Consider the following 112,469-nt stretch of genomic DNA (forward strand, 5'->3'; position numbering starts at 1 on the left):
TCCATTGCTTTCCAGGTGCGTCTGACACAAGCGCACAAACAGACAATAACGTCGACATTCCGAATGCCACGTCAATGATGAACGTAACAATAACCCGAGCCCAATGGCGAGCCCTTCAACATTGAACAGCTGGACTGGATATGTGTTGCAAATGACCTGCCCGTTCAAAATGGAACATTTCAAAAATCCGCAAGGCCATTCGTCACGTTTGCAATGAGCGTGCCGAATAAAGATTGATTTCGGCCAAATGTCATTGTAGATGAGCATAACGGGCGTGAGGACGAGTCGGAATCAACCTGTGATAAGAACGTAGCTGCATAATCAATGAGGAGAGGTGGCTGGCATAGACGAGGCACTGTTGTGACTGTTTGATTTGCGCGCGAATGTGTGTGTGTGTTTAAGTGTGTGTTGCGAGGTTAAGTTTAAATAAGGAAGGAGGAGTGAAAGGAATTCCTGGACGCTGAGTACATGTTCTATTTGGCCCTCCCTTTTTTTCCAGGGCCGGAGGTGTCAATCATGTAACGTTGCGTTGGCGCGCACAGTTGCCCACACTCATTTCCACCAGGGCCGACAATAAGCGCGTCATTTGAAAACGGCAGGTGTTCGCACGCTTCTTAGCTCACGGAAAGCAACTTGTTGTCGCCTGCGTGTGGATTCAACCCATAAGTCCAGACTGGCATTCAGGTCCCGGGGAGTCGCGCCTGTTTCTCATCTCGTGACAAGAGGTTTGCCAGGCAACTTGCAGCGGCGCTGGAAGCATTTATCCCGTCGCCGTCATTACCTTTGCCCGAAGTGAAGTCGGAGATATTCAGGTCAGGATGCAATACCGCCTCATTGAGCGGCGGTCAGTTTAGCGGTGGCGTGCTGGTGGGAGGAATGACATCATGACACCAAAACAGCATTGCCACATGAAGCCAAGTGAAACTTGCTGGGTGAGGAAAGGGAATTCCAGTTGCGCGTAACTACCGTTTGTCTTTGTAATATCCTGCCTTTGCTTCACAAAGGCTGGACGGGATGCCCGGGATGGTGCCGTCTTCCGTGAAATTCGAGTCCTTCGTTCCCAAAGGTCTCTCTCTTTTTTTCCAAATTGTCAGATGAGTCGGGAACGAGGCGCCCAGAAAGGTGCAAGGCCCCAAACACGCGAGACTAGACGGAGCGCTGACGCCGGTTTTTAGGCAAAAGAGGGCCCTCGCCTCGATGTTTTGTCCTCTTAAAAATGGAGTCCAGTGATCCAAACGGCGTGCGTAGCACATCTGTGAGCTGTTGTCTTGCGCTTCCGTATCACGTTGATTTGAAATTGCTCAAAAGCCATTTTGAAGGAGGGAGAAGAGGGGAGCCTTGGCGACAACCCCGGCGAGTTTAAATGCGGCCGGCAGGCGCAAATATATCTCTGCTCAAAGGCTCCGGTGGCTTTCTTTGCGCCGTGAGCCGTCCACTCTGCCGGGCGGCGAGCACGCCTGCGGGTGTCGCGCGCCGACCTGAGAATTGAAAGACCACCGAGCCGCCGTGTAAATTGTGCCAGCATGTGGGCGAGAGACGTGGCTCGCTGGCTGCGCGTTGATGTCGGAAAATGGGCCTCGCTTTGGTAACTCCCAAATACGGGGACAGCGGGAGAAGGGCGACTCATGTGAGATGTGTGTCACTGGGCACTGTTTTTGCTGCGCCTAAAAAAAAATTTTAAAAAAGAAAGACAAATCAGCACGTATAACGTGTTTCCAAACAAACCTCTGACTCTCCACTCTTCAGGGTGAACTCATCAGTGCCAGAAGGAATAAAAACAAGTGGGCGCTCCACCCATGGCCGCGATATTGTTTCCGCCACGGTAAACAGATCCGGCTCCCAAGTACGGTGGGGTTCCTCGCGCCCCCTTTGGAATCCGTCCTGCTCACCATGCAGTCAAGCGTACAAAGCGAGCGATGCCGGTGGAAAACGTGACCAAAAGGACAGACCTTCCAAAAGTTTGGAGTTCCAAGCGGGAAAAGGGGGCGGCATCACCTGCCAAGTCCCACCCGCCATCCTTGATTTCAGCCCGGTGACTCCGAAAGAAAGCCGGCGGGGTCATGAGGCCCAAAACTGTGAGGTGAACATTTGCGAGCGCGTCAATCCTTCCTTCCTTCAAAAATCTTTCGTCATCATTCACAATAATGAGCAGCGCGGCGGCAATTTTCACATCCAAATGTGCCGCGCCGGTTCTTGTGAGAATCGAGTAGGAGTTTGTTCAGAAATTACTGCACTGTAATTAGTCCCAAATTGCTGTATTTTGGGGGTTACATCAAGCGTCGAAACATGCCCAGACCACCTAACCACTGTGAAAATAAGGGCGCAATTGACATGACAAGACCCACTGGCCAAATCACATATATATATATATATATATATACATATATATATATATATATATATATATATATTAGTATTAGTATTATTTTTTTTTTTTCAAATGAATAATTGGCATACTGTTCGAAGCTCCTCTTTGGAAGACAATTTTACCAAAGCCACGTGTTGTGTTGGTTTTCCGAAGGGCGTCTTCACACTCCCAAAAGAGAAAATGCTCCATTCCGAACATCCGGCCTGGCGACAGAAACCTAAATGAGACCGTCGGTTTTATTTTGGCCAGCTTAGAAAATGTAGACGTCATACACAGTTGCCACACAGAAACTGCACTTCCAACGTCTTGACCAAAGCTCACAATGAACTTTTGGCGGCACGAGTCCTTTCGTCCGTGCAGCGGACGATGGCGCTCACGCTTGCTGAAGCAAACCGCCGGAATTCCTTGTCGGCGCGACAGAGGGTGAATGCGCCCTCATTGTCGAGCCGCTTTCAAACTGGGGAACTGCGGGGCTTTTGTTGTAGGCGCCGTCCGTCATGAGTTCTTCTTCCTTTCCTCCCTTTTGCGATGCCCAATCGAGATTATTTGCGTGGCCCTTGATCACGAACGGGTCTCCGAGCGCTTCCCAGCTCCACACTTGACAAAAGTCGGCCGCGTGCCCCGGTCCCCAGACCGTGAGGAGGCACCGCCGATGGAAGGATCCCATCCCCCTTCCCGGAGGACCGGGCTGCCGTGCGATGTCAGCGAAGATGGCTCTCCTCGGTTGTCCGTGCCGCATCCTCGCGGCGATACCGCCACCGAGCCTCCTATTTGAGCAGGAGCGGAGGCGCCTTGCAGACCAGGTATCGTTTGGCCAAATGCAAGTCTGATTTCGACAGAGGCGGCCGAGCTCATTTCCGCGGGTAGGCCATTCCCCAGCCCGAACGGAGAGTGCCCGAGAACCCGTCGGCTCCTTTTTACTTCTCGGAGTCACCCCAAAAAAACCACCGTTGGAACACAGTGACGCGGAACTCCGACGGAACGCGTTTCAGGCCTCGCGTTTATGTCCGAGGCCGTCCGCACGACGACCATCTCCGAGCACCCTGAAGACGATGAAGCAAAGCGGACCTCGAACGGAGCCCTAGGGCACGCCGCCGAGGATTTGAACGAGCTGCGAGGCATAGACGTGAGTCGGGTGCAAGTCTTGAGCAGTCGTGAATCCGCTTCAAGAGAGTCGGTGACTTTCCGCCGGAACCGAATGAGATTGACCCTACCGCCGGGTAAACGTCGCCATGGTCGAGGATCCCGCCGAACCGGTCTTCGGGCTCCCGCTGGGGTACCCTCCTGAGTTAACGACAACAAATCTCCCGTCCAGACGTCGGCCATCGATCGGCGGAGCAAAGAGGGAACGAGAGCCGGGTCGGCTGAGGCCGTTACCCCGGATCAAAGTAGGCGGCGGCGACAATGGTTCCGCCACGGTTAATAACACTGTCGCCCGAGAACCTTGGCCGGGGCCGGCTTGTCCCGACCTCACACGCTCACACACATCACTGTATAAACACACACACACGCTTACACACACTCCTCATTCCACCGCTGCAGTGACACATCGCAAGCTTCCCTGCTTGCTTCCCACAAACCAAACACTTCACTCTAATTCTAACACTTCTGATTTATTTAATGTGTAAAGGAAAACTGGCTTTGCGAGCCGCACTCCCACTGGAAAACACACACGCACGCGCCACACACGCGCACACCACACACACGCGCACATGCACACACACACACACTTTATAATGAAAACACGTTGAGAACCGTTTGAAAATAAATGATCTCCTTCAACTTATGAATTGATTTTCTGGACTTAAAAATAAACCCAAAAACGGATGTTTTTTCTAGTTAGATTTTTTTATAGTCATTTTCTCACTTCAAAAAATAAAAATATATTTTTTGAATTGAAAGTTGTCATATGAGTCAGACTTATTTGGTAAAAGAAAAATGTTTTTGTCTTGAAATTCCAATTTTTTTTCGGTCAAGACGTTGGAAGTGCAGTTTCTGTGTGGCAACTGTGTATGACGGCTACATTTTCTAAGCTGGCAAAAATAAAAAGGGTTTGGCTCCTGTTTTTCGTGTTGCTAGCTAGACAGATAGCCCGCGAGCCAGATCAACGGAGAGAAAGGCAGACGGACGGATAGATAGCGGCGTCGGCGTCAAGGGTTGGGATGAGAAGAAGAGGAAGGTGAAAGTACACGTGGTTAGTTTTGCACGCGCTGGCCCCGTTCTCTTTGACGGTCTTTTCTTCAAGTCGGGACAAACGCAGTGCCGTCCGTCTTCATGGTTTGCTTTTCCCTGCCCTGAAAAGACCTTGATTGGTCCATTGACCTGGCGAGGCAGACGGAGCGGGGCGCCTGCTTTGCGTGGAGATGCGTCACGTGCGTGCCCCGCCTCGGGGACAAACGTTTGGGAGGGATCGCCGGCCACCCGCGGGTGAAACCCGAGCGCGCAGGCCACCGCGTGCCAAGCCCGCCGCCGTCGGCCCTCCCCTTCATCAACCTTCGCTGCCCTAATCCATTGTTTACACAAAACGCCGGCCAGTAATGATAACCAGGAGACCACCTCACATCCCTAACCCCCCATTGCCTTCCCAAAGCTGTTTTCACAGGAGCCAAATACCTTAAATACATAATTAGCGGGGTCATTTGTAGGATGTGGGGGGCGGGGGGGGGGCCCCATCGAGAGCATGAGAGTCAGTTGGAGCAGAGTTGAGGGGGGGGGGCAGGATGTGAAGACGTGAAAGTGGACAAAGAGACGCATTCATGAGCGCCGGCCGGGATAAACTTGGCTGTCGCCGTCTTCAAAGGCCACCTCTGCCTTTCCTCAAAAGCCAGAGGCCACAGAGGGGGAGAGGAGGGGGGGTTAGGGGGGAGGGCGGTTACGAACTGAGGAGGAGTACTAACTAGAAAGAACATGACTATCGTGAAAAAATTTTTTTCTCTCTCTCCTCAAACGTGTATCTTATCAAGCTTTTTTTGTGGGGGGGGTGTAAAGAGTTAAAGCAGTTACATTTTTCATAAATATTTGCCATAAGTCAACATAAAAAGCTGCACTGAGTGTTTGTAAAATGTCGATTTAAAAAAGTCAAAGGAGTCCTCATTTGCCCAAGGATACCCCCCCCCCCCCCCCCACGAGCCCTGACCCCGCCGTGTATTCTGACCGGCGGCCCAATCATGTGAGTAGTCAAGGCGGCCCCCAAACGTTTCCCACCGGGAGGGCGCCTTTGAATTCGGAGCGCGCTTCGGGGCCATTGGCACAGCCTCTTTCCACCTGGTGCGCCTCTCGCTCCCCTTCTGGCATTGTTTATGAAAGCAGGTCCACTTAGTGCTGACCGCCCCCCCCCCCCCCCCCTCCACACACCCGACTCATTATCCACATCCTGAGTCCACTTGGCTTTCTCCGCCTGCTCCCATTACAAGCTCTCAAATGCTTGCATCACTGGAGCCACGTTACACGCAAGCTCACATCGACAGTTTTGCCATTTGGGGGGAGAAAAGTACGATTATCATACAACTCAGATTGAAAATTTACGTTGTTTTTTTTGGGGGGGGGGGCATAGTCTTGGCTACATGTCAGTCGGAATTTTGAGTGTAGGAGAACGGGGACTTCTCCTCTGACCAATGCGACAGTATTTGTCCATCTACTCAAGTACGGAGAGTCGTTAAGAACAGTTCGGACTCCGTTGGGCTTTTTTTCTTTTTCTTTCACTCGTCTTATCTGTACTGCTGCTTGCGTGCGGGATGTGACGACTTTTTCCACCTCTACTTTTCTACAAAATAGCAGTTCACTATGTACTTTGAAAGTATCGCCACTTTCACTTGGACCATCGTCTTATCAGTACTTGTACTTTGGCCACCTCTCTTGATTGAATTGAGACCCGGGAAGGCATCATGAGCAGAAATACATTTATTGTTGAACATAAATAGATAAATTACAGTGACTGCCGTCTTTGTTTGGAAAAAAAAGGAAGGTTTGTCTCGTTTCCTCTTTGTTAAAAAAAGAAAACAATGACAAATTCATATTTTGTTGTTGTTGTTGTTGTGGGAATCCCCCCCCCCCCGCCCCTAAAAAAAACAAGACAAAACATAAACAGTGGCGAGACACGCGGCGGCATCGAAACGCAGCATCCTTGACGCTGGTTGCGCTTTTTGGACAGCGACCGCCGTTCACTCCCCCGTTCACTCGCTCCATTTGATGGCACTTGTAGCAAATAGCCGTGTCGCCGAGAAGACATTGTGATGTGACCTGCGACACCGGGCCCCCAAACAAGGAGCTCATTTATGCTCTGCTTGTTCATTCACTCCTTAAGGTGGACTTTGCTCCGTGTGTGTGTGTGTGTGTGTGTGTGTGTGGGTGTGCGTGTGGGTGTGTGTGTGTTCCAGCAGACTGGGTGGCCATCGTCCTTATCAGCATGACAGTGATACGGCTGAAAAACAACTCGTGTCTACGTATTTCGCACACATTAAGGACCACTTCCGACGTGCTGTTTTATGGGCTTTTTTTGTTGCTTTTTTTTCTTCTCCGCCCGCATGGATTAAATACAGACATTCAACGAGCAATGAAAACTAGGCTAATATGTCTCATCACGAAAATAAAAGCATCTTGCCGCCACTGGCTTTCCGGCGTCGCCATGCCGCCGTTCTCCAAAGCAATACACAAGACTCGATACACTGTCATGAAGAAGAAGAGGGTGACAATAGCGCAAATTGGACCCGTGCGTCCTCGAGCGTCAATCGTTCGGAAGGAGCGTCCGGGGTCGGAGACGTCGACGACCGCCTCGGCGACCTTTGGCCCGCGTGCCTTTAAATGGAGGGCGGGGCACTCCGGCGGCCACGCCGGAGGTCGAGCGCCACTTTCGCACGGCGCTCTCATGGTCCGGAAAGAGACAAGTCCCTTTCGTCGTCCTCCCTTCTTGTGTCCTTTTGAGCGGGCTCCTCGTCATCGCCGGCGAGTCTTTGATGGGATCGGTTTGGAAAAGGAACAAAAAAAAAAAAAGAAGCACCTTTGGCATCGTGGTTTCTTAGGTTCATCGAGGGGGAAAGTTCAGTGTGGAGCAACGATGAGCCCGCGCTGACGTCCTCACCTCACGTCCACTAGCGGGGGTGGGGGGAAGAAAAGAGCTCAAGGTTAGAACGCCCGCGCCCAAAATTCCAAAGGAAGGCACAACGACCGCTCTTGGGGCTGGGTCGCATGCGCATCGACCGACAGACACCCCCCCCCCCCCCACCCCAAAATATAGTGGACCGTTAGATCTGAAAGCGTTGAAAACATCGGGGTGGAAATTTGCTCGGCTCGGGGCTTTGGCTTTGACACGTTGCAATGCGGCAGTAGGTGTGTCAACCTGCTCGAGAAAAGGTCAACGGGTGGAAAGCAGGCGGAGGCGGGGTGGCAGAGGAAAGAAAAGGAAAGGAAGCAAACATTGAGCACACACCAAGAAGGCAGGAAAGGACGATTACAAAGTGTAGGGCGGGACTTTGTGTGTGCATGTGGAGGGGCGGGGGGGGGGTGTTCTCTACCCGGAAGGCAACGTGTCAGGATGCTTTCACACTGGGTATCCTCGGTTCATCGCGTTTTGTTCCATTTTATGGAGGCCACCTTGCCCAAAGCCGTCCAAAAAACCCGACAAAAAGAGAAAAGGCCGAGAAACGGGCGATAGGATTTACCTGTTTCTGCGTCGGAATGCTCCATGACGTGATGCTGCGACGTGCACACGCACTCCAGGTGGTCTTCTAATCGCACGAAGACCTCTTTGAGCTTGGGCCGCCTTTTGACGTACTCCACCTTGGCCACCTGTCGCGACCAGGAGAAGACAAAGCTTGGTCATCCAGGAACGCGGAGCCCGACACGGCGGCGTTCTTGCGCTTTGGCTCGGCCGCTCCCTCAACTGCGAACGGAGCAGGGGACCGTGTCCCGACGAGCCCCAACAAGTGGAGAATCGAAGGAACGGTGCGCTGCGCCCGAGCAGCAGACTTTGTTCCATCGGAGAAATGGCCCGTGACTCCCGCCGCCTCCACCACTGTAGACTTCGACTCGAGGCTCGGAGCAGACGCGCGGCCAAACTCACCTGCCGTGTCCCAACACGTCCACCGATATGAGAGCAGGCCATAAAGACTTTCTACGAGACCCCTCGCAGACGAGCCCCGCGGTCACTCACGTTGGCCCGTCGTCACCGTGAAAGGTGTTGACGGGGCGACGGTCTGGGACCGGGAGGGGCCGCCCCCGCGCGGTAAAAGGACAAGGAGAAGAGGAAGAAGCACTCGAAATGGAGCAAAGAGCAACGAGAAGTGCAGGAATTCCGAGCCTGCGGCCTGGAAGCGTTGCCATCGAAGCTGTACAGACAGGGCGGCTCCGTGCTTTTCGGGCTCTCTGATCCGAGCGCCGCGGGCAGGTAACTTCCACGTTCATCGGCGAGGGCCCGGCGGGCACGTGGAAACAATCTCCCAGCCCGACCCACAACCTCCTCCCACTTCACCTCATCTCAAGTTCAGCGCACGGGAGAGGATATGAACCGACAATCCCGCGGGCCGCCCCTCTCTGGCGATAACGTCGGCGGCAGACGGGAGAGGCTCTCTTCCTCCATCCCGCGCTGGCCCGCCGCCCGGCGGCGAATTAGTCACGCAGACCAGTCAACATACCGAGTCTGTCTGCTAAAACAAAAGCATGTTGACACTCACGCAACCCCGCGTCTCTCATGCCAATGCTCTGAAGTCAAAGCTCGCGGGGGCAGCCCCGGTCGGGCTAGACTTGAAGTCGGCGCTTTCGCCTTTGTCAAAGCGTCTCGCTACTTTGTATACGGGGAAAGCACCAAGAAGATGGGGGGGAGAACGGGAGGCACGCGCTCAACGAGCCGGAGGCCGACGGAGTTTGCCGTCATCGGGCCTTGACGCGGCGAGGGCGGCGCCAAGGCGCATCCCTCCGCCGTGCGCTTGCGGACACGACTGCGGGGTTATTTGAGGGAGAGGGCCAAGGGGGCCGACGGTGATCGGATGACGTCCGCGTCTTACCTATTAACGTCAAGATTCGAGTTGACCCGCGCAAGAAAGGCAAACGCCCGCCGAGAGAAGGCATTGGAGACTGCCTCCAGGGATTTTTCTTCCCAACCAAACATGAGGACAGTCTACCGGCTTGCCGTGAATTTGACCTCGAAACACATCGCTCGCGCTCAATCGGCCTCGGGCGGAGAGCGAGCCCGTGGGACGAGGGAGGACAACGAGTAGCACGTGAGCATCCGCTCTCCGTGTCGTTTCCTCCCTCTGCGTGGCGTTTTGGAGGCATGACGGCTTTTGGAGAGATGGGACACGGTCTCGGACGTTTTCATTTTCTTTCCCTTGAGCTTTGCGTGTTTGCACGAGCTCCGATTGTCCACCCGCCACCCCGATGGACTGCGTTTTGGGTGCGAGTGCTGGATCCGAGCCATCAACTTGCTGATTCATTGTCAGCTCGGCCGGCTAAAAGCTTGTTGGCCAACAAACAACTATTGGCGGTCTGCTCTCGCGCACGCATGAGAGGCAGCAAGGTGAAAAACACCGTGCAAGAGTCGCCATTCGTATTCGTCTGAGCGTGTGCACAACAACGCTTTGCTTAAACAACCTCCTGCACTGCCTACTTTGTCAACACTCTCTCCCATATCTCTCATCTCGCGCATGTGTGTGCGTGTGTGTGTAGGGGCGGGGGGGGGGCTGTGCGGGTGTGTGCACGCGCACTTTATGGAAAGGTGTTAACAGGGAAGTCCTTCCCGCCTACTTTGCTGGCAAGATTTATTTTGCGTACAAAGGCTTCTCATCCGGTGCAGAGTCAATGACTTCCCACATAAAACACACATCAGAAAAGAGACCCGAGTGCTACGACGAGGCCCCCCCCACACCGACACTCTTTGTATAAATCAAACTGCTCCAGAGAAAGCCGGGGCCCTGAGAAAGAGTCCCTTGAGTGGCTTGGGGGAATGATATCCGATCTGCGAGGTTGGGGTGAGGCAGGGGGCTCTGGGAAGTGCACCCCCTTTGCTTCGTCCCAGGCCCCCCCGCCCCTTCAGACAAGAGCCTCTGTGTGAAGCCGACCGTCTTGCTCGCTTTTAATTGGGAATTCCCTGAGCGCCGATGAGAGCATGACGGAGGGGAAAGTTTTACTCATGTCTTCCAAGGAAAACACAACGGGGATGTGGATGGACAGCGAGGGGCGGCGGGACAAAAATGGAGCAGAAATAAATGGGAATAATTTCTTGACAGAAGGCAGGGACCTTAAGTGAGCGAGCGAGGAGGAAACTGTCCGGCTTGCGCCCCGCAAAAAGAACGAACCCCGAGGAAGTCTACCGGCGAGAAAGAAGAGGTGATCTTCCCACGCAGGCGGAGGAAAAGCGCCAAGAGGCGAGACGACAACCTGCTCCTGCCGCCGCCCTCTCCTTCAACCCGTCAGAACGTGCTCTTGGGCCGGCGAGGCGGCGCGCGCCCGACAAGAAAGGGGAGCATTTATCACATTTATGCCCACAAAGACCCGGGCCGGCGTGGCTCAACTCCCCAAATCCGACGGACGGCCAGATGTGGATATCTGAGGGCGGCGGAAGGCGCCGGATCAAATATCAAAGAATCCCCCCGGATGGCGTCTTTATGATCCTGCGCAGAACAATGGAGGAGGTCACGGGGGTGAACCGACCAGACGGCTGGAAAGGGCGACGAAGAGCAAGCGAGGGAGTCCGCCGCGACTTGGCATGACACACCGTCAGACTCCAGCACTGGCCGAGGGAGTGCGGGATGGAAGCCACAGCGGAGAAAAGAAAAATCAAGCATATTCAAAGACTAAGTGACGCGATGCAGCCGGCGCGGCGCGAGTCCGGCGACTCCGTGCCCTGGACGGGATCCTCCCGTGACCCGCTGGGCTTTGCCAAAATGTCTTCAAATGCTTCTTCTTTATCGCAAAGGGGCTCCAAACGCTTTCTTTTTTGCTGTCCGGCTATCAGTGCACCGCCGGTTGTTACGAGTACGCATTTCATTCCAATCTGGCGTTCGACGCGCTGCCGTTTGTCGCCGCTGTTCACGTTCACATCGATGCGTACGCCGTACGGATGCTCTCGTCCGCCGTTGAGATGTCATTTCTGTCTGGCCTTTTTAGCGATGCGCGCATCCCTGTTTTTGCTTGAAGCGTGACTATTCCAACTCAAGGCCCGGGGGCCAGATCCGGCTCGCCGCGTCATTTTATGTGCGTCCACTTGTATGATTCCTGCTAAAATTGGTACCCAAGTGTCCCACGTTGAGATTTTGCCGTCATTGTGTTACCTTCTTTGCGCTCACTTGAACAATAATGGAACAAACCAATCGTTGACTCATTTGATTGCGTACGAGGAATCATGCGATGTGACGCCGAAACATTTACTCGGTTTCACTGTCGTCGCGGCCCTCGGAGGGAAGACGTCACTCCAAAGTGGATTTGGACACGCCTGCTCGACGCTTTGCCCTTCTCATGATGGTCTTTGTTCATGAGGGGCCACGTTCTGTCTCGCGCGCCGCAAACCTATTCTATTTGGTGCGACGACAGACAGAGTGAGAGTCCGCTATCTGACCTGCTGTCACCAAGGTAACGGTCAGAGGCTGGGAAGGGGGCGGGGGTCGGGTGGCCCGGACCCCCACCCTCAGCGGCGCGGCCGCATCCGCCCGGCCTCTGTCGGGCCTCCGCTTTGATCGGGCGGCCATCAACACTTCATTACTCTGCGGCCCCGTCTCTCTCCCTCGCACACAAACGGCCTTGTCGCCACGCTGCGGTGGGGGAGTTTATGGAGCATAACATTGAGCGCACTCCGTCTCCTCCCCCCATCCCCAACGCACACGCACACACAGACGAAAACAATCTCCCTCTTCGGTTTACACAGATGTGAGCCGATGACCCCGGAGGACCTCTGCCAAATACTTGTACGCGGGGCCATCAAAAGTGACTTGTTGCCAAAATACGGCAGCATGATGAGAGGAAGCTACCTTATACGCTGTCGGGTTGAAACCAGTTGACATAAGTCGGCGTGCTCCCGTCGCTCATTTGGAGGAAACCGCATGGAAAGTTCTCGCGAGGGAATTGAGATACTTTTCACATCAAAACATGCAAAGAAAAAAAATGGACTGCCGGCCGCCAGAATCGCATGACTGCTTGAGGTTTACGACGTCGATCATTTCTGCACAAAATTCAACCACGTTTGGGTGCGAGCGGGCTCCGTCACAATTTGAGGGCCGTTTTAAGGTCTCGGCATTTATTTTCTTCAAATGATTGCTCTCGTGGAGATAGGTCAGCAAAATTCAACGCTAAGTGCAGAGCGATGAACCAAATCTCGCTACGGTGTGAATGGAGCCCGCTAGCTAGCAAAATGGCAAACGCATTCACCGAATGGTTTGACCTTGGTGCGGAGCTCTGCCGGACCTCTGACCCGCCTTCCAAATAAGGACGCCTCATGAACGAGCGAGACCAAAGGCGAATGAGTTGGAGCCGCCTCGTGGCCTGTTTACTGGCGCGAGAACAAACGGAGAGAGGCAGCGCTATTCATACGTGCGAACACAAGTACACAATGTGGGCAAGAATGCGAGAGCGCACTCACGCCTGTCCGAACGGTATTAGCAATACTGGACACGGAGGGAGAAGAGAAGGTTGGGGGCATTGATAGCATTTGAATAAAAAGGATCAATCACACCGGCATTTTGTTCCCGACAAAAATGTTGGCGAGCTCGCTAGGAAGTCCGTCAGTCCCAAACATAGCGAGCTAGCGTCTCGCCCAAAGGTCAGCTGGGATAGGCTCCGGCTCACTCAGGGGATGGCTTGTGTCGGTTTGAAAACGTTTGCTTCTTCAAGGTCCAAAACAATGAAATATTTGGCCCCCGCTCCGGCAGCCGAGCTGCAACCGTGTCAGACGGGGGCAAAATGGCACGGATCGCGACATTCCACGCGGACGGAGGCTCGCTCACCAGCGTCTCTCTCCAAGCAGTCGGCGTCTCGTTTGAGGCCAGACAGAGCTCCGATTGACGCTGCGGACTGGCTCGCATGAGAAATAAGGCGTGTCTGTGTGCAGAATGGCTCTCTCGCTTCCACATGAGTCAGCATTTCTAAACGTTTCAAGACCAGCGCGTCTGACCGGATCCCAGTTGAATCCGGTGGCGGGACGGGAGGCGGGGCTCGACGTTTACAGCTTTGAATTTGAAATTGTCACCGTTGCTCAGTGAAATGTTATCAACGTATTCCAACGGACGTCATCGGCAAGCGTTTCTCTTGCTTGCGCTGCTTCCACTCGGTGGATGTGCACGCTCGTGGATATGCCCAATCAGATTTCATTCTCTCGGCGTTGCCAGGTCAATCTCGTGTGCTCAGGGGCTTTGGAATCAGGGCCGCCGGCGATTGTAACTCAACATCTGAGCAATGGAAGTAGAATTCCAAAGCGACCAAATTCATTTTACAGGTTCAACCTGTCCAAGAAACGTGCGGCGTGACACCCAACACGGAGAGCTGACAGGTCGCCAGACGCCGCCCCTATTTCTTTTGAGAAGAAACGCACTGCAAAAAAATGACAAACTCTAATTGAGTCGATTCAATGCACCATTGTTTCTTGGTGTGGAAAACAACCCCCACGAGATAAGACATGGGAAGAAATAAAGAGCAACTCCCAAAGTATGCTCTCATGGCAGGGGTACAGCGTGGGATCTGGCAACCCAAAAAATCCACCTCGGCACGTCGTCTCATAAGACAAACAAACAAACAAGAGAGATTTTTGGAGACGTGGTAGGGATGCGCAAGGTCGGGGAAAAGGTGTGACGAGATGCCGCAAGAGGAAAACTCAGTCGGGTGAGGCCCGGTTACCAAATGGACCGCCGGCCACTGTCCAAATCCAAAGGCGGACTCTGGCGAGCAAACGGCCATAAATTCACACAGACAAGCGTGGACGGAGCGTCGTCCCGATGATTAAAGAGCAGAGACAATAGAGTCCAGACTCAAACACACAAGACAAAGAAGCGCTCCAAGTCCGCGCCGGGCTCATAGCTGCCGTGCCTTTCAGCAGAGCGACGTCTAAATACAGCAGACGTTTGACTCATCTCAAGCCACCACGTCCACGCTCCTGACGCTGAACAGAAAAGGGAGACGTGTTTGGAGCGAGCACAGAGGCTTCTGGGAACCGCACGCCCCCACCCTCACCCCCCCACAAAAAACAACAAAAAGTCCTTTCAGTCCCTCGCTCTTTGTCACGGGGCATCCTCCGGGCTTCCGGACAAGACAAAGAGACAAACGGACAGACCGGCCGGACTGCAGACAGCCATGAGAAATTCATTTAGGGATATTTTGATTGTCAACAAGATCCGATGCGCATATGAGCACGGTCGGGTTGGGTTGCCTTGAAGCTCAAAGGGCCTGCCGGGGTCACAGAGTTCATTCAAAGCAGCGGAAGGAACAATGAACGCAAGCTTGCTGCCAAGATGGATTCACCCTCAAAATCAGAAATCCAAAAAGCAAGAGCGCATGTTTTTGGCCTCCAGGGAGGCGTCCCGAGGGGATGCCCGAGCCACCTCATCTGGCTTCCCTTGAACTTTGAGGACAGGCGCCTCGACTCCGAGCTTCTCATCTTCTCTCGAAGGGAGAGCCCGGCCACCCGGCGGAGGAAACTCATTTCGGTCGCCTATATCCGGGTTCGCCCGGCTGGCAAAGTCAGCCTCGTGCCCGCGCTCGTGCGTATCGATGCGTGTTTCAGTGTTCCGAGATTGCGAGGTTTAGCTTGGAGCCTCGGTTTCCACAACTCGTGGTTCAGTCTCGAAACGTCACGAAAGACTTCCGTCGAAGCGACGGCAGAACGTCACGTGGCATTTTCTAATGCCGCTACCAGAAAAGGCAATAGCAGAACATCCAGAAGAGGCGCGCCAGGGTTGCAGGAAATTCAGCAACAACAACAACAAAAGTGGAACAAATTGTTTCTTGGGGTTTTCTTTCAAAGAACAGTCAAACCCCTTTTCAACTGCCCCCGTCCCGTTTCCAACGTTTCCACCCCACCAGCGTCGAGTTGCCTGCTCTCTTGACTTTGCAACAATTGCTCGGAGGAAGTTTTCGCCCGGTTTGTCACGTGTGGCCTACCTTGACGGTGCGGTGGTGCTTGCGCGAGGGCTGGCAGCGCATGTTGCTGGTGTTGCAGCAGCCCGTGCAGCGCTTCACCTCCACGCAGGGCGGCCATATCAAGAAGTTGGCCGACGTGGGGTCCACCTGGCTCCTGGGGATCTCGTAGATCACCGTACGCGTCTTGCACGCCGCCGGGACCGCCTCCTCCACTGCGGGGGGAGAAGGCACGGAGGGAGGAGGGCAATGAATGGCCAATTTCCGAGCAGGCCGCCGTCGTGTGCCCTTTGGGCTCATTCGACGACCCGACGACTCGGTTTGCGCCCCATTCAAATGTACGGGTTCAACGGCGGGCTGCCGCAGAGCTTGCCGATGAGCTGATCATTTGAATCGGCTGTGTTGCAACACGGAGACCGGGACCGGAGTTGGACACCTACAATCTAAATGAACCACCGTGTCTCAAAAACAAATCAAATGTTGTCGAATTCAATGAGAACATTTGAAAATGTCAAAAAAGATGACATTGAATCGAGTTGCGTGACAATATTGCAAGCAATTTGAGCAGCGATAGTTTAAAATCAAATATTTAATCAATGAAATAAAACCAAATGTGCTGTCAAACCACTGGAAAATAGCACCAAATAAAAGGCCATGTATTGAAAGTGGAGAGAGCAAAATCAAAGACCGCATCGAATGAGTTTTCAGTGATGTTTAGGCCCTCAAATGACGAATCGATACGGAGAAGAATCATGACGAGAAGAGGAAGAAGAATTTCTGCCGAAACGCAATGGGGACCTCACAGCGGACATTCATTTCATTTGGAGCATCTGGGAAAGGGACTGACCTCTGACCCCGCCAACAGACGCTAGCAAACGGATTCCGTAAAGGAAGCTCGTGCTTCCAGCATACTCGGCGCACCCCATCGGGCACTTGACATGAAATCGGAGCAAAGGCAAAGCGCGCCGCGGACGGCACTCTCGCGCTCTCGCTCTCCCTCCGCGCCTCCGTGAGATGCGGCAGCGAGCGCTCGGCGTTTGATGAAGAAATGCGACGGAAGGTTTCGGCGAGCTGCGACTTGACGCCTTGAATGTCTGGAATTTCCACGCTGCGGGATATGTTCCTCTCCTGACGCGCGTCTCGCCTCTCTCATTAAGACGAGCCGCGCCGCCATCGCAAAATGAGCCGATCAGAGTTAAGAGGAGCCCGAGTACAATAAGACGCTTACGAGACATCATTCCATTAAGTATTCGGTGGGATGCTTGAATATGAAAGCGTTTCTTGGCCGCGATCTTCCATTCACCTCTCCTCTTTTATTGCCCCTTTTTTGGTGCCGCGCAAAATGAAAACGCTGCTGCTCAAAAAGTTCAGGACTGCAGAAAAAAGGAGAAAATTATTCGATCCGTTTCTAAAAAAACAATAGAAATCATCATAAGAAATGACCTTCACATTGTTTTTCGATCATAAATATTGAATCCAATCGCAAATGAATCCTCATCATAAAATGATGAAAGGACAGGAATGCAATTGAATTCATGGAGCTCATTCCAAGTAAAAAGGAGATTGCCAATGGACTTTTTTGGGTACCGTCGCCGATCGCGAATCACAAGCCGAGCGCACGTTGGAATCGCGACGTGGGGTCGGTCTCACCGAGGCTCCTCTTGCGGCGGCTGTGGAGCTGCGAGCTCTTCAGGTCGCTGTAGAAAGCCGGATGGCGGGAGGAATTCTCGTGCGGGTGCTGCTGGTGCGGCCGCTGCTGGTGGCGCGGGCGCTTGTGATGCTTGGGCCCCTCCAAGACATCGTTTCCCGTACCTCGTCAAAAGAGAAAGCGGCCGCGTTAATGCCGCCGCCCCGTCCGGCAGGCGGGTCAGCGCGTCGACACAAAGCGCCCGTTGTCCCGGCTCTCGTTTGGCCGATCGACAAGCGCGCCTTGTTCACCTCATCCGATCGAGCTTGTTTTGGTCCCCGCCCGAGATATTTCGGAGCTCGGCGCAATCAAATGAGAAAGCCCGCTCACAGAGAGCGGCGCGCGGATGTTTGCGGAGCGGGCGGGGGTCCACCTGCCTGCGCGCGGACACCTGCGCCCTCCGCGTAAACACGCGTCATCCCGCGCGTCGCTCGTTCGAAGCCCGCCGCGCGGGCCAAGCGTGACGCACGACGGGGTGTTGGTGTTCTTCTCCCGGCGCTCGCGCGAGCACCGCTTTGGAAACGCAAAAGAGACATCGTGCGGCGGCGGCGGCTCGTTTCTCCGACGCTTTGGCCGGGCAAAAATTGTGCTCGCAGCGTTCGCGCAATGGAGAAAAGCTGAGTGCTCATCCTTCAGCATCCATCCATCCATTTTCCCATCCGCTTGATCCTCACGAGGGTCGCGCGGGGGTGCCGGAGCCCATCCCAGCCGTCTTCGGGCAGTAGGAGTAGGCGGGGGGCGCCCCTAACCGGTCGCCAGCCGGTCGCAGGGCGCACACGTCGTCGAAGAGCCATTTGCGCTCGCAATCACAATCGGGGACAATTTCATGTTTATTTCAAGTGTTCAATCAGCCTGCCGTGCATGTTTTTGGAAATGTGGGAGGAAAGCGGAGTACCCGGAGAAAAGCCACGCGGGCCCAGGGAGAACACGCAAACGCCACACGGGAAGGCCGGAGCCGGGATCGAACCGCCATCCTTGTTTGTTGAGCATTCGCTCAACAAACAGCTGCAAAGCATGAAAAGATGAATGGTCATCTCGCAGCGTTCGCTCCATCGGCAAAAAAGTGTTCTGAATGCTCGTCCTTCGGCATTCGCTCAATAAAGAGATGGAAGGCACAAAAAGTGCGTTGGCAGAAACCATCATCTCTCGGCATTTCACTCAAGAAATACTTTGGACGTGCGGCAAAAGTGTGAGTAAGGATGCTCTTTGACCCCCGCCGATAGTTGCGGACGACAGCGCGCGCCGAGGTGCTCCAACCTCGACCCGTCAAGCCCGTGACATCACGTGACCTCGACCCGTCGAGCCCGTCTCGCAAGCGCTCGCTGGCTTGAAATGAAATCAAAGGATCAAGAGGCAGAATTTACCTACGGAGTCAATTTCTAGGAGCCGCTGGAGGTCGCTGATGCTGCGGATTTCACTGTGCGACAGTCTGTCGATCAGCTCCTGGGGAAAGTGCACTTCCTTCGGCGCCGAACGGGGGGGCCGGAGAAATTCAACAAGGGGACAGTGAGTTAGAGATGCGCGGGGGGAAGGGCTGCAATTAAAAATCACTGCTGATCCGTTCGGGAAGAATTCTGACATGCTCGAGCTTTTCTTTCTTTTTTCAATTTGTGCAATAATGCATCACAAAATTGCGTGGTGGTACGGTAAAGTGCAAAGTGCGCAATTTTCTTTTGGGGGGGGGGGGGTGCACTTGTCGCGCAGGCGAGGGCTGCTGCTCTGCTGCTCGTTGTGGTGGTCTGACCCTCACTATTTATATCAGCAAGAGCAGTTCTCATGAAGTTTGCCCACTTGGCTCAGGCTACAAACAAATTCGGCGACAAAAGCCCAAAATAACCAGAGCGGCTTGGACAACTCTGCTTTCTTTCCAGGTGGGCGGGGGGAAGGGGGCTCCAATCGAATCGACAATCAAGCGCGCATTTACTGTTTTTTAATTTTTAAAATTTTTTTGGTTGTTGTTTTTTTCCTTACCTGAGCGGTGGCCAACATCAGGTACGTCGTCCACAGCAGGAAGTAGAAAATTGCGGCTCTCATCTCCCTTTTGAATCGGACTGAACCCCAAACGAGACGAAGCGGTGGTGGAGGAGCCGCGCAGTCGCTCCTGGCCCCCGAGGACCCTCGACCATCCCCTCAGGGCGGGGGAGAGAAAGCGAGAGCTTTTGCTTTTGCTCCAGTCGAGATTTGCGCGGAAGAAAGTGTTAAGCGTGCGCGAGCGCGCGCGCGTCGCAGCTCTTTTCACTCCTGCGCAACAAACTGTGCGGCGCGGCAGCTCGGCATAGCTCCTCAAAAAGTGGGACAATCCCAAGTCAAGCCGGACGCGCGGCGCACTTGTCCTTCGCAGCCCCGCGCGCAGCCGCCCGCCCCAAGAATCCGTCCTCAAAGTTCTCTCCAAGCAAAAGCCAAAGTAATCCAGTGGAGAAATCCAAACGTAAGCCAGAAGAAGTGCGGCGGCGCGGGGGCCAAGTTGCGCTCCGTTGGCGTCGAGGCATCCGCGGCGCGCGCGCACACTGGAGTGCAACCCGAGTGAGAGCGAGCGTGCGAGCGGCCGCTTATTATAGCGAGAGGCGGCGGCCGGCACTTGCGCCTCCCCTCGCGTCTCTCCCGATGCTGCGTCGCCCTCCGCAGGGGGAGCTGCTTGCTGACTCAAAGAGCGTGCCGCCGCCAATGCGCGAACGCCCTCCTCAAACTTTTGACAAAAACAAAACAAAAACTAATGCTCTCCAAGCTCCTGCCATCAGGATCGACGTGAAGCATCGGATGCTCCTGCGTGCGTCGAAAAGGAGACTGACATGTAGTGTCTCTTGAAATCAAAGATGGGCAAGATGCTACCGGGGGGGGGGCACATAGCTACTCACCAAGTGGATGACAAAAATACTGTACGTGCTCTGTTGTGTTCTTTTCTTTTTTTTTTTTAATCCTGCATTTTCTTTACACGGTGTAAAAGATCCAATATCCTCACCCAACAACAAAGAGTTTGACGCAAACATGTCGCCGCCGACCGAGACATCCGCTGCCTTCCGCCAATGTCGTCATGGTGATGTCGCAGCCCGTACGCGGTGAGTCACCTTGCTCGGAGGCCAACCCTTCACATTCTGGTGGGAAATGGAAAGGGGTGGGGGGGGGGGCGATAAGCGGCAGGATGCGATGCCTGGCGAGGATTCCCTCTTCGGGAAACGTGACGCCCACGGCAAAGGGAAATCGTCGCGTGGTAAGAATAACGTGCCGCTTATCTGGGACGGGTCGATTCGAACATATCACTGCAAATGCTTGCCATGACCGAAATAGTGGATTTAAAGGCCGGTCCGGATGTCTGCGGGTCCGATCGGATTTTGTTCGGAACGCACGACTTTTTAGGATCGTTTGGACGTCCGGAACAATTGCATTGAGCCCGCGCATCGGGTCGGAACCGCTGACTTCCGGGTACGCCCACGAGAAGCAAAGAAAATGAAGTTCCCCATCAAAACCCAGCCGGTGATTTGTCCCTTCAGGACACGCGTTCACTCTGCGTGACATCATTTCTCGGACATTTGCGCTCGTTTTCCACTCCATGCGCAAGGCAAAGTTTTGCGACCCAAAAGCAGACTCCGCTTCCATCGTCGCCTGTTTGACTTCTTCACAAGCTCGCAGGCAACACGTTTACTGGCAACCGTGTGCCCAGCAAACATGTTTAACCCTATAAAAGGACTTTTATAGTCGGCGGCGCACAGTAAACCGAGCCGTAAAGAGCCGGCGGAGAGCACGAGTGAAGTGGCGATGACTCCCGTTTCCCTCCAGGCCACACATTGAGTTCCCCGCAGGGGCCAAGGGGGGCCTATGGTAGCGTGGGGGGCGGGAACTATGATTTCGCAGTCCCTTGACATTAAGTGAGGATAAGATGCGTTTGTTTGTTTTTATGGGGGGGGGGGGGGGGGCTTTTTGTCTGTCAACAATCACTATTACCGTTGGTCCGAAACCAAAACGTTCCTCAAATAGAATACAACCGCTCTGTTCTTCAAGCAGTACAAACAGGGACAAAAGCAGTGGTCTATCGCAGAGGTCCAAATTGGAGCCAGATGCCCAAAGAGAGGAGCATTGTCGAAACTCCATCAAATGGACTGAAAAAGTGAGACCCAAAGACCCAAATTTCAGTAACACAACCAAACGGAGTGATAATGTTACATTTTTTTCGCAAGATTTCCTGATAGCCAACAATGCGAAAATCAGATGCAAATAAGACCGGGCCCAAATTGAAGCCGACTGTCCGAGTGAAGGGACGATGTTCCGCTTGGATCCAAGTCCTGTACTCAAGTGAAGGGATGATGTCTGGCAAAATGCCAATCAAAGGACAAAGTGCAAGTGTGCCCCAGTTGTGGCGGCCGTGTCGTTTCCGCCTTTCAGTTAAATTTCCCGAGAACGGGACAATGTGGAAATGTTTTCCCAACATTGTCACTGAAGGGACAATGTCAATGTTGGCAAAAATTTGGTATAACAAACGGCCAGAGTCTGTCTTTGAGCCAACGAAGGCACCGTGTCAAGATGTGAGCAGACTGTCCCCATATCCGGCTCATGTCCAAATTCAAGTTCATCTCTCCGTCGGAGTCGCGGTGGCCTCCGTGTGACCCGGTCAAGGGGCAAATGTCCACATTCGAGCCAGTGAGGGAACCAGATCAGAATTTGAGCCAAATATCCCAGTGAATGTCCAAATAAGGGTCCGAACATCAGTACGTGGCAATGGCCGCGATGCTAACAAGTGCGTGTGCTCAAAGCTCACAAGACTCATTGTTGACGCAAACTTTATCAACATCATCTGAGCTCTGATCCCGAGACGGTTATGCCTTGACGTGGCCATAAAACCAGATAACAGAAAAGGGGCGGCGAATTCCACAACACATGTTTGACATTGGCGAATCCTCCTTCGATCGCGCCTGGTGCTGGATTGCCTTGCGACGGACAAACAAACAAACACGCGCGCGCGGACGCTACGTCCCGAGCGGAAGGCGCAGGTCACCGCCACTCTGACGGAGCCGCCTCTTCCTTAGGCTCGTTCGACTCAAACCTCAACTCGCTGGTCGACGCCCATGATGACAAAGTCGGCTCCATTAGCAGCTTTTTGCCTCGGGGCCTTTTAATGTGTGCTATTAAACAGCAGCCCACGTCTCGTGATGGGGCCTTTTAGAAGACGTGCTTACCTTTATGGTTGGCTTACCCACACGCTTGCACATGCACGCGCACACACACATGATTCAGGTGAGATTTTCCAGGAGCAAAGGTGGATTCCAGTGGCTGCTTTGCGATCCAGTCCCAGATCTGGAATCTATCCAGAGCAGAGTGCATATCCCGGGCAACCTCTTTTACGCACACAAACAAGCATCGCATATACACGACGGGAGTCACAGCGACTCTCACCTGAATGTGAGAGAGTCAGGGGAAGCCAAACACAGCAGCCGCCCTGCCAACTGGTCAACTGGTACAACGCTCGCGCCACCACCCCCCAAACCCCCCGCCCCCCCCCCCCCCCATTTTTATCCTACCGGGGTAAAAAAAAGCCACGCATGAGGACAGATTCAACCAGGTTGAAAGGTTAGAGGACAGGGACCGGCCAACATTTGCGCGCAAGGGCCAGGTCACTTGTAGATAAGATAACAAAAGCAACACGAAGAATTGTGAGTCGCCCGTTGTGGTTTCAAGCATCGAGGCCTCCTATTCCCGCAGCGTGTCCAAATTCTTCCTGCGCAAGAATTTCGGTGGCCCGTAGAGTGCGAACAGCTCAATATTGTACAGGTGAAGGACACCCGGGGAGGGCGACGGGTCGGGCCATTTGGGCGTGCAAATACGACGCCACCGGTGGACCCTTCTTTCCGATCGATGCCCGGGTGCGTCAATCTTAAGAGCGCCGCTCCGTCTGTCGAGGCGATATCCCCATTTAATCTGTCCAAATTCTGGACAGTGGTCAAATTTGAGTCGAAATGTGTCAAAACAAATTTCTGTTGAGCGTGATATCCACATTCTGGAGAGAGGTCAGCTGTTTCCATGAGTCTTTGAGTAAGACGTATGGTAGGCCTCAAGTGTCAGTCAGGTGAGGGAGCACATATACTTGACTCTTCCCAAGTCCCTTCTATGAAAAGGCACCAATGAATCCCCGCTGGCAAAGGTGTGATTTCGACTTTGGGTCTCCAGATTGTGGCCAGTGGTCAAATGACTCTTCTTGGGCGAGCTCGAAGTATATGAGCCCTCGAGGGTCGGATGGAAGAGACCCAAGCAGCAACGCAAGCGTGTGGCTTTGCGGGCGCACGTGCTCGGCTCGCCCCGGGTGGATGTCATCAACTCTATTTCAAGCCCACGTATGGAATCCAAAAGTATCCCCGTTGATCAAGCCGCTATCCAGATTTGAAGTCTCAAACATCGATCCAATTTCTCCAGTTGCTCCATCTTCCAGGACCGTTTGATCCGGAAGTACGGTGGCTCCAAAGGGTCAGATGGAAGCCGCCGTGGGTCAGGGCACGCAAGTGCTTCCCTTTCCCCAGGCGACAGGCCTCTATTTGATGTCCGGATGCGTCAAACTGTGCCGCGCTCTTGTCGCAACATCATCGCCGAGGCTTCCAGCCCCGGTGTGAGAAAGGTCATCGTCGGGGGAACTGGAAATAGCCCTGCGGTGTGAACCAGGAATGGCACCGAGGAGAGAAATGACCGGGAAGTTGTTCCAGCCAGCCAGAGCGTGGGCAATGTTTGCTCTACGCTGGCAGCTTTTCACGGGACCCGGGTTGGGCGGGTTCAAGGAGATGAACCGAGCACTGGGTCAGGGACGTGTCCTTTCCTGGTTGATGTGACAAAAAGGAGCGCGGGCAACTCCCAAGAAAACCAAATGGGGGTTGATCGCTAGAGCTGATTCTCACTAGCCTGGAAATCCAGACTCAATGGCGGAGTCCGGTCAGAGTCTCATCCGGCGCCTTTCTTGAGCCAAGAGACAGCAAAATGAACCCGTCGGCGAGGAGGGCGCGTGATGGCTCAAACAAGAAACAAAACAACTCTTTGGAAATCGATGCTTGCGTTCGAGGTGGGGGGGTTACGACTCCACATGTTTCTGGTCATTGCAAACCGATTGAATGCCGAATCATGTGAACAAACTCTCTCCCTTGGATGGATGGACTTCCTGCGCCGCAGAGCGACGCTGCTCAGGAAGACTACGTTTGCTTGCACGCTTCACTTTGAAGCGGGGCCTGGCGGCGGCGGAGGGCAGGCTTTCCAGACCGACTATCTTTGGAAAGAAAGCGGGTGGTTGGCTGGATTCTCACACAGCAAAACGCCCCCTTTCTAATATGTCGCGACAGAAACTGCTTTGCTACACGCAGACCGGGCACCTGGCCTTCAAAGACACAGCCGGATTCAAATCGAGCCACGAGAACCCGGCAACAAGCGCGGATCTCCTTGCTTTCAATTCTGACGTTCTCAAAAGGTTGCGGGCTGCTGTCTTGACGGTCAAAGTTCATTTCGCAAGGAAGGAGAAGCGACAGCTGGTGCAAAACCAGACTTGTTGCTCAGCTATGAAGAGACGCACTCGCGCGTGGTCCAATACGCTCACACATAGACTGTACATAACGTGTCAGGTCGACACACACACTCGCACGCCTGCACTCTCTCATGCGTGAGCGCCGATTTCCACAATTGGACGGACAGACGGAAAGCTACAATCCCTGCTCAAGTCTTTACATGCTGCCCCCCCTCCCACCCCTCACATCTCACCTTTTCCCCCACTTGAACACTGCCTCTATTCTTTATGAATGAAAAAAAAAAACATTGGACACACACACACGCTGTCAGAAAACAGGGGGACTTCCAGTGACTGAAAGAAATAGCAGACTAATTGCCGCTGCTCTGTTGTCCATCAAGACGTGACCTTTTCGACATGCGTGCGCCACGTTGGAAGCGCTGAGAACGGGACAGAAAGAGGGGGAGGAGGAGGAAGACTTTTGCGGGTCTCCCCGGCTCTGCGGTGGTCTGACCCGGCTCGGGACAGCCCCCGGCATGTCCTTGTGAGGATACGCGCATTGGAAAATGGATGCTCGGAAAAGGTTCAGGGCCCCCGGCCTTTAACAAGTTATGCCGTGGCATAGAGAGGGGGGGGGGGGGGGGTTGAGATTTTGCTCAACGCGGCCACATCGCCGCGGCAACCACACCTCAGCCAGTTCAGAGACGAGGCGGTTGTGCAGCGGCGGCGCTAATGCTTAGCGGTGGTTAACAACAGCCCGCGGTAGGCGACCACGTCCAATGCGGATCGCCTCGACACACACGCCACAGATGGAAAAAGCAGTTCAAATTGAGCCCACAAGAGAGAAAGGGCTCTGCCTTTTCGTCTATCTATCCAGCCGTCTATCTTTGGCTCACATCAAAGTCATACTGTACTTCAAGATCAGAATCAGGCACGAGGTCTATTTTCTTCTCCTTCTTCTCCTCTTCTCTCGCCATCATGCCCAAGAGAAGAGTGTGTGGAGCAAGACGCGACTTCAATGCCATTTGAATTCTGTCATGACGGTGCGCTGCCCAGACCAGAAAGAGGGTGAAAATCTCCTCCTCTACTTCAAAGCGCGTTTGCCAATCCTAAGGCAGAAGGCAGATGACGAGATGCTGATTAGCGACAGGAAGGGACTCCATTATGGGCTTAGAGAGAGGAGAGAGGGCTCTCTGGTTACACACCTCCGTCAAATGTGCACATTCCAGCCGGGTTTAGAGAGAGCGTCGGCCCGGCCGTACGTCGGCGCTCTCCCGGGAGGGGGGCTGCGGGCTTTTGTTGCGGAAAGCCCAGCGGCCGGAAGCGCTTGACGGCCGTCGACTCGTGGCTTTGCGCACCTGTGCTGAGTGAACGCTCTCTGCGCTTCGCCTTGTCAAAATGTGATCACATCAAATACCGGGCGGAGAACAGCTGAACTTGATTCACACAAAATCGTGGGCGGCGTGGGCCGTCTTCCATTGAATACGGTTGAATGCTTTCTGAATTCAGAGTCCAACCCATAGGATGCGGTGGCGCGGAGAGGCGGCCGCCGGCCGCCGGCCGGCGGGAGCCGCCCGGTCGACAGGCGCGCCGGCCGGCGAGCTCGCAAAAAAGGCAGCCGACTCCTTCCGCCTGGCCCGAGGGGGAGCTTCAGGCTTCTGCTTGTTTTTCCTGCGCGTCTTTTCAGGGGCCAGCTCTGCAGGTCTCGGTTTACATGCGCACGTAGGATCTGTTGAGCAGGAAATGAGGAGGAATAACGAAGCTTGGGAAAAGAAAAGCTGAATAACAAACACGCGCTATCTCAGCCCAGCTCAGATTTCCACAAAACAAATGGATTCTCATGTGTGGACCTTAAAAAAAAAAAAATGCTGACGATTTTTTTTCCTTCCGTGTCTCACGACTCTTTCCTTGCAATCTTCCAACTTTCTTTTGTAAAGACCCCACGTAGGCTGTAAGTCCGCTGATCCGCACCTTGTGATGATCTCCTGACCCATTTTGGAGCGAGCCCGTCCCGAATCTTTCAATCCCATCAGCTTCACTGTTGCTCCATCACCTGTGAGCGGGCCGGGCGGTCACCTCTGACCCCGGCGGGTCAACGGTCGGCCTGAGAAGCTTAGAAAGCGGCCCGAAACATGAAACTTTTCACAATATGACATTGTAAGATTAGTTGTTGCTTTCTTTCTTTATTTGGTCACCTAAAAATATTCTGACCATTCTTGTTGTATTATTTTATTTTTTCCGAGCTTCCTGTCACAACTTTTTTTTGGGGGGGGGGCGGCTGGTTTGGATTAGTTTTCCCTTTCCCTTCTTGTTGGATTCACCTGGCGCTTTAAGAGGGGCGGGGCTGCCACTGACAGGTGACCGTTCGCTACTGTATGTATAAAAAGCGGCATTGCATTTTGTTTTGTTCGTGAATGCACTCGCTTCGCCGTCGGCATGGTCTCATGGTAAGCTACGCGCATGCTTTTCTTTCCCAGATATGTAAAGTTAGCTTTTAGATTGCTTTGTTTGTCTGCTTTGCATTGTGTCCGTTGTGCTTTATGTTTGCCGCATCGCTATGCACTCGCAGTCGGTTAGCGTTCGCGATCGGCAATTTAAACAGCGTGGGCTCAAGTGTTGCTAGAACAGCGGTGTCTTTATTTAGCTCATTTTTGCATGGCTCTCATGTTTGTCCGGCTGCAATTTGATGTTTAAACGAAGTCAATTGCGTTGCGGCTGGGCTTCATCATGCCGGCGCTCCACTTCCGGGTTGGACCTTTGGGACTTGTAGTTCTTTTGGTCGAGTCGACTTGATATGTTTGTGTTGTATGGTTTCTTACGTTTAAAAGAATGAATAATGATGACGGTAATAATACTTAGTAAAATCATAGTTGATTAAAGTATTTATCAAACGTATTGTTAAAATAAAAGTATGAATTAATGTCAGATACATATTTACATCGTGATGCAGAAAGGTATTTCATTTTATTTTTTTTACTGCATTTGTGTGTGCTTGAGGTTATTACCTGCTTCTGATACTACTTCTGTTACAGCTACTACTACTTGCGCTCCAATAAATGATCCAAAAAGTACAGAACGAGTGATCCTTCCATGCTGACCGACGATCCCTATTCAGAGGGCCGCGAAAAACGGAATTAACCGAACACTTCTCCTGTCTTGCATCTCGGTTGGTTTGTGTCTCGCGACCAGCTCCGTCTTGTCCCGGTTTGCCTCTTCACTTTGCCACGGATTTCGCTGCCCGCTTCCCTTCCGCTTCTGGAGGTCCGTACTACCACTTGACAAATTTGTCGGGATATTACGACTTCATTTTTCACATCTATGACCTTTATTTTGACCAAATTCAGCTTATCCCACCCCACCCCAACCCTCTGTCCTTCTCTTTCTGCGTTCCTCTCATTGAGTTGATTCTGTCCTCTCATCTGACTTTGAGTATGTCGTGTGCGAAGGGGCGAGGGGCACATGAAGCGGAAGCGGAGAAGGGCCTCGAAGGGAGAACGTTCCGTTCCGTTTGGCGGCGGAACAAAAAAGATTGCGGCCAATCAAATCGCCGGCAGCCATCTGGTTTTGTACGCGGTCGGCAAGGCTCGAATGCGAACGGCACGGGCCAGCGTCGCCATGCTAGGCGAAGCGCTCTTATGATCGCAACAAAAAGGCGAACTGAAGATGCGACCCACGGGCTGCGCTCAGTGACGAACGCGTGTTATTTTTTCGTGCGGATATGGGCCGCGCCTCGCTGAACTCGATGTCGGCGAGCGTGGCCGGCTGGGTTGTCGTTGGGGCGCGGGGGCTTCGCATTCCTCCCTTGATTTAGTGGCCATTAAGATGGGGAGGAATGTGTCAAAAGCTCCTGAAAAGCGTCTGGGAGGAGCTCGGCGACCCTCTGACATCTCGGCCCGACGGATGATTGACACTTTGCTTTGAGTGAGGGGAATGAGGAGGAGGGAGGGAGGGAGGAAGGGGTGGGGGGCGACACCTGTTGGAGGTACAGAGCGAGATCCGTGATGGGAACACAAGGCCCCAAATATGATGGTGTCTTTTTAAACGAAAAGCAGGTTGCGTGAATAATGGCTTCCTTGTTTGAGTCCAGAAGAAAGGAAGTCGATTTTGAAGCACCTTTGCACAAGTTGCAGGCCACGGTGATTTGGGGAAAAAGTTTTGGACTGATTTATCGTGGTCTTGTTATGGTGATATCATAAAAATCTGGCAGACCTTTTATATCCAATCGACACAATATGATGTTGAGATTTTTATTCAATTTTTTTGAAGAATATTTCTGCCACGCAAATGAATTGGTAACACAGAAGCAACTCACCTAAATAATGTTAAATAATAAAAAATAAAAAAAAAGGCAAAGCAGCAAACAAATAAATGTGTCTTCCTTCCACAAGGACTCCATCTCAAATACATGAAAAGTGCAAAATGTTGCGCATCATACACAGCTGCTACTCTGCATATGAGCCATTACAACACAATGGAAACTTTTTTGTTTGCGTGTTTTGTTTTTTACACGAAGCTATACAACGGCACGGGGCAAAAGTGAGCAAGAAAAAAAAGAACAACCCCCCGAAACAAATGGAACTCATTGTAAATGTAGTCAAGTAAAAGGCAGACGCCGGGTCCCGGGTTGGCCGGCCGCCGTTGCGTGTGCCGGTCAGACGGTGAGCGAGATGAAGCTGTTGTATCTCTGGATGTTCCTCTTGAGGATCTCGGAGCAGGGACCCAGCACGCGCTCAAAGCGAGGCCGGTCCAGCTTCACGCACTTGAGGGGGCCGCGGGCCACCACCGTGGCCGCCCGCGGACGGTTCAGCAGCAGCGCGATCTCACCTAAACGGGGACGGGACGCGCGGGTTTTACTGGCCCGCTCTTATTGCACGTTGTCTGAAAACCTCAATCGTCTGTTCCATCAAATCACTTTGGACACGATCCAAGTAGATAGTAAGAACATCATAAATAGAATGAAACGGTTCGGTTAGCCTGACCATTTTTTTTTTTAAACGTCATCTTTTCTTATGGTGTAACACAAAAAAGAAATATTGTTGTGTGAGAATAACTGTTACACATTTATTGTCAGAACATGATAGCGGATCTTCGTCCAACTAAATTTCCTCACGCATTTTTTTTTCTCTCCGAATACTTCAATGTATTGCTCCTATGATTTTTGGATTGTGATCTGACACTTATATTTGTAAAAATGCAACATTTCTCTCTTTTTGAAAAGAGTACTGCCTTTCTTTCTTCCTACTAATAATAAACGGTCTCATAATGACTTTACGAAAACAAAATCTGCCAAATAATACAAATTCACACCTCGTCGTATTGCCTTTCGACGCGGCCCAATTTGAGTCCTTTCATTGCGTTCACTGTTTTGAATGTTCTTGTTTCACTATTTTGAGAGGTGAGGGTGCTCTCTCCATACAGTTGAGTTGAGCTGGATGACTGGCACGCACTTGACTTTGCAGTCAGCCAGTGCTCTATGAAGCGTCTCCAGTTGCTCCAGAATGCCGCCGCTCGCCACTTGACGGGTACTCGTAGAGAGAGGGAGCACCTCTTTCCTACTCTGGCATCACGAGTAGGGGTGGCGAGAACCAAGCGGAGGCTAAGAGGGGATTTGAGGCTTTTTCCATTGCCGCTCCCTCTCTTTGGAATGAACGTGCGGTGCGGCGAGCCCCCCCTCGCTGCCCATCTGCAAAACTCGTCTTCAAACTCATTTTCATTCTTTGGCTTTTAGCTCCGCATGAGACCCGATTTTCAGTTTGACTGTTTTTGTGCTTTCCGCCGTCTTCCTAATTAATTTATGGTTTGTTGTTGGCTGAATAATATTTGCTCCATGTAGAGAGCCGGTTCGTCGACGGCAGTGGCTGTTTTTCAAGCGCTCGAGAAATGCACTCGAGTTGAGCTGTAGCTTTTCAAATGATTTTCAGAGATCGAGCGTTGCGACACTCGAGGACAATCGTGACCATTCAAATATGTTGCGTGACGGTGTGTCTTTTGATGGCTTCCCGTCTCGCAAAATCCAAACGAGGATCGAATAGGAATTTGGGCTTTGTGGCACTTCGACGGATGCGGAGCGACTCACCAAAATAGTCGGAGGGTCCCAGTCGTCCCACCTCGACGTACTCCTCATTGTCGGACCTGCGCTGCAGAACTGAGGCTGTTCCCTGGAGACGGGACGGACATGAGGGAGAATTGGGGGATTGGGAGCATGGGTTGCGGAAGGATAGAAAGATGGACGCGCGGGGGGGGGGGGGACGGAAGGAGTTACTGAACGGAGCTGATCATCATCAGGAGGATTAAGCAGAGGAGAAATTCCTTTGCTTCATAAGACACAGGTGCATGGGATTTGGGGCTCTCTCCCTCTCTCTCTTTTTTTTTAGGGGGGGGGGGCGTTGTTGTATGGAACGGCCACCTGTTCCGTGGGAGGCACAGAAACCACAACTCACATATTCCAAGCAAGGAGGACAATTTGGACGGGCTTTGCTTGATTCTCTCCAGAGTGTCATAAATCCAAGCATCGAAAGCAGATGACTCACACGCAACATGGAAACGACTGCCGCGTCCAAGACGAACGGACCCCGACAACCTGGCACGCGGACCACAAAACAGTGAAAACTTTGAAGGGAAATGCGTTTTCCGTGGCCCTTGCCCGGAATGAGCGTCGCCCGCAGCTGTTGTTTGCCGCGGCGGCTTCCAACAAATGTGCACGTCACGAACATAACATTGGCCAGCGTTGCCCTCGATATGCATTTCGGTTCACATCGGATCTCTGTCATTGCAAGGAGGTCAAATGTGGGGAGGAAAACTCAAAGCGGGTGATAAAAGCAACCGGAGCGTTCCGTGACGCGCTCCCCCCTCATCGCTAATCCTTCCGTCCCCCGAGCAGGCGTGTGATGCTAAATATGAAGATAATCAACCCTAATGAGGAGCCAAAACTGGGGTCAAATATTGCTTGGGCTGTATCCCGGTCAAAAGTGTTGGACTTCAAGTCACCTTCGGCTTGTCACCGGACCATTTGTGGCAAGATTTCTCACGGGTCAGGGGCACGGGGGGGGGGGGGGGGGGGGACTTTCAAAATGAACGGATGGCAAAAAAAACCCCCCAAAACAAATCAATCCTACTGTATGTACGATCGACGCGGCATGGGAATCGCGCGTCCGCCATGTAAATCCTCCGGGTGACAAAGTCGGAGGAGCGGCGAGAAAATCCCCAGCTCAAGCAGACGTGATGAAAAGGATTTCAAGTGGCCGCACGTGAGGAAACGACTTTGGGTGCGGGAGCAAGAAGCCATCTTGCGAGTGCGGTCCACCCCCCCCCCCCCCCGCCGGCTTGCCCGCTTTGACTCATCCCTCCCTCTCCCGTCCGCGTCCCCGGAGGCCGAGTCTCCTGACCCCGTGTGAAAGCCAGCAAGTAACACGCATTCCACCGTCGTCCGCCCGGCTCTGGGAAAAGTCGGCTTTGGCCGCGGTCGAGGACGAGAGCAAGAAGCCAGGGAGCTTGGGGGCGAAAAATGCAAGAGCGACAGGAGGAAGGGATCGCGGATCATGTGATGTCACATCGCCCGTGTGAAATGAGCACCAAAAGAGAGCAGGAACTCGCACGTGCATGGAAAAAAACGGACCTGAAACCACGAGCGGGGCTTTCCGTTCCAACGGTTACCGACAACCAATCCAGGTTGAAAGAAATGAAAAAAGGAATTTGCGTGGTTCCGTTTGCCCTCCGCCGACTTGCACGCTTGCCATCCTGTCGTGCGCTTCCTCGGCGTATCGGCTTTTCTCCCGCAAGCGGTCTGATGACTTGCTCTTAATGTCTGATCAGTGTCCCAAACCCCGATACACTAAAAGTATACCCCCACATCCAGAAACGGCTTTTGAGGTGGCCAACGTATGTGGCCACCAACATGGCTCAGCGGTAGAGGGGTCAGAGCTTGCCACTTTGCGACCACGGAGCGAGATGCTGCTGCTTCGTCAGTAGGCGAATGAGGTTCCACGTGGGAGTTACCATTGAATTGAACGAAAACCGGTCGTTCACCGAATAAAACCCTTGCTTTGGACCTCCGGGATCAACCCGGCCAAAAATTGCTGCCCGAGCGAGGGCAAAACTGCCGCGCACAGAAAAATGCCACAAGCGCCCCCACGTGTGATTCCCGCGGAGAAGTTACCTCGGTGATGATGAAGAAGTCATCGCCGGGCTCTCCTTGGACCACGATTTTCTCTCCGTCCTCGAATTGGACCGGCTCCAGGGCATCGGCCACAGTCAGACGCTCCCATTTATCCAAGGACTCTGCCATCGCAAAACACACACGGACATCGTCTGATGAATAACCTGGGCCAATGCCTTGCACCTTTGGAGGTTTGAAGCGGATATAGTTCTGTTGCTCAGACGTGAGAGTCTGTATGAGCACGAGAAAGATGCATACGTTTTTGCAAGTCGTCGTTGAGGTCTTTGTTTGACACCACTCTTACCTGCGCGACGTTATGCAACGTGGAAGACATTTACTTTCTCTTTGTCAAAACCTTTGAGGAGTTGTAAGCCCAGCGTGCCGATAGCTATAGGGAGAAGGTTTCAAACGCAAGCTCCAAAGATCGTTGCCTAATCCCGACTGTTTCCGGGTGGAATGTGCAGAGAAAAGACTCCTCGGCTCGAGCTCGGGCATTCGGTTTCAAGACGCAAAAGTAGAGCGGAAGGAATCTCACTCTCGGGCCTGCTGACTGATCCCTGTGTGTGTTGTGAAGGTGCAGGATGACGGAAGGCGAAGTTTGGTGAGTTTGGAGGTGTCCAGTTTCCACTCATAGGGGGCTGCGGCGTCGATGGATGTCTTGCGTCTGGCAAGCGGGCTCTCGTGCCGGTGACCGCAGGTGAGCCGACGCGCCGGCTCCGATATTTGGCGCTCGCCGGCGCCTGGCCCGACAGGCCGCGCGCACGGGGAATCGCCTGTCGGGATTTGGCGCGCGTAGCCCCGACGCACCCCCACCCCCACCCGGCGACACCCACCAAGCACTTTGCCGCACCACATCAAGGACTTGGACCCAATTCCGTGGCTATCTGGAAAATCAAAGACAAACAAAAAGACCGGCGCGGACGTTTTGGGCAAAAAGAAGCCCCGTTCCGCTCCTAAAAAGCATAGAGAGCTCCACATTTGCGAATCTCCTCTTTGCTTTGGTAGCCGTGATGTGATGCTTCCATTGTCATTGTCACAGAAGAGGGGCTCTTGAAAGATGGTCACCGCTTAGATTAGGACTTGAAAGTCCAACTTCAACGAGGGTACTCCAACTGCTGGATTTCCAAAAGCCGACTTTTAATCATATGCCTTTTTATTTTCACAAAAATGTAAAACCGTTTTTGGGTTTTCTTTTGGTTCATTTCAATGACCGGGGCCACTAAAAGCGCACCAAAGGAAAATGGCTTTCTGGATCCACGCAGGGCTTTCCAAAACGTGCGATGACATGTCGGGCCTTCTTCGAGTGCCCGCCCTCCAGACTCTGCGACATGAATGCGGCAGACACGTGCAGACGCATTTGCAGTGCGGCGAAGCAAAACACGGAGGGCATTCCGCAGCTACGTTCGATGAAATACGGCTGAAGAGCCTCTTTCTTGCATTGCGCGCTACGCCGGTACTGCGCAAAGACTTACCGAGGATGGAGACCTTGCTGAGGAACTCCTCATACATCTTTCGCTTTCTTAGAGTGCTGCCCTGTGAAAACAAGGCGGGAGGGAGATGCGGAGAGATCAACATCAGCCAGGGCCATCAATCATCAACTCGTCCCGACGCCTTTGCGCGAAGGCGAAGGACGCGCTCGTTGACCTAAGACACACTTGAGGTGCACGGAGATGACAGGGAGTCATCCTCCTTTCCGTTCACAAGGGAACATTTCTTTTTTTCCACAGCGCCCATAAAGCCCGCTCCAAATCGCTTCATCTTTTATGACGGCTCGCTTGTCATTAAGTCTGACCATATACGGTCGGAGTAACGTGTGCCCGGCCCTCTTCTCCAAAGTTCTAAAAATGGCGCTTGGATCGGCTTCTGGCACAATCAGAGCTGCGAGATAATCATCATCGTAATAAAAGCGCAGGTGCTTTCATGTGGTCATGTGAGTGAAGGCTGTTCGCATCAGTGTTCCGTGTGTGTGTGTGGGGGGGGGGGGGGCCTTCCCACCCACCAGGCAGGGGATTCCCCCGTCCGTGAATATCCTGACAAGTCTCAACCCAAAACTCGCTTCACCACCGCCACTCGCAGAAGCATTTCTTTCTCACGGAGGCCACTTTGATCTTGTCTGGAGGAAACCGAGACCCGGATGGCACGCAATGTCTTCAATTTCCATGAAAAGAAGACAGAAGTCACAGGGCTTGGTCCTTGTCCATCCCGTCTTGCGGACTTGGGCCCCCTGGCTCCTGATCTCCCGAAGAGTCTCCAATTTGGCTCTTAAAGCGGACAGTGATTTGAAACGGGACCGGCAAATCGGCGCTGTTGTCAACTGCGGCTTCTTCCATCTTAGGCAGCCGGCTAAAGTCGCACCTCTACTTTCTCTGGCGTGCACTTAGGAACAGTCCTTCATGCCTTCGTCACATCTCGGCTGGATGACTGTGACGCGTTTTACTTAGGACTCAGCCAATCCTCCATCAAGAGTCTCCAGTTGCTCCAGAATTCTGCTGCTCACCACTTAAGAGGGAGCACCTCTCACCGACTCTGGCATCCCTTCGCTGGGTCTTTTTTTTTTTTTTTTTGAAGATCCCATGATTTGTTTTCCAACCTTGAAACGGCCCGGCCCCACCGACCCTCTCTGAGCCCCCGCCCGGTGCCGACACTATTGGAGGTAGCCAAGCGGAGGCTGAGAGACGACGGAGCCTATTCCGTTGGCGCTCCCTCCCTTTGGAATGAATGTTTGGCAAGCGCCCTCGCTGCCTCCTCATTTCTATTCTTTGGCTTTTTGACTCCGCATGAGGTTTGATGTCTCGGTGGACTGTTTTTGTGCTTTCTACTGTCTTTGTTATTCATTTCTTGTTTGTTGTTTGTATGAATTCTTTTTGCTCCATGCACAGCGCTTTGTCTACAGCGGCGGTTGTTTGAAAGTGCCGGAGAAATACACTTGGCTTGAGAAGCACTCTGTGTTGGAAGAGATGGAGTAGGAAAGGGAAAAGCCACGTACTGTAGTAGTGGGGAAACGACGGAACCATCAAACAATCCTGTGCAGCACCCCCCCCCCCACCCCTCCCTTAACCGCCCTGCGGTCGAAGACGAGCCGAGGGCCCGTCGGCGTTTCCTCTTTGAGGTGAAGTCGTCAAAGAGTCGAGGTGAGGCGCAAAGCCAAACTAAGCCTGTTGCTCCTTTTTGCCCTCACTATTCATCTCCGGTCCAGTCCACCATCACTCCTCCTCATCTCGGCGTGTCTTCTTTTGGTCTCGTTGCCCCGATTTGCGAGCGGGCGACTCGTGGGAGGTCCGGTTTCATCCGGTTCGGAGGCAAGACTTTGCAACGTCCCCAAAATCTTGATTCAACCTTTTGATTTGACGTGCGCTAAAGCCACGTGTTGTTTTTCCGACATATTTGTGGGAATCTCCGTCGCGTTCTCAACGGCCGTTTCCATGCCAGTGTTGGTTGTTGACGAGTTGCGCCAAGGCGTAGCGCTGCGTCCATGTCAGTTCGTCAACTTCCCATCGCTGACGTTTGCCTCACTTCATTCGGAGGACAAGACGACAGTCCTCCGTGTGTTCCAAAGTCTTACTTTGGAACGCACGAAGCCCGGTTACTTGAGAGCCATGTGCAATTTCTTTCGGCTCACGGTGTCACAGACTCACCGCGGTGAGTGCCTGACATTTGCCTGCAACTGCCATCCAGGAGGTCTAACCTTTAATAGCTGCCGTTAAACCGCGCAGAAATCGCATTGATTTTTCACCCTGAGGCATTGGCACAAGACCGAGCATGAAATTAAAAGTGCTTTGCAAATCGCAGAGCGATAATTAACTGCAGCTTTTCACTTTACCGGAGGCCCAGGCAGCAAGAGGCAACGGGAGAGTTTTCAAAGGAGGCCACTACTTCGAGGAGACGCGGGGGACCGTTGGAGAGGCAAAGCAGCGACATTCGCATCTATTTGAGATCCGACGGGCCGCCGGCACGGAAAGCGTCGACCAGCCAATGCGGCGGCGCGCAAATGCGGAGAAGCGACGAGCGGGGTTCACGCGTTACCATCAGGATGCGACGGTAGCTGTCCCGGTCGATCCCCCACAGTTTGAGGTCGGTCTTGGCCTTGACGGTGGCGGCTCTGGGAGTGCCGTAAATCAGGGCCAGCTCGCCGAAACTGCCGCCCTCCCCAATGTTGGTCACCCATTCCCCGTTCACGTACACCTGTTGAGAGAGCAAGGACGGGACAGATGCGCTTCGGTAACTCGTTCTCATGAGCGGCCGACCCGCTGGCAAAGCCCTTTTGCTCAACACGTTGGAATCGCGAGACGACGGTGTCACGACGTTGCACCGGTACGCCGTACGCAGTATGACTTTGCTTTTTTTAGCATTTCACCCGTGTTGGCGTCTTAAAAGTGAAGCGTGGAGACTCTCTGCCGCCCGAATAAACCGGCGCAGTCACCGCATGGGGTGATCATTGCCAAAACCTCTCCTTTGTACCACCGTAATACAGCTTCAGCGGCCAGCGCAAACCGATTCTTCCTTGACAATCACACTCTTGTTTGTGGTTCGGTCGAGTACGTGTGGAGACTCAAAATCGCGTTATCACGCGTTGTCACCAAGTGGCCCTAGTTTTTCCGGTTCGGCAAGTCGGTTAATGCGCGAGAATCACTTGCAAGGTGTCCAGGTGTCAGTCGCCGAAGGTTTTTTTTTTCTTCAATTCAGTGACTCGGCTTTACGATACGTGGTCGATGCAGCAAGCGCAAGCCTGGCCCCAAGTCCAAAGTGGGAGTGAACCCGACCGTAGCGAACTCTATGCACTTGTGAATTATGAGGTCACTCCATTCCACCTAATTAGCCTCAATCGGTTTCATCAAGAGTTGTTTTGCTGTTTGATTCAAGTTTGGTGTTCCACATGACTTTGGCATGCACATGTGGGACTTTTTGCCAACAATTTTGTCTTGATAACTGTCTGCTAATTGTGTGTGTGTGTGTGTGTGTGTGCATGTGTATGTTTTCCCCTGTTTATCCAGCATTCATGTTTAAACTAACAACCCCCCCCCCACCCCCCCCACGCTTCCTCCTTCCGACAACTTTTCTTGACTCCCTCCGAAGTTTCCGGGCAATGCGATATGCTTTCTTGGCTTGTCCCAAAGTATTTGATCCCTGCTAAGCCATCAGAGGAGACCCTCCCACCCCTTCTAAAAGACCCTCAATCCCCCTTGTCTCCCCGTCAATGCCTTTTTTCATTCCTGCTTTTCTTTCCTTGTTCAAGCGTCGCCGTTAATGTGAAGGTCCACTCAGATCTGTACGCACAGAAATCAAAATGCGCGTGGCCTCCACCGGCGCAGAAGACAATATATATTGGGAAGTTCCCCCATCTCCGCGGCGGTCCGACGATGCTCGAGCTTCTGTCCAACTACGAGGGCCTCCGAGCTTAGCGCCGTAAGCCGATAAGGGCGCTTCCTCTTCAACTCCCCGTCGGCTCCCGTTTTATCCCCCCCCTCAACTCTCTCGCCGAGACAAAAGACGCGCCGGGTTTGTCTGCCTCGCCGCGCGCCGACTCGGAAGCGAGATGTTCCTTCCGATTGGCATCCGAGTGGAACTGACCTCGGCGCGATACAAAGCACGGAGGCAAACCCGACACAACCTGCGCTTTGTTGAGGGGGAGAACGTTGTTTGGACATGATTGGAGAAGGCTGGATTTCCCCCCTGAAGACCTTCTTTTGACCTCCCTCCCTCCTTCCTCCCTCAGAAACAAGGGGCCGGTGGATGAAAGAGCCACACAATGAATTGCCCAAAGAACAAACCACCAGGGGAAAATGAGGGAGTTTTTCTGGATGGCCACTTACGTCCACTTCGCCCTGGTCAATCACGTAAAAGTTGTCTCCTTCATCGCCTGGAGGGGGGCGGGGGGGCGGGGGACACAAGACAACAGCACAAGAGTCAATGCCACGATCTGCCTTCATCTTTGAGAGCAAATTGACATTTGAAAGATATATTCCAATAATTGGTCAGAGACTTTGGGCATTTTTATAGATTTTTTTTTTTAGCTCCTAACTTTATACAGTGAATTCCAATCCAGGGCGTCGTGGGTTTACAGCGTTGCTAACTTGCGCCAATGCTCAGAGGCCAACTGGGCCAGGTTCGATACCTCCATAGCAGATGTTTAAGATTTGCTGAAATGCCGAGAAACACAAGGCGGCAATTTAGCTTCTAAAAGTGCGGCCTTGAATGTGACGCGGTGGAAAATTCTGCGAGCGTTCCTCGCCTTCAAACGGAGGTCATTTGTGCGACGATGCCTAAAAAGCAGGGTGTCTGGAGAGAAGCTTGAAAAATGTCCTTCCCTCTTTGAATGACGCTATCTGTTACATGAGCACCGTGACGCCACACCCGACCCGACAATCAGCAAGAGCCCGGCGGCTAATGATGCATGAACGTACGCATGACACAAGTGCGTGTGCGTGTAGTGCATTTGTTGGTGCGGAAAGAGGGTGGACGCGTGTGTGTGTGCGTGCGTGCGTGCGTTCCTGTGGCCGTGCTCACCTGAGGAGTTGAAAGCCGGTGTGTAAAGTTCACAGGAGTTCACACGGCTAATTCATACTGAGTGGAAGGCGCTCGGTCATTTGTCACACAAAACGAGCCTCGTCCGTCTGATGGCCTGTCCGAGCGGCGCGGCCCCAGACAACCCGGCCACCCCCCATTTCGCCTGGCTCTTTCATCTCTTATCTCCCTCTTGCGGTTCTCTCTTCCTCTCTCTCTCTTTTCTCCCACTGGCTCTCATTGCGCTCCTTGTGCCTTTGAGCTGGGGCAAATATTTGACCACAACCCGCACGCCGGGGCCAAGTATTCTCGCTGTGGCTATCGTCGCTCACACCGGTTGACTTGCTCGTCGGAAAACACGTCGACGGACGCATCTCAAAGTGGCACCGCCTCCATTTGGTCAACAACCACAACGGCACTCGCTTAAGAGTCTAATCATCGATGTCCTACCTCGCCACCCGCAGGAGGAAGTGAACTAGGGGGTGAAGGGATTACTCGGCTCCCGTACTCAAAGTGACGAATAAATGGCTGGCCGCCAATTTACAGAGGACGAGAGGCGGAGAGGCGGGTGGACGTACAGTATTTGCCAAAAGCGAGAGCGGTCGCGCAGACGCTCGGCCTGAAACCAGTTACGCGGTCCAGCCAAAATCGGGGGCCGCCGGGCACGCGGAGACAAACGACCCAAATTGGTGGCGAGCGCGCAACCGCCCCCCGACTTTGAACATCTCCTCTGTGATGCGCTCGGCAGCGTCCGATCCTTTCGCTTGAAGTCCGTGTCTCAAGAGTGTCGGTTGGTGTGGCGTCTTGAAGTTGGACAGTCGTGGCCCGGACATGAGCTATGAGCTATCGGTTGTGTGTACAGCTTGGCCTATACTGTATAGTGTATATAAGAGCGGGCTGTCTGGAACGGAGGGGCCCCGCGAACCGGACCAGACTCGGGATCTCCAAATTAGGACCGAAAGACTCGCGGACCTTGCCTTGCAGGTGCCTGAGCTTAGAAAGTGGCCGACTGGGTGTTTAGTTCACACGGCTTTGCTTTCATGATCTGGAATACTTGCCAACCGTTTGAGAGAGAATTTACGGCTCGGCATGGGAGTCTTCGTGCCGGATTCGCTTTTATGGCTCTTCTGCGGGGCCTCGGCGGTGTCTGGACTCATTCTGCCCGACGCCCCCCGCCCCCGCCTCAGACTCACTATCCCGTCGCCGTCCATTCAGGTTCGGATTGAGGGCCCCGTCCGATCGCAACGGAGGGCCTCGCCTCCGTGATGAGTCGGCGTCTTTTTGGTTGTCCCGAGTCGCTTTGGCCCGATTCGTTGCCTCGCGTCGTCGGTCCCGAGAAAAACCCTATTTCTTGCGCCCTGCGTTTTGGGCGCACGTCACCCATCGCGGCGATGTTGTTGCTCACCGACGCGAAACGTGCGCGCCGATGACACCGTTGCGGCCCACGTCTGGCCTCAAATACATACCTTGCTGGATCACCGTTTCCCCGGCGATGTGGGTGACGGGAAACATGGCGTCGAATATGTCGCTGCATCGGAAAGAGAGGAGGGGAGAACACGGTCAATATTCAAGAAGACGCACGCCGGCTTGAAGCACTGCGCCTTGGAACGAAGAGCCATCGCGGCTGCGTTCACTCTCTCATCCGCGGCCATTATTCACCGAGCGCCAGGACGACCGGCCTGGGACTCTCCCTGACCCTGACGCATACGGTCTTGAACACGCCCACCTAACTGCTTTATTTATCACCGTTCAGCTTTTGACACCCCCCCCCCCCCCAAAAAAAACGAAGCCCTCACACAAAAGCGTCAAGGGACAATTCTATTTAGCGCAGGAGCAAAGCGTGTTGAAACAGCAAAACACAAGTCAGCTTTTGGCATTTTTGGAATGACGGGTAGGCCCTAAAGCTCACACTGTGTTGTTACAGGGCACGATCAAAGGTTTTTATCTGGAAGGCGCTAAGAAAACAAACCCAAAAGCACTTCATATCTGTTTCAGGCCGGCGGCGAAAGCGCCTGCTAGCCCGCTCCTAATCGGGCCCCCGAAGAAAGGAAAAGGCCTCTGCGGATTTGGGTTGCGCCGCCAGGATGTGTCGGGGCACGAGGCGGCTCGGTTTCCTTCCTCCCCTCCGCTCTCTTGCCTTGGGGGAATATTGAACTGCCTAACCCGAACCTGCCGGATCATAGAGAAATATCCAAAAACAATCAAAGCCGGTCAGGCAAATCAAAGACCCGAGTGACTCCGGAGCAGGTTTGAGCGCGTTCCGTCTCAATAGCCCCCGTCTGTCTGCGTCTGAGCACGTTTTGCCTGAGGAAGCGCACGCCGATTTGCGCCGGATTTGCTGCAAAGGGACACGTGTTCTTTCTTGGACAACCACTTGTCCTCGTTGGGGTCACGGCGAAAATGGAACCGATCCCGGCTGACTTGGGGCGAGAGGCGGAGTAAAGCCCGGCGCGGTCGGCGGCCAATCGGAGTCTCGGATGCCGGGCGAGAAATCAAATCCGAGAGCCTCGCGGACGGCGCCGAATGACGTGTTGAAAAGCAACTCCTGGTGGGGGTCTCGGAAGCCTCCGGAAGGAAAGGCCAACTCGCCGTGATTATCCTCCATCTGGCTTGCCCTGGGCTTTTTCAATCATTGAGAGTCTTAAAAGTCAGCACATTTGTTGTCCTGCCCTCATTCTTCTTCGTCACTCTTACAACAGCAGTTTATTTAGGCACCGGCGCGTCTCCATCAAAAGTCGGCGCCGTAATTACACCTTGGACTGAAGGCACTTTTCTCGGGTGTCTTAATGGGCCACAATGTTGAGCAACACAGGAGCACCCACGAAGAATGCGCTCTCCGCCGGGGTGGAGGAGTTTATATAATCACCCCAACAATCAACAACTGCGCCGCACGTTCGCGCGCGTGAAACTTTCCACTTTTCCAAGTTGCGTCTCGTCCGGGAGCGCCGCCGCGTTTGCCGGCTCTCGCGGAACAATGTAGGCGTTGTGAGGGCTCAAAGCTTTCATTTTCACAAGCGCCGACGATGGTTGAGAGTGCCCATTCTGGAAAATGAGACGATCGTCTTTGTTTTCAAAGCCGGCACGTTTCCACCGTTGACGTCACGGCCCGAGGCGGCAAATGTAACCCGCGCCGCATGGCTTTCAAGATATGATGTCGATTGTGGGGTCCCGCCGGATAGAGTGGATTAAAACAAACAAACGCAAAACACGTTTTTGGGGTGGACCTCGCCGGTGGCGCTAAAGGGGGAGCCTTCCAATGGGAAATCTTTTGGAAAAAGACCGAGATCCGAGTCGATGAAGATCACCGGGATGGTTGAATTGCGCATGACAAAGTGTGGAAGAAGTCTTCGACGGGGGAGCGCTGGAAACACGGCCAAGGGTCCGCGCGAGGACCCAAGTTTGCCTCGGTGCGCAGCGCCGGCGTGCACGGGCCCGACCCGTCGGAACAAAGGGCGACGTGCGCGCTCTGCGCTTTGTGAAAGGTGGCCGAGATGTGGCCGGAGCGCTGGGGGGGAGGGGGGGGGGCGTCATTTGAAATGGATGATGCGCACCAAATGACACGATGAGTGACGTTCAAATGATGCATCATCTGGCTCGCGGCCGTTGTGATTGGCCCAAATGTGCTTGTTTGCTTGCGTTTTTTTTGGGGGGGGGGGGGGGGGGGGGTAACTAACTATCATTGAACTGAACCAGACCGGAAAGAATTCAAATTTCGAGCCCGATCTCGTTGGCGGTGTGATAATAGGCCCGGCCGGCGTTTGAGTCTGGCCGCACAGCACGTCCCTGAAATAAACTTCCATCGCAACGGCAGATAAGGCCGCTCTCGCCTCAGGATTCCCACCGCGCTGCTTTTGTGCCCGTTTGTTTGTTTGGCCAAGTTTTTTATCATTTGATTTCTTTCTTTATTTGTAGTTGTCCCTCCTTCCTGCATGCACAAACGCACACACGTGCACACACACACACACAGCGAGTTAGGACACCGAAGATGTTCCTCGTCTGTCAGCAGGGGTCTAGTGGAGAAGGTGCAGAGGTCAGGCTCGGGGGGGTGAGAGGTCAACTCATCGGTCACTTCATCAGCTCATTAGTCTGCTTGCTAATGAGAGGATTTAAGCGGACGCCGTGAGCGAAGGCCCGCCCCCTTTGACAATCCCTTTCTCTGCCGCCGCTGCCGAGCTGAAACGGCCTTGCTCCTTTCATCGAGTGCGGGCAAGGATCACGAAAATTAGTTTCCGTACACTTAGTGAGTGAGGACTGGAAAGAAACCAATGTCGGGATATCTCCGTGGCACAATTTCATCTCTGCTCGGACCACAAATTGCTCATTGACATTTACATCCGGTGCGTCAAGTAAGCTTTCCACACGGCTAACGACTAAGCCCCCGAACATGAGCTAGCGGGCGTCAGGTTAGCGCAGGAGCTTGGCACCCGCCCCTTGGCTTATCTGCTGCGCTTGCGCGGGCGTATGATAACGAGGTCGTTATGGCGGGGGCTAATAGCGGGCCCGCGGAGACGGCGGGGGCTCGGGGGAGGGAGACCGCTCGAAAATGCCACTCGCGGTTCATTCCGAATCGGCCGACTTTTTCACGGGATCGCCTTTGACAGTATGGAAGGAAGCTCTTTCCGATACGGCGGCCACGTCCGCACTTGAATTCATCTGAGAGGCGCGCGCTCCTGTGGCGGACGCTATTCGGGGCTCGAAAAAGAAAGAGGGAAACGGACAGCTAAATGGGGGGGAGGTCAAGCGCTCATCTCCGCTCCTTATCAGCCCGTTACCCATCAACGCCTTTTACGTTCTTTTTGACGGCGGTATAAGATAGCAATCGGGCCACCGGTCGGCCGGCTTACGTCGGACGAACTCTTTCCGCGGTTTGGCTCGGGGAGGGGAGCTTACGTTGGGGAAAGCCTGCCCCACAGGAAGAAAAGGGGGGAGAAAGTGAGGCGGAGTGAGCGGAAGGAGGCTACGCTCGCTCTCCATCTGTTAACGCATGTCATCGAGTGAGCAATCGGCGAGCGAAAACTTCCTGCCTCGGCTTTGTTTGCCAATGACAAAATACGATGTGGCATTGCTTTACTTCTCGCAGACAATCCATCACAATTCATGGAGGAGACAGTGGAAAAAACAGCGAGCAATCCATGACCCTCTCTGCAAATCGAAATGCCCCCCCCCCCTCTCTCTCTCTATATAAACACACACACACACACACGCAGCCAGCGCGCGCAGGAGCGGACCTTGTAGGGCAGGCAACACTGGCACACAGTGGCCATTGGAGCAACATCCTTGACCGAAACGCTGCTCCCAATGGCCGTCAGCATTTTGACACGTGGAGAGAGAAGACAGTGCCGCTATCAGATTCCTTCTTTGGCCGCGTTTGTAACTCAAAATAGTCCCAGCCCAAATCATTGGAAATTTCCGTCATCGGTTGATTTTTTTATTTTTCATATTTCCAGCTGTGACCATTGGAATTGCTGCTTTTTTTAACCTGTGCTCCCAGCCCGAGTTCTTGGAAGGCTCTCCCAACACGCAGCCGCAGACAAAGAAGCGGCCTCACGTGACAGTAAAGCCAATCGATAATCACCGAATGCGGTCTTTTGTGATTCGCTCCAGTCGTGGAAGTACACGAAGCGGGTTCCGATGGGCAAAGCGGCGCTTCGGTGTCATCGCCGCGCAAGAAGCGGCTTCGCCTCAACCCGTTTTGCATCGCACAAATTTGGTGAATTTCAAGTGATTGTTTTTGTAAGAAGCGGACAGGCGGTCCCTCGAAAACGTCAAGCCTACCTTCTCTCGTTGTCGTCCAGGTGAGCAAAGAGAACGTTCCTGGAGATGGCCTTGGCCAAGGCGGTCATTGTCTTGTAGTCCTTCGGGATCACCTGTGGAGGAAAAACACGGACGGTTTTTCAAGTCGGGCGGACGCCGGAACGAACCAAAACGATGCACTACGGGACTCGGCCCGGCTCGAGGAAGAGCCCGCGCGGATTTTGGGGAAAGGACCGTCGTGGAAATGAGGCGCAGCCCCCCCCGAAATTTCCCAGGGGCATGAGCTCGCAGCTCCAAGGTGCATTTCCACAGAGCGCGCACGCGCGTCCGCAGAATGGAGGCCTCTCCGTGCACGCGTGACAAAGACGAGCGCCCTGTTGTTCCCGCAAGATGATAACGCTTGCGGTGACGGGCACCTGCCCGTGCCAAAAATAAAAGTGCCAGCAACAGATGTGGCCACCAAAAGCCCCCCCCCCCCCCCCCCCCCCGCGCCACTGTGCAACATTGAGGGCAAGCGCTGAGATGAGGCGGCAGTCTTGGAGAGATGACAAAGGAGCCCGCCGAATGACTCTGTCAACGGAAGGGAGCGAGCCCATTTTACACCGACTGATGTCACTCAGTCAGAGAAGGAGACTTTTTTGGGGGCCGGGGGGGGCCTGCTCTCCACATTTTGCTCCGAAATCCGCAAGCGAGCGAGCAAAGGCGTCGGCTTGGGTTGGGGCTCACCTTGCGCACGTAGCTGACGGCATCCTCTTCGGTGTAGACCTCGGCGCTCACCCCTCCGCGGCGGCGGCGGGCCTTGACGACCGGGTTGGGCGGCGGGGGGGACACCTCCTCGTCGTGCGAGTCCGACTGGCTGTTGGATTTCTGCCGAGCCGTCATCTGCTTGCATTCTTCCTGGAGAAGGGCAAGAGGAGCCGGCGTCAAGGCGAGGGAGGGACGCCCGCTCCAACCGAGCGGAAGCGGGAAACAAATGCGCGCCGGTTGCCGTGCCGCGGCGCCAACGACCCCGACTTGTACGGCGTGACCAAAGGGCCCGCGGCGGGCCGGGTCCGGTCTGGTTTGGAGTGCCCGAGGCCCCGCGGGCGCTGAAATGTTGATGGCAGGCTTGATTAGCGCGCCGGAGGACGCCGCCGCCGGGATGACGGTTTGCTCCTCGGCGCCGCGTACAAAGGGAGCATCTGCGAGCGAGCGGCAGCCGCGCCGGGCCAAATTTCCATCTCTTTCTTTTGAAGCGGACACGTTGCCCGCCCATCAAGGGTCAAAATGACGCAACCGATCCGAATCCCCCAAAAACTTTTCGCCTTTTGTCTCGGTGAGCGACGGCGGAGATTTGCGCAAAGGACGTCTTCCCCGTCGCGCGACGAAGAGTCACGGCTTCCCCGGGCTAGGAAGAGGAGCGCCGTCTGTCGTGACCCTTGAGGGGCCGCTCATGACGTAACACGCGCCGAGTCCCGCTTGACATCCTCGAGGCGCGCGGCGCTGCCTTTGGTCAAGCCTTCCTCACGCTTTCCATTTGAATCTCGATACGCGCAATTGTCACAAAGCGATCCGGATCCAACGACGCGGCGAGACGCGCGGGCGCTTCTGGTTTGCTCACCAACCTTCTCCAGCTTTTCAAAATGCTCCCGCAGGAACTTCATAGGGCGCTCGGGCTTAGCGATGCACAGGTTGACAATGCACTCTTTGAGGATCTGCTGGATGTTGTGCCTCTGCACAAAAATTTCGCAGCCCTTCAAACTCTCGTCTTCGTCCAGAGTGGAGGAGGAGGAGGAGGTGGCCATCTTATCTTTTATCTCTGTGGTAGAAAACAGGGTGGACCGTGAGAGGGGGACAGGGGGGAGGAAGAAAAACAACAAAACAAAAGCAGATTCCAAAACGGGCCGGGGGCGGGGGCGGCAAGACCCCAAAATCCAAAGGAGGGCTACGCACAGACACAGTTTGGGGAGAAGGCGTTGGGCTTCGGGCCTTTCCGCGATGAAAGGGAGCTCCGCGGAGCCCGCGTTCCATCTTGAGCGCAGGCCGGACGCGGGAGCCGAGCGCGGACCGGGACGCCATCGCTGCCCGAACCGCTCTCGGCGTCCACGAAGCCTTACGTTTCACCGCGAAATCGCCGCACTGTCGACTCCGATAGGACTTTTTTTCAACCTCGACAGACGGCAACGCAGCATAAAATAAAGACACGCTAAAAAGAGAGAGGGGTCAAATCCACCGCCATTGAGATCTTGATTCCGATCTTGGGGTGGAAAAACCAAAAACAGGCAGCGTCTCGGCATGGAGCAAGACCAAAAAAAAAGAATCCGATGAAGACGTAGAGTACGTTTGGTCACGTCCTCCGCCTCCCCGGTGGAGTCTGATCTTTCCGTCTATGTTATGAGGCTGTGCCATTTTGAGCCTGAAGCCGCGCGCCCCGGTTTGGGATTTTATGCGCCGCGTTTGTTTCGTTTATCTTCTGTGCTCGTGGCGGAAATGAGCTTTCTGCAAAACATGCCGCAAGCGCCTCTTGGTGTCTTTCGCACTGGCTTGTGAATGTGGAGATTGCCCATGAACCGTAACCAAAACAAACAAACAAAAATTGCCTGGCAAGGTGTATCGTGACAAGCCAAAGGCGGCCGAATGCTCGGGCAAGGATGCTTCTTCAAGAGAAGGAAATGGCACAGAGGACCGTTTTTTTCAGAATCAATCCGTATTCGTCGCTGCAGGACGGCAAAAAAAAAAAAAAAGAAACGGCGGTACGTGAGCACAAAGCCGATGGCCGCGCGGGATTGGACGTTTCAACGCAGTCGTTGAGCTCAAGGCGGCCGCAGCCAAAATAACCACGGAAAAACGACTGCGGGTTTACCTAGAGGAAAAAAAAACAGAAAGAAGGCCCGCATCGTTCGGGCGGAACACAACGCGCGCGCGCGCGCACACGAACATGCACACGGCGACGACGCGAGGCTCGCCGCTTCTCCTACCGTTCAGTACAAAGGAAGGATGCTCGAATCGCCAAAACGTCGCGCGGGTGGGCCGGGGGCGCAGGCGAAGGACCACCGCTGGCGTCGGCTCGGATGCTGTGGCCGCTGCCGCCGTGCCCTGCGTCGGCGCCGATGACGTCACCCTGACGTCGCCGCAGCAAAAGAACCCGTTTCGAGGGAACGTCCCGCGGCCGTTTATTGGGGAGAGTGGCTTCTCGCTTTTTACCACCGGCCGGCGCCGCTTCGAAAAAAACAAAACCTACCACCATCATGACCGCCATTAAAATACAAGAGGAACCAAAGTAGTGCTCGTCAAAACGGTCCCGAAATAACCGTGCGGTCTCGACATATAAGCTGTTCAAAAAGGATTCCCAAATAAATATTTGAAAACGATCTGCTCGGAACAGTTAAGGCGAATCCACCATGCTTTAAAGTTAACCGAACTGCGTAGAACAAATCTACCGTCTTGGGTAAAATAAAAAATAACAGTTTTGAACGAATCGTACCAAAAGGACTGATTTGATGTGCGCTGGTCATCGATAGGGAGAAAAGTTATTTTAGAGGGCAATGAAGAGTTACTTGATCTTTGAGTATTTTTGAGAAACCACGCTAACTAAACTATATTACATGATACTGCGTTTTAACAACTGTATAGGAACCGTATCATTTCCTTCATGTGTGCATTTTGTAGTCCCTGGATGGATTACTGTACAGTAGTTCTGACTGTAATTTCCCCATTGCGGGACAAATAAAGGATATCTTAATCTTAGTTGACGTTCTTGTGGTGACATTCAGTATACTCGTGATTATTTTGCGATCTCTATTGTGGCCACAATGTCAATGTAGATTACTTGGGTAATAGTGTAAAAAAAAAAAATACATGGATCATTTTCGCCGTGGCTGAAAAAAAATAGTCCGAAAAACTGAAAAAAATAATAAATCAGAAAAAATATAAATGGCCAAGCCTCCAAAATGATTTTGTTTTCAAGTGCACGAAAGAGACTTCCGTGCGGTTGGCAGCGTTTTTCAATAAAGTTTTGCCCTTTGAAGCGGCAGTCGAGACAGAGCGGGCGTTTGTTTGGCCGGTTGCTCCGACGACCACGACAAAGATGGCGGCGACGACGACTTCGCGAGAGCCGCGTGTTTCCTCGGAGGTTTTGCGAGGACTGGCCCGACATTTAAACTGCCTCGGGGAAGCCAACAAGTCGACGAGGAAGAGAGCCCTGGAGTGCATCAAAAGAGAGACGGTGGATAAAAAGCTGTCGGGCGTCGTCCTGCAGGAGCTTTTCTCCGCCCTCCTCAAGCCTCTGCTCAAATGTCTGTCGGATCCGATGGAGAGATGCCGAGAAATCGCCATTACGCTCATAAGTGAATTTATTCGCTGCGTCCCCGAACCGCAGGAGTCGTTGCCTTATCTCATGCCGTGCTTGGCTCAGCGGTTCGGGGAGAAGGAGATCCTGGAACCGGCCGAGGAGCTTCGCTTGTCGGCTACCGAGACGTTGACTCTGACCGCGGAAGTGTGTGGAAAACAGCTGGCGCCTTATCTCAACGAAATGATCAACATTTTGCAGAGGACCCTGGTCGACCCTTTTCCCGACGTCAAACGAGAAAGCTGCAAATGCACCGTGAACGTTGCCAACCGTTTACCAGGTGAGGGAAAATCACAGCGGTCCCTCGCCGTCAGCACGACCGTGGCGAGCCGGAACGAAGAGTTTTTCGACGCCCCCGTTGAATTTCTTTTGAAACGTAACATGGAGGAAAACGCATTCTCGTATTTGGCCGAACCGCATCAAGTTTGGCTCCCGAAGGTCCGCTCGTTCGATGCGAACACGCAATGCCAAATGTCAGACGACGAGCTGAAAATGGACGTTTGCTCCGGGAAGCGTTTTCACCACAGCCGCAGCCGCAAATCAAGAGTACGATGTCTTTGTTTTGTTTTTAAATGAAGTTCAATGCTGTACGTCAGTGGTGGCAAACCGTAGCTTGATTTTCTTTTAAATGTAGGACCATCCGAGTAGTTTCCAATAATTTTTGCCTCTCCAGAGCATTTCCACATGCAGGCCGAGAGTCTGGTGAAGCCTCTCATGCAGACAATGGCTCATCAGCACTCCAAGGTGCGGGTGTCCGTCATCGAGGCCGCCGGGGCGGTCGTTCAGCACGGCACTGGCAAAAACGTGGACGATGTCCTGTCTCACCTGGCGCAGAGGCTGTTTGACGACTCGCCGCAGGTTGTGAGGCAGGGGAGGGGCGGGGGACTAACTAATATTCTCTCATCAACCCCATCATTTTCGCCCCCCCTTTTGGTGCAGGTGAGAAAAGCTGTCACCGTCGTCGTCGGCGACTGGCTGCTAAACTTAAGGGACCGATACTCCTATTTCCACAAACTTACTCCTCTCCTGCTGAGCGGTGTTACTGATGAGATTCCTGAAATAAGGTATGCTTTCATGCCCGTGGGTGCCGGCGGTTTTATTTTGCACTTTTGTTCCGATTTCTTTTCAACTTCAGTTCTTTGTTGCGGACCGTGGTGCCTTTTGTCACAAATAAACGAAAGGTCTTTCTTGAAAAGGATCCGACGCAGGTTTCATAGAAATCGGTTGTGGTCGCGGTTGCTTGGTATCGCTCTCGTCGGTGCTCAAGAGTCCATTACTTGTACTGATCTGGTATATGTTATATCTCGTATAAAATGCAGCAAAAACATCTTCCGGATGAATTGTAAAGCTTTGCGTTCATGATAAAATGGATTCATTGAAAGAAAATGTGAGTTGGCGCTCCCCGCCACGACCCCCCCGGCTCTTTTTTTCCCTGCAGACTTTTGGCGGCGGATTTATGGCAGCGGGTTGGCGCCCAGTGGGAGAAGGAGAACGAGGACGACCTGAAGGACAAACTGGACTTTCTCCTTTCCCCGCCGCCCTTTTACCCAGCAGGAGGTCAGTGGCCCGCCGGACCCAGACAAGGCCGCCGGTCAAAATGGTTTTTTAAAGCCGAGAAGCCGACTTTAGCATTGTGGCCGCTTTCGCTCATTTTTATTCACTGCTGTCTGAGGGTATGACACGTAGAAAAACAAACCGACGTGGTCAAGAAAGCAATTTGAGATGGTTTGTATTGTTCAAGGCGTTATGGCAAATGTTTCCAAGTTGCGGCGGTGGCCGACAGCGCTCCCTCTCGCGGGATGGAGCTATGCTAATTCTCTTCTATTGAGAAATGAGGTCGCGACGAGCGCCGATATCAAGCGGGAGACGCCTCGCCGACTTATTTCGTGTCAGGTGTTGATGGCGGACGCGGTCGGTGGCGTTGGCAACGCTTTCTCTCTCTCTCTCCACCCCCCCCAGCGGAGCGTCCGGGTCTGGGCTGCAGAGAACTGGTGGCGAGGAACCTGTACAGACTGGTGCCCGCCATCGGCGGCGACCTGAGCGACTGGCTGGTCGCCACCCGGGTCAGAACGTCGCAGCTGCTGCCGGTGCTGCTGCTCCACGCGGAGGAGCGCAGCACGCAGCACCTCCAGCCTCTCCTGGCCCTCCTCTACCGGGCCTGCGCCGACTCTGAGAAGGAGGTGGTCCGCAACGTGAGTGGCTTCCAAAAGTGTGTTGGGATGCAATGGAAAGCCCCCCCTCCCTTAGTCCTCGCGCAGTGCGGTAAAAGAACAAAAATTGAATGTGATCAATACGCAAAGAAATCAGGAAGCGGGCAAATGCGATTTCCTGTCGCGCGGCCCACCCTTCCCGAGGGACGGGGACCGCGCCCCACGGCGAACAACGCCAATTGACATGAGGGCCCGCTTTATTTGCTCTCCTCGCCAGTGCCTGGCCGCCGCTAAGCTGCTGGGCACCTTCGTCCCGCCTGAGGTCTTCCTCAATCTGCTCCTGGATCACGTCAAGGCCCCCCCCTGCGCCTCCCGCCCGTGGTGCGCCCTGATGGCGCTGCAGGCCGTGCTGGGAGGATGCCCCCGAGCTCTCCTGGCGCCGCACCTCCCGCGGATCGCCGGCACGCTGGCCCAGCCCGACGTCTGCCAGGAGTATCGGCAGGTACCGATGTTTTTGGCCTAACCCTAAGGCTAACCCAACAATTGGTGAATTCTGACGTACCGCCTAAAAAAAGGGACAAGACCAGCATTAAAATACAGGAGCATAGCAGGCCCAAGTGATCCTTTTGTTCAATTAAAAAAAATTAAGAGATTCTTGTATCTAGCGTTTGGGCATTATCGTTGCCCTTAAATTGCAGAAAATGTCATTTTAATAGGAAAAGCTACTTCATATCTAGTTTAAAAAAAAAAAGCAAATGGCATATCACAGTGAAATAAAAACTGTACTCAATAAATGTGTGCGATGTGAGAGTAATCCCTCATTTTTCGCGTTTAATGGCGACTAGAACAAAACCGCAAAGTTGTAAAGTCGTGGCGGAATCGATGTAGCGTATCGGAAAGCAGAACCACAAAAGCGGGCCGCGCTGCGCGGTCACAACCCGTCAAGGGACCGTGAGCGCAGCGTTCTTGAACACTTTTTCTTGCAGCTGGCGTACTTGGAGCAGTTGCTGGCCTGCGTGGACGCGCTGCTGCGCCAAGGCGATTCCGACTGCCGCCCGGTCAGCCTGCAGCTGCTGCAGGTGCTGGTGAGCGTCCAGAGCCTCTCGGCGGAGCCTCGCGTCAGCCGCAAGGTGAGAAATTGACCGTGCCGGCCAGCTATTTGAGGAATGCGCCCGGACCAAAAGCTATCATTACCCACTTAGCCGAGGGCCGCTTAAATTGCACCTTGCACAATGGAACTTTTAAATCCGCTCCTGGGGTGAAAGGTGGAGAAAGCGTGGGGGGGGGGGGGGGGGGGGGGGCAAAACGGAAAAAAAAGCAGATGTTTTTTAGCAGGTGTGGGCAAATTAACAGCCTTGGGCCATGTAGCCCCCGTGTGGTGTTGTTATTGTTTTTTTCTTTTTTAGTCCGGGACACTTGATTAAAAGGTTCTTCAATATTTGTTGCGTTGATTGAGCATTGCAAGCCCATCGCTTCATCCACGCTCAATTCAAATGATTTGACTTGATTTGTTGTAAGCTGCGGGCAAAAAAAGAACTTCATGAAACAATTTTCCATCTCGGCCGGCGCCTCGCGATCCGAGCCACGGACGGGACTTTGCCTATTTTTTCAAGAGACCCGAAGACGTGGCGGAACTGTGACAGATGGAGTCCGTAGTCCGGCGGGGACGGGAGCGGGAAATCTGCGCATCGTTCATTGCGGCGTCTTCGGGGGCCCGCCACGCCGGCCTTGTGAATAATCGGAAAGCGCAAGGCCTTTCCCAGAAAAGGGCCACGCTTTTCCCATCGGCGGACAGCTCAGACTTGTCCGACATGGTCCCTGAGGGACGGCGGCGGGACTTCCGACAGGTCCTCCCTTCCGCCCCCGCTCCGCTTTTTTTCTCTCTGTTGTTATTGAGCGCCGATGTGCGTGTGTCATGTCTGATGTGTTTTCGCCACGGTCTGACATGAGAGCCCCATCAGAACACACGGCACCCCCCCCCCCCCCCGGCCCCTTGGGATGAATGAAGTGCAGTTGACACATTTTCCATCGCGAAAAGCACTTTTCGCATCGGCAAGCGAGCATGTTAGCAAAGGCAAATGTAGTTTGAATGAGCGAGCATGTTGGCAGGCTTTGACACAAATAGAAAGCTCCTCGACGAGAGCTTCTTTGGTGCCGCTTCACTTTTAGGGGAGGCTTTTCTTTTCAAAGCTCCTGCTCGGCAAAAAAAAAAAAAAAACTGGCTATGGTAGGTTATTCTTAGGACTTGTCCCATCCTGAGGGACATCTGTTGAAGGGGAGGCGTTTAGTTGCAACAAGAAGCGGAATGTTGTCTCCCATGCTGTCCGAAGCGTAATTCCAGCTGCTCCCATTGGAATTTTTCTTTATTTTCATGGGTTACGAAATCGAATGGCCGTCGCGCTTGGTGGAAATGCGCTTCATCATCTGAAAGTAGTTGCGGCTACTTGGTGGCACCGCCGCTTGCTTGTTTTTGGGCCTCCTGCTGCGCGTGAGGGGAGGGAGGTGACAACAAACTGCCACTCTCGGAAAGGGGACGCCAGCTACTTTGCCGGGTCACTCGTTGTTTGGACCCGCGGCGCTTTCTGTTTGAGGGGAGGCGTTCATTTCCTGAGCGTAGCCGACGGGAAGGCCGCCGGGCCCCTCGGAATTCGGGCCGATGTAAGCGCGGGTACCCCCCCCCCCCCCCCCCCCCCCCCCCGTCGTATCCAGCCGTTCGGTTTTCGTCAGCGATGCGAAGCCAGGCGCTTCTTGGTTGATCGAAGCCGTGGGAACGAATCCCCAATCCGATTGGGCGCCGGAGTCGCAACTTGACGGTGGCTTTCTTGTCTCCTGTCCCTCAGGCCCTGGCGAGCGTCCAGAGGCTGTGCGAGGTCCAAGGCCTGGGATCAGCGACGGAGCTCTACAGGCAACACATGGCCCAGCTGCTGGCCTGGCTGTCGGCCTCCGTCGACTCCTGGTCCGCTTTCTCCCCGCACCGACTCCAAATGCACGTGGTGGTGGTGCAGTCAGGTGAGACCGGCTCGCCCGACGGGCCGGCGGACACCCGCCGATCGGAACGTCCCCGCGAGCGCGCGGCGCAAAAAACGCATCGTCCGGTCCGCGCTTTGACATCGCTCGACTCCGCGGCGCTTTCCGCCCCCCGAGCCCTCCCCGGGCAAGTTTAGACGCAAGCCCGCTTACGTCACGTTAGAAACGTGTCCTTGTTCCATCACGTGGCGGGGGCGGGGCCGGCGCTTCAAGACCCGGCGGCTGTCGAAGCAGCCAGGCGGATTTTCAAGCCGGCGTTCCTTTTCTTGCCTCCGCGCCGCGTTGAGTGCGCACACCGGACGGCTCATCCGAGACCGCTCGCTAGGCTCGGCTTCCGCGAACGACGTGGCCGCCGCAAAAGGGGAGGAGCTCGTTCAGAAGAGCGCGGTCGGCGTTGCCGCCTCCACTTTCCACTCAAGCTAGCTTCCGTTTTGTCCTATTGGCCTTGCTTGAATGCAAATCGCGCGTCCCAAATGAAACCCGAGCGGAGGTTTGGCTTCTCTTTCGACAAGTACGCGTTGGGCCGCGCCATCGGTGAGCCTCCCGTGTTGTCTCTGCAACACGGGTTTGCGATGGTGTGCGCTCTAGAAGCGCGGCGTTGATGTTTGATGATCTACTCGGTTTAAAGAGGTTCTCTGCCATCTTGTGGTAATCTATGGCAATTACAAAGCAGTTTTTTTTTCCATCGGTCGCCTGGCTCAGTCCCCATCCGCCGTGCAAAGCGGGCATTCACTCGCCGGATGTTTGTGTTGTCGGCGCAGCAAAACTCCAAGTGTGAAAACGGAGCACTCGTTGCTTTGTTGTGCAAATGCTCCGCCTCGGCTTTTGATGAGTTTGTTTTGACTTCTGTTTCTGGTATTTTCTCTGTGGCACAATTCATTCCAAAGGCAAACGCGTCCGATGGAAATGAGCATTATTTGCGCACGTGTGTCTTTCCTCCCCCTGTGTAGAGTGAGAGAGACAGAGGGACAATTTGTTTCATCCAAAGACGGACGCGCGTCTCGTTCTAGGCGCGGTTATCGGAGAGTTTGTGCAGCAGCTGATGCCCCTGCTGCGCACCTGCCTCCAACCGGAGAGAGACCAAGAGATGAGGATGAACGTGTTCGCCATGCTGGCTAAGTTGCTGCTGGATGGGGGCAAGACGCTGGACTCCCAGGGGTGAGACACGTTGTCCCGCAAACACCCTTCTTTTGTTTCGGCTGCCTTTTTCGTCACTCTTCACGCGCCGTCTCCGCGACGCTACCGTTGCTTTTCACGGGGGGGCGGCCTCTATTCTCGGACTCGACCTGGGATGGAAGTGCAAACGAACGCTCTTCGGATGCGCGATGAGTTTGAATGCATGCCAAAAGCGCCTCTGTCGCAGACTTTTTCGGGAGGAGTCTGCGAAGTTCCTCGGCGACGTGCTGCTTCCTAACCTGGTGTGGCGAGCCGGCCGCACAGCGGCCGCCCTGCGGACCTCCGCCCTCAGCTGTCTGCTGGCGCTGCTGCACGGAGGGGGCGTCGCGCCGCAACAGGTACACACACACACACACACACAGACGCTCCCGATGGATTGTCCCCCGCCCCTGCCCGTCGGAGCACGTGTCCGGTCGCTGCATATACGCGCTTGTGCACGCGCGGCGTGTACGTGGTGTTTGTTGAGACGCCAGCCCATTTTTTGTCCTCCGCCGAGGGCCAAAATTGGAGGCGAGATTGCGGCGACGAGACAAAGACGTGCGTTCAAAGCCGAAGGCGCGGCAGCATTAGCCTGATCTTTGGGCTCAAGGCCCGCTCCGTGTCGCGTTGTCAGCTCCTGCGCCTGGAGGAGGGGCTGTCACCTCAGCTGTTGTCATCCCTGGACGAGGACTCCCCGATGGGCCGACTCTTGGCCTGTCGCTGCCTGTCCACCCTCCTCAGACTGGTGGGGTCCAGCCTGCGCGAGGACGCCCTCAACAAGATCTACCCCGGTACGTCCCGGCAACAACATCGGCGCACGTGCGCGCAAAGCGTGGAGAGTCTCTGTCGCAGAAACGCACGGGCGCGGTCACCGCCGACAGCCGCCGGCTTCTTGTTTCGTGCCATGTTTTTGTTGTGGCATAGTCTCGTTGGGGTTGGGGTTTTTTTCTGTGGTGCCAAGTTGTCAAAAGGGTATTGTGTAGCAATAATGGCGGTGGGGGGGGGACTTTGTTGCCGTCAATTTCAATGAGAATTGAATTTGCAGTGTTTGAATCTGCCGCCCTCTCCCCCCCATTCGGCAGTGGAGCGAGTGCTTGTGCTTTGACCCGAGTATCTTTCCCTGCGCAGAGCTGGTGAAGCGTCTGGATGACAGCAGCGAGGACGTGCGCGCCGAGGCCCTGCGGGCTCTCGGCCTCTGGTTGTCCAGCCTGGGCGGCAACTACGACGGCGAGCTGTGCGCCTCGCACCTGCAGTTCCTTTTCCAGCAACTCCTGCTGCACCTGGACGACCCCGACGGCGCCGTGCAAAACCAAGTGCTGGGTGAGGAGAAACTCCACCGCTGCATTCCTCCATTGAAATACCGCAATTTGCACAAGGAATCCAAATGTAGCAATTGTATGTCGCGGCCCGTTGGTGGTTTGAATGTCTCAAGATTCATGTGGATTGGACCGCAGCGCAGGAAAATCGATTGACGGAATAACTGGTAAAAAAAAAGCAACGTGGCACGACAATACTGTCATTGGCTGGCAATCGCTTCGGGGCGTTGCCGGCCCGCCGCTCAAAGACATCTGGGATAGCTTCCATCGTGCCTCGTCAGGTCGAAGTTAGTCAGATATGGGCGGGCGGATGGAGCCATCATCATCATCATAATGAAAGAAATAGACTTGGTGTTGGGTTGAAGGTCTTTTTTATTTTTTAGTGAAGAGAAAAAGTCTTTGCTCGGCCGTCGCTGCTTCCTTGCGACGCGTCTTCAGCAGTGACGGCGTCGCAAGGAAGCAGCGAGGGATCGGATGAAGGCTCGAGTGATAGCCGAACCGTCGGCGAGCTCAAGAGTTTTTCTCTTCACGAGAAAAAAAAGGCCGCTGTCTGATTAAAAAAAAAAAGGCCAACTCATAAGACAAGATGAGAACGGCATAGCGCTAGATTTGGTGTTGCTTGATCGTGTTTTCCTTTTTTAATGTCAGAGAAGTAATATGATGGCGAATGGACCAACAGGTGACTTGGAAACCAAAGCGAGTTGCGATATTTGATCGGTCTCGATGGATGACAAGCGACCCGCCGGCTGAATAGTGTGGCCGCGCTTGTTTTGCAGAAGTGCTGAAGACGGCCAGCTCGGTGCGTCCGGCTCTTCTCAGGAAGGAAGCGGAAGGCGCGAGGGACAAACATCGCACCTGTCAACACTGCGACCGGCTGCTGCAGCACATCGACTCGTTGAACGCCGACGGCGGCGCGCGCCATCCGCCCATTGACCGCACCGCGACAAACGGCCCTTCGGCTCGTCGCTTGCGAGTGACTTCGTCGGCCGTGGCCTGTTACCGCCGGATGGCGAAGAACACCAACCCATATGAGACAAGCTAAGCGAACAAAGATGGCTTTATTTGCAAAGTTGGGATGATGTCGAGCTAGCTGGATAGCGGCCTCCCTCCCCCGCCCGTGGTCTTACACAAGTGCAACTTTTCTGCTGGTCTGTGACTTTTTTTTTAAGAGCCTGATGTGTTCTTATTTGCCAAGTAAAGTCTGCGCTGAACTCTGGATCTGAGGTCAATTCGGTCGTTGCGTTAGTGGTTAAAGATTACACACACACACACACACACACACGTTGATGCGCTGCGGTTCCACTGTTGACCAAGGCCGCACTCGGCGTTTGCCTGGCGCGCAGACGTCTCTCTCACTCTCTGTGTTGTCTTTTTGTGCCTTCGCCGGGAAGAATGTCCTCACTCCTTTGTTTGTGGCGGCGGCGTGCTACGAGTTGCGGTGTTACGCGTGGCCTTGAATGCAGCGCGGCGTGGAGCTGGCTCCACCTGAGTCGGTAAGTTGCCCCGACAAGACCCGTAAAAGTGACATGGGCCTGGTCTTCTTTTTTCCGACTTTGAAATGCTCACACGAAGCCTCGTTGAGAATCCTACCTTGATATGCTAACCCGTGTTTCAACCTTCCTTTGAAATCCGAACACAGCAGGCGGTTAGAAAGCGACCTGAGAACCCAAACCCTAATTTACAACTCCACTTTGTAAATTTAAAACCCGAGTTTGAAACTCAAACCAAAGCGTAAAACCTGACTTTATAAGCTAACGTTAGTTGAAACCCCCAGTGGTGTCAGACATGCAAGGATCAAACAAGGAGGTTTGGGCCTGCAGGATGTTTAATCAGAGGAAAAAACAACGTGGTTTTGATCAGAAAAGAAGACAACAGCAGCCTCAGTCTGTCACTGAGACAGACCCAACACAGCAGACGCTACAGAGGACATGTGAATACTTTATTCTTTACACATATACCATGTAAAAAAAATGACCATGAATAGTAAGCCGTTTTTAGCCGGGAAAAAAAAAAAAAACGACCATGTATAGTAAGGCGTTTTTAGCCCGAAAAAAACGACATAGTATAGTAAGGCGTCTTTAGCCCGAAGAAAACGACATAGTATAGTAAGGCGTTTTTAGCCGAAAAAAACGACATAGTATAGTAAGGCGTTTTTAGCCCAAAGAAAACGACCATGTATAGTAAGGCGTTTTATAGCCGAAAAACACGACATAGTATAGTTAGGCGTTTTTAGCCCGAAAAAAACGACATAGTATAAGGTGTTTTTAGCCGAAAAAAAACGACATAGTATAGTAAAGCGTTTTTAGCTCGAAAAAAACGACATAGTATAGTAAGGCGTTTTTAGCCGAAAAAAACGACATAGTATAGTAAGGCGTTTTTAGCCGAAAAAAACGACCATGTATCGTAAGGCGTTTTTAACCCAAAAAACACGATCAGTTGAACCGGGGTTGCCTGGACCGAACACCTGCATGTGTACCCCTACACTGCCAGTGACTGTGACTTGACCTGAACGATAAGTGTATTTGGCATGCACTATGAAGGGTTGCCAGTTAAAAAGAAAAAGTGTTTGGTGTTGTATTTTCACACATCACCAAGCAGGGTTCGAACCAGGGTTGTCTGGACCGAACACCTGCATGTATACCCCTACACTGCCAGTGACTGTGACTTGTCCTGCACTATTGGCGTATTTGGCATTCACTAGGGAGAGTTTACAGTTTATAAAAAAAAAAAAAAAAAAAAAAAAAGCAAAGGGTTTGGTGTATTTTATTTTCACATGTGACTGAGCGGGGTTTGAACCCAGGGAGCCTGGACCGAAAGCCGGCGAGTGTGCCTCTACACTACGACATATTGTCGTTTTCTCGGGCTAAAAACGCCTTACGATTGATTCATGGTCGTTTTCTTCGGGCGAAAAACGGCATACTATATACTATGTCGTTTTTTTCGGGCTAAAAACACCTTAATATACTATGTCGTTTTTTTCGGGCTAAAAACGCCTTACTATATATGGTCATTTTTTTCGGCTAAGAACGGCTTACTATCCATGGTCGTTTTTAGCCGAAAAACGCCTTACTATACTATGTCGTTTTTTCTCCGGCTAAAAACGCCTTACTATACATGGTCATTTTTTTCGTCTAAAAACGCCTTACTATCCATGGTCGTTTTTTCGGCCTAAAAACGCCTTACTATACTATGTCGTTTTTTTCGTCTAAAAACGCCTTACTATACATGGTCATTTTTTTCGGCTAAAAACGGCTTACTATCCATGGTCGTTTTTTCGGCCTAAAAACGGCTTACTATAGATGGTCGTTTTTTTCGGCTCCAAAACGCCTTACTATAAATGGTCTTTTTTTTCGGCTAAAAACGCCTTACTATACATGGTCGTTTTTTTTGCGCAGGGGGCTGCACGTGGACCATCCTCCGCGTCGACCGCCTCCGGGCGACGGCATCAGCTACGTGCACGGCGCGTCGGCCGTCTCGCTGCTCTCCACCACGATCGGCCAGAGCCTGGACGCCGCCGCCCGACGTTGGCCGCAGCGCGAAGCCGTCGTCTTCCTGCAGGACGGCATCCGCAAAACCTTCCAACATCTTCAGCGGGACGTACGTCTGCAACGGCTTTTTGGTTTCTTTTTTAGCATCACGCTGCCGCCCGCCTCCTGAAATGAAATCATTCACAAATCTCAGAATTCGGTTCCATTTTTTCTGCTTTCTGGGAAAAAATGAGGTAGGCTATTATTTTCGGGGAATTATTGGCCTACGTGATCATCCAAAATAAGGAAAAGGTTCCATCAATATGTACGAAGAATTCTTTTAAAAAAAAAAAAAAAAGGTTTTTAAGCTGCTTTGGATCAAGTCTGTGATTTTGACGGTGTTGGGGATTTTGCTCAGCGGTCTTCGTCCCCCCGTACCCGTTCCGGGACGCTTTTGCAACTCTTACTTTCGGTGCGCGCAGGTGGAGCAGGTGGCGGCGGGGCTCCTGGCTCTGGGCCTGCAGCCGGGTGACCGTCTGGGCCTTTGGGGACCCAACACGTACGAATGGATCCTCTTCCAATTCGCCTCGGCCAAGGCGGGAATCGTTCAGGTCAGTCTCGTCGGATGCGGTTCGCGTCACGTGAGCGAGCGGGACTTTGAACTGCTCGCGCTCGTTGCCTCTGCCAAGGAGGTGATCATTGCGAGACTGCTGGAAATGATCGCTATCGCCCGGTTTCCCATTAACGGACAAGAAACCGTGATCGTCAACGAAACGGCACCAATCCAAATGGGATCAACGTGTCTGACATTGCGTTTGATTGGGCAGAGAGAGAGAGAAAAAAAAAAACGGCCGCACGAACGATCGAATTGGTGACCGATGTGACATGTGACGCGTCGTCCCCCGGCAGGTGTCCTTAAACCCGGCCTATCAGCTCAAGGAAGCGGAGTTCACGCTCAGAAAGGTCCGTCGCTTTCCACGTTGATGTTTTACACGCGCGGCCGGGATGGAATTGGAAATGAACTGGCTGGCGTTGTGCTTGCCATCGCAGGTGCAGTGTAAAGCGCTGGTTTGTCCCAGCAGCTTTAAAACGCAAAAGTTCTGCGAGATGCTGCGGGAGCTCTGCCCGGAGATCGACACGTCGCCGCCCGGTGCCATCCGCAGCACCAGGTAGCCCGGGGACGACAAAAGGATCAATTGCGGGACTATTCGATATGTACTCCGATGGAGGTTGCAGAAAAACTTTGACAAATGTGACGCTTTCGAATGGCCCGCTTCGACCTGCACCGTGACGCCCGCCGGATGTGGGCTGTTCACTTCCTGAGGTGACCAGCCCACATCTGGTGTGCGTGTGGGCAAATGGGGAAAAAAAATAAAAATAAAAAAAGGGAATTGAAATGAAACAATACAAGAAAAGTTTGATACTGATCCATTTGTCAACATATTGAGTCCTACATTTGGACCTTTTTTTAAGTGTGTTCAATTGACCAGTGGTACGAGGGGCCGCAACGGAGAACATCGTGACAAATCATCAGAGAGAGGAAAAGCACGGAGCTGGCGGTTCCGATTATTCGCAGACTTTTTCGCTATTCGCGGGGCTGACCGGGTCCCCGTGCCCCCCCCCCCCCCCGGTCTACGATTAAGGAGAGTGACTAAGCGGCAAGCTCCCTTCAGGTTGCCAGACCTGCGCACGGTGATCGTGACGGACAAGCGCGAGGCGGGCACGCTGCACGTGGACGACGTTTTCCAAGCGGCCGAGAGTCGTCACCGGCGCCGGCTGAGCGAACTCGACGGAAAGCTGTCGTGCGACGACGCCATCAACATTCAGTTCACCTCGGTGAGCTCGGCCCGGGTCGGCTTCGGGCGGCGGCGGGGGGGGCTGGGGTCGTGACCTCTTGGCGCGCTTTGCTTTCAGGGCACCACCGGCAACCCCAAGGGGGTCACGCTGTCCCACCACAACGTGGTGAATAACGGCTACTTCGTGGGGCTCCGGGCCGGGTACGACTGGAGGGTACGTGGCCGTCGTTCATCCGCGCAAGCGAAAAGTCAAGCCGGCGCCAACGAGCCGTCGGCCGTCTCGCCGTCAGCCGCGGGTGCGGGTGTGCATGCCGGTGCCCTTGTACCACTGCTTCGGTTCGGTGGTGGGAGGCATGTGCATGGCCCTGCACGGCATCACGCTGGTCTTTCCCTCCACCGCCTACGACTGCCAAGCCAACCTGGGCGCCATTCACCAGGAAAGGTGCCGGACCATTTGTCTTCTTCTGGGGGGGGGGCACTTTCAACATTGAGACCGGCCGTACGAATACAGTACAGTTACACAAAACATGCATGCAAATTTCGGAGCCATGATATAAAAGAAAACCAAAACCCGCTTGTGCTCTTCTATCATGGAAGGTGCAATTTTGTCTACGGCACTCCCACCATGTTCACTGACCTGCTGGGCCTGCCAGATCTGGAAAAGTACGATTTGTCCTCGATGGAAGGCGGTGAGTGGACCCCCGCCGGGATTTCCAACGCGTTCAATCCGGACGTGACGAAGTGGCGCGCGCTTGGGCTTCAGGCATCATGGCGGCGTCGCCGTGCGCCCCGGAGCTCGTGGCCAACGTGCGGGCGAAGCTGAACATGAAAGAAATCATGGTGAGTCACCTTTCCTTTTCGGGCGCGGCCGCGCACTCCCGTCACGGTGACGATCTCGCACGCGGGCGCGTCCGGCAGATCGGTTACGGCACCACCGAGAACAGCCCCGTCACCTTCTTGGGTTTCCCGCTCGACGACGACCGGCTCAAGCTCCGCACGGTCGGCTGCGTCATGCCCCACGTCGAGGTAAGGGGGGGGGCTCCTGGGATTCCGCCTTTCCGGGCCTTTCAAATACCGATTGGGAGTTTTGGCCCGCGTCGCCGCAGGCCAAGGTGGTGGACGTGGACACGGGCGAGACGGTCCCGCTGGGGGCCGCGGGGGAGCTGCTGATCCGGGGAAGCTGCGTGATGCGCGGCTACTGGGACGAGCCCGACAAGACCCGCCAGGTGCTCGGCCCGGACCGCTGGTACAGGACCGGGTGAGCGACGTCGCCGATTTGACGCCGGGCGACAAGCACTTTGGAAAACACTCCCCTTCGGTTGCAAAGTTGGCCAAAGTGTTTGATTCCTTCACAGCTTTCATATTTGAAGCCGCGCTGCCTCAGTCCTGGAAAATACAAACGATACGAATAAACCGTACTTGAAAGCACTCACCGAAAAGGTCAAAGAAATGACAAACAAACGGGTCTTAAAACATTGGCGCGGCAAGTGTTGAGCTTGTGATTCTTTTGCGTACCACGAGAGGGAGCGCGTGTGCTCCCGGGGAACCAATTCCAGATTTGGTCCTCCTCCTCGTCGCCGGCGAGTGCAGCTCGAGCGCGCCTCAGCCAAACGTGTTGTTTGCGCACGCAGCGACGTGGCCAGCCTCGACGCGCTGGGCTACTGCTCCATCGAGGGCCGCATCAAGGACATGATCATCCGAGGGGGGGAGAACATCTACCCGGCGGAGATCGAGAAGTTTCTCTACACCAATGACAAAGTGCACGAGGTGCAGGTACCAACGGCAAAACGGACTTTCGCTTTTTGTAATCCGGCCCGCCGAGCCTTTGGCGACAGTCCCGGAAGATTCGAATTCAAACGTCGACGTCGTCTCCGAGGTGGTGGGAGTGAAGGACGAGCGCCTGGGGGAGCAGGTGTGCGCTTGCATCAGGCTGAAGGGAGGACAAACGTGCACGGCGGAGGAGATCAGAACCTTCTGCAAAGGCCAGGTGAGGGCGCGGACGCCCGACGGCACGGACGTTTCGGCCTCCCTCAACTTGACGGAATGGTTCTTCCCCCCCCCCCCTCTTAGATTTCACACTTCAAAATCCCCCACTACGTGGTGTTTGTGAACTCCTACCCCATGACGGCCTCCAGAAAGGTAAGCCCCCGGATGACCTTCCGGACCGGCGGAGCTCTATTCGGGGAGGCGGTTAAAATGGCGTGTCGTGACGCCGATCGTGGCCGGATGACTTTGGAGTCGGCCACGCGGCAGCGGCGGTTGTTTTCAAGTGCTCTCGAAACACACTTGAGAGCGCGTTTGAATGCGACTGCTCGAGCCTTGCTCCCGCTACACCGGCTGCTCTTTCCTAGGTCAAGAAGAACGTATTAAAGGTGGACATGGAGAAGCACTTGGGCCTGTAGCTCGGAACCTCGCACGTGGGACGACGAATCCCAAGAAGCAAGCGCACAAAGGCGCGTGGAGTCGCCTCATGTCAATCTCGATTTATTCCCCAAAATGTTGACATCATCCTGCGGCGGCTTCAACCGCCGCGCACCGTTTACACACGTGCCGTACAAACAATAAATAAATGGCTGAAAAACAAAAGGAGGGGTGGACCTGAATGAGGATGGCGTGCGGCGAAAGCATCTCCGGCGGAGCGCGCTTCGGTCACGGACGGCCATTTGGCGGCAGGAAATGAAGATCGGCGACCGGGCGACTTTGACCGGCCGCTTTTCCGGCGGACTCCTCCCCGGCGCGCTGCCGCATCGACGCCGATGGACAATTTACAAAGTCGAGCGAGGTGATGGCGCCGCGCGTCTTTCTTGGCGTCATTGCCAATATGCTCCTGTTGGATTTAAAGGGCCACTGCCAGCGTGTCAAAGTGAGCTACATTTTCTCTCTCACACACAAATAAAAAAGACACACTCCACGCGCGTGCGGCTCGACCGCACTTTGGCTCCGAAGCTCGGAACGATCAACGTTCACTTCGGTCCCAAGTGTGGAGGTGGGCGTGGCAAGCCCCCGCCCATCTCTACGTGCGACGGAAAACCGCATTGTTGTAAAGCTTCCGGTGAGATAAGTTAAGGTGAAGGCGTCCCGTTCCGTTGAATGGAATACATTCCGAAGAGGGGACCGAGTCGTGGAACTGTGCAAATCACACGGGGGAAGTAGCGCGGTCCGAAGGGACCTTTTGTCATTGCGGGGGGGCGTGTACCGCCGCCCCCCCCCCAAAAAAGACGCGGTGCACGCGGGCATTCGGACAAAGCGCGGCGTCACGCGGATGGGACACAAAGTCCCCAAAAAGAAAGACAAACACCCTCCCCCCCCAAAAAAGACAGTTTGAGGCGCGTCCCGTCGTCAAGTCTCTTGTGCAAACACGCACGCATCCGACGCGACCGTCTTGCGTCCTCCGAGTGTCACACGCTCAGGGGCAGCAGGCCCGGCGGAGACGCGGTTCTGGAGGTCGGGGGCCCCCGGTCCAGTCCGTTGACGGTGCCGCTGTCGCGCGGCAGGGCAAAATCATTGACAAATTCGCTTTCGAGTGCGTGCTTGCGTGTGTGTTGGGGGGGGGCTCACCCTTTGTCAAAGTAGGTGGTGTGCAGGGCGTGCGAAAACTTGGGGGCGTTGCCATTGACGAGCGCGCCGTTGTCCGCCAGCGGGAGGCTCTTTTTGGCCGCCTGGTTTTTGGCGAAGCTCCTGCAGGCGGCCAGTTTGGACTCCAAAGCCTGACGAGAGAGAAAAAAAGTTTGCCGCCGTTCGTGATCGGCAAGCGGACCGACGGCGGAGAGGACCCACCCCGACTTTCCGAAGCAGATCGCCGACGATGTTGAGAGCGGAGATTCTGGCGGAGGGCGTGAGGGACGAGCTGCCGCAGCCGTTGGGCAATGCTGGCGACAACGACGACACTTTGAATGCAGCCCCCCCCGCAAAACAACAAACAAACAAACAGGATTCCCATAACACCACTTGAATATTGGAGGCACGCCACATTTTGGGAATCCCAAAAATAGCCCCCCGCCCCCCCGGAACCTATACCCAGCACGCTTGCGACGTCTCCCTCCCCCACCGCGCCAGACCGACGGCGATCATTTGAAGCCCGCCGTTGCCTTCGGCGAGCGGTTGAAAACGAAGCGCATCTACGAAGCGGCGGCAGGACAGAACGGCGGCGCCGCGAAAGCCGAGGCACTGACCTCTGGGGCCGAGCGAGGGTCGCTCGGCGCTTTGGCCCACCGGCGTGGCCGGCAGCGAAAGCGACGCCGGCGCGGCCGAGTCCGGCTCCGAGGTGGGCGAGCTGGGCGCCGACATCCTGTCCGTCGTCCTCTCGCGCACCGCCAGTTCCTGTCGCAGGTCTGCAAGGGGGGGGGGGGGGGGGGGGCGGCGGCAAATCCAGTCACGTCCACTTAGCCAGCGGGGGTTTTTTTTTTTTGGCATCCGTACCTCGCGCTTCATCTTTGAGTCGCTGCACCGACACCAAGAGGGATTCCTTCTCGTCCAGCTCGCTCTCCAGGAAGGCGTTTCTCTCGATGGCCTGGTTTAAGCGGCCCTCAAAGTCCTCCAGGGACACGATGGTTGCCCTGAACGGCCCAAAAAAAAAAAATCAATCAATCGAGAATCAGCCGATCAATAACAAAGGCCGCCTTTTCGAATGCGTCATTTGTTCGCCTAATCCGCGTTCAATGACATCCCAACGTGACTTTTCCTCCATCGAGTCTTGGCCCTTGGAAAGTCGGCAAAGGCCTGAACCGAGGCCGCCGGCCTCAAATGTGTCGTTTTCCGCAACGATGCAAATTTGACGGCCGGGAAAAAGAACGAGTAAGTCGGCGCTTTCAATGGCCACACGTTGGCGCCAAAGCTCCACTTCTGGAGGCAAACGCCGGGTTGATTCACGACTGCGAAATCGGTCGCAAGCGGGTCAAGGGGGAGGAGGAGGTGGGGGGGGGGGCACCTCTTGGCTCTTTCCAGGTCGTCGTTGGCCTGCTCCAGCTTGCGCACGGATTTGTGGAGCTGCTCCTTGACGCCGCGCGTCCGGCCCAGGTCGTCCTCCAGCACGGAGATCTGCCGGTAGCTCTGGGCGTGCTGCTTCTCCAGCTTCTCCTGGACAGACAGCCGCGCGGCGGCGAGTTGGCGTCTCTCGCGAGGAACCGCGCGTTTGGAACCCAGGCGCGGGGACCCGACTTTGTCCCGCGACGGCGTTTACCTTGAGGTTGTCCGCCTCGCTCTTGAGCCGCTCGTTCTCGCTCTGCAGGTCGCGCAGGCGCCGTTCGGCCTGGCCCAGCTGCGCCTCCAGCTCGGCCTCCAGCTCTTGGCTGCCCTCCTGGAACTCCCGCAGCTCCTCCCGGGCCTCGCGGCAGCTGCACGCAGACGCGTACGCTCACCGTCCCGTGACTTGCGGCGCGAGGGGCGTTGACGGCAAATGAAATCATTTTCAAGGGATTGAACCGCCTTCCATCGAGCGCTCGTCTCGCCTTGTACGCCGCGAAAATGAGTGAGAACGAGTCACAATTGGGTCATACGCGTCGACAACGCCGACGGGTGGCGTTTTCGCTCCTCTCTGCCCGCGGCTACGTTGTTGGCGGAGGCACTACATTAGTGGAGGGAAACTGAGGGAAAAAAATCACCCTGAGAAATTTCAAAATGAGCGCAGGAAATGGATGACTCGGAACGACGGCGCCCCGACGTCCTCCGAGTGGCTGCCCGGTCGGCGCGCTCTGCCCTTTTAGCTCCCGGCTTTCAGATTGAGAGCATTCTATGGCCAAGGTTGGAAGAGAAGTGCGTCATTTGCATCGGAAGCTGGCCCGCGGCGTTAAAAGAGGTGACGACTTAGCGCGGGGTCATTTGGAGCAAAGCGACGCAGCGCACGCGCGGATTTCACAACGCGTGCCTCGTCATTGGCCCGAAAAGGGAAGACGGCTGCAGCTGGGCGCGCCTGAAGCGACGCCTACCTTTGCTGATACTTCAGGGCTTGGGACTTCCAGTAGTCCACTTCTTCATCCTTTGTGGAGAACCTGGGAATCATCTCTGCGTCCATGTCAGGACTTCCTGAAACGGAGACGTCAGCGTCAAGGCGGCGACTTGTCGGCGAGCGCCTCGGCAGCCTGGGACGGTCTCGCGCTCGGCGGCCGGACTGGACCCCAATCGGACTGGAAAAGCATCCTTTGGTGCCTTTCCAAACAACGTGATACGAATGACTCAGGCAAGAGAAAATCCGACACCGACAGGAATGAATTGAGAAAGCTCGAGTTTTGTTTTGCCACGCGATTCCGGTGATTTCAACACCCGGCAACATTTTTTTTCCCCAGAGGGAAACTCCATCTATCAGGCATTGCCTTCTCTGGGGAGGCGTGTTGAAACCCCCCCCGCAAATTTGGTCTTTTTAAACACCTGACATTGTTCACACTAAGTTCGAACGGAAGGTTATAAAGGGAATGGTGTTGAGCGGGAGAGCCCCCTCCTGACCCACTCGGGTGCGCGTCTTACGAGAAGCGACATGTCGAGTGTCAAGCATTCACTGTAACCGAGAAGGAATTCGGCGTGCCGAGTCGCTGTCCGTTGGGGGCCAGTTCATATTTCGATTCCGATTTCAACATTGCAACGCACCCGGCACGCGACGTCTCCATTTAGCCCGAAAGGCCACCGTCGGGGACGTTCGTAAACGTCCGCGTCGGCATTTCCAAAGCAACCAGTTGGAGAGGACGAAGACAAAATACGGGCCCCTTTTTTCCCCACAATAAGCGAGCGAAACCGCGGTTGGCTCGAAGCGCCCCGAATGTCAATTCGGGGAACGGAGAAGGGTTACCTGTTCATGACAAACGGCTGCTAAATGCTCGTCGAATATTCCCGGCTCGTTCTATCCAAAGGCCGCTCACAAAAACGCGCTGGTCACCGCCGGCCTGGCGAGTTTCCGAGCAACGCCGGTTCGCTCGACTTTTCCTCGCTCGCCGCTTGTGTTTCGGAAATTGCCAACGCGTCTCCCGGAAGTGACGTAGTCCCGACGGAGGCGCGCGTGCTCTGACGCTAGATACCTACGTCGCCATTACGTCAGCGTCACGATGACAATCCGGAGCCGCGCCCTACTACCGCATAACACCGCCAGACGGCGCTCGACTCCAATTTGTGATCCCCGCTCACAAAACATAACGTGACGGTTTCATTGGACAAAACAACAGACACTCGGGCTTTTGAAGAAATCACGCACGGAAATCGTGGCCATTTTTCATCACACCGCGGCGCCATTTGTTCAAACCGCAGTCAAACGTCCCGTCAAAGTCTGTACACGTCAGACAGCGCCAATCCCAAATTCTCCTTCTCTTTTAAGAGTGAGGTCACAAATCGAAATCAACGTCTTCTTCTATCTCGAGGCACCACCGTGGTTGAACGGCCCTTTTATCACCGATGGGATTTCGTCAGCTATTGATAGGATAAATTCGCTGGTGGTTCACCCCGCCCCGCCCCGGGCCACAGGTGGCGGGTCCTGTTCTGCAAGAGTCGTCCCCGCCCAGTGAGGAGCGAGGAACGCGGAGGAGCAGGTGAGGTAAGACGCACAAACGCAGTTCCTGTACCTGCATCGACTCACCGATGTCCTGACTTCTATTTTCCATGTCACTCGACAAGGATGACGAGCCCCCGGGGGACACGCGCGAGTGCCCGGTGTGCTACGAGAGCCCGCGCGGGACGGAGAGAACGCTGAGCTGCGGGCACGCGTTCTGCCACGACTGCCTGGTCAAGTTGCTGCTCAGCATCCAGGTCGAAGGTCAAACGCGGCACACCCTGGCCTGTCCCGTGTGCAGACACCTCACCTTCATCAAGAAGCGGCGGAGCGAGCCGCCGGCCTTGGCGGAGGGCAAGGGGGAGCCCGAGGAGGACGCCGAAAGAGGAGGGCAGACTTTGGAGGTGCCCGCGGGCGCGCCGCTCACCCGGCCGGACGAGGACGGCGACGACGCCGCCCCCGCTTCCTTCTCCGGGCGGCTCCGGCGCTTCTTCTGCGGGGACGGCGAGGGCCTCCTTCGGCCGAGGCTCGTCCGGCCGAGTCCGCGCGGCGGCTCGGAGGTCTTCGTCATCGGCGCTCGGGGTAGACCCGTGACGGAGGACGACGCCTTCGGCGCGGCGCCGACGGCGGAGCGGCCGCCGAGAAGGCGCCGGCGCCGGCCGTGCGGCACGGCTCGGTGCCTCGCGGTGCTGCTCTCAGCCTTTACCACGATGGCACTGGTGGCCGCCGTTTTGCCATGGATCCTATTGGCCTAGTTCGGAGTCGGTGGACACGACGTGCCGTATATGAACGGCTACAGACAAACCGCTCGCTGTACTTCCGTGGGAGTGCACAAACTTGTGTCCTGCAACAACAACAACAAAAAGAGCCAGGTCAAAGCGGAGCTTCCAAAATGCTCATCGTACACGACACAGATGGTGTTCCCAAACGAGACTTTTTACGTTTGATCATTTGGCACAGCGTGATATCGGGCACTCTTTGATATTTATGGACAGAGCTTTGTGCACGGCAAACGCAAAGATTGAGCGGCCCGAACGGCTGACGTGACTCGCACGTGGCTCACTTCGTCCCGAGGCCAGGACGTGTTTTGTGTGATCGCACCACGCCGAGATGGAAGCGCTCAACTTTTCCTGGTGTGTCATCCCGCCGGGCCAGTCTTGCAGGTCACCCGCGAGGAGGTTTCCACTCCCCCAAGCGCGCCACGCCTCGATGAGCCACAAAATCGGGGGCAGTCTTGCAACACCTTTCTTGGAAAAAGTCACTCGGTTGCTTCAATTCAGTTGGGGCACACGCTGACGTATTCTACTGGCAGTCGACGGATGCCTCCGAGCCCGCTCGACCGAAAAATCGCAGCCGCTTTTGCCACAAGGACGGAAATCAAACCGAAACAACCCTTGTGACAACTCACTTCATTTCAATCAACAGCAATGCCAATTTCGACCTCATTTCTCGATAAAAAAAAAAAATGCATCCATTTCTGTCTTATTCAAATTTCTTTCAAACGTCACATTTTGCTTTTTATCAACCATTTTACCACCAAAATAAGAATGACCGAAGCAAATGAAAATCCACGATCCAAAAGACTGATCAAGGCGCATGCTTTTCCAGGATTCCCCTTCGTCGTTTGTGCCTCATTTAAACCGGTGCCCCCCCCCCCCCCCCCAAACCTTTTTTTGTGTCACAGACCAGTTGAGACAAGTTGCTGCGCCGTTTGCGGACCGGCAACCGTTTTTTTCCCCCATTGCTTTGAAATGGCCCGTTTTAAAGCACCACGGCTGACAACAGAGATGATGAGATTGTCAACATTTTATTCACCTTCATTCCTTTCAAACAATGTTCTTCGACTGCACAACAAATGTGAAGGAAAATAAAATGACACCGAGAAGGACTAAGAAATGGACCAATCAGGAAGAAACAATGCAAACCTAATAAGACTGAAGTGATGCTCCGAGTACGTAAGGCGTTAGCATGGTGGCTACTTGCAAAGGGGACACGATCGCTGGGTGGCTGCCGGCCAGCTGCGAGCGACGAATATGCTCACGTTTCCGCGGGCGGGCTCTGCAAACTCTGCTCGCTTTCTTTCACGCTTTCCACTTGAGCACTCGTGTGCGACTTGTTCAAACGATTCAACAGGTTTCTTGCATCGCCTTGTTTTTGACGGCATAGCCCGGACAACGGCTTCCTCCTCCACGTCGCCTGGGGAGGAACTTCTCTTGTCCAAATCTCTTCATCTTCGGAAGTCACGGCTGCCCGTCGAGCCGTGCCTTTCGCTGTACGTTTCCTGCTTCTTTCATTTATTGTTGACTTCGACTCGCAAAGCAACATGGAGGGTGGACTCCGATTGAAGCCACGTCCGATGGGTTAAATGTGCTCGGAGCACAGCTCGCGGGTCTGTCTCCCCGCGGCCTGATGCCGGCCCGCGGACCGGTGGTCGGGGACCGGATTTAAACCAGGTGAAGTTTTGGGGGTGGCGTCGGGGCTCTTGCAAATGACCAAATTGTGCAGTCTCAGAGTTTGCGGCCTGTTTGGCGAATGGAGGCGGCATCGCGTTACAGTAATACTGTTTGTCTAATGTTCATACATGGTCTACTAAAAACGAAAACAACTCAATCATATCGTTTGTTGACTGTGTCACATTCTATCAGCCTCCCGGTAGATCCAAGCATGTGACCATAGTTGTTAAAAAAAAAAAAAGTGTGAGGGCACTTGCAATGTCGCCATTTGATCGGCACAACTACCTCGAGAATATATGCCGTGACATGCGTCACTCAATAAATAAATAAATACAATCCAAAATATACAAGCGACGTTGATGAAAAGGTCCTCTTTGTTGTTCAAACTCGGATGCCATGCTCCGCCCAAACGGAATGGGGTGAAGGTGAAAAATCTTCATTGCTGACACCTGCAGGTGGGTCGCCGCAACTGCCTTTGGTGGGGAAAAACTGTAATTGCACTTCAGACATTTTCACTCCCAAAAAGAAAGAAAGAAAGAAAGGCAACCTCAAGTCTCACTTCCTGTCCGCCTCGCAGTGAACAACTACGCAACAGAAGGGGGGCGGGGGGGGTTGTCAGTGTGCACATTTTTTCAACTTCTCACATTTTCAAAACACAACTGATTGTAGCCTAAGTAAGTAGGTAATCAATAAATAAGGGCGTCCCTTTTGTTCCACCTGGGACAAAAATAACCTCACTTGGTCTACGCGCGAGTGACAAACATGTGCACGTATATACAGCTAACGGAGCTACGCCTCGCGCAGACGGCCGTTCCTCTCCAATATATCTGTATAGTCAATTTGTTGTCGCGTCATCATCGTATTTACATGCGGGGGACTGAGCCGCAAGCACTTGAACATAAAAGGCAGTGTGGAGTCGTTTCCCCCAAATAAATTGCCAAATTTGGGGGTCCGGCGCCTTGTTGATACTCCCCAAATTTTCCGCTCGCATTCTACTCATACTGCGCTGGTTCAAAAAGAGAGTCTGTGGTACTGATCATGTGTCCGAGCTACGACTACAAACGACTTCCTCAAATGGACGCCTCCCGAGAAAATGAATCACCGAGTCGAGAGCAGCACGTGACGATCCATCCGGACAACGCGCAGGTTAGGGCTCCGGAGAGGACGCGGCATTTGCCACCCACCGCAGAAAAAGAAACACTCTCCTCGCATAGATGCATGCCTTGCCCCCCCCCCCCCCCCTTCGAAACCACATCTTCTCCACAGAGGAGAGATGAGGCTTCCAAACAAGCAAACAAGTCCAAAAGAATGAGGTATCATTCCAATTCGAGTATTAGAGTTCAAAAAAAAGATAGATAGATAGATCCCGCTTTTTCTCCCTCAAAGAAAGAGGGATGAGGTGGGGGCAATGACCTGGAAGGATGGAATGTCATCTCCAATTGAAATTGGCCAGCGCGTGCCTCACCCACTCTCGAAAAAAACTAAACACCTCCCTTTTTTTTTTTTTGCAATTGGAGAGGAGCTGGCATCTGTAAAGTTGACATTGATGCAAAGGACGCGTCAGAAAAATGGTCAACGCTTCAACAACAACAAAAGTTGCAGAATATTAGACGTCGGCTGTGTTCCCATTTGAGAAAAAAAATTAACGGCCTCCTCAAATAAATACTGCAATAGGCAGATGGAGACAACGCCCCCCCCCAGCCCCCCCCCCAAAATTCCCTAATAGATAGCTGGTCGTCAGATGAGCTAAAAACTAACAAAAAAGAAAAAGGTCGGAAATGCGCGAGGCCACTATTTGAGGAAATCAACCCCATGCGCATCAAAGATGGCAAATTCATCACATTCATGTCACGCTCGATGCAAGCAAAGTCCTCAGCATACAACAAAATCGCATTGAAGGCAAAGCAAAAAGAGGGATCAACAGACCACGGCAAGACCACTCTTCAACAAAGCAAAAAAGAAGGAACGCGCTCGAATCCACTCTTCCCTCCTCAAGGCATCGCTTTGTCCCGAGTGCCATTTGACCCTTTTTCTTTCCGTTTTTTAAATTGAAATCGATGAGGCCAAGCGGCGCGTTTTCCCCTCAGGCCTTCGGCGGCGATCATAGAGTGGTCGCCAGCCGCTCCTCCTCGGGCGCGGCCTCCTCGGTGGCGGGCAGGGACCTCCTGCAGGGGGCGCCGCTGAACTCGTCGATGAGGCTGTCCAGATTGACATTGATGGAGGGGATCTCGTAACTGAAGATGTCTAATGCGTGGCGGGTGGACGGTGAACGAGAGGAGGACGCAGACAAAATGGAGCGACGTGGATGGGGATGAAGTGTAGAAAATGAGAGAGAGCAGAAATATTATTCGGGGCAGAAGATTTGAACTCCAAGCGGGCAACGTAACCGTCGGCCTCGCTCCGAGTGTCACGCTCCGGACCGCGCCGACAAAAGCCGTCGCATGCCGGCTGGTTTTCTCGGGTCAAAACCAGGATATGGCACTTGAGTGACAAGTTTCATACCCCGGTTCGAATGTTATCTGTAATGCTCTCGACATCACATGCTGAACAAGGAGCGAGATCGCGCGTATTCTCGGTTGCGCTACTTGATGGCAGCCCTTGGCAGGAGAAGGCCAAAGCGGTTCCAAAACGCTTGCGACTCTCCGCAATCGCCTATCTTTCCTCAAAAAAAAACGGCCATTCATCGAGGGACGGCGATTTCAAGCCTACACGAGGCCGCTGCGGCGCCACCCGTGTCTGATGTTTACCCGTTGACGTGCTCTCCCCCGGCGACGGTCCATCCGCGAGGACCTGCTCCGGCGGCGGGGCCTGGCCGGCGAACCCGACGGGGATGCCGGGCGGCTGCGGCGGGGGCAGGCTGGGTCTCTGCCTGGGCTTGGGGGCGGGCCGCGCTTTGGCGAGCGTCCCCGTCAGCGAGGGCGGGGACGAAAGGGAGCGGGGCGCCGCCGGAGGGGTCCGAGCCGGGGACGAAGGGGGCAGCGACTGGCCCGGGCTGCCGCAGAGCAATCCGTAAGGGGAGGGGGTGCCGGGCGGGGCGGGCGACGGGCTGACCGGTGACGGCTGACCCGCGGAGCGCTCGCACACGGCGCCCGACTGGCAGTGCGGGACCTTGGGAGGCACGGGGGCCAACTTTTTGGAACCTGGGAGCACAAATCACACGGCGTCAATTCCCGTCACCGCACCAGACAAAGAGCCGAAGAGGACCTTTGCGCTCCGCGGGGCGGGAGCACTGACCGCTGCTCGGCGGACTGCAGTTAGGGGGCGCCGTCGGACCGGCCGCTTGGAAGCCCTTGTGGCCGATGACGGGGGAGAGCTCGTTCCCCTTCAGCGAGCTGGCAAAAGCACAAAGGCACCAAAGTTCAGTCCCAGCCGCCGATCGGAGACGCCGCGATGAAAAGGCCGCGGCCAGTTTGACAGCATTTGCTTTGCGAAATGCACGCGCACGATGCATTCAGATGCCGTCATCATCCTCGCGGACTCTGGATTTCTTTTCTCGCCAAGGCTTTGAAAAACAATTAACATAGCCACCCGACAAACGACCCGACATTCGCTTCTTCCGGAACACGGGCAACGGCGGGCGGAAGCGGCCGTCTTCGGGGCGCACCCTGAAGCGCTCGCCGGCCCGTCGCGGGGCACGCAGAGACCAACGACCATCCGCGCTCACACTCACACCCGAGGACCATTTCCAGTGCTCCATTCGTGATTTTGCACTGCGGGAAGACACCGCAGCTCAGCGCGACGGTTTTAAAATCACGCCCGAGTTTTCGTTCCCTGTCATAAGCGTGCAGCGAAACCTCGGCGATGTCGCGGTTTATCATTTGCGCACGCTTCGGCGCTGACTTTTCTGCTCAAAATATCTGTCGAGGAAATTCTCGTTTTATGGCTCGAGCGGCGCAAGCCTCGGTCGCCTTGAAACCGATCCGCCCCGCAGGAAGGGGGCGAGGAAAACGGCAGAAAGAAAAGCCAGCAGGCAGGCGAGGCGAGAGGGCGGCGCTCGCCCTCGGGGGTGCGTCATATTTACCTAGTCAGCCGGGGGAGTCCTCTCTCTCTGGCGCACGGACAGGCGGCCCACGGGAGGGGCGGGGGCGCGCAGGAAGGGAGGCTAGGGGGGTTGCCCGGCGACGGCTCGTGGCGGGCGAGCACCGGGGGGGCTTTGATGTAGAGCGCCGACGCGTTAGTGTCGGCCGGGGGGGCCCGCGAGCCGTCGCCGGGCGGGCTGTGCTTGGGGAAGTGCAGGCAGCTGGGCTTGGGGTTGGAATTGATGTCGAGCGACGAGGACGAGGAGGAAGAGGAGGAGGACGGCGGCGGCGGCGCTGGCGGGGTGAAGCCCGACCAGCGCTGCGGCGGGGGCGAGGCCGGGGGCTGCGACTCGGGGCCGGGCGCTACCGGACGAGCGCAGGGAGGGGGCTTGGGGTAGAAGTGGTGCTGGTGGTGGGAGGCGGCGGGGTAGGGGGGCGGCGGGTGGGCGTGGGAGGTGTCCGGCCGATTGGGCGACACGTCTGAGCTGCGGATATTAAGAGAATAGACAGCACAGAAGAACTCAACGGGGAGAAGAACTGGCGCGAGAGGAGGACAAGCTGTGCGGATGATGGGGGGGAGCGGGGGGGGGGGGGGGTGATTGTTTAGCTGGTCCGAATCAAGAAGAAAAAAAAGAGAAAAAGAAGGCCTGCTGGTGGGCGGTGCGGCTGGTGCAACACACTCAGCGGATGAGGGCTGGACCGGGCGCCAAAAATCATCTCATCAAGATTCTCTTTTTTTTTCAGATGCCATCCTCTTCCCATATATTCTTTGACAAACGCAACCCCCCCCCCCAAAAAAAACAAGCATATTTATGAATTATAGCGAAACAAATGGCAATCTTTGCGAAAATTGCATTCAACTCCATTGCAATGTCCATTGGACTCCGATTACTTGCACAACCCAATTGTAAATGCGCGCGCACACACACACACACACAAGCGCAAAGGAAGTGCAACGGAAAGAGGCTGGCAAAGCCGTCAAGCGTGAGTCCACACGCCGCTCGGAGCTGCGGGGAGGGCGACACTTTGGCAAAAGCCGCTTGGCGCCCCCGAAGCCACGTGACCCGCTCGCACGGCGGCTCCCACGGTCGCCTGGCAGCGTGGCACAGACGCCAGCTGAAAGAGTCACGCGAGCCCTCTTGAGGGGAGGGCGACCGATCACGTGATACCGTATTTCCGACAAAAGGGGCGGAGTCGCCATGAAAGCAAAGCCACCTTGGATGTCAAGGCAGTGGTGCTTTGACTTATGAGTTGAGTCGGTTCTCTGACTCTCAAATCATCGTTCCGCGGTGAAATCGACGGAAAACGCCATTTTCGTCCTCCGTTCAAAGGAACGAGCAATGTGCGACACGGCACTTGAGCACAACACGGTGGTATCGTAAAAGGTCAAAGGTCAAAAAAGCAGCTTGAAATTGGGTGATGTGACAAAGGCCACGTCACCGTTTTGGTGCTCCTGCCAAGCCGATGTTAACGTCACGCCAGTCATTCGCCGAAGGCCCAATTTTTTGGGTGCTGTTGTTAATTTACTTTAAGGTGAGAGACCAATTACATTCAGAAAATCCGACCTCTCACGCGTGAATGTTTTTTTTTCCAAGACTTTTGAAAGAATGAACGTGAAAGGTCATGTCTTCAAGGCCTCGTTTTGAGCTTCAGGGTTCTTCGAAAGGATGTGCAGGAACCCTGTCAACAGTTGTGACGACTGCCACTTTGACGTGCGTTTCAGGAGCCCATCAATGGCATTTTGCATTGTCTGCCAGCATACTACTGGAAATGAAGAATTGTGACTTTAAACCTCAAATCTCGCAACTCGGGACACACACACACACAGATGAAAAAAAGAAAGCAAATCTCGAAAGTCTCTTGGACCTCAGCTCATTTGTAAGTCAAAGTACCACCGTATTAGCATGCATGAAATCCAGCGAGGTGTCAATCTTTTTGGAGCATCCGATGAAGGCGGTGAACAGACCAATGACGATGCGAGCAAGAAGCGGCAGCGGCAGTCCGAGCATCGGCGTCTTACCCGACGATCCTTTCCGCGGGGGGCGGCGTGGCGGCCGGCGAGGGGGCAAAGTCGCCGGCCGGCTCGGCGGCGGCGAGCGAGTCGGCGCCCGCGGGGGTGGAGCAGGTCTTGCGGGCCAGCGTGGACGATCCCTTGCGCGACACCCAGGAAGTATCCATGACTCGCACGCCCATGCTGGAGGCGCACGCACACACACACACACACACACACACACACACACACACACACACACACACACACACACACACACACACGTGCGAAAGAAGCATTAGCTGCAGTGTAAAGCCACAAAGTGGAAATGAGCATGTGGGAAAGAGGCGAGGGTGGGGAGAGGCCATGATACAGTACCTTTGGATTTTCCTAATGCTGCATTCGTAAGGGGGGTCACGGGGGGAGGGGGAAAGAAGGGCACACGATGTCAGAAACTTGCTTCACGTACACGCTTCTCAACGGCATGCTCGGGACACGCAAATGATCTTTGCTCTTTGGCGCTTCTAAAAGGGCCCTCGCGACTGTCACGGCAGCTTCTGATGAGAGCACAGTGACGGCGACTGGGGGGGGGGGGGGGGCGCGGGAGGACGGGAGAAATGTTTGAGGAGCGAACGGGGCCGCGTCCCCATGGAGACAGTGTCATTCATTCCTGGATAGCGGCCGGATGGGGAGGGGGAGCGGCTACCGCAGGAAATGGGGTGACAGAAGCAAGACGGTGTCAAGAGCACACCTGTGGGGATGATTGGGGAAAAAAGACAAGCGCGCGGGGGCGTCATCATTACCCGTCCTTCTTGTAGAATTCCAGCATCATGTTGTCCGTGGCAACGCTGAGGGGGCGCCGGCTCTGGTCGTGGTGCGGCTGCTTGCGTTCCGACTGCTCCATGTCGGGGGACGGCATGGAGCTGTAGTTGGAGTTGTGGTTGGCGTGGACGGGGCTGCCGTAACTGCCGCTTAGGTTGAATTCCATCTCTGATTTGATAGGGATGGGGGGATGGGGGGGGGGGGGGGGGTTCTGTCAGAGCCTCATACTCGCAAACATTCATATGAATAGAAATGCCGCTCATCCGTTCCAACCAGCACCTTTTAGATAAACAAAGGCAACTGGACAGTTTTTTGAAACCGCATCTATGAAAAGAATGTCAAGAATTCAACAGTTCCAAATACCTAGCGGCATTTTGAAGCCACTTCTGGCGCGTGTGCGTGTCATTATTTTGACAATTGTGCTCTTGCATCAATACGCGCACACGCACACACGCTATTTGATGGCCGCGAGAGCGCCGGAGAATCGCGACGCTCACCTCCAGGGAAGAACCAATCGGCGTGCTGGATGATGGGCTCGATGATTCCGACGATCTGCAGCGACAGCGTGGTCATCATCTCCGTCATGTCCCTGCAAAGACGGGGCGGGGCCACACGCTCGCAACGCCCGGCGTCGATGAGAAGGGACCCGTTGCTATGGATACGTACGGCTCGGTGCGCGTCCACAGCAAGTTGGGGCCGAGGACGATGGCCATGTTGCCGGGCGTCATCTTGTTGGCGTCCCGGTACTCGCTCAGTTTGGCGAAGAATTTCACCAGATATCTGTGGTGGTCTCACACACATCTTCAAGCCTCTTGTTTGCCGCTCACAGTTCGGCAAGGCAAATGCCCGCCGCCGCACCATCACCCGCCCCCCCAAAAAAAAGGAAGTGACTGACCTAAAGTTGTTGAAGTTATCCGTGGGCAGTTTCTCACACGCTGCCATCAATGCTCGGAGTCTCTTGTCCATATCTTGAATGCTGAGGAAACAGAAGGATCACCCGCGGTGTCGAATTCGGGAAAACGAGGGCGACAGATTCGGGCAAGCCAATTGATTAGGTACACCCGCCCCATCAGCCGCTATTCCTTCGGCTCCTTCACCGCGGGGGTCCAAAGGCAAAGCCCCCGAGACGACGCGCTCGGCGAGCATCGCCCGAGAGAGCGGGCCTCCTCGGCCGACTCCGGCTCCAGCTCGGGAACGTCTCCGATTGCTCGCGCGGGCGCTGAGCAATCGGAGCCGCGGTTGAAAAAGAACACGCGGACATCGTAGGGCGAGCCCGGCGCCGGCGACGGCGGCTCGAACGGGCGTACCTAACGAAGTGGCCGACGAGAGACTCACTTGGAGGCCCGGATCCACTCGTCGTAAAGCTCGGCGGTCATCAGCGGCTCGGGAAGTTCGCGCAGGTACGATTTGAGAGCGCCTGTGGGCGTGAGACACGTGAGCTTCGTTGAATTCTTTTCTTCTTTTTCAAGGCACGTGCAATGGTTCGACGGTTCAAAACGGGAGGCCGCCGAAATGAATGCAAACGCAATCAAAAGCGTTCCAGAGCTCCCAAAAATGGGGCGGCACGGGTTTCCGATTGGACGAAGAGAAGCACTCCAAAATGTTCTCCTTTATAAAGACGGACGCGAACCACATAAGAGAAGAGAACGTACAAAGTGCTGCCTCCGTGAATGAAAAAAACAAAAATGGCGTTCTCGCTTCTTGTCCTGATGCGCATTTGCTTATTTTTCTCACGCACCGGGCTCCGCTTCCACAAGCGGAAGCCATTCATTGGCCTCGTTGCAACGGCGGGGTGAAATCACGTCACACGCACATGCCACCAAGTTTGAAGTTGTCAAGAAGAAAAAAAAAAAAATGCCATCACGTCTCCTTTAAAAGGCGGCGCAGTAGTCGCCGTGGCCACGGAAGCCATCTCGGTTGTCGGCGTTAACCTGCAATGGCGTGCGGGTCGGACGAGTACTCCTGCACGTCGAGAACGCCGCAGTCCAGGGAGGCTTTCAGCTTCTTCAGCTTGGAGGCTGACGGAGCCACTCGGAAGAGGCCCTGCGCGCAAATGTTGCAAAGCGCACACGCTACGTCACAAATGAAACTCAAAGAACAAACGCATCAAAGTTTCAAGCCGCCAAGCCACACAGGAAGTCTGCCCCCTTTTGGATTTGAAGCGGCCCCTTTTTCAATTTGGCCCGCCGCCGGGGCTCCCTCAAAGAGAAATTCTCCCCCAAGAGTATGTGCGGTCGTCACGAAATTTGGACCTGGCCCAATTCGGAGAGGAGCGACGCCATTTTGCAAACATCTCCCGTCGCCGTCTTTGCGTCGTGACTTGGATGGCGCGTTTGGCGCGCGACGCCAAGCGCCATTTTCCGCGGCTACGTTTCTCGCATTGGATCCGATTGGCGAGTCGGCGAACGTCGTCGCCCTCGAATTGCGTTTCTCCGGGGCGACAGACGATCTGCGCCGGCTTCGGGCGGACGCGCGAGGCGAGGCGTGACGGCGGATGCGATCTACCTCCTCTTGCATGCCGCACTCCAGCAGCACGGTGACGCACGCTTCGATGGGGAAGGCGATCTCCCGGCCGCTAACGTTCAGGTGCTCCCCCAGAGACTTGCCAAACGACGGCTTCTCCGCCCACGCCTCTGCAAGGCAGCGCCGCGTCCGCACTTCAGGTCATCGACAAACGCGCTTCCTCGCCGCCTGCCCAATTTGTCACTTTGCCAACGCGCCGTGAAACGGACGGTCTTCTTCTAACGCCGAGGAAGGGCTCTCGCCGGGGTGAGGTGGGATGCGAACAAGAGCCGGATCGGCCACTCGCTACGAAGAGTTCTTCGTCGAGCGACCGGGACGGCGTCTCCGTGTCTGACTAACGCGGGACGGGACAAGATGGCGTCCAATCCACGGCGACCGGGTCGTTGGCCCCTTCTCAAGCTCTCTCGTTTTCCCCCAGATGGGGTTTGGGAGTTTTTCCTCGCGCTCATCCAGGGGATGAGGTCAACATATGCGGGAATGCGAAGCCCTTCGGGACCGTTTGTGAGGAAGGGCGAAGAAAAGCGAGGCGCCACTCGACGGACCGCGGGTGGCAAGTCGTCGGGCAGATCGACGTCTCCTCGCCGAATCAAAGAGATCTCGCTCGCGCCGCAGGGTGAGGGCGGGCTCTCTGACTCACTGACCTTGGTGCGCCTTAATTTGGGGCAGGATGCTGTTGAGAATCTCCAGCGACTTCCTGTGATATTCGGCTTGCGTCTCGATGAGCTGCGGAAGGATTTCCAAGAAGGACGCGGCGGGATTACTTTGACCGCGCGTGCAGGGAGAACGCACGCGTAAAGAGGGCGGAGGATTTCCCGCCGGAGGCCGCGAGACGCGTACTTACGGTCTGGAAGTAATTTGCATAGTCCATTTCTTTGGCCACAAAGCCGTACATATCGGCCGAGAGCTGATCCTGAAACGAGACGAGCCACAAAGGGCCTCTTTGAAGGCGTCCCGGGTAAGACGCGGGACACGGTGCCACGAGGCCCGGCGAGTCTGACCCTGCAGATCTCCATCCGAGTGGCCGCCTCCTCCATCTCCTCTCGGAGCGACTCGGACTTGGCGCCGGGCTGGAGGGCGCTCGGGTGGCCGGACGACTTGGACGACTGCTGGAATCTGCGGGCGTTCCGAAGGATTAGTCGCACCTTGGACTTTTTTTTTTAGGCCCGACTTTTGGCTCGTGACGGACACGGCTACCAAACGTCGCCCGAATACGCCCGACCGGCCCCCGGGGCCGAATTTGCACGGCGGTTCCGCCGAGCGCCGCGGCACCGATTTTGGAGGCTGGCACCAGAACGCCGTCATCCAAAGATACGAGCCCGAGCGAAGTTTCATCTTCACCTTGTTCGCGACGAGTCCATGTCCAAGACCAGCTTGGCTAAGTGCTTTCTTTGTTTCTGTATGTTGGGGATGTCCACCTGAGAAGCAGGAAGACGAGCTCAGTAGAACGCCGTCAACATGCGGCCGGCGGGCGCGTTCGGCGGCGTCCCGGCACCTCGGCGAGCGCGTAGAGCGGCTCCACCACGTCTCGCTCGATCTGCGACTCAAAGTCCGTCAGCTCCCGGGCCAACTTCTCCTCCGTCTCGCCGCACGTCTTCAGCATCGTCCTGTTTGGACACATCCGGTACAATGAAGGCGCCGACGGGCGTTGCGAGGACAAAGAGGATTCGGCGGCGGGCAAACCGAACGAAAAAGAAAGCCCCGGACTTTTTCCCCACGCCTTGCGTACAAATACTTGGCGCCGTGCCCGTCCGGCGTCAGATTAAACAACCGAGTGGATCTTTTCCTACTTCGGAAAATGTGTCTGCGAACGAGCCACTCGGAATTTCCCAAGCGTGACTGTCGAATGGAAAAATGCGTGCTTTGGCGCCATGTTGCGGCATCCTCGTGCCAAGGAACTATGTTGAATTGACTGCAGGAGCTTCTGTTTTGTGGAGTTGAAAAGCTGTCCTTTGCTGCCATCTTTTGGCCTTATGAACCCTTCACTTCATCCAATCGAGTCATAGGATCCAAATAGGAGGGCACTACTGCATGCGGAAGAACCATCATGTCCAAGCTAAAAGGTGAGCGCAGCTTAGCAGAAGCCGACGACGACACCCGATCACGTTCCCCATTCGCATGTTGGGCGAAATTGTCAACGTTGTTCCTGATGAAGCGCCGCAGCCATGAGTGAAAATACAACGGAACCTTTCCATAAAAAGTGCCCGCATTTGTTGCTCGTTGCTTTCATTTCGAACATTGTCTCTGGAGCCCCCCCGCCAAAAAAAGCGAGAAACCCCCCGATTTCAAGTCGACGCAAAGTCGCGTCTGGTTGTTGAGAGAGAGGAATGTGAGCGAACGTACCCCAAGAGCGAGTCATCTCCCAACACCGCCGCTCCCTCCACCAGGCTTTGGGCCAGGATGCTGAGTGGCAGCTTTTTCTGCCACGACGGAGACACAAACACGTCATCGAGAGAGGCGAGGGCGGCCGTCAGAGGTCATCGTCGGGGTTTACCGCCCACGCACACGACCGAAACACTCTCATAGGAAAACTGTCTCGCACGCACACGACGGCAACACTCGCGCAAACGCAAACGACTGCAACGTTTCCACTCTATCAGGCGCACGTGAAGGACTCTCACGCTCACCCCGGGGGAAACGCTCTGACCCCAAGTGAAATACCTTCACACAAAGAGGTGGAGCGCATTCCCCACGCGGAATGCAAATGCTCTCACGCATTAACCGCTGAAACGATGACAAATCATCTGCTCTCACATCACAAACAGTGGCGAGGACCACCGAAACTCTTTGGCCTAGCCGAGGGAAACGTACGACCGAAAAGCTCTCGTGCCACAAAAGTGACATACACGCGTATTTCGGTCTGGAATAGAAGGAGATCATTTCCTCACAGAAGGCGACTTGACGGACTTCTTCTCCACGTCGAGCCCCTGCTGACCCTGCAGGCAGGCCGTTAGCCTCTTGTGGGTGCCGTGCGTCACTTGTTTGACCAGGTCCAGACGCTTCTCCACCTGCGACGCGCACACGCTTGAAAGGCGCACGCACGCACGCGCGCGCGCGCGGCAAGCTGACACGGTACAATTCTTACCTGCAAGAGGTCTTCGCTGAACACCTCGGTTTTTTCAGCCCTGAAGACAAGAAAGCGAGACATTAAACCGCGTGAGAAATGGTCTGGCCTCACCGTAGCTCTCCGAGCTCCTCCGCCGATCGCCGATACCCGCCGCCCCAGGCCCGCAACGGACCGCGCGCTCTTGGAGGCAGCGAAAACTAAGCCGAGGCCCGGAGGGGGCGGAGCCTTTTCCGTCGCTGGTCGCCCTCTTCGGAATGAACATCGGGCGAGCCCCTACGCTGTTCATCTTTCAAACTTCTTCTTTGGCTTTCGACTCAGCATGAGAATTGATTTTTTTAGGGCTTCTTTTAGGTCTTTGTTCTTCATGCACTGTTTGCTAGTTTGTTATTGCATGAATGGTTTTGGCTGCGCGCACAGCACTTTGCCCGCAGCGTTGCTCGTTTGAAAGCGCTCGAGAAATACGGCCGAGTTGGAGTTGAGTTTCTGAGTGACTACTCGTACGTAACTGGTACGGCTTTGAAAAAACAGTGGCCCAAAAGCGGCTCTCGAATGCTCGTGCGGGTCCAACTCCAAATTTCGTGACTCTCCCCGTAGCCAGCCCGCTTTTAAGACCGCGGGAAACGTGCGAAACAGACGAGAGCAGATTGCCGCGGCAAAGAGAGGGAGACCAAAATAAACCCCGCAAATTGGGCACACTGCTTTGTGGGGGACGAGCTTTGCTTTCTGGCATTTTGCACACTTGATTAAGTCTCATATCAGCCATGGCGTCAGAAATAAATGAATGGCATTCGGGAGAATAAATGATTCGGATTTAGCTTGGAAATGCACGTGAGCGTTTCTGATGGTGTTTCGACTTCCCACACGCGAGGACGTAGCGCATGATGGGCAAAGCGGCGTGATTGCCTTGAGGGAAACGGGGAAAGTGTTGGCTGGGTCACGACAACAGAAGCAAGTGCGTTTGTCTCCATCATTTGGAGATGACGAGCATCGCGGTGCAAAGATCCTGGGAGCAAAGCGAACATGTGGGAGAGGCGCCACCGGTGGTGTGTGTGTGTGCGTGCGCGCGCGCGCTCATGATTATCGCTGACCATCTGCCGCTTTGCCGCCTTTCGGCTACCTGAGGCTCTTGATGACTCAACAGTGGCGCGCACATTCGTTGGTTCATGCACGGTCACAGAGGTAACGGCGGCATAGCACGACGACATCCGCCGCTCAAGCACAGAACTGTCCAAAATGTTTTCACCAATTCGGCTTGAGCCAACCCCCCCCCCCCCCCTTCTCCAGCCACTCATTGATGAAGGCAAAGATGTTTGTCTGGATTAGCGTCTTGAAATCTGGTGAAAAGTGCACTGAGCGTCTTGAGCGGCGGATCAACGGAGCGCCAAGCCAATGAATGGGGCTAATATTTACGCACGGAGTAAGCCGGCCTCCGCCGGCTGGCTGCGACCTTTTGAGAAGAGGAAGAGCCACGAGAGAACATTTGAAGGCCTTCCACTTTCTCCCGTGCTTACCTTCACCCATCCCAACTAAACGCCGGACGGATCGCCAGCCAGTCGCAGGACACACATACTGACAAACCAGCATTCACAACTGTGGACAACGACAGAGGGACGCTATTAGCATCGTACGTGGCTAACTTCATCAGAATTGAGGCCGTCGATGTAGGTCAGCGCTCGCGAGAACGCGTCGCCCGGCGAAGAAGGCCGCGAGGAGGGCAGCGGAGCAGAATGATGGCCTCGGGCCTCGGCAGGGTTCCGACCGGCGTGAGATCCAGGGCCAAAAAGACACATGAAGCGAGAGATGCTTGCTTGGACTTCTAGCTGAGCTCCACAAGCGGGGACGGGGAGCAAAAAAAGAACAGCAAAAGCCACTTTACCGTACGTGTCCGGCAAAAGTAGGTCAGCGTTCCACGCTGGCGTAATCAAGCTCTCGAGATGCGAGCGCGAGACGGCGGCGGCAAACTCGGCTCGCTTCCAAAGCGGCCGCCGTTCGGGCCTTAGTCAACCGCACTTTCGAGTTGTTTCCTGGCAACGCGAGTCGCAGATTGTTGGCAAACTAAAGACTAAACAAATAGAGACGCGGCCTCCGAGAGGCACTCGCAGCGTCACGGGGCGCTCGAGCGCATTCGCTTCTGACCGCCGACGGACTCGAGAGAGCGCGAAGCCCGCAAAGAATGCGTGCGGCTCCACCGAGGAGCGGCGGTGCCTCGCTTGCCACCTCGGCAAAAGTCGAGCTGCGCTCATGCTAGCTGTCGGCTAGCGGATGTGACGCGCTTGCATACGGAGCAAGAGCTTGTTTTGAAGGCCGGCGAGGACGGTTTACATAACGGCATCTTGCGGATGCTATTAAAATAGCCCAGGGTGCGCGCGCTGCACGGTCCGGGAGCGTCCAAGCAAAAGGAAGCTTGTAAAAGTCAGCGGGGGGTGTGGGAGGGGGGGCTATGTTTGAGTGTCATTATATTTGTCTCTTGCTGTTTGTAAAACAATCGGCAAAGGTGTCAGCCCTGAAAAAGAATTGAAAAAACCAATTGACAAGACCCGATATCCGCCGATTAAATCGGCCGGTTGATTGATGCATACGCTGGCGCGGGCGGACGGGTCTGCTTTTCAAAATTGAACTTCTGTTCGACTCCAGTGATCAGTAAATCGTTTCTTTTTTTTTTCCAGTCTTTGGCACATTTAGAGTCTTGGTTGAGCGCACGCTTTGGGGGCATGGGAGAAAGCCAGAAGAAAAAGAAAACAACCTGACGACGCTGCCATGTCACTCTGTCAACCACGCCCCTTCAAGGCACACACCCAACAGCGCACACAGGGATCCACTTCTCTCTTTGACCAGCATGACACACACTTGCCCTCTTATGCGTGAGTAACAAATAATCCTAAGAATAAAAAGAAGGGGCCAGGCAAACAGCTAGGATGGGGGGAAAAAAAAAATCAGCAAGTCGCTGTCATAAACGTCGAGCCACGCCGAGCGCTCCGAAAGGGCTCCAATGCCCAAGTGCAATGAAACCAAATCCAAAAGGTGAGACGTTTTGTGCTGCGGCTTCCTGCACTTCGGTGACCGAGTGACGCAGGGACAAACGCGACCTTCGGGACACCTGACGTCCCAGGCATGCACGCCGGTCGCGAGGGCGTGAGGGGAGGGGCGGGGGCGGGGGCGGTTCCCCTCCAAACAGCTGACTGCGCCATGAAAACGCTTGGCGCGTCGGATGCGGCGAGCTTTTCCGCGGGCAGGCCGCGTGGGGGTGGGGGGGCAACGCGCCTCCCACACGCGCGCTGCCTATGCGGTAGCGCGCGCGCGCGCGCTCCCGCCCACGCGCTCCGACGACCTTCGCGCTTCGACGAAGGCGCCGATGCGAATGAGGCGTGATGAAACGGCAACTTGGGAGCGGGCGGGGTGGCGCTGCGGAACGGCGCGCGCGAGCCGCGCGCTTCTTACCTTCCCACCGTTTGATTGGCGAGCTGCCTCATCCGATTGAACTGCTTCTTCATCTCGAACGGAGCCGCGATCAGCGCCGAGCGGCCCGCATCGCTGCGACGGAACGATGCCGCTTCAAAGAAGAGGGAAAGAAGGAACCGACGCAAAGGCAAAAAGCTGCCACAAAAACGCGAGCCGTTCTCAAGAGGCGCGGCGACAACCCAAATCCAAGCGTCTCGGTTTTACGCTCCCCGTCGCCTCCTGCGCCCGCCCGCGAAAACGCGCGCTGCGCGGTTCCATGCTGGCCCGAAAAGCACCGCGGGGGTGAGTCGAGCTCACGCGCCGCCTGGCCGCAAAAGGATGCCGTGCCGGAGCTGCTCTCTCTCTCTCTCTCGCACGCACACACACACACACGCACACACACACACACGCAAAGGCAAGCAGAAAGAGAAAGCAAGCAGGAGCGGCTGCGCGCCAATGCATTGTGGGAGATGGAGTCTGGCCGACATCCCAGCAAACTTTTGCGCTCAAGGCACCGCGTTACTTGTAAATGGCCCCCACACGACAACCTGAACAGATGGTGTTCGCCCGAAGACGGCTGGCATTTCGGCTCCAGCACCCCCGCGACCCTCCCGAGGATAAAACGGATGAGAAAATGGGCGGCTGGGCGGATATTGGCAGACGCGCATGCGGCGGAGACGCTCTTTGGGCTCGATTTTGAGACGGACCCGACCCCGTGCGCTCGTTTTTGACACGCCCGTTTAGAAAGCGAATATTGCCATCTAGCGTATTTCGCGTGTCGCTGCAAGCGCATTGAACACGACCGCTCGAAATGGGATTCGGGACGACACTGAACATGACAGCTCAACTCGGTCGCGTGTTCAAGCGTCGCGATGCCAGTCGGCGTTTGCTTGCGTTGAGCGCAACTGTCCACAAGAGAGCGCCGTTGTCTCGCTGGAACTCAGATTTTCAATCCACTGCGCCACACGACGTGATGATGAAGACGGGCTCGTTTTCGATGGATTTAGTCCTCCTTTCCTTGCGGTGACTTACAAGTTCGTCACGAAACGTTGCTGGGCTGACCTTTGTCCTCTGACTTGTGAACAAAAACTGGGAGAAGTGGGCACTCGACGCAAGTGGCTGCGCAACAACTAGGGGCAGTTTGGCAGACAGCATTTCGAACAAGAGCTTCGGAGCACTTTCGTGCCACTACCAGTTGAAGTTTACCGCAAACAACAACAACGACTATTACGCCGGTTTACTGGGCCGGCGTGACGTCTCAATTTACGGTACTGTATCTTTGGAGCTCAGCCTGACGCTGCCCCCCGGTGGCCAATGCGTGCACATTTGAAGCGGCAGCACAATGTCTCCTGAATTCAAAAATGATGCGGAAAAATCCAAATAAGGAGCATTCTTTACATTAAATTTCGGTAGTGGACATTTGAATAGGCCCAATATTGCAGCGGACTATTTTTGATTTAAAAAAAAAAAAGCCCGTGACAAAAATTTGGGTTGTGCTTTTAGGGGAGTCTGCAATGGTTTCAATGTATTTTAACGGGGAAAGACGATCGGAGTGCGGTGACGGAATGAATGAAACGTACAACTACGACAAACGAAATCCAATGCAGCTCTGCTTGGTGTTCAGCTTGAACGCTCGCGAACACACATGCATGTATATACGCACACACACACGCATGCATATTTCACTCCGTTCCTGTTTAAAATTGCGCTCACTGAAAACAAAAGCTTCCCCGTGAAAGCGCGTTGCGTCCCTGACGATGGCTTCTCGTTTCCTCGGCAGCCGGTCTACTAAAGGTGTCCGCCCTTATGTATTGATGTCATCCAAACCGAGTTACGTATTTTCTCAGTGCACGCATTGATTTGTGGCACGCCGGCAGGCTCGAGAGTATGCGCGCCGAGTGTTCCGCACCACCGGGTGCGGCACGCGGGTGTGGGCGTCCCCGTCAAGAGCCACAAAAGCCGCAATTCTCAAACATATGTCCGCACCTGAAAAAGAGATTTGGCTTTTTCATGGCCATTGACTAACCACAAAGGCCACTTGACTGAGGGGCGAGCTTTTTCAGGTGCGCATCAGCTCTGTGTTTAGCGTCTTAAAAGGCCACCTTGAGACCCATCATTTGACTGCCATTTGATGTACGTTAAGTGGCCAAGACCTGTAATGTCAGAGGTCCGTGTTTCCATTAGGCCCGCCTCGCCGCGTTCCCAAATAAGCTGCGAAAGACGCCCCGGTGCGACACGGGCGCTCAACTCGACGGCTGCCATCGGGCGCTTGGAGCTCGCAGTTGTACAACTAAAGTACAAGGGTGGATCTCATGACATTATGCGGGTGTCGAGATGGAAAAAGACTGTTGGTTGGACCACTTTTGCCCCCCCCCCCCACCCTCCTTTCGCAAAAGCCTTGGAGAGCATTTGATCGGGCTCCGCTTTGACAATTACTCTTGTACGATTTTGCACCTGTGACAAGCTCATCCCAAAGCTGGGGTCCTTGAAGTTGAGCTGGTGTCACCCAAAGTGTTCTAAATCTAGCCGGGACAGGTTCCAGTTCACCCGTCACCCTAAGCAGGATAAGCGCGATCGAAAATGGACGCATGATGCTCATCTTGACAACCGGTCCAAAGACTCTCTGTGACAACCCGGGCTAAACTCGACATGCCAAACCTCGACATGCAAAGATCTTGCCCTCTCAATCGAGACGCATCGCTTCAACGTACTTCCTCGGCGCCACTCGCTGCTCTCGGCTCGCTTCCAGACACAAACAACTGTCAACAGATCAATCGGTGAAAGGCGCACCCCAAAACGGCGGGAGTCGACTGTATCGCCTACCGCCTCCTTTTATCGAGTACATTTCCGCATGTCGCAACGCCAAGTCCTTGGCGGCGTGCTTCCAAACGCCAGCTAATTGTTATTTCAGACGCAGAGCCCAAAGCAATAATCATCCTCTCATCCCGATGACTCGGCGGCGGAGGAATGCGGGAAGCGTCCGCCGAGTGTAGATGACTGAGCGACCTCGCTTCCCTCAACCCGGCGCTGAACTCCGTCGAGAGCTGCCGGCAGCCTGTCATTTGACCAAAGGTGCCTCTTATCGCGTTGGCCTTCTCGCTTCCCCGCTCGTAAAACAAGCTTGACTTCACTTCTGCCAGTCAGGCGCTCGGGGCACGCATGCAGCGCACTCGACAACTGATCGGGACCGCGGTAAACAATCCTTACTGGCAGGATGTGAAGCCGTTTTGTGAGGGAAATTCTTTTCTTTTTTGGGGGGGGGGGGGGGGGGCATAAAATAAAGCTAGTTTGACTTCAGTTCAGTTTCCAGTTGCATCCTGCCAGACTGAGGCCGCGGTGAGAGAGGAGCCCCGGGGCACTGGGCACCGCACAGGCCCTCACCGAGGCTCGACGGCAGACGAGACCCTCAGCCAAGGTCGTGGCGAGCGTCAAGTGCAAAAGTCGGCCCCGTCGGAGCGGATAAGCTTCATCCGCACGTAGGGCTTGAAACGCAATGAAAATTTCCCATCGCGAATCACGATGACCGAGACCAAATCATTTCTGTCTTCCGACTTAGCCGAAAAGACGTTTGTAGGTGACGGGGAGAAACCGGGCCTTACGCAAACCGAGACCGAGAAGACGAGAGCCGAGACGCGTGTCCGGCAACCGCCGCCTTGGGCCTAAGTGGGACTTCCCTACCCGAGAGCGAGCGAGACAACGGAAAGCCACCCGAAACGAGCGCGGCGCTGAGCGTTGAAACGGCGCAAAGCATCGTCCTTCAAATATGCTGACGTCGTGTTCACTTTGTGCTCCCGTCTTCTTTTTTGTTTCCTTTCTAACAAGAAAACGAATGCGAGACACATGGCCCCCGACGACGCATCCCGACGCTACTCCCGACGGACGCCGAGGGAAACGGGACACGCTCTACCGCAGTTACGCAAAACACCGCACCGCGATACGATTGGCTCCAGTCACGGCACGATACGCTCCAAATACGATACGATTTGTCGCGATGCCGACGCGATGCGATACGAGCCGACAACGACGGGAAGGCAAGATCATTCTCAAAGGTTGTACGCGAAGCAGATCAGAGTTTCAGGCAAGGTCATAAACGAACATGAAAATAGGGCGAGCCAGCTGAAGGTAATTTCAAAAGCGCTTAGGCCAATCGAATTACACGTCACAGCTCCTATTGGACTAAGTGGATTTGTGCCTTTCAAGTGCCTCATCTGGATTAGCGTCGCCACTTTGGGGAAGGAAAGGGGAGGCGAGCGGCCACGGACGGCGTCGGCATCTTCAGCTCCCGCCCCCGCGGAAGCCATCGAAACGTCTCGGCGCGCGCTCACGTGCGAGCGCCGTTTGTCGCTCACCCGGGTTTTCCGCCAGATTCGGGCAGGGAGCCGAGCCGCTGAGCCCGCGTGAGCCCCGCAACCTGCCGCCAGGTTTCCCGCCTTCGTGCCCAGAAGGACAGCCGGTGAGGGATCACAAAAGCATTTCTGCGGGATCAAGAGAGGAAATCCTCTCAGGCTGCGCGCGGCTTCTGCCCGAACAGAGGATAGATGGGGAATTTATAGCCATTTGGAATCGGCCTCAGCCGCGGTTAAAGACCTTAAGGGAGTCCGAGCGGCGGCTTGATCCGCGTCTCGGCCGGCCCCGCGACCTGGCCGTAAGGCCCGGCGGGGCTTGGCGTGTCGCAGACCCGCTGCTCTCGTTTGGATTCCTTTGCTCCTTCTCTGGGATGAGATGCCGCTTAAGATCTTTGACATCGGCATCGGGCGCCTTTCGCGACTGGATGACTCCACCGCGGTCTCCTCCATTCCGGGTTGACGACAAAGCATCATCAAGCAGAAACACATGGCTGCAGATGAGCGCGACAGTATGCACCCCCCCGTGGGCATAGTATCGGTGGGGCCGACTGCAACGGTGAAAACGACAGCAGCCAAACTAGTCGACAGCATTGTATGTAGTAAAAAAAAAAAAGGGGGCCGCGTATAAAGCCAAGTGACCAAGAGCCGCCCATTGAAGAGGACGACAGACAACCACACAAATACAGAATGAAAACACTCACAAGGAGCATGGAGCAGACCCAAACAATGCAGCAAGTAGTCAAAGTAGCGCTTCACATATGTCAACACTCGTCTGCCTGCGTCAGTTTTTTTCTTTATTTTTACCGACTCTCCTTGTCATGTCTCTGCTATGTACCGCAGCAAGCGATATTAAATTGGGCTCTGGCTCTTTAAATAAGGCTTCACGCCGTTTCTCACTCCCAGTTGAAGAACTACAGAGAATTCCAAAATGGTATCGCCGTGGCAAAATTGCTCAACCAAGCAATGTCATTTCATCGAACAAAGGTCCGCTAACTGATTGCTAGCATCGTGCAAAACGCTAGCGACGGGTTCACGGAAATGAGCACGGAGACGATGATCATCGTAAGCCTTCCAAGAACTGCTACTTGACCCTACGTGAAGCAGCAACGCACACGATCAGAGCATACAACAGTACTCACGAAGGAGGGGCCCTTCTTTGCTTTTACATTCCATGAGATTGAGCGGGGGGGCTAAATGCCACCCGTCATATTGTGACGCGACATGACAGTACGCATATAGCGTGCAACCCTAAATTCAGGCTTGCCTGCAAAGTGTAAAAAAGAACATCTGCACCACACCACAGAGTTAACCGGCATATAGCAGCATATGTGACGATGATGATTATTATTATTATTATTATCCATCCATCCATCCATTTTCCGAACCGCTTGATCCTCACTAGGGTCGCGGGGGGTGCTGGAGCCTATCCCAGCCGTCTTCGGGCAGTAGGCGGGGATAGGCTCCTTCGTCTCCTCAAATATCGCAACGATACACCTGCGCCACCGATAGCAGATCCTGAAGTTTTGGATGCGGCTCTTTCCGTATTGTGCCGGTGTAGCTCACGTAACGGCTCGTGAGTGCATATCTCCGATGGCCGTCTGAGGGATGTGATAAGGGGCTTAGATGAAGGGGGGGGGGGGGGGGGGCTGAATTGCTGACTGACACGGCCGCTCAGGGGCTAATCCTGCTAATCCTCTGCTCGCTCAGGGGTGCGCCGGAGCCACGGGCCCGTGACCCCACCCCGAGACGACACGCGCGGCTCTCGCACTACCGATCGGCCTCGCGCTCAAGCCGGGACCATCCCCAGCGGCCGATCTGCCATCATCAAGAACACGGCATCTCGAAAACACGGGGTGGGGATCTCGCAAACTTCACACCGAGATTGGAACCCGAAACTTCCACGAGTCGTCCAGGCTGCCACATTTGTAAATCCGGCCGTAACAATAAAGGGGGGCTCGAAAAGTGACGGGCAAATATCACCGTATCAAATGAAGACCCCACACCGCGTATTTGCTTCTGACAAGCGACGCTTTATTTGATGGATTCTTCCGATCCACGCGAACAATGAATCGCTCTAGTAATAGTCACTCAGCGGAAGCGTGCGTGAGCTCCACCCCCACCGAGGCACGTTTAACCTTCAACATAAAACGCTCCATTGAGTTCGGTGGCACTCGACACCAAGGAACGGCGCTTCGCGATCGATTGCTTCGGCTGCAAGGGACGACCGCGTTTTGACGCGTCGCGTCCCCTCCGTTCGGGTGCGGCTTCGAAGGGGTAAGCCGGAAGCGTGCGCGAGCGAGTCGCGTCCGACTCCGCGATCGCTCGTCGCTCGGGCGCGTGCCTTTGCGCGCGCGCGCGCGCGCGCTCGCTCGCGAGCTCAGGCGGCAAGTGAGGCGCGCTCGCCGCGCGTCGACGGTCCCGTTTGGGAGGAAAGTTTCGCGAGCTCGGCGCACTTTTGCCAAGATGCCCGCCGCTTGGACGCCGACTCGCTCCTATGGAATATAGTCCGGCTCTCCCCGTTGCGCCGGCAGCCCAGGCCAGGAGCAAATTGTTCGTCCTGTGCGTCATGTTGTCCCTGTGCCTCTACGTGATCTACTGCTGCTCGGGCTCCGGCGCCACCGCGCCCGGGCTTGCGTACGAGCGCGCAGGAGCGGGCGCGGACGCCCGGCGCGGCGGCTCCCGGGACTTGCTCCGCAACGAGGCGGACAACGACGCGGACGAGCGGGGGGCCTCGTCTTCCCTCAATGAGTCCGAGAGTCAAAGGCTGCCGCGGGCCATCATCATCGGCGTGAAGAAAGGGGGGACGCGCGCGCTGCTGGAGTTCCTGCGGCTGCACCCGGACGTGCGCGCGGCGGGGGCAGAGCCGCACTTCTTCGACCGCAACTACCACAAGGGCCTGGACTGGTACAGGTGAGATACAAACGCGCACGCAGGCCGCGGGGCCTTGGCGCCGTAACACCGACGGACTTTTAGATAAGCGCGCCGTGCTTGTTATCATACCTTACAATCGATATGTTGATCATCCAAACGGAAATCTCCACATTAACGGCCCCTCGTGCATACCCGTCAACTCATCCGGTTTAGCCATAGTTCATACGGATTTTGTGGTGAATCTTAGGTATATGGCCGTATGGCACAAATCATACGGATTCTGAAAATTTCCGTTTGGTTTTTTTTCCCCCCTAACAGGTAGTTCCGTTTGCTTTTGCCCAGAAAGGTGCTCGTCTACCCGAATGCTTTCATTTCCGGTAACTTTCCAGTAAATCATGTGGTTCCTAGTTGAAAACGGCAGAGTATTCATTGCATATCATTGAAAATTTCGTGGCTTTTTTTCTGCCGTTATTTTGACGTGTAAAATTCTTTGGAATGTTATGAGGATTTTTTGCTCTTTATAAGGATTTTTTTGGGTAGTTTATACAGGTTGGCGCTCCGAAAAGTTGACAGGTATGCTCGTGGGGCAATGGGAGGGAGGTTGGGATCGATCTGTCCATCTCAACATATGACACAACGCGCCCCGCCCCCCTGTCCCTCCCCCCCCCGTCCCCCAATGGCACGGCTCTCTATCAACACTATTTACACATTGATAGCGTGCTTATTTGCGTGACCTTCATCTGTTCGGGAACATCCGATCGAATCGACGTGCCCCGAGAAGTTTTCGGCCAACGTTCAATGTTGTTGTTTTTTCGGTGTCGTGTGCAAACTTTTGCGATTCAAGTTGCGCGTGGGCAAAGCGCCTCATGTCAGAAAAGAGACTTTTTGGGCAAAGTTTCCCAAGGGCCGGCCGGCTTCATCCCGTTTTCCCCGAAATATCTCCACGACCATTTCAAACGGCTACATCATCGGATCGCCTATGGCGATGAGATGAGTAGCCCGCATGTGACCAGACTTATTTCTTTCCATTGACGCTAACGGTGGCAAAACATTTTCAACTGGGCTTTGCTTCAAGATCTCCGATATTAAGAAAACGCCGCGTTTGAAGAGGCGAGGTCGACGGCGCTCGAGCGTGTACCGACACATAAATGACAGTCGTCGGCTTGACGAGGCGGGCCCAGCCCTTTTTCCTAGGTGATCATTAGCTTACGATCAAAGCCCAAAAGTGTCCACAGTTCAAGTCGTTAGCGTATGATGTAACGCTGGAGGAAACGCGACGTGCGCCGATGCACAAGTAAAACGTAGGCCAGGAACAGATTACGGCTTTGGGGCTCATCCGCTGTGGTGTCTCCGAACGTAACGATCCCCGTACGGCAGAAAAACAAACTAACGAGCAATCGAGTAACGTTCAAATACGGTACCCGAAAGCTCTTATACCGGTGGCACTTGGCTCCCTGCCACAACTTCCACCGTGAAGCGAAACTCCGGCTCCCGCGAGCCATAAATTCCTGCCAGCGCTCCGGCTGGGATGCGGGAGCGCGTTTGGCTTCACGCTAATCCCCCTCGTCTTCCCTTAGCCGCGATGCAATCAGAGCTGCGGTGAACGGGGGGCGTTTGGAGGCGGCCGGGGTCGAGACCAACAGGCCGTCACGGGACTAAACGGCTCCCGAGGTCCGCCTGCATAAATTGCGACAATCTCAACCGTCCCCGCGGGGGCTCCGCCGTCCTTCGGGCGCGGCGGTGAAGGCGCGCGCTCTTTCCACGTGAGATCGGAAAAGCCATCGGGGCTTCTCGCCGGATCGAAAACCAGCGGGGAGAGATGACGGTCTTCCTCGGGGCGGGCCGCCAGCCCTCGTCATCCCAAAGAACCCGACGGCGGGCGGGACGGCGAGGCCCGCGCCGTCGGGCCTGACGACATTTCTGTCTTTTGCAGGGAACTGATGCCAAAGTCCTCCGAGGGTCAGCTGACCATGGAGAAGACGCCCAGCTACTACGTCACCGAGGAGGTCCCCGCTCGGATCCACGCCATGTCGAAAGACACCAAGCTGATCGTGGTCGTCCGAGACCCGGTCACCCGAGCCGTGTCGGACTACGCGCAGACGCGTTCCAAGAAGCCCGACATTCCGTCTTTCGAAAGCCTGACCTTCAAGAACACGTCGGCGGGCGTGATCGACGCGGCCTGGAGCGCCGTTCGCATCGGCATGTACGCCGAGCACCTGGAGCGTTGGCTCCGATACTTCCCCGCGGAGCAACTGCTGTTCGTCAGCGGCGAGCGGCTGATCGGCGACCCCGCCGGGGAGGTGGCGCGGGTCCAGGACTTTCTGGGGCTCAGGAGAGAGATCACCGAGAAGCACTTCCACTTTAACCCGGCGAAGGGCTTCCCTTGCCTCAAGCGAGCGGAGAGCGACGGCAAACCGCACTGCCTGGGCAAAACCAAGGGCCGAACCCACCCCGACATCGACCCGCGGGTGGTGCGGAGACTACGAGAGTTCTACAAACCCTTCAACAGACAGTTCTACCGGATGACGGGTCATGACTTTGGCTGGGACTGAAAGCTGCGAGTGCGTGCGCGCGCATATCGCTGATTTTTTTTTATACAATTGCCTCATCCAAAGCTGTCGAGTATATTTGCCAGCTATGTGCAGAGTTCGCAAGTCTATTTTATCATAATTTATTGCTATGATCTGAAATTGCTAAGCTGTGTAACCGGCTTTACGCCCGATCAGGGATTCCCACACTGGAATGGGGGGCTGGTGTCAAAAATTAGATGACGTGCCCCCCGGCCACACCTTCAAAGGTGAAATACGGGCAATCGATTGCTGGGTACGTCGCCAAAACGCTCCTCAACAGCTGCCAGGCCTTGCGCCAAATTGGAAATCTATCACCATTATTATTATTAAACAAGAAGATGATTCCGTCACGTTTTGACTTACTGCATTTGTGTTAACAATCCTGCCAAAGATGAATGCTTGAAAAAAAAAAATCAAGCTCAATAAGTATAGAAAAATGAGGCTTCAAAATTGTGAAACGTCAAGCGCTTCTCTATCAAATTCCACCACTTCAACCTTGAAAACCAGATTCTTCTAGCATCTTCCTTACGCTATGCATGGCTACTTTTTGAAAACATGTCGACGTCAAGAGTCCAGCGGTTGGAACATTTCCCGCCTGGTGAGCGCGGACCTTTTCCGCGCTGCAGCGATGAGGCGCTCTAAATCAGTTGGACCGGTGCAAACGCTGGCCGCGAAGTCGGATTTATATAGCGGTGGAGGGACGACTCGTGTCGGGGCCCAAGCAGGTCACCTGGCCGCATTTTGACCACGCCCCTCTCCCCAACAACAACAACTAAATCATGAAAAGTGAAATGATGGAGAAAAAAAAAAACTTTTCAATTTCTGTCTCACAAATGAGTGGCAAAAAGCACATTTTGATCAATCACACTGGTTAAGATTTTTTCTTAAATCAGAGACACAAGTTAACTTTTCGCTCGGATGTTTTCCTGTATTTTTTTCTCAAGCACATCGGGTTTTCATCATCATGAAAATAAGAATATTTTGTAATACTTTCCATAATTGTTTATGAATGAAGGGTTCGGTTGCGCATTAGATGGAATATTTCCTGAAAAGTCATACACAAGTTACAACACGTGGCGAAATCCGAATGTTGTCGGTTCAACTTACTTAGCTTAAAAATTGAAATAAATAAAGGAATTCTCTCCGAATCCTGATCTGCTAGAAAATAAAGTCAAGGCATGGTTCTGAAATCAAGGCCAAAAACACATTCAGGGAGACACCTGTGATGAAAAGTCGCCGTTGACCAGTGCCATACGCGCAACGTATTTGAACAAAAGCCAACTGTGAATTCACTTGACAGGGTCTTGAAATGTTTGTTGTTTTAGGGTTGAGAGAGAAGCGGTGCACCCTCGGGGAAAGGTGACACTTGACTAGTTTGGCCGCTCTCCATTGACCAAACAATTTTCTTCCTCCAAGCACAATGTCGCTGGGCTCACTCTCTCCCAAAGCTGCCTTTGGCCTCGCCTCAACCTGACTGAGCCGCGAAACTCAAGAGCACAATTTCAATTCTCCTCCGCTAACTTTCGGGCTCCGCGGTATTCGCTTCGTAGGGACGCGACGCCGTGACGCTTTCATCACAGGTGAAATGGTGTCATTTGTATGACGTAATAAATATGTTTTCCAAAGAGTGCCGCGATTGCCCTCGAGTCAGTCTCTTTCATCAACTTCATCCCTGAGATTGTTTCCACCTCGGCTGGAGACGCGATGGCGTACCGCTGTGTGTCATGGGGGGGGGGCTCGAATAGTGTCCGGTCCCCTGCAGACCTTCGGCAACGGGCAGAAGCTCACAGAGAGGTCAGGTGGGCGCGAGGCCATTTTGAGATTTGAAAACAAATCACGGAATCTTTAAAAACATTCCAAATTGTATCGGCGGCCAGTGAAGGGATGCTACGGTCGCAGTGAGGCGCTCCCTCTCAAGAGGCGAGCAGCGGCATTCTGGACCAACTGGGGATGCTTGGTGGAGGATTTTTTTAGTGCTGCATACATAACCACACCGGTTACATTTCCATGAAATCAATATCTTTCGCTGTCGTGTTGGAGGTGTCCCTAATCTTGAGGCCAGTCGGAGTGGAGAATAAAATCTTGTGAGCTGGCCCATCTCAGACACGGCCAGAGATTTTCTTCTTCTGATCCTGCTTTCTCGCTAATGAGGTGTGCGGAGCCCCCTACTCTGCGCGCACCACCTTCATAGGCCACCATTTGGCCAAGGAAGGGCAACGCGGGACCCTGGGTGGGATTATTTGTCTTTTTAGTGGCGGCTAATCTGGAGCGGGTGGTCCCGTCTGAGCCGTGCCCAGCTGGCCCAAAATCCCGCACCAACTGCAGATTGACACGGGGGCTGTCATAGATGGGGCTACTTTGGACAGTGTCGCTTTGGGGAGGACGAGCCCGTCGGGCTACACTACATTGCCTCAAAGCGGCATGCAGGTTTCAAACCCAAGGCCCCGGGGTTTTGGGGGCGGGGGGGTGTCACATTTTACGAAGCGAGGCTTTTCCTGGCATTTCAACCCCACGTAAGTCTTTTTTTTTGCCTGAAGCCAGTCTCTTAAAAGCAACCATAAGTTGTTGATGAGTCTGGCGGTTTCCAGTTGGAAGTGAGCGACAATAGAGGTGACAGCTCATTTTCTCACGAGGGCTGCTTGAATTGGCATTGAGTCAAGGTCAGGTCGTCTACTTTTGAGATTCCACGTTGCGGCCCAACCAAAATGGCTCCCGTTTGAGCAAATCGATGTGGCCACATGACATCATCGATTCATTTTGCACACCGCAGACCCGAATGAGGATCGGCGGTGGGCCGTCCCGGCCGAATCTGGGCCAGGGGCGGGGCGTGCGCCGGATTAGCCAATCACAATCTTATATGAGGCAAGTTTTCTCGCTCACGTTGAAAGCGAGGGACATGTGAGAGTCCATCGTGAAACTAACCTGAAATGCCACCAGGTCCTCCTGCGTGTGGCGTACGAATGCAAAGGGGAGGAGGGGATTAGGATTCGGTTCGGGGCACGGTGCCCTCCTTGCCGCACACGCGCACGCTTTCTAGTTCACGTCAAGACACATTTACAGCGGCCGGGCATTAACTCTGCGAGGTCCACTTATTACCGTTGCACAGTTAAACAATTGCCGTCTCCCTCGCCGGTCGTAGGCGGAGAGCGGTGACCCGTGGCTCGGGTGGCCGCCACGCGCTCCTTATCGGCAGCGACAGCGCAGGCTAATTCCATTATCCCCGCGCTGATACAATAGTCTGCGAAAAGGCTACACATGCTACTAAAAAGGTCCACTTTTCTTGCTCGGGAGAGCTTTTGTTTCCAGATTGTCAGCTGGATGCTTGAAATGGTGACCGCTGCCGACACGCGACACGAAAACAGTTTAAAACGGTCGTCGGGTTTCTTGAGTTAGGCCGTTCGGAGGGGGCGACCCCGTCTCCCGCAAGTGACTGCTCGGCCATTGGCGACTATGGATTTGGTGAGCAGGAGGACTCGGGGCGCAAGCTCAGTGGCCAATTAGTGATGGGACATGACACGTCGGGTGTTTTTTGTTTTTTCAACTGCAGTAGGACGTCAGTCACGGCAAAGAGGAGAAATCCAAAGATGGCCATGGTTCCTTTCAGACCTACCGGCAGCGTGGCAACAGTTTGAAGCTATTTGCGATGGCTTCCCAAAACGGGTTGTGCATTCCGTGTCGATTGCAGCTTTTAAATGACAAGCACATTTACACTTGAACTCAACTCAACTGCATTGATAGGGCACTCGAAAACAACTTTAAGATGATACCGAGAGGGCCGAGGAAGAAACTCGTTCTGGAGACTTAGAGCTTGGGGATGGCGCTTTCCACAACGGACACGCAAGTCCAAAAGGTCACGCTCCAGAAAGAAGAACAGAGCTGAAGTCTTGAGTCCTAGATTAGCTCCCTTGATGGAACTTCCAGGTTCTGCTGTAGTTTTGATCGGGAGACGCGTTTGAAAAGGCTAAAGGTGTGCCTTTGTCGACTCCTTTATGTCCGCCGAGGGGGCGCTTTTACGGCGCCGTCCCATTTACGAGGCCCGACGTGCTCATGGCACAGGGGAGGCTTCCGGTCCCGTCGCCGCTTCGACAACCCGATGACAAACTGACCTCTCGGAATAACCGGGGAGCACAACGAATACCCTCCCGCCCATCGCCGTTTCAGAGCGGGTGCATTCTCTCTGCGAGTCTGAGTGTGCGTGCCGCAACATTCGCAGCTTCGCCGGCGAACTGAATTGCACATTCCAGACACTTAGGGCACACCTCTTTGGAGGACGGGGATGTTGGGATGTTATTGTTTGTGGTGAGGCGTCTGACGGGTTTCGTGCTTAGCCGCGACTCGCTCACAAGTTCAGACTTTTCCCCGACTCTGCCGTAACGTCTACTGTTGCGAAGGACATTCATTTTGACAACTCGCTCTCCCCGAAATACAGAAGAAGCATTGCGTGCAGAAAGAAGTACACCATCATCATGTCTTTTTGTGACAAGACCGCAATCCTTTGTTTTTCACACTAAAAAGGGACCAGAAATACCCCCGCAAAAGTGAAAACCGCGAGGCCGGATCACCCCCACACCCACCACCCTCCGTAATTTTTGGGGTGTATGCGTTTACCAGCATGTTTAAAATATGTAAACAGTATTTACACGTCTTGACTTCAATCTTTCATGATTAAACCTTAGACCGGGGCTGTCCAACTCATTTTCGTCACGGGCCACATTTTACTGACTGTTTCCCTTGGAAAGCCGTTATGGCTGAAAGCAAATCAGAAAAGTCAATAATAATGGTTTATTCAACTATTAAGTTACTGTGATGGGGGCTTTGGTTACAAGAAAATGCTGACAATATCTCTCTTATTTCTGACCTATGAGAATTTTCAATTTTGGTCAAGATTTTAGCGAGCATCATGGAAGTTGATTTGCTTTCGCGGGCCACATAAAATGATGTGACGGTACGGCCGACAGTAAGCTTGTGTAAAAAGAGTGCGCTGTGTGTGCACAGATGGTAAATGGGAAGTTAGTGTGTTTGTCTTGCATCGCTTCTCTTTTATTTATTCATCATGTCAGAGATGGGAAGAGGGAAGATTTCTGCCTGTGGCTCAGCTTTATATACAGCCGGGGGAAACAACTATTTGATCGCCTGTTGAATTTTGTAAGTTTCCTCATTCACAATGAAAACATCAGTGTAATTGTCATGACTGCTTGTTGAAAATGACGACAGATAGATATCAGTCAATGGGTACACACTTGAATAGCTAGATAGACCTACTCACGCCGTATTATAGTGCAGCATGAGACCCACTGGAAGCACAAGTCAACCATGCCTGCCGTCTAGCGGTAAATGGTAATACTGCACATGTAGATTCAAAGCTTGATTTTTGCTTTGTTTGTTTTTTTGTCAACAACCATAGGCAACTAGAGAGTGTCCTTTGTGAGCGAACGTAAAAGATCAGCAGGGGACAAAATCATGATGCTCCCCCCTGCACAATATTCTTCGCATGCACTTTTAATTCAGCCGCGTGTCTAATTTTGACAGATAGCTCAAAATTCTCCAAGTTTGTCACTGATGCTCAAAGGTGTAACGCATCTAAAAGTGCTTTTGATCACGGGTAGAATCCTCTTTTAATAATCCACACTGCTGCCAACTCGTGAGCGCTGGCGCGAGGAGATTAATGTCATACTGCTTCACTGTTATTGTGCGTTTTGAACAGGAAACCCAGTGCGGGGAAAGGTTGACATTTTCAGCATGAATGTTAGAGCTGCAAATTTTTTCAACACGTATGTCAGTGAACAATCGAGAGAATGCGGGTTTTTTTTTAATATCAATTTGGGCCACTTGTACACTTGTATGATAATCAACTCGGTTGTCATCTCTTACCTTCCACGAGGTTCTAGTTCATGTTGCGTCGCTCTGGAAAGAAAAACGAGGAACTAAAAATCGTCATTTTCTCGACAAGAAGAAAAAATACACCGGAGCACGTTGCTTTCTTCGTGCACAGATCGATTGGGTTGTTGGCTTTCTGGAAAAAGCGGCCATTTTGGTCATCGTTCTTGAAACAGTTGTCATTCGATTTCAAAGAGGCCGCGTCTGCTCTTCTTCGGGTGGTCAGCTCGTTCGCACTCGCCTTGGTGATGAAACAGCGACACCCCAAGTCGGAAGGGAGAACTACAGCATAGTCAAAACGCATCCCGTCAATGAAAAGGGAACATTGAACATGAATCATAACCACAACAATGGAGACATTTTACGTTGACATTGCACATGCCAGATTTAAAGCATTCCAACTTCAGATGAATTAGAGAACTATTAATAACACCATAACTTGTTTTTAATCAAGTGAAGATTTATTTAGAAGAATACTGACAATACTTGAAACGAAGGAATGACAGGAATGACACGCTTGCCGAGTAGATACACAGACATGAAAGAGGTTACACATTTCATGAATAGTAAAAAATAAAAGGCACCATTTTATCAAAACGCAACGTCTTCATTTCGAGTATCAAGTTACAGGAAAAAAATTGAAAAATTGCTATGCATTCCTTCGGGAAGAACATATTTTTCAAAAGCTAAGGCACATTATTCAAAGCATAAGAAAAAAAATGGACAACAAAAAAGGAAGCATAATATCTGGTGAACAAAGCGACACTTCTTTGGCACAGCTGCATGACATGTGAGAGACACACTCTTCTTAACAACGAGGAGACAATGTTAACAACACTATGTACAACACGTAAATGTAAAAATGCTATAAATATGTCTAAAAACCACAGACGCTATGTACATCTCTTGTACTTTGGAACGCGACACGCAATTGGGCGACGCGTGCGCTCTCGTCGTGATGTCAGTCCGTTTGGTGTTGGTCTGTGGGCAGTAGGCACAGTGCGACGCCTCCTCTCCCTCCTCGCGCTCTTTGTCCTCCCCCGCCGTGTCGTTCCGCCGCGCTCTGCCCCCCCTCACTCCTTCTTCCGCAGCACGATGTAAATGAGGCCGCTGATGAGGCAGAGCGGGAACGCCACCCAGGCCAGCACGTAGGCGTAGCCGAACTGCGCCCCGGGCAAATCGTCCGTCCGCATCACCGTGTAGATGATGGCACCGCACATCACAAACAGACCTAGGATCAGCGGGGAGAGGACCACATGTTTTGTTGCTGCTTTCGTCACAGTCTGCGGTAGGGCTGAACGCGTCCTCGCATTCAAATCCACATTGCAATGTAGTAGCAGGCGATTTTGAAATCGCAAAGGAATCCATTTTAAGAATATTCCTTTGGGAAGGCTCTGGATACGCTTAAGAAGTGCAGTCCGCGTTTACGTGTCATTCTTTCATGAAATGCTTGCGCCACCGATTTGTTTGCAGTGTTATTGCAATCTGACAACTCCTTTGAGAGAATTCATGAAGATGTTGTTGTGTTTTTCAAAAAAAAAAAAAAAAAAAAAACTACGTGGGAAGAGGACCTTGTAAAAAATATATGAAAATAGCAAATGTAATCGCGATCACAATATTAAGGGGGGAAATTTGTAATCCTAGTAGACAATGAACGATTCTTCTTCTTCAAAAAAAAAAAAAAAGGCTAAAACGCTTGCTTCAAGTCACTCCCGGTTGAAGGTTACTGTAAAACTTAAAGAGAATTACCGACACAAATAACTTCCAAAAGTCCACTAGCTTAATGCCAACATACGATGCACTGTGAGTGCGGTTATCTAATCTGTCTTCATGTGTCGCTCCGGCATTTGTGTTTACACGTCTTGTGGTTCAAGAAGTATATCGACTGCAAAACGGATGCTGTGTTTGTTAGCCCGTCTAGGTTGTTTCCCTTTCTGCATTAGCATTAAGCTAACGGACTTTAAGGCAAGGTTATGTGGCATATACGTACACGGACGGCGTGTAATTCTCTTTGTTTGATGTTTAGTTTGACAATCAGCTTCACATAGCTTGAAGTCTCTTCTCGGAAGTCTGCCAAACCTCTGCTTGTTATGAAGTGAGGTGAGATCACTGCCACCATACAGCGCTCCGATATCAAATTTTCGCTTGCAAGTCAAAGGACGGAAATCGTCCGAACGACAGCCTGCATTTCCAAAAACGCTTAAGTCACGACACTCATATCGCAAGGCGCCTCTGTACTCCATTATTGGCTGACTGACAGGATTCATGTTTTTATACGTACAGTGCGGATAGCTTAAAGGATTGGGTTGTTCATTGTTATTTTGGTGTGTTCATTTGGCCTGCGCCCGTGTGTAAATGATGTCAATTAGCAGCGGTGTAGTCACAGCAGCACTCTTTCCATTTCCCTATTCATGTGCCGAATTTGCGTTTAACGTGCATCATCTGCCTGCGGCGACATGATGATTATTATTCTCTTTATGATTTCTTTTTGGTAACTATCTGAATGCGTTGCCTTGCTTGGCTCACTTTGTCTGCGTACGGTGGCCTTGAAGAGTGAAAAACGAGGCGCTTCACACTTGTCGGGAAACCGGGCGACCTCGCCCAAGTCTGCCTCGGCACACGAGCGAGTACTCACTGGCCAAGATCTGGAAGATGGCGGTGAAGAAGAAGCGACCGCCCTTCACCAGTTTGAACAGCTGGAAGACGAAGGCCACCAGCGAGAAGAAGCAGAAGAGCACGGCCAGGATCATCAGGGCCTGCACCGCCTGGATCCAGTCTGGCAGGCACAACGTAGTACATTGTCACCCGTACGCACACGCGTTTGCATTTTCACTTGCAAACCTTCATCGCTGGCTGGAGTGCACTGGTAGATGACATCATTGGCCAGGCAGTTGTACCACAGGTCCTTGCTGACATTGCCACCGACGGTCCAGGCCTGGTCATCACGACGCCGCGCCAGCGCAAGAAGTGCGGACAACCACATGTTCGATTAGGCCAAGCAAATATATTCCAAAACACATCCGAAATAAACTGACGCACGCGGCAGAAGTCTCATCCGAAGACTTTTAAGGAACTTCTACACCATCATAAAAATAGACAGTTTCGCATAGAATACAGCTACCATTCACAAATATACAGAAATGTCTAAATCAATGCTTTCTCAATGATACTAAAATGCAGGGCCCCTTTTAAAAGAGCCATAGCCCACGATCATAAATGATTATACTATTGCTAAAGAGAATGAATAGTATATGTTAGAAACGCAATAAAGGGAGCATTGTGAGTCCTACTTTCATTCTAAAGGGAACAACTAAACAGAAGAGTTCATCAAATTTCGCTTCAAGACGTCATCAAGAGTAGAAGAAATACAAGAATGCGGACTTACACTTGCTGCCGTGGACACAATGAGAAGGATGAGGATGATCAAGTGCAAAATGAGCACTCCAAGCAGGATGAGCAGCATTTTCAAGTATTTCTTCCAGGAAACAAACAGAAGGAGACATTTTAGGTGACATTGGTGTGATGAACATTAGGAAGGGGGGGGGGGGGGGGGGGTAACAGCACTTGCGGGTCTCCGACGATAGATGGCGACATTTCCTTACTTGTGGTCACCGACCGCAATGTTTACTTCGACAAGTATCCTCTTACGTCGCCAACGTAAAAAGTGCAAACTATGGGGAAATGTCGTATTTTAAGTGTTTCTTTCCGTTCGTACTCTTGCGTCGAGGTGGGAAAATGTGATAAGTAAGTAACGACGTCAAGGGGAAGGTCTAAACCAGAGAAGGTCCCAAGTTTTGAAGCGGAAAAAAGCGGTTGCGCCCGTTCAAGAGTCTGTGTGGAAACACGAAACCGACGATGGAAACTTTAACAAACATTTTTATTTAACCATAAAGCAGCGCCTCAAACCGTCCGTCTAATAATTTTAAAACGTCCAAAGAGTTCGAGTTCAAGTCCAGAGAGAGGAGGCGAAGTTCCTGTTGCTTGGATAGGAGAAAAGCATCAACAACAACACGGGAGTAAAACGAGACCAAAAGTCGTAAAAAAAAAATAGTCCAAACTTACAAAAAGACAACGTTTCCGTGGAGGGAAGGTGGGGGTGCGAGAGAAAAATGGTTGAAGTCTTTGCTTCCGTCGAACTCGAGCTCCTTGGTCTTCCTCGCTCGCTGCTACTCCAGATGTGGCTCTCACGCCCCAATCGCACTTTTTCTGGGCCGGAGAACACCGCCCTACAGGGCCCCGCACGTCATCACGGAGCATAAGCCGCTCCAATCCACTACTACGACTTGTCCCCCCCATAGTAAGTCAACTCCTCTTCCCGCCCGAGCGACTCATCTGGATGGCACTCAAAAGGATTTGCGTGTTCCTCTGCGTTCTTCATTATTGCACTTCCATTAAAAACACATTTGTATGAGCCAAAGCCTCGAACGCCATTCTTATTAGGCATGGCTTTGTTGGTATAGACTGTGCCTATTTGGCCACTTGCAAATTTAGAGGGAGCGGGAGGCAGGGGGAAAAAAATAGCCACGGTTACCAGTTTTACCAATCGACTGGGGCATCTTCATCATGACAACACGGAAAAGTGTCAAGCGCCCATGACCGAAATTGAACATGAGATTTTGTTTCCAAGCGGCCATTTTGTGTCAATTCCACGCGTCTTTCATATTTTGATTGTTTTCTAAAGATTCCATAGAAAGAGCACATCAACTGCAAAGCGGGTGACTCTTTCAGTGAGTAACTGACGAGAGGAGGGATTCCAGAGAAAAAAAAGAATAAACGCAAATAGCCGAGGTTCACCGGAGTTAACGTTCATCGAGGACACGTACGTCCAACAGGGTAGTCCTTCAATGGGCCCACGTACGGCGTGTCCAGCTGATGGTGCTGGCTCCTCAACATTTATCAAGCACACGTGCCCTTCAGAGCCCCCCCCCCCCCCCACCCCCCAGGCAATGTCCACATCGCCTTGTTGCTCTCTCCCGGAAAAAAGAAAAACGAAAGAGGTGGATTGCGCCAACACGTGGGAGTTAACTCGCGCATTGTGTTTTGGTCACGCTACGCCGACGTTAGCGGAGTGACGTCGTCGACCCGCAGCGCATTCCTGCATGGCGAGGCCCCAAAACAAAACAGGAGTGGCTCAAAGTCACCTTTGGAGCCCGTTGGCGCTTCTCTGCTCGGCACCTGCGGCTCACCGGGTGCATTGCGGCGGCGTGCGTGTGTTTGTAAACATGCGAGGAACGTGCGCGGCACTGGCCGCGGGTCGAGACGGTGCCCTGCGTCCCTCCCGATGCAATACACTGACGCAATACGCCGCACAGCCAGAAAAATGGGGAAGACTGCAAACACAAGTGGCGCACCAAGCCAAGGAGTCAAGTCGAATTGATTGAAATCGCCATTCATCATAAAAAGTCTCCAAGGCCTTCACGTGGGCAGAGTTGACAAATACTGACGACCTCCCCTGAACCCTTGGAGGGCAAGGGAAACCGCAGGGGAGGAAAAATAACAAACAAAACCCTAATCTGGGCCAAAAATGAGAAAAGGTTGCATTTTTGGGAATACATACAAATACTGTAGAAGGAAAGAGGACGTTTTGCGGCATCAAATAAAACATTTGGTGCGGCTCCAATCATTATGAGAGCGTTCTGTATGAAATGTACACAGCAACCAGTTAGCTACATTCCTTCTTTTCAAAATATATGTAAAGATGCATTTCAATTGGAAAATAAAAATCTCCAAACTGTGTTTTTCTTTTTTTTTTGTGGAAGCAGAATTGGCAAACATCGCGATTGCTGCTATCGTTTTTCCTGGTTTACAGCCGCTTGTTGCCGGGCAGATTCTGTGGACGTCTGCACAAGTTCCTAAATGTGACTCGTAATCAAAGGAGCGCGGCAAACTGTGACCAGCATACAGTCGCTGTCAGCAGGACTCCAAATGATGTTAAAAACACAAGTCGCGGGATCGTAAAGGTGTACCTAATTCAGGGCCTGGGATTTCATGCTTCCCATTTGCGAGTCATTTGTTGCTCAAAGCTATTGTTCATGCTTTTGCCCACAGTATGAAACGCCTTTTTATCGCACCCCCACCAACCCCGCTGACTGACAACACAATCGCTCCGCAGCAAAACACGTCTGGAAGTAACTAAAAAGTCAGAGTCGTTGCGCGGCGAAATCTGAAGCCGGCACGCCTTAACTTATCGTGGGACTTTGACACATGAGCGTGCTCGTCGGACGCCTCGCAAAGAATGCTCTCTCTCTCTCTCTCTCGTTCTCTTTTTGTTTGCGCAAAAGTGCTTTCGGTTCCGTTGAAAAGATGACCTCAAGCAAAATAGCTGACCCAAAAGCCAAGCACGTCGGAGGAGGTTATGCGGGAAAGTCCCAATCCGTGAGCGTCACCGGACTGAACTCGCGGTTGCCGCAATACCGAGACCGCCATGAAAAGTCAACGGCGAGAATCCTCCCGTCTGTCACGAGCGTGCGTAACGGGCGTCTTGCACTGAGCTGCCATGAGTCAGAGCTTTGGCCCGGAGTCTCCACCTGCACGAGGCTCCGTATGAGGTTACCGCAGCTGCCAGATTGGATTTGGGATCTGGGCCGAACCTAAGATGCACCGAGGAAGTCTTGGGCCAAACAGCTGGACTTTCAGTGGGAACGCCAAGAATTGGCCCGACTTGAGATTCCTCCTCTGGGAGGCCACGCCGATCGTATTTGCATCCCACGGAAGGTCACGGAGGCCCTCGTGCAAAGTGGCGACTGGTTCTGGATTCCAATCACGTGCGGAGTTTGGCGGCAATGAACGTTGAGCTCTCTCTCTCTCTCTCTCTCTCTCTGCGCTTGCCCAGCGTTGAAAAGGTGACCTCCAAACACAGTTTCCTTTCCTCGCCTGCATCTGCTTTGCGGCGCCGGTGACCAGTCCAGGGCGTATCCCACCTCTCGTGTAAAACCAGCCGGGATGGGATGGATGGAGCTCACCTCCCACCCCGGGGAGAATCTGCCTCTCCAGCTGCGCTTGGGGGGAAAGGTGCGACAAGCTTCGGTGGAGCTGCGCATCTTTCACCTACGCAAGGCCAAACATTGACCGGTTTCCCAAAGCGCCTCTCACGTCAAGTGGAGGCCAAACGCGCAAGCCTGAAGAAAGAAAGAATAAAGAGCAGAAGGCCAACGCTGGGAGCTCAAATTGCAGGCAAGTATTCTAGCACAGGCGGCCCGGTAGTCCAGTGGTTAGCACGTTGGCTTCACAGTGCAGAGGTACCGGGTTCGATTCCAGCTGCGGCCTCCCTGTGTGGAGTTTGCATGTTCTCCCCGGGCCTGCGTGGGTTTTCTCCGGGTGCTCCGGTTTCCTCCCACATTCCAAAAAAACATGCATGTCAGGCTGATTGGACGCTCTAAATTGTCCCTAGGTGTGAGTGTGGGCGTGGATGGTTGTTCGTCTCTGTGTGCCCTGCGATTGGCTGGCAACTGATTCAGGGTGTCCCCCGCCTACTGCCCGGAGTTGGCTGGGATAGGCTCCAGCACCCCCCGCGACCCTAGTGAGGATCAAGCGGTTCGGAAATGGATATTCTAGCACACAGGGGCTCCTGCCTTGACAAAGGTACCGACGTATGAGACGACCCGCCTCGCTTATGAACGCCGCGCATTGAACTTGCGTGAATTGATTTATTTTCCACAACGGTGTGAGATCAGCACAAGAAGCAGTTCATGCCGCTTTGACCGTTTTGTTCACAGACGGTTTGATATTCGTGGCCCAGAATCGTGTTTCTAAAGCGTAAACGGGTCATTGCTCCCGTTACGGTCTGCGAAATGAGAAAGTGCGGCACCTTCAGACTTGCAAAGTGGGGTTAGGTGGCGGCGTGAGAACGGAGTTCAACCTTAAGGCAAGAATGATGCCTTTTGCGCTTTCGGCCGGGCTTTGGATGAAGGCCTAAGTGAGCTCCAGCGAGCAGCTGGAGCGGGCCGTCTGACTCGGGGGAATACCGAGGAATGACGGCACGCCCCGTGACCCTTCACCGTTGCTTTCAAAGTCAAACATCGCAGACGAAGAGGTTTCCTCTGTCGCAACTCCTGATGGGACTCTTGCTCGGAGGCGCGCACGGTGGGTCCAGCTGAGTTTTGACTTGTAATCGGCAGGCTTTGACAACTCTGATCACCAAGCTCTCTCCCTGCGGATTCCGCATGAGCCCTTCGGGGAAAGGAGCGGACGGCTTTGGAATTGGGCTGCAATTGCCTCAGCAGAACGGGCGGAACGAGTCGCTCATCCTTCACCTTTGGAACGCGTACGACAGTCACGCAGACGTACTTCTGCTCAGTCGCTTACTGCGTCCGAGTGAAGCGTCGCGTGCGCTCGCTCGCTGAGACGATCCAGACTTTGGGGCCTGGATTTCAAGGCTCGCAAGTACAAGCGCGGTGAATGCCGGGCACCCAAAAGCATTTTTGCAGGGCTCGTCTTTTCACGTTTCACCACTGAGCGGCTGTCGCGAACATCCGGCAAACCCGCGTCTGAGGGAAGGCGGCGGGAGCGGAACCCGCGTGGGAGGGCTTCCCGAGAACCGCTCCCACTCCATAACAGCAGATCCACACGCCGGCTCGGTGCGCTTTTAAAGCCAAAGACTGGCACTGCGGCGAGCGCAACGAAAGGGCCGAGCGGCCCGGGTGTTGAAACGGATGGCCCGGCCCGGTCCGAGCGGGGCGGGGCTTTCATTTCTCTGCGCTGAGCAATGGCGGGAGCCTCCCTCCCAGGCCGCGACAACACAATAAATCTGACACAGACGCCGCGAGCGCCTCTTACGTGACGCGCCAGCGGGCCGATCCCCAACATGTGCT

General features: G+C 54.0%; 9 protein-coding genes and 1 long non-coding RNA gene across 19 annotated transcripts; 5 read left to right on the plus strand and 5 right to left on the minus strand.

The window, feature by feature from the left end:
* Window positions 1-6,253: 6,253 nt before the first annotated feature.
* pdgfab (platelet-derived growth factor alpha polypeptide b) lies at window positions 6,254-19,613 on the minus strand. Its single transcript, XM_086133662.1, has 6 exons — window positions 19,077-19,613; window positions 18,470-18,566; window positions 17,069-17,230; window positions 15,443-15,633; window positions 8,026-8,152; window positions 6,254-7,455 (listed from the first exon to the last, which is right to left on the minus strand). The coding sequence occupies exons 1-6, from the start codon at window positions 19,137-19,139 to the stop codon at window positions 7,442-7,444; spliced, it is 654 nt and encodes a 217-aa protein (XP_085989788.1). The 5' UTR covers window positions 19,140-19,613; the 3' UTR covers window positions 6,254-7,441.
* A 9,190-nt stretch (window positions 19,614-28,803) lies between these two features.
* Window positions 28,804-48,106, minus strand: prkar1b (protein kinase, cAMP-dependent, regulatory, type I, beta). 2 transcript variants are annotated; one of them, XM_086132980.1, is made up of 11 exons: window positions 47,938-48,106; window positions 46,585-46,778; window positions 45,707-45,877; window positions 45,002-45,093; window positions 40,693-40,754; window positions 38,536-38,582; window positions 36,749-36,907; window positions 34,198-34,258; window positions 32,726-32,847; window positions 30,647-30,728; window positions 28,804-29,394 (listed from the first exon to the last, which is right to left on the minus strand). In XM_086132980.1, the coding sequence occupies exons 2-11, from the start codon at window positions 46,762-46,764 to the stop codon at window positions 29,222-29,224; spliced, it is 1,149 nt and encodes a 382-aa protein (XP_085989106.1). In that variant the 5' UTR covers window positions 46,765-46,778; window positions 47,938-48,106; the 3' UTR covers window positions 28,804-29,221. The 2 variants fall into 2 exon arrangements, with proteins under 2 accessions (XP_085989106.1, XP_085989107.1); XM_086132981.1 differs by lacking the exon at window positions 46,585-46,778 and having other exon boundaries at window positions 47,938-48,087.
* An 891-nt stretch (window positions 48,107-48,997) lies between these two features.
* Window positions 48,998-58,171, plus strand: dnaaf5 (dynein axonemal assembly factor 5). 3 transcript variants are annotated; one of them, XM_086132617.1, is made up of 13 exons: window positions 48,998-49,587; window positions 49,981-50,165; window positions 50,247-50,371; window positions 50,746-50,864; window positions 51,267-51,499; window positions 51,735-51,959; window positions 52,444-52,587; window positions 54,298-54,466; window positions 55,495-55,642; window positions 55,848-55,998; window positions 56,250-56,430; window positions 56,768-56,959; window positions 57,732-58,171. In XM_086132617.1, exons 1-13 carry the CDS (start codon window positions 49,047-49,049, stop codon window positions 57,995-57,997), a joined length of 2,679 nt encoding a protein of 892 aa, XP_085988743.1. In that variant the 5' UTR covers window positions 48,998-49,046; the 3' UTR covers window positions 57,998-58,171. The 3 variants fall into 3 exon arrangements, with proteins under 3 accessions (XP_085988743.1, XP_085988744.1, XP_085988745.1); XM_086132618.1 differs by having other exon boundaries at window positions 56,274-56,430; XM_086132619.1 differs by having other exon boundaries at window positions 49,442-49,853.
* Window positions 58,037-64,804, plus strand: LOC147192241 (medium-chain acyl-CoA ligase ACSF2, mitochondrial-like). Of its 2 annotated transcripts, XM_086132621.1 has the most exons (16): window positions 58,099-58,448; window positions 60,351-60,552; window positions 60,905-61,033; window positions 61,332-61,385; window positions 61,473-61,591; window positions 62,096-62,258; window positions 62,337-62,432; window positions 62,509-62,660; window positions 62,816-62,907; window positions 62,982-63,058; window positions 63,137-63,244; window positions 63,325-63,476; window positions 63,850-63,991; window positions 64,095-64,205; window positions 64,289-64,357; window positions 64,570-64,804. In XM_086132621.1, the coding sequence occupies exons 1-16, from the start codon at window positions 58,348-58,350 to the stop codon at window positions 64,618-64,620; spliced, it is 1,818 nt and encodes a 605-aa protein (XP_085988747.1). In that variant the 5' UTR covers window positions 58,099-58,347; the 3' UTR covers window positions 64,621-64,804. The 2 variants fall into 2 exon arrangements, with proteins under 2 accessions (XP_085988746.1, XP_085988747.1); XM_086132620.1 differs by having other exon boundaries at window positions 58,037-58,448; window positions 63,850-64,205.
* Window positions 64,687-69,181, minus strand: LOC147192242 (nuclear distribution protein nudE-like 1-B). Of its 2 annotated transcripts, none has more exons than XM_086132623.1 (9): window positions 68,997-69,181; window positions 68,143-68,239; window positions 67,398-67,551; window positions 67,146-67,294; window positions 66,638-66,774; window positions 66,391-66,549; window positions 65,996-66,105; window positions 65,777-65,925; window positions 64,687-65,698 (listed from the first exon to the last, which is right to left on the minus strand). In XM_086132623.1, exons 2-9 carry the CDS (start codon window positions 68,226-68,228, stop codon window positions 65,617-65,619), a joined length of 1,026 nt encoding a protein of 341 aa, XP_085988749.1. In that variant the 5' UTR covers window positions 68,229-68,239; window positions 68,997-69,181; the 3' UTR covers window positions 64,687-65,616. The 2 variants fall into 2 exon arrangements, with proteins under 2 accessions (XP_085988749.1, XP_085988750.1); XM_086132624.1 differs by having other exon boundaries at window positions 65,996-66,087; window positions 68,997-69,180.
* Window positions 69,182-69,737: 556 nt separating this feature from the next.
* LOC147192243 (RING finger protein 222) lies at window positions 69,738-72,296 on the plus strand. Its single transcript, XM_086132626.1, has one exon. It carries the CDS (start codon window positions 69,797-69,799, stop codon window positions 70,439-70,441), a length of 645 nt encoding a protein of 214 aa, XP_085988752.1. The 5' UTR covers window positions 69,738-69,796; the 3' UTR covers window positions 70,442-72,296.
* On the minus strand, window positions 71,475-88,139 carry LOC147192244 (rho GTPase-activating protein 44-like). 5 transcript variants are annotated; one of them, XM_086132613.1, is made up of 22 exons: window positions 87,996-88,139; window positions 84,576-84,615; window positions 84,379-84,498; window positions 83,834-83,910; window positions 82,986-83,097; window positions 82,832-82,908; window positions 82,492-82,606; window positions 82,335-82,403; window positions 82,135-82,216; window positions 81,476-81,603; window positions 80,902-81,013; window positions 80,306-80,387; window positions 79,866-79,946; window positions 79,637-79,750; window positions 79,468-79,559; window positions 78,952-79,138; window positions 78,527-78,544; window positions 78,179-78,352; window positions 76,161-76,643; window positions 75,374-75,471; window positions 74,887-75,279; window positions 71,475-74,383 (listed from the first exon to the last, which is right to left on the minus strand). In XM_086132613.1, the coding sequence occupies exons 1-22, from the start codon at window positions 88,046-88,048 to the stop codon at window positions 74,241-74,243; spliced, it is 2,850 nt and encodes a 949-aa protein (XP_085988739.1). In that variant the 5' UTR covers window positions 88,049-88,139; the 3' UTR covers window positions 71,475-74,240. The 5 variants fall into 5 exon arrangements, with proteins under 5 accessions (XP_085988739.1, XP_085988740.1, XP_085988737.1 ...); XM_086132614.1 differs by lacking the exon at window positions 78,527-78,544; XM_086132611.1 differs by having other exon boundaries at window positions 79,468-79,946.
* Window positions 88,140-88,554: 415 nt separating this feature from the next.
* On the plus strand, window positions 88,555-92,717 carry LOC147192245 (uncharacterized). The gene is made up of 4 exons (XR_015103177.1): window positions 88,555-91,067; window positions 91,294-91,471; window positions 91,552-92,117; window positions 92,196-92,717. It is a non-coding gene; the product is annotated as an uncharacterized LOC147192245 (long non-coding RNA).
* Window positions 92,718-94,140: 1,423 nt separating this feature from the next.
* hs3st3b1a (heparan sulfate (glucosamine) 3-O-sulfotransferase 3B1a) lies at window positions 94,141-99,418 on the plus strand. Its single transcript, XM_086132622.1, has 2 exons — window positions 94,141-95,251; window positions 97,146-99,418. Exons 1-2 carry the CDS (start codon window positions 94,836-94,838, stop codon window positions 97,762-97,764), a joined length of 1,035 nt encoding a protein of 344 aa, XP_085988748.1. The 5' UTR covers window positions 94,141-94,835; the 3' UTR covers window positions 97,765-99,418.
* Window positions 99,419-104,098: 4,680 nt separating this feature from the next.
* On the minus strand, window positions 104,099-107,951 carry LOC147192247 (peripheral myelin protein 22-like). The gene is made up of 5 exons (XM_086133692.1): window positions 107,722-107,951; window positions 107,045-107,134; window positions 106,501-106,594; window positions 106,295-106,435; window positions 104,099-104,890 (listed from the first exon to the last, which is right to left on the minus strand). The coding sequence occupies exons 1-5, from the start codon at window positions 107,914-107,916 to the stop codon at window positions 104,733-104,735; spliced, it is 678 nt and encodes a 225-aa protein (XP_085989818.1). The 5' UTR covers window positions 107,917-107,951; the 3' UTR covers window positions 104,099-104,732.
* Between the last annotated feature and the right edge of the window lie 4,518 nt (window positions 107,952-112,469).

The sequence above is a fragment of the Hippocampus guttulatus genome, chromosome 16, assembly GCF_054856545.1.
Source record: "Hippocampus guttulatus isolate MCC_2025c chromosome 16, RoL_Hgut_1.0, whole genome shotgun sequence".
Taxonomy (NCBI): Eukaryota; Metazoa; Chordata; class Actinopteri; order Syngnathiformes; family Syngnathidae; genus Hippocampus; species Hippocampus guttulatus.

Bases quoted from the DNA above. Each gene is read 5' to 3' on its own strand.
- dnaaf5 (XM_086132617.1), top strand. From the start codon at position 49,047: ATGGCGGCGACGACGACTTCGCGAGAGCCGCGTGTTTCCTCGGAGGTT. The intron at 50,372-50,745 runs GTATGCTTTCAT...TTTTCCCTGCAG, and splicing joins GATGAGATTCCTGAAATAAG to ACTTTTGGCGGCGGATTTAT. The intron at 51,960-52,443 runs GTACCGATGTTT...TTTTTCTTGCAG, and splicing joins TCTGCCAGGAGTATCGGCAG to CTGGCGTACTTGGAGCAGTT.
- LOC147192244 (XM_086132611.1), bottom strand. From the start codon at position 88,048: ATGAAGAAGCAGTTCAATCGGATGAGGCAGCTCGCCAATCAAACGGTG. The intron at 83,098-83,833 runs GTACGTTCGCTC...GTGTCCAAACAG, and splicing joins GGAGATGACTCGCTCTTGGG to GACGATGCTGAAGACGTGCG. The intron at 79,139-79,467 runs GTGAGCGTCGCG...CTATCAAATCAG, and splicing joins CGATTGGTTCTTCCCTGGAG to AGATGGAATTCAACCTAAGC.
- prkar1b (XM_086132980.1), bottom strand. From the start codon at position 46,764: ATGGCCACCTCCTCCTCCTCCTCCACTCTGGACGAAGACGAGAGTTTG. The intron at 38,583-40,692 runs GTATGTATTTGA...GCCCCCCTCCAG, and splicing joins GGAAACGGTGATCCAGCAAG to GCGATGAAGGAGACAACTTT. The intron at 29,395-30,646 runs GTGAGTCGCTCC...GTCCCCGTTTAG, and splicing joins GGGACCCTCCGACTATTTTG to GTGAGATCGCGCTGCTGCTG.
- hs3st3b1a (XM_086132622.1), top strand. From the start codon at position 94,836: ATGGAATATAGTCCGGCTCTCCCCGTTGCGCCGGCAGCCCAGGCCAGG. The intron at 95,252-97,145 runs GTGAGATACAAA...TGTCTTTTGCAG, and splicing joins AAGGGCCTGGACTGGTACAG to GGAACTGATGCCAAAGTCCT.
- pdgfab (XM_086133662.1), bottom strand. From the start codon at position 19,139: ATGAGAGCCGCAATTTTCTACTTCCTGCTGTGGACGACGTACCTGATG. The intron at 18,567-19,076 runs GTAAGGAAAAAA...TCGGCGCCGAAG, and splicing joins TGATGTTGGCCACCGCTCAG to GAAGTGCACTTTCCCCAGGA. The intron at 8,153-15,442 runs GTAGGCCACACG...TGGTCGCGACAG, and splicing joins AGCACCACCGCACCGTCAAG to GTGGCCAAGGTGGAGTACGT.
- LOC147192243 (XM_086132626.1), top strand. From the start codon at position 69,797: ATGTCACTCGACAAGGATGACGAGCCCCCGGGGGACACGCGCGAGTGC.
- LOC147192247 (XM_086133692.1), bottom strand. From the start codon at position 107,916: ATGCTCCGTGATGACGTGCGGGGCCCTGTAGGGCGGTGTTCTCCGGCC. The intron at 107,135-107,721 runs GTAAGTTTGGAC...GTTTCCTGGAAG, and splicing joins CACGGAAACGTTGTCTTTTT to AAATACTTGAAAATGCTGCT. The intron at 104,891-106,294 runs GTGAGTACTCGC...CGCTGATCCTAG, and splicing joins CATCTTCCAGATCTTGGCCA to GTCTGTTTGTGATGTGCGGT.
- LOC147192242 (XM_086132623.1), bottom strand. From the start codon at position 68,228: ATGGACGCAGAGATGATTCCCAGGTTCTCCACAAAGGATGAAGAAGTG. The intron at 67,552-68,142 runs GTAGGCGTCGCT...GTCTGCGTGCAG, and splicing joins GCCCTGAAGTATCAGCAAAG to CTGCCGCGAGGCCCGGGAGG. The intron at 65,699-65,776 runs GTGAGCCCCCCC...GCCGCGCGACAG, and splicing joins ACCACCTACTTTGACAAAGG to CGGCACCGTCAACGGACTGG.
- LOC147192241 (XM_086132620.1), top strand. From the start codon at position 58,348: ATGTCCTCACTCCTTTGTTTGTGGCGGCGGCGTGCTACGAGTTGCGGT. The intron at 60,553-60,904 runs GTACGTCTGCAA...CGGTGCGCGCAG, and splicing joins TCCAACATCTTCAGCGGGAC to GTGGAGCAGGTGGCGGCGGG. The intron at 61,592-62,095 runs GTAGCCCGGGGA...AGCTCCCTTCAG, and splicing joins GGTGCCATCCGCAGCACCAG to GTTGCCAGACCTGCGCACGG.